Source organism: Martes martes, assembly GCF_963455335.1.
Source record: "Martes martes genome assembly, chromosome: 13".
In the NCBI taxonomy this organism is placed as follows: Eukaryota; Metazoa; Chordata; class Mammalia; order Carnivora; family Mustelidae; genus Martes; species Martes martes.
Genome location: NC_137901.1, coordinates 70,456,321 through 70,569,850, shown reverse-complemented (window position 1 = coordinate 70,569,850; position 113,530 = coordinate 70,456,321). Strand labels below are relative to the sequence as shown.

The window sequence follows — 113,530 nt, the reverse complement described above, 5'->3', positions numbered from 1 at the left end:
CCTTCAGGACAGATGCCTTAGGCTGCTCTCCCCTCACTTCTCCTGCCTGATACATTAAATATTTACTGAATAAGTGAAAAATATACACAAAAGTATTTTGTCAATTACAGTGCAGACTAAGAAGAAATATGGGAGGCTGTGAGGACGTACAATGAGTGGGGAAGAGGAAAAGGGAGATCATCCTATATACACTTGAGGGTCAGTAATGACTTCTATAAGGAAGTGAGGCTTGCACTGTGATTTTTTCCCCTCTGCTTTCTAAAGGAACATGTATTATATGTGTGATTTATTTAAAAAGGAAACTATATTCTCATGATAAATGGAAAGCCTGTCATAAACAGGCAGAACCATCGAAATTATGCTGTGGACACAACACTGCGGCCACTGCCTTGCAGCTAGGGCAGAAGGCTGTGAGCCTGAGGCCTTCTCTCTGTGTTACCAAAGAAGAGCACAAGGGGCACCTGGGTGCCTCAGTTGGTTAAGCGTCTGCCTTAGACTCAGGTCATGATCCCAGGATCCTGGGATGGTGCCCCCATCGGGCATCTTGCTCAGCAGAGAGCCTGCTTCTCCCTCTGCCTCTGCCTGCTGCTCCCCTGGCTTATGTGTGTGCTCTCTCTCTCTCTCTCTTTCTCTGTCAAATAAATAAAATCTTAAAAAAGAAAAAAATTAAAAAAACAAAGAAGAACTCGGACATAGCTGTGCCCAGTGGCTCTTTGGGCTTATCTAAAGCACCAAGAGGAAATAAACTCCCCCTTCTGGAAGCTGGTGTGATCAGAAGCGCCCCAGTCCCAGTCACTCAGGAAAAGCCCAGATGGGTAGATGGAGGTGAAACAAATGGGATGTCACTTGCGTCATGTGGTAGAACTTTTCCTTCCCTTAGGCTCTGAGTGTGGTAGACCTGGAGAGGCAGAAATGCCAGCCCCATCGGGCCTCCCAGGGGGCCTGACTTTGAACCTATGCTTGAAAGGATAAGTGGAGAGAGTTTGCCAGGAGAAGGGAGCAGGGCAAGGAGAAACTTGGGCAGAGAAAGCAATATGAGCATAGTATGTGAAAAGGGTGCCAGGCTGAAACAGGTTAGAAATGTTTAGCACAATCAAATATAATCAAAGGGTGGAGGTTATATGGAGCCAGCTTCTCACCGAGTACAAAGAATACCTCTCAAACGATGGAGGGGGCAGCCTTGGTAACCTGTGACTGAATTATGCCAACGGAGACTACAGAACAATACATTGGCCAAGCGGTAGAGGGCATTTGGTAATGAAACCATGGGAAGCCAGAACCAGTGGACAGGAAGGGGCTGGCCCTCGTGGTCTAGGGTGAGTCTTCACCAAATTACAGATGTTTCTGGCCACATCTGCTGGGGAGAAGGAAGGAGGGCTGACCTGTAGCCTCCTCACACTGGTCTGACATTTCCAAGAGGGTTTCCCATCTCCACCCACTTAAGTGGGGCAAGAAGATAACACTAGGTGGTTCCAGGAGCATCTCCCACCCCAGACCAGGAGAGATGGGAGATGGATCTTCTTCCCCACATCCTATGAACCACAGTGTGGGAGCTGACTGGAAGTACAGCTTCGAGACCCTAACCCCAACCCCAGCTAGGGTGACCAACTCATTCCAGTTTACCCTAGACTTTCCCAGTTTTTGCACTGGAAGACCTCCATTCAGGAAACCCCTCTATCCCAGGAAAACCAGGAGATTTGGTCATCCCAAATGTGGTCCTATCCCTTTCTTCATAACACATGCCCACGTCATCCCAGAATCTTTTCCTTGCTTAACTAACTCCATTTACCTTGCTTGAAGTAGTGGTGCACAGGGTCTCTCTTTGTGATATTCAGTGACATGCAGTGCTGATTAACTGAGCAGCTGATAGGAGTGGGCATTCTGACCCACAGACTGGGCATTCTGGGCAGCAAACCAGGTAGATGTTGGACAACAATTCTACAAATAAGGAATTAGACCATTTCTAATTACTGTGGAATAAATCACCCCAAAATCTAGCAGTTTGAAACAATAAACAATTATTATCACACATGGTTCCAAATGGGTCAGAAATAATTCAGGATTGAGTAGTTAGCTGGGCTGGTTGTTCTGGCTCAGCGTCTCCCACAAAGGTGCAATCAAGATGTCAGCTTGTTGGGGCACCTGGCTGGCTCAGCTGGAAGAGCATGGCCTCTTGGCCTTGGATTTGTGAGTTTGGGCCCCACATTGGGTATAGAGGTTATTTAAATAAATAAATAAACTAATATGTATTTTTTAAATATATATGTGCATCAGCTTGCACCGTGGTCATCTGAAGGCTTGACTGGGGCTATGGGATCTGCTTCCAAGTAGGCTGTTCACACACCTGGCAAGTGAGTGCTGGTTGTTGGCCATGGACTTCTCTAGACACTGCTTGAGTATCTTTACTACATAGCAGCGGGCTTCCCCTCAACCAAGTGGTCCAAGAGAGAGTTAAGTGGAACATTCAAGGACTCTTGTGACCTTGGAAATCACACTTTTCATTTCTGCCTGTCATATTGGTTACACATGTCAGCCCTGCTCAGTGTGGGAGGGGGTTTTACAAAGGTGTAAATATCAAGATTCGAGAGTCATGGGGGTGACCTGGGAGGATGGCTACTATGATTAGGTAGGCCCAACTTAATTATTGGGACTGGACCTAGCATTCCAAACCATCTCTGTGAGCAGGCCACCTCACTGTCATTGTCTTCTGTCCTAGGATCTCTCCCTCCTGTTCCTTTCTGAGCTCCCTTCTTGCCCACCACCGAGTCTGTGACATCTCTTTCTCCCAGACCTGTCCATCCCTCCCCTCTCTGCAGAGAGCTGACCCATCTCTTCTCCTCCCTCCTTTCCCAAAGCTGCCTCACAGAATCCACCTTCATAACTCATGGCCAAGGCCTGCTGCCCAATCTGTGAAATGAAATGAGAGGAGCAAGGGACAAAGACAAATGGGCAGAGGCGGGCGGAGAGGAACAGGCAGGTTCATAAGTGTAAAATATGAACAAACCTGCCATCATCTATTCTCTGGGACAAATACATCATCACCAAATGGGCTGCAGAAGAGCAAAGAGACAAATTACCCAGCTGTGGCAGTGTCACTTCTTCCTTATTGATGGGCTTCTTTGCTCAGGCCCAACTGCTCTCTGAGAACTGCATCCCCTAGCTCCTATGGGACCCCGAACTGGAAGGACAGGTATAAGAAAGCTTTTATGTTTCAGCGAGGGCACGAGCCACACTGCCAATTTCTAGCCATCATATGCAGATAGGAATTATGTGACCCTGACACAGTGCCACAAAAATGTTAACAAAATGCCACTCCATGTGTAAATTGGAAATCACACAAACGCCAGAAAAAGAAAACATTTTTACTCCTTAGGTATTGAACAACATCAAAGCCACCGGGGATAGAATGAATGAAAAACTGTTTATGGTGCTGCCACAAGGAAGCGCCACTTTAGCGGGGGCGGGGGTGGGGGGTGAAACAAATAACCGCCTTCTGCGCCATTATGGAGCAAATCACACTGCTGTTAACATGTCTTGGACTCTAGCAACTGTTTTTGTGCCCATTAAACTGTTATTTTGCCATAAACGCTCATTACAAACCACTTTATTTTCTTTTAAGATTTTTACTTATTCATTTGACGGAGAGAGACCCGGGGTCGGGAACACAAGCAGGGGTGTGGGAGAGGGAGAAGCAGGCTTCCCATTGATCAGGGAGCCCGTTGCTGGGCTCGATCCCAGGACCCTGAGATCATGACCTGAGCCAAAGGCAGACACTTCATGACTAAGCCACCCAGGCGCCCCTACAAACTACTTGAAAAAATTGTAACATCATCCAAGCATTTACAAAGTAGAGATACTAGTGCTGAAAAACACACCCAGATCAATACCTTTGGAGTAGACACTTGATATGTAAAAACACTACAAAAGAAGACTTAATCACCTCCTCCACAGGTGTTGCTGTTGATTCAGAAGAGTCCCCACCAGTAGAGAGAATGCTGCAAAGATACAAAGCAGCATCAAAAACAAATATTTAGTAAGACAGTCCTAGATTAATGAACTATAGGAGCACATTCCATCACCTACTTTACATTCATTCCCAGGGCGGGAAAACGGGTCTTGGAATACGAAGTTTTGAATCATGAGTTTACAGAAGGCATCCTTCCTGGAAAATGTGACTTTCCCGGATCTCCCGGTTATACTGGCCTAAATGCAGCTCCTTGGGCCTGTTCTTGGAAGGAGAGTCTTAAGGGTTGAATTGCGTCCTGTGAGATTTCTATAATCTCTATAAATATGTTTCATCTGTACCCTCAGTTCCTGGCACAAAGCTCCCTTGTTATTTCTTAAGTGATAAGAGTGCTACCAGCGCCTTTTGTTCAAATATTTGGTCTTTGACCCTGGTTCCTGACGCAGGGCTCTTAAATCCCTTGGAATTTTCTGGGTGATAGGAACATCTTTTGTTCTAATGAGGCAATGCCTTGTGGGATCCTGGATGGGAGTGGGTTGTCAGAAAGATGAAGCCATCATTAGAAACTTGAATCTTTGAGCCCCAGCCCCCTCCTTCCTGGAAGGGGAGAAGGGCTGGAGGTTGAGTTAATGACCAATCATGCCTACAAGATGAAACTGCCATAAAAATTCCAAAAGTAGGGGTTTAGGAGAGCCTCCAGGTTGGTGAACATATCCATATGTTTGGAAAGTGATATGTCCCCAACTCTGTGGAAACAGAAATTCTTGCTCCCTGGATCCTTCTTGACTTTGCCCTATATACTTCTTCATTTCACTGTTCATCTGTATCCTTTATTATATAAGAAAATAACCCAAGTATTCCCCTGAATTCTGCAAGCCATTCTAGCAAATTACCAAGTCCAAGGAGGAGGTCACAAGAACCCCAAATTGTAGCCAATAAGTTAGAAGTACAGATGACAACCAGGATTTAGGATTGGTGTCTGAAGGAGTAGTCGTCTCATGGGACTGTGTCCTTACCCTATAGGGTCTGCATTAACTCTAGTTAGTGTCAGAATTAAATTAATTGAATTGTGGGACATCCAGCTGGTGTCCCAAAGAATTGTCTGGTGTGGAAAAGCCCCAGATTTAGTGTCAGAAGCATAGGGAGAGTGACAGTAAAGGGCAAACATAAGAGTGTTTACCCATTCATGCCCCCTAAATAAGAGATATTGAAGTCCCACTCCCACGCCCTCAGAATATGACCTTATTTAGAAATAAGGTCTTTACAGAGGTAATCAGGTTAAAATGAGGTCTTTAGGGAGGGTCCTCATCCAACATGACCAGTGTCTACATGGAGAAGGGAGATCTGAACACGGGCCAGGCATCCACAGAGGAAAGATGATATGCAGACACAAGGAGAGGCCATGTACAGGCTGGAGGGATTCTGCCACCAGCCAGGAAACATCTGGGGACACCGGGAGCTGGAAGAGGCAAAGAACGAGCTTCCCCTCCAGGTTTCAGAGGGACCTTTGCCCTGCTGACTTCTGGATCTTGGACTTCTAGCCTCAAGAACTGTGAGATAATAATACATTTCTATTGTTCCAAGCTGCCTGGTTTGTGTTACTTTGTTATAGCAGCTCTGGGAAGCTAATACATACTGTTAGCTTGAGATTCAAAAGTATCTACCACAGGAAGGAACACAGAAACAGCATCAAATGCCAGTTAGGCAAGTTATAAATTTTAGGCCAGACAACAGCCATTTTTCAGTACCTGCTATAGACAAAGGGATGCTTGCTACCGGCAGTATGCTATCCTTGGAAGATCATGGGCCGGGAGCTAGAAACCTGGGTTTAGGATCCAGTCTTTCTGTTATGTTTGGCCAGCTTTGGGCTCTTCAGTTGTCTTAACTGTCTCATGGGCATAATAACCTATTTAACCATGAGAATTTAATGAGAATGCATGGGTACAGAGATGATCACTCAGTAAAAGTGCAATAAATGTGTGCTTTGAGGTTTTGCTACTTGCAACCCCATTTTCTATTCTCCCATTTTAAGTGATGGTAAAATGGAAGTCCAGAGATGATAAAACACCTTTGCAAGGTCACACAGCACTTTAGACCTAGAGGGCGCTCAATAATTATCAATTCTTATTTTTTTATTTTTATTTATTTATTTATTTATTTATTTGACACACAGAGAGAGAGATCACAGGTAGGTAGAGAAGCAGGCAGAGAGGGGGAAGCAGGCTCCCCACTGAGCAGAGAGCCTGATGCCAGCCTCCAACCCAGGACCCTGAGATCATGACCTGAACCGAAGGCAGAGGCCCAACCCACTGAGCCACCCAGGCACCCCTTATTATTATTTTTTTAAAGATTTTTGTTTATGTATTTGACAGACAGAGATCACAATTAGACAGAGAGACAGGCAGGGGTGGTGGGGGAAGCAGGCTCCCCGCTGAGCAGAGAGCCCGATGTGGGGCTTGATCCCCAGACCCTCAGATCAAGACCTGAGCCAAAGGCAGAGGTTTTAACCCACTGAGTCACTCAGGTGCCCATCAATTCTTATTTTTAAAGGAGCTCTTAAATACATCGTCTATTATTAATGCCCATTTTTACAGATGAGGTAACTGCAGCTCAGAGAAGCTACGCTGTCCAAGATCACAGAAAAGTAGAAATTCTGACTCAGATCTGCCTGCCTCTCTAACACTGCAAGGGACATCCCAGGAAAATCCAAAGATCTTCAATTCCGGGCCCAAAGGGAACAGGTTGAGTGCTAGTGATTTCCTAAGCTGTTCAGGTTCCTTTCCCTGCTGTTATTTCATATAGGATTGTTCCCTGCAGTCTGCCTGTCTTTAGGCTCAGTGCTTCAGGATGGCACCTTGGAACACTGGTTCCTGGCCATGGCCTCAGAAGTCTTAAGTCTCAGATCACCTGGCCGGGTGATTTTCATGAATCAAATCACCTCCCTGAGCCTCAGGCAGCAGATAGGCCAGAACCCGTTCATTTGTTCAGTTTCTTTCTTTGTATTTTATTTTATTATTTGTGAGAGAGCGTGCATGAGCAGGGAGAGGGTTAAAGGGGGAGGGAGAAGAGAGATACAGAATCTCAAATAGACTCCCCACTGAGCGAGGCTTGATCTCACTACCCTGAGATCATGACCTGAGCTGAAACGGAGAGTCAGATGTTTAACAAACTGAGCCACCCAGGCCCCCAGTTTGTTTGGATTTTGATTTCCACCCCACTCCAAAAAGAATGTGGTGCAGCTTACAAAAATATATCTGGAACATCAGTCCAACAATGAGAAAACTTAAGACAAACCTGACTTGAGAGACATTTGATAGATCCTTGCCCAATACTCTTTAAAAGGGTCAAGGTCATGAAAAACAAGGAAAGGCTGAGGAACTGTTCCAGGCTGCAGGAGTGTAAGAGAAATAACCAAATGTTACCTGGAATCCTGGCTAGGATCTTGGAACAGAAGAGGGCGTTAGTGGGAAAATGGTGAAACTAGAACATGGTCTGTAGTTAATAGTGGTACATCAGTGTTAATTTCTTGATTCTGATCATTGTACTATGATTAAGTAACATATTAACATTAGGGAAAGCTGAGTGAGGGATATGGAGAAACTATTATTTTTGCAAACTTTAAGTCTGATATTAGTTTTCAAAAGGTTAAGGGACATTTGGCTGGCTCAGTTGGTAGAGCGTGAGACTCTTGGTCTCGAGGTTGCAAGTTTGACACCCAGGTTGGCTGTAGAGGTAACTTAAAAATAAAACCTTGGGGGTGCCTGGGTGGCTCAGTCGTTAAGCATCTGCCTTAGGCTTGATAGGTCCATGATCAAAGGAGCAAGACATACAAAGCGAAGGTCAAGCAAAGCTTTATTTCGCGCCAAGCATCGAGAATCAAACCGACTGGTCGGGGCCGCCTCTTACAGAGAGGGCGACCACTCCCAGCTTCACAGACTAACTTTTATAGAGCAAAGGCCGTGTGGTTGAGCCTGACCACACACAGGTGGCCAATGAGATTGCAACACACAGAGAAAGCTGCACAGTCATGCTAGGTCACACACAGGTGGCCAACTGAATTACAATTCACCCCATAGTAGCTATTTGAACTAGCCTATCACCTTGGTCAGAATTGGTGCCCAAAAGGCGCCCAAAAGGGGGGGCCCATACTCCTTGGTAGCTAGGGAGACAGTATGCGCGCTCCACTGATTGGATGTCTCCACCTGGCCTGACCCACCCTTGTATTTGGGCTCTGTTACCTGGGACTGGTCGACCATATATTACTAGTTTCCTGGACTTGCCTTTAAGTAAGTCCCCTGGGCAGGCAGGGTCAGTTTAAGTTTTACTGCATAAACAACAAAATGGCTGTTCAACTGAGATGGAGCCACTCTGGCTAAATAGGCCCTTACAGGCTCAGGTCATGATCCCAGACTCCTGGAATCAAGCCCCTCATTGGGGGGGGGTCCCTGCTCAGCAGGAAGCCTCCATCTCCCTCTCTCACTACCCCTGCTTTGTGTTCCCTCTCTCACTGTATCTCTCTGTCAAATAAAAAAATAAATAAATAAGTAAATAAAATCTTAAAAAAATAAAATAAAATCTTTAACACAATTTTTTAGGGACTCCTGAGTGGCTCAGTTTGTTGGGCATCTCCCTTCAGCTTGGGTCGTGATCTTGCGGTCCTGGGATCAGGTCCCTTGTGGGGCTCCTTGCTCAGCGGGGAGTTTGCTTCTCTCTCTGCCTCTGACTGCTACTCCCCCTGCTTGTGTGTGCTCTTTCTCCAATAAGTAAATAAAATCGTTAAAAAATTTTTTAAAATAATACAAGCTAAAAAATAAGATATATGCTGGGGTGCATGGTTGTCTTGGTCGCTTGATTCTTGATCTCAGGGTTGTGAGTTTGAGCCCCATGTTAGGCATGAAACGTACTTTAAAAAGTTAGATATATGTAAACAAACAAACTTTGCTCATATATATTTATAAATTTTGTATAATACATTAATTATATATAATATATAAATATATAATATACAAAATACATAATATAATTTTATATAATATATATGTTAACTTAAGAAAAATAATCAAAATAATCAAAAAAAGCTTTAGTTAAGGGATCCATAACTGAGTAAAAATACAACAAATAGCACAACAAATAAACGGTGAGTGGGTGGGGAAAAAGTTACTGCAAAGTAAGGGATAAGGGCAGGAAAGCCACAGATAAGGTAAGGGCTGTACAATTGCCAAAGGCTGACTGCAAATTTGACTCTGAGCTTCCTAACGGCGAACTCCAAGAAGGAAACAGCATTGGTTACGTGATATACAACGTGTATAAGAGAGAAAAACTAAATTATATCCATACATAGGATCCTATGCAGCCCTTAGAAGACTTTATTATAGAATATTTAATGATATGGAAAATATTCACAACATATTGATGAGTAACAATTAGCAAATCACAAAACAATATGGACTATATGAAAGGTTAGCCAGGGGACGATGCAAGTTAGAATTTGTTTCTTTCTGCATCTGCTCCCTCTCAGCATCAGCCCAGGACCCTGTAGGGTATTGTGCCAACCACATACATATGGCTATGTTGAGATCTGGCTGTGTTTTATTATTTTTTTATTATTGGGTGGGGGGAGCAGAGGGAAAGGGAGAGAGAAAATATATTTTTAAAAAATTTTTTAAAAGATTTTATTTATTTATTTATTTATTTTTAAAATATTTTATTTATTTATTTGACAGACAGTTCACAAGTAGGCAGAGAAGCAGGCAGAGAGAGAGGAGGAAGCAGGCTCCCTGCCGAGCAGAGAGCCCGATGTGGGGCTCGATCCCAGGACCCTGGGACCATGACCTGAGCCAAAGGCAGAGGCGTTAACCCACTGAGCCACCCAGGCGTCCCAAGATTTTATTTATTTGACAGAGAGAGAGGGAGAGCGAGCACAAGCAGCGGGCATGGCAGGCAGAGGGAGAAGCAAACTCCCAGCTGAGCAGGGAGCCTGATGTGGAACTCAATTCCCCGGACCCTAGGGTCATGACCTGAGCCAAGGGCAGACACCTAACTGACTAAGCCACCCAGATGCCTAAAGCAGAGAGAGAATGGGGGTTTTTTATTTGTTTTTTTTTTAAAGATTTTATTTATTTATTTGACAGACAGAGACCACAAGTAGGCAGAGAGGCAGGTGGGAGGGGGAGGGCGGGGTTGGGGGGGGAGGCAGGCTCCCTGCTGAGCAGAGAGCCCCGTGTGGGGCTCGATCCCAGGACCCTCAGGACCTGAGCCGCAGGCAGAGGCTTTAACCCACTGAGCCACCCAGGCGCCCTGAGAGAATGTTTTTTAAAAGTATTTTATTTATTTATTTGACAGAGAGATCACAGGCAGGCAGAGAGGGAGGGGGTACGGCAGAGCAGGCTCCCTACTGAGCAGAGAGCCCCACACGGGCCTTGATCCCAGGACCCTGAGATCATGACCTGAGCCGAAGGCAGAGGCTTAACCCACTGAGCCACCCAGGTGCCCCCAGAGAATTTTAAGCAGGCTTCATGCCCAGTGTGGAGCTTGATCCAAGATCACAACCCTGAGATCAGGGCCCGAGCCAAAATCAAGAGTCAGGTGCTTGGGCACCTGGGTGGCTCAGTTGGTTAAGCGACTGCCTTCAGCTCAGGTCATGATCCCAGAGTCCTGGGATCGAGTCCCGCATGAGGCTCCCTGCTCCACGGGGAGTCTGCTTCTCCCTCTGACCTTCTCCCCTCTCATGTTCTCTCTCACTGTCTCTCTTTCAAATAAATAAAATAAAATCTTAAAAAAAAAAAAAAGAGTCAGGTGCTTAACCAACCAAGCCCCCAGGTGCCCTTGAAATTATTTTAATAAATTTACTGCAAACAAAATGAATGGGGGAAATTGTCCGATTTGTGCAGTACAAAGGAGCAACTATCATTCACATGTTAGTTTAGCCAAACAATTTGATGAGAGGGAGTTGGGGGGAAATTAGCCTTTAAAGGATTTAATGGTTTGTACCAGCACATTTTATATCATTAACTGTAACTTAAATCTGCTGGGTGTTGCTATGGGTTTCTGATCATTGAAAAGGCCTGTTGATCCCAGTTGTGGCCTTGGCTCTTGTTCTAGCTTCCTTGGTGGTGTTGCCATCAAGGAAACTGGGTAGAAGGACGCCTGGGCGGCTCAGTCATTAAGTGTCTGCCTTTGGCTCAGGTCCTGATCTGGGGTTCCTGGGATTGAGCCCCACATGGGGCTTCCTGCTCGGCAGGAAGCCTGCTTCTCCCTCTCCCACTCCTCCTGCTTGTGTTCCTCTCTCTGTGTCTCTCTCTGTCAAATAAATAAATAATCTTTAAAAAAAAAAAAAAAGGAAACTGGGTAGAGGACATGATGGGAGGGGTCTGATTACTTCAAAATAAAACATTTCATTAATTGTTTTTGTTTGTTTATTTCTCTCTGCTGGTGTCAATTTTCTACGGCTCTGTTTACAAATTGCCACACACTTAGTGGTAATTACATTCATTACCTGACGGTGATCATGGGTCTTGAATGCAGGCATGGCTTAGTATGATCTTCTGTGCAGGGTTTCACAAAGCTAAAATCAAACTCTCAGCCATTCCGAGGTTCTGTCCTGGAGCTCAGGATCCTCCTCCCTAGCTTACTCGGGAGTAAGCTCCTTGTGGCTGTGGGATTCAATTCCCTGTTTTCTTGCTAGCTGTCAGATCGGACAGTTGGCACTCTCTACTCCCAGAAGTCAACCAGAGTTCCTTGCTATGAGGCCCTATAAGCAGGGTCACAGCATAGATATTGTTTGCTTTCTTCCAGGTCAGGAGGACCTCATCTCTTGGACTTCCTTTTTTTTTTTTAAATTATTTATTTTTATTTATTTATTTTTTTATTTGACAGAGATCACAAGTAGGCAGAGAGGCAGGCAGAGAGAGAGGAGGAAGCAGGCTCCCTGCTGAGCAGAGAGCCCAATGCCGGGCTGGATCCCAGGATGCTGGGGTCATGACCTGAGCCGAAGGCAGAGGCTTTAACCCACTGAGCCACTCAGGCACCCCTCTTGGACTTCCTTTATCTTTGATCCCTAAATCTCCTTTTAAGAGTCCACCTGGAGGGGCGCCTGAGTGACTCAGTTGGTTAAGTGTCCGACTCTTGATTTCAGCTCAGGTCATGATCTCTGGGTCATGGAATCGAGCCCTGAGTCAAGCACTGCTTAGGGCTCTGTGCTCAGGGCACAGTCTGTTTGTACCTCTCCCTCTTCACCACCCACCGCCCCTGCCCCTGGCTCTGTTTTCTCTCTCTGGAATAAATAAATAAAATCTTAAAAAAAAAAAAAAAGAATTCACCTGATACTATATTGTACTATGTTATTGTACTATACTATATTGTAGCCCTGAAACTAATATAACGTTGTACTGATACTATATTTTAACTATATTGTACTATACTATAGTATACTATACTATACTATACTATATTGTAACCCTGATACTATATTGTAACCCCAAAACTAATATAACGTTGTATGCTAACTATACTGGAATTAAAAAACAACAAAGAGTTTACCTGATGAGTTTGGTATCCTCCTGGGATAATCTCCCTTTTGATAAACACAACTGATTAGGGCATTTTATCTGCAAAAATTCCCTTTGCTGTATAAAGCAACATAATCACAGGAATAATATCCCATCATATCTATTGGATCTTGCCCATGACCAATGGGGAGGATTGTGCAAGTCTGTAGATCAATGGGGGACATTTTGTTTTTTGCTTTTAAAAAAATTTTTAGGTTTTTTTTTTTAAGATTTTATTTATTTGAGTGAGAGAGATAGAGCACAAACAAGGGGAGGGTCAGAGGGAGAGGAAGAGGCAGAATGTCCACTAAGCAAGGAGTCTAGGCTCGATGGACCCCAGGATCCCAGGGTCATGACCTGAGCTGATGGCAGACGCTTAACCAACTGAACCATGCCAGGCGCCTCAGTGGGGAACATTTTAGAATTAAGCCTACCACACTGCTTATCTGCACTTTCTATTTCTTTTCTGTAACACATATGAATTACTTTTGAGATAAGGAAAACACCATGAATGTTACTAAAAAAATAGAAAACAAACCAGTCTTCCATGAGAAATATAAGTGCCGGAGTTTAAGAGTCATTTCTCTTGCGAGTCTTCCTAGAAAAAATGCCGTGTGTACCTCTGTCAGTTAAATCTCTACTGAAGACAGAGCTCCATGGGGCTGTTCCTCATAACACCTCATAACACCCTTAGTGTTATAAACACATGCCAAATTACAGTAAAAGTAATTCCAGAAACAACAAAGTCCAATTTTTGACAGACAGCTTATAATCTCGCATTCACATGCAGCATCTGGTAAGAGTTGATTCAATCTTGGTGATGAGCTGATTTACTCTGGGGCTTAAGATATGCTTTGGAGGAGTCTTTTCATGAACATTCTAAAGTTTTGTGCATATATATATAGTGTGTGTGTGTAGTACTTTGTGGAGAAAGTCCATTGGTTTTATCAGATTTTTCATAGAGTATTTTTGATTTAAAAAACAACAACAACAACACAAAAACAGTTAAAGAACCATTGCCCTGGGGGCACCTGGGTGGCATGGTCAGTTAAGCACCAACTCAGGTCGTGATAGTGTCCGGCTCTGCGCTGAGCACGGAGTCTGCTTGAGATTCTCTCTTCTTCTTCCTCTGCCACTTCCACTTGTGCTCTCTCTCTCTCTCAAATAAATAAATAAATCTTAGAAAAAAAAAGTAATTGCTCTAGAGAAGGATTTCTTTAGCTGGACCCTATTGATACTTTGGGTTGCCTAATTCTTTGTTGTGGGAGGTTGTCTTGTGCATTGTTCAATGTTTAAGAGTGTTCTCAGCCTTTACCATGGAGTGCAGGAACATCCCTATTTGTGACAATCAAAAAGAAAAAAAAAAACTTTTAGATGTGTCCAGATGTCTCCTGGAGAGAATGGACCTTACTTTGAGAGCCACTGATCTTCCGGAAGAATGGAGGAACTAAATGCAACTAGGGTGAAATCTAGATAAAAACTGTCCTGGAGGGGGGCCTGGGTGGCTCAGTGGGTTGAGCCTCTGCCTTCGGCTCAGGTCATAGTCTCAGGGTCCTGGGATCGAGCCCTACATCAGGCTCTCTGCTCAGCGGGGAGCCTGCTTCCCCCTCTCTCTCTGCCTGCCTCTCTGCCTACCTGTGATCTCTGTCTGTCAAATAAATAAATAAAATATTAAAAAAAAAAAACTGTCCTGGATGCAAATTGCATCTCTTCCCATTATGATCTTGGGTAAATTACCTTCTTTCAGTCTTAGTCAGTTTCATGTGTAAACTGAGGATACAGTACCTACCAAACAGGGTTTTGATAAAGTTCAAAAGAAATAAAGCATGCAAAGCCCTTTGCAGAGTACCTTATATGGTAGGCACTTAAGATACTGTAGCTATCAATTCTGTTTCCATAGGTGAGACCATTAAGTATTTCCTCAAGTCCTTTATTTCTTCATTCAACAGGTATTTACTAACTGGGGTCTGTGTGTCCAGATCTTTCTTTCTTTCTTTTTTTTTTTTTTGAGATCCTGGGATCTGGCTCCATGCTCGGCAGGAGGCCTGCTTCTCTGTCTCCCATTCCCCTACTTGTGTTCTGTCTCTCGATGTGTCTCTCTCTGTCAAATAAATAAAATCTCAAAAAAAAATTAAAAAAAAATTTTTTTAAGTACACTCTACCTCCCAATGTGGGGTTCAAACGCACTACCCCACGATCAAGAGTTACATGCTTGGGGGGCACCTGAGTGGCTCAGTCATTAAGCATCTGCCTTTAAAGATTTTATTTATTTTATTTGACAGAGGGAGAGAGATCACAAGTAGGCAGAGAAGCAGGCAGAGAGAAGGGGGAAGCAGGCTCCCTGCTGAGCAGAGAGCCCGATGCGGGGCTCGATCCCAGGACTCTGAGATCATGACCTGAGCCGAAGGCAGAGGCTTAACCCACTGAGCCACCCAGGCGCCCCAAGCATCTGCCTTTAGCTTAGGTCATGATCCCAGGGTCCTGGGATCAAACACCGCATCAGGCTCTCTGTTTGGCGGGAAACCTGCTTCTCCCTCTCCCACTCCCCCTGCTTGTGTTCCTCTCTTGCTTCTCTCTTTGTCAAATAAATAAATAAAATCTTAAAAAAAAAAAAGTTACATGCTCAGGGCACCTGGGTGGCTCAGTTGGTTAAGCATCTGCCTTCAGCTCAGGGTATCAGGCTCCCTGCTCAGTGGGGAAGTCTGCTTCTCCCTTTGTCCCTTACCTCACTTGTGTTCTCTCTCTTTCAAATAAGTAAAGTCTTTAAAAAAAAAAAAAAGAGTTGCATGGTCTACTGACTGAGCCAGTCAGGGTCCCCCAGATCTTTCTTAATAAGCTCTGCTTGAATTATTCCTTCTCAAGCCCTTATCTGGTAGGTATTATCATTTGTGTTTATTTTCTGTGAATGGCCCTTTTAATGCTAGCATAATATTCCATTACATCTATTTTTATTTCTCATCCTGGCCTCCCTTCTGAGATCCAGACCCATGTATCTACCTGGGGGTTTCCCCAAGAATGTTTAAATTTGGCATGTTTGGCCAATAGGCCAGTGCCTAGCACCTAGTAAGCCTTCCATAAAAGGAGCTACTACTGGCCATCAATGTCATTTTTACCCCTGCCGTCTGATCTACATCCTCTTTCTACTCCTCAGTAGGGTCCCAGAATCACTTATTTTTTGTCAGCAGTCCTGGCCCTGGGTTAAAGCCCTGAGTTATTGACCATGTGTGAGGGAGCCCTTAGGAGAATCCACCCCCATTCTCCCACCTATGGGGAAGAACTGAAGCAATTAAAAGGAAGACACTCTCGCTTCAAGTCCACACTACCCTGAACAATCATTTTGGTGGGGAGAATTTGCTAGCAGTGGACAGGATATAAAGTTCCCCCACAGCAGCTTTGCTGGGTGGGCCAGCAAACGCTGGTGATTCATGGCACCAAAGGGGCCTGTAGAGATGTAGATTTATGCTATAGTATGGTTACAGCAACGGTGTCTGCTGCGTGCTCCAGAATGGTAGTTCATGGCTTGGGGGGCTACGACAGGGAGCAACTGGGCATCCACACTTAGGGAAGCAGGGCAGTGAAATGGTAACACTGGGGCACCTGGGTGGCTCAGTGGGCTAAATCCTCTGCCTTTGGCTCAGGTCATGATCCCAGGGTTCTGGGATCGAGCCCCGCTTTGGGCTCTCTGCTCTGTGGGAGCCTGCTTCCTCCTCTCTCTCAGCCTGCCTCTTTGCCTACTTGTGATCTCTGTCAAATGAATAAATAAAATCTTTTAAAAAAGAAAGAAATGGTAATGCCAGCAAGCTCTGGGTGGGATAAATCTGGGTTTTCATTCCCATCTTTGCTTCTCATTATCTAAATAGTTAGCATGTGGCTCTGTCCTGCTGAGCTTCTCACTTTTCCCAACTGTACTGAGGTGATGCTAATGATAGTTAACATTTAAGGACTGCTTATTCTTCAGTCAAACCAGAGGAAATTGTCTCTACTCAACCATTAAGAGTTATTTAAATGTAGGATTTTTTTTTTAAATACAGAAAACTATATATTCCCCACCTCACAACACACCCATTTTAACTTGGTGACACTTAAAAAATAAAGAAAACACATATATGGTTTGAAAATGGAAGTCAGAGTACAAAACGAGAAAAGCTTTCATTTTTCGACCAATTTACACCTACAAAAAAGGGCAATTTCATGGGTTTCAATTTAGTATGTGCCAGCCACCGTTCTAAAGCTTTATATGTTTCAACTACCTTAAATTCCTCAACAACCCCACGAGGTAGGTACAATTATTATCCTCCCTTGGTAATAATACAATTTCTCCCAAAGACAAGCAAGAGGATCTGGGAGAGAGCATAGGCAACCTAAGCAGCCTCCACGTGATTTAAAAGTTTGAGAAACACAGAGGTCAGTATATGCAATTAAGTGCCAAGGAGGATTATCCGCCGGGTGTCCGAAACACAACCTGCTGGGGCGCCACACTCGGCAGGTATTTGGTCTGACGGGCAGTCCCTCACTGACCCACACGCAACTGGGGACCAGCCGCTACGTGGTTCCCTGGAGAAGGCGCGCCGAGTTCCGATGTCTCAACCAATCTTGCTAGAGTAGGCGTACTCCCTGCGAACAAAAGCGTTCAGAGTGACTGCCCCTATGACCACTCAACGCCGAGCCCAGGCCCGCGCCTCCAATCACAGCGGAACTTCCAATTGGTGAGGCCTTTCTGAAGTGGGGCGGACGGGAGAGAAAAGTCCCGCCTCCCTAGGTGTTCTCAGCCAACTGGACAGTCCGGGCGGCAGCCGCCGTGTTCGGTTGCGCTGTGTGCAATGATCTGGGGCCTGAGGGCGGGGCGGGGAGCAGGCTGGGGTCTGTGGGGAGGGGACGCTTCCTGCGGGCGCGCGGAGCGGAGACGGTGACAGCCACGCGCGCACGTGCGCGCCTGGCCGCAGCGCGGCCCCGAGACCTCCACCGGCCGCTGAGAGGCGCGCGGGGGCTGGGCTGCCGTCTAGGGACCCCGTCCCGGGGCGTCCCCAGCGTCCCGGGCCCGAGTCCCTGAGCGCCGGGCCGAGCCCACCCCGTCGGTCCTGGCTCGTGTTTCGTCCCCGTGGCCGTAAGGGCCCGCCCCCCAACTCCCCTTTTACGCTCCCGGGGCAGGGTCCTCACGGCCCATGCTGGCCGCTGGGGGCCCGTGCCGACCAGACAGCTCCCAGGCCGGCCAGTTGGCTACCATGGTGGCCCTGAGGCCTGTGCGTCTTCTCCAGGGGGGCTAACAGGTCCAGAGCGCAGGCCTCGGGGCTCGAGGGTCCCGGGTCTGAGCCCCGGGCCATGGCCGGGGCCATCGCCTCCCGTATGAGCTTCAGCTCGCTCAAGAGGAAGCAGCCCAAGACGTTCACCGTGCGGATCGTCACCATGGACGCCGAGATGGAGTTCAATTGCGAGGTAACCGGCTGGCAGCCCCGACGGGGTTGCGGCAAGGGGGAGGCTGGCGGAATCCGGCGGAATCCCCGCTCGCCGGGCCCTGTCGTGGGTCGGGCACCAACTGGGGCGCTCCTGCCGCGGTGACAGTCAAGGTGGAACCTTGAGGGATTCAGCTTATATCGTCTCTGAGCATAGACAGAGGTGACCAGAACCGGAAGGAGCCATCTAGGCCCAAATCCTAACGTTAAAGATAATTGCTGCTCATTTTTCATAGGACTTTTGGGTTTGGAAGCACTTCCTGAAGGTTTTCATTCATTGTTGCTGCAAGAGGCTGGAAGCATCCGTGGTGGCGAATTCTGGTTTTCAGTGTCAGGCTTAAGTTCCAGCTCTGTGGGCTTTTTATTTATTTATTTATTTAACTTCATTAGATATTATTATGTGCCCCAGGCATTAAAAGTTGTATGTTGTATATTGGAAAGTCTGTACTTCTTTCCCTTTTCCAAAAGTTTTAAAGGAAACAGTTGATGACTAATACTTTTGATGCAGTTTACATCATGATGATAACAGTTACTATTTGTTGAATATATTCTAAGTGTCAGATGCTCCTACATTTAATTCTCACAACTACCCGATGAGGTTGGTACCCCAAACCATATATCATCTAGAATGTGGCAAAGTGGGATTTTAAGTCAAGCTTTTAGCCAAGAGTACTGTCTCTCAAGTAATTTAAGTACTTGCTAGTTCAAAGTGTGGTCTGTGAAGCAGCAGCATTGATAGTAGTGACCTAAGTCAGGGATTGACAAAAACTTTTTCTGTAAAGGGCCATGGGATGCTTTCAGCTTTGCAGGCCATGGGATCTCTGTTACAACCACTTAGCTCTTCAGCTCAGCTATTATAGCACAAAAACAGCTTAGGATTCATTTCCAGCATGACGGTGTGAGGGGTGTCATTGACCTTGCTCGTCTGTAAGACTGGTGAAAATTACTTAAAAATACTCAACAATTTAAACCATCTGAAATGGCCCCAAGGGCAAATATTCATCAAATGAATAAACATCTATTCAAGAAAATCCTAAAATTTGCTAAGAAAGGCGAGAGTCCATAGTATTTGAACCAAGGCTGCTACCTCTGCCCACTTCCAACTCAGCAAGGTGGAGATTCCATTCCAGACTGCTGCAGTCCAGAACACAGGGCTCCCTCTTCCCCTAGTTCCCTGTCAGACCACTTTCTTCCCAGAAGGAGCAGTACTTCAGTGTTTCTTACCTGCTCAAGCCTACTTGTTGCTGAGACAGTCCCAGGTGTATGTAGTTGAAATATGAGTCTTCCTTCGTCTATCCAGCTCCTACTCACAGAATGGGAGCTGTGCCTTGAGCATGGCACATGACTACTGGGGCTCCCCAGTTGCTCTCATCCCAGACCCAGCTTGCATAATGGTGGTTCCATGCCAGAGGAGGCAAACTGAGAAAATCTCAGGCTGTTGTGTGCCATCCCACCCCTTCCATCAAGGACTCAGAGATTTTACCTAGAGGGAGAAGAAGGCTTTAAAACCTGTGGCTCCTGCTTTCTTCCCAAAGACAGTTACTTAATTTGCAACAAAATGTGGAGAAGTTTATGCCTAAGGGAACTCTTAAAAACTGGAGGATTTGGGGGGCACCTGGGTGGCTCAGTTGTTAAGTGTCTGTGTTAAGTGTCTGCCTTCAGCTCTGGTCATGATCCCAGGTCCTGGGATTGAGCTCTACATCTGGCTCTCCACTGGGCGGGAAGCCGCCTTCTCCGTCTCCCACTCCCCTACTTGAGTTCCCTCTCTCACTGTCTCTCTCTCTCTGTCAAATAAATTAAATCTTAAAAACAACAAAAACAAAAACAAAAAAACTGGATGATTTGGTGAAGGGGAGTTGGGAGGAGATTATGGATTTAATGAAGATACAGCCTAGACTGTAGACCCACTACTTTGCAGGAGAGAGTCAAAGATTAAGATGGGGGGTGGGCGCCTGGGTGGCTCAGTGGGTTGAGCCTCTGCCTTCGGCTCAGGTCATGATCTCAGGGTTCTGGGATCGAGCCCCACATCGGGCTCTCTGCTCGGCAGGGAGCCTGCTTCCCTTCCTCTCTCTCTCTGCCTGCCTCTCTGCCTACTTGTGATCTCTGTCAAATGGATAAAATCTTAAAAAAAAAAAAAAAAGATTAAGATGGGGTGGGGGAGATCCCTCATGGGATTGAATAAACTGTTCCCTCAAAAGAGTCACCTTTGATTGGATTATTTTGTAGACCAAGTTATGCCCCAGGGTCTGGTTGAAAATAATGGAACAGTAAGACACGATTAAAGGAGTTTTAACAGCTAGATGTGATCATGGGCAGAGAAGGTGCACTGCTGAAACCACTGTCACTCCAGGATGACTGTAGCCATAAACAAATTTGTGTGTCTTTGGGGAACAACAACATCATAGGCCTTAACACTGTGTGAATGAAATAGATTTCACTAAAACATTCCAGCCCATCACTAAATAAGCAAAGAACGATAAAAAGTCCTGAGGCTAGGGAGAACCAGTCCAGTATCTATATTATTTAGATGATATATTACTTAAAATGTCCCGTTTCCTGCAAAAAAATTGTGAGACATGCAAAAAAGTAGGGAAATATGACCCAGACGATGCAAACAGACTAGCAGTAGAAATTGCCATGAGAGCGACCAGATGTCAGATTTAGCAGAAAAGATTTCAAATAACCATTACAAATACATTCTCAGAACTAAAGGAAAGCATGATTAAAGAAGGAAGGTATGACATTTTCACATCAAGTAGAGAAGATCAAGTAAAGAGATAGGAATTACAGAAAAGAACCAAATGAAAACTCTGGAGTTGTAAAGCACCATAACTGAAGTTAAAAACTCATTAGAGGGGCTCAGAGTAGATTCAAACAGGCAGATGAAAGAATTAGCCTGCTTGAAGATAGAATGATAGAAATGATGCAAGCTGAAAAATAGAAAGAAAGAACAATGAAGAAAAATGTACAGAGCCTCGGAAAAATGTGGGAAATCATTAAGTGCACATATGTATGGGAATACCAGGAAAGAAGAGAGAAAAAATATTTTATTTTTTTTTAAAGATTTTATTTATTTATTTGACAGACAGAGATCACAGGTAGGCAGAGAGGCAGGCAGAGAGAGAGGAGGAAACAGGCTCCCCGCAGAGCAGAGAGCCTGATGTGGGACTCGATCCCAGGACCTTGGGATCATGACCTGAGCCGAAGGCAGAGGCTTTAACCCACTGAGCCACCCAGGCGCCCCGAAAAAATATTTTAAAAAACAGTAGCTGACACTCTCTGAATTTGTTGATAAACAATAGTGTAGACATTCAGGAAGCTCAGTAGACTCCAAGGAGGATAAACACAAAGGGATCCACAAATAGAAAAAGGGAAAATGCGGAAAGTCAAAGACAAGGAGAAAATCTTGAAAGCAACAAGAGAAAAAGGACTTATAACGTACAAGGAAACCCCAGTAAGATTAACAGCTGTCTTCTCTGCAGAAACTGTGGAGGCCAGAGGCTATGGGATAACATATTCAAAGGGCTCAAAGAAAAAACTTGTCAACTGAGAATCCTATAATATTTCAAAATGGCTATTTCAAATATGAAGGTGAAATAAAGACTTTCCCAGGTAAATGCAAATTGTAGATGTTGTTCAAAGACCTGCTTTACAAGAAATACTAAAGGAAGTTCTTCAGGCTGAAAGCAAGTGGCCTCAGACAGTAATCAAATCTACATGGAAAAAAAAAAAAGAACACTGGGAAAAGTAATTATATAATGACAAAGACAGTAGAAATTAATATTTTTCTCTTCTTTTAGTTGATTTGAAGAGCAATTGTATAAAATAACGTATATAATGTACTGTTGGGCCTATAACATACAAATGTAATATATGTGTAGTGTACTTTCCAATAACAGCACAAAGGAGGTGGATGGAAGCAAAGCTGTAATGGGCTAAGGAAATGACCACAGATGGTAAAGTAATAACAACAATGTATTGTTGGGTTTGTAATTTTAATATATATATATGTATACACATGTATATATTCAATTCAATATATATGTTCCTATATATATATATAATTTTAATATACAAATATAAATGGTCTACAAAAAAGGTGGAAAGTGAAAGGATATATAGGTATATATAGATATAGGATCGCTATATATAGATATATAGGGTGTATATATCGCTGGAATTAAGCTAGTATAAATCTCAAGCTGATTCTGATAAGATTATCTGGTAAACCCTGGAGCAACCATTAAAAAAATTCCCCCAAAACACTTAAAAACTATGATGAAGAAATCACTAAATAAATGTAAATGCTCCATTAGAAAATATTCACCTAATGTAAAAACAAGTAGTAAAGGAGGAATGGAGAAACAAAAACGTGAAACACATAGAAAACAAAAGTAAAATGACAACTGTACCCCAAATAATTAGATAACTTAAATGAGATGGACAAATTCCTGGAAAGACACCAACTACCAAAATTTACTCAAGAAGAAACAGACAATCTGAACAGACCTATAGCCAGTGAAGAGATTAAATTGGTAGTAACAATACCCACAAAGAAATGTCCAGACTGTATGCACTAAAGGCCCAAATGGCTTTATTACTGAATTCTACCAAACATTTCAAGAACAATTAATACCAGTTCTTCACATGCTCTTTCAAAAGAACAGGAGAGCAGGGACTACTTCCCAACTCATTTTATGAGGCTGGCATTACCCTGATACCAAAACCCAACAAAGCAATCGCAAGGAAACTAGAGACTAAGATCTCTTATGAATACGGAAGCAAAACGGGGTGCCTGACTGTCTCAGTAGGTCATGTGACTCTTGATCTTGGAGTTGTGAGTTCCAGCCCCATGTTGGGTGTAGATTACTTAAAATATGGAAGCAAAAATTCTTATTTTTAAAAATTTTATTTATTTTATAGAGAGCGAGAGAGAAAGAGCATGAGCTGGGTGGTGGTGGGAGGGCATAGGGAGAAGCAGACTCCCTGCTGAGCAGGAAGCCCCAACAGGACCACAGGACTCAATCCCAGGACCCCGGGATCTCTACCTGAGCTGAAGGCAGATGCTTAACCAACTGAGCCACCCAGGTACTCCTGGAAGCAAAAATTCTTTTTTTTTAAAGATTTTACTTATTTGTTTAACAGACAGAGATCACAAGTAGGCAGAGAGGCAGGCAGAGAGAGAGAGGGGGAAGCAGGCTCCCCACCGAGCAGAGAGCCCAACTCGGGGCTCGATCCCAGGACCCTGGGATCATGACCTGAGTCGAAGGCAGAGGCTTTAACTGAGCCATCCAGGCGCCCCTGGAAGCAAAAATTCTTAACAAAAATATTAGCAAACTGAATCCACCATATATCTATCTATATCTATCTATCTATCTATATGATATACATATATACGCACACACATATGTATATATCATATATGTATATCATATATCATAACCAAGTGAGATTTATTCCAGGAATTCAAGGTTGGTTTAATATCTGAAAATCAATTAACATAATACATCATATCAATAGAATTTTAAAAAATCACATGATCATTTCCATACATGCCAAACAAGCACTTGACAAAATCCAGCAGCATTTCATGAAAAAAAAAAAAACACTGAACAAAATAGGAATAGAAGGGGGCTTCCTCAACCTGATAAAGAGTATCTGTGAAGAACCCACAGCTAACTATCATACTTATTAGTGAGATCAGGAATAGGAATAAAACAAGGATATCTTGCCACTTTTTTTTTTTTTTTAAGATTTTATTTATTTGAGAGAGCATAAAATGAGCAAGGGGAAAGACAGAGGGAGAGGGAGAAGCAGACTCCCTGCTGAGCAGGTGTCCTGCTGTGGGACTTGATTCCAGGACCCTGAGATCATGACCTAAGCTGAAGGCAGACGCTTAGCCATCTGAGCCACCCAGGTGCCCCTATCTTGCCACTTTTTTTTTTTTTTTTTAAGATTTATTTATTTGACAGAGAGATAGAGGACACAAGTAGGCAGAGTGGCAGGCAGAGGGAGAGGGAGAAGCAGGCTCTCCACTGAGCAGGGAGCCCTATGCGGGCTCCATCTGAGGACCGGGGATCATGATCTGAGCCAAAGGCAGCCACTTAACTGACTGAGCCACCCAGGTGCCCCTATCTTGCCACTTCTGTTCAACAGTGTGCTAGAGGTTCTAGCCAGGACACTTAAGTAAGAAAATGAAATAAAAGACATTCATATTGGAAAGGAAGAAAATAAAAATATATTCAGAGATCACATGATCACGTATATAGACTCTAAGAAATTATCTATAGGGATTTTCCTATAAAACTATTTGAACTAATAAATGAGTTAAGCAAGGTGGCGGGATACAAGAGCAATACACGAAAATCGCTTGTAATTCTATATGCTTGCAATGAACAATATGAAAATGAAAATTCTATTTACAATAGTATCAAAAAGTATAAAACACTTAGGCACAAATTTAACCAATGAAGTGTAAAACTTATACTCTGAAAATTATTAAAACATTGTTGGTAGAAATTAAAGGACCTAAAGAAATGGAAAGGTATCCCTTGTTCATAGATCATAAGATTTAACATTGTTAAGGGGGCAGTATTCCCCTAACTGATCTACTCATTCAGCATAATCCCTATCAGAATCCCAGTTTATTTCTTTGTAGAAATTGAAAATCTGATTTTAAAATTTATATGGAATTGCAAGGGATCTAGAATAGCTAAAACAATCTTGTAAAAGAAGAGGAAAGTAGGAAGACTCATACTTCCTTATTTCAAAACTTACTACAACCATTGTCAAGACAGTATAGTACTGGCATATAGATCAATGGAATAGAACTGAGAGTCCAGAAATAGATCCATTTATCTACGGTTAACTGATTTTTGACAAGGGTGCCAAGGCCGTTCAATGGAGGAATGAATAGACTTACCAACAGTGCTGAGACAACTGGTGAGCCACATGCAAAACAATGAAGTTGAGGGGCGCCTGGGTGGCTCAGTGGGTTAAAGCCTCTGCCTTCGGCTCAGGTCATGATCCCAGGGTCCTGGGATCGAGCCCCGCATCGGGCTCTCTGCTGAGCAGGGAGCCTGCTTCCTCCTCTCTCTCTGCCTGCCTCTCTGATTACTTGTGATCTTTGTCAAATAAATAAATAAAATCTTTAAAAACAACAACAACAACAACAACAAAAACCCAATGAAGTTGAACCCTTATTTCATACCACGTACAAAATTTAAAATGCATCAAAGATGTAAATATAAGAACTAAAACTATAACACCGTTAAAACAGGGATAAATCTTCATGACTTTGGATTTGGCATAGGATTCTTAGATATAACAAAAGCATGAGTAACAAAAAAAAAGTAGTAGACTTGACTTCATTAAGATTAAAAACTTTTATGCTTTGAAGGATGCCATCAAGAACTGAAAAGAAATATTAGGAAATCATGTATCTCATGAGGGTCTTCTATCTAAAATATATGAAGGACTGGGGTGCCTGGCTTGCTCAGTGGGTTAAAGCCTCTGCCTTCGGCTCAGGTCATGATCTCAGGGTCCTAGGATCGAGCCCCGAATTGGGCTCTCTGCTCAGCGGGGAGCCTGTTTCCTCGTCTCTCTGCCTGCCTGTCTGCCTACTTGTGGTCTCTATCTCTGTCAAATAAATAAATAAAATCTTAAAAAAAAAACCAATAAAATATATGAAGGACTCTTATTGCTCAGTAACAAGAAGGCAAATAACTCAATTAGAAAGTGGGCAAAGAGGGGTGCCTGACTGGCTTTTCAGTAGAACATGACTCTTGATATCAGGGTTGTGAGTTCAAGCCCCATGGTGGGCATAGAGTTTACTTTAAAAAAATGGGCAAAGAATCTGAATAGACATTTCTTTGAGGAAGATCCACAAATGGCCAATAAGCTCATGAAAAATGCTCAACATCGTTAGTCTTCAGAGAAATGAAAATAAAAAACACCACGAGATACCACTTTACCACAATAAGAGCCAACTACTAGGATGATTAGAATCAAAAAGTCATATAATAATAAATGTTGGTGAGAATATGAGGAAATTGGAACGCTTATACACTGCTGATGGGAATGTAGAATAGTGCAGCCACTTTGAGAAACAGTCTGGCTATTCCCTCAAACAGTTAAATATAGAGTTATCATCTGACCCAGCAATTCTACTACTAGGTATCTACTCAAGAGAAATTCATGTTTATCTAGAGAAACTTGTACACAGGTATCTATAGCAACATTATTTATAAGAGCCAAAAGGTAGAAACAACCCAAATGTCCATCAGCTGATGAAAGGGTAAACAAAAGGTGGTATATCAGTACAATGGAGTATTATTTGGCACTAAGAAGGAATGAAATAATAAATACATGCTACAAATGGATAAACCTTGAAAACATTATTGCTGAGTGGAAGCAGCAGTCACAAAAGTGCGCCTGCTATTTCATTCATCAGCAAGTCTGGAGTGGGGATATGTAAGGAAATGGAAAGTAGATTTGTGGTTGCTTAGAGCTGGGAAAAGGGTACAGGGATACAGGAGTGATAGCCAGGGGATGCAAGGTTTCTTTGTGGAGTGATGAATATATTCCAAAATTGACAGGGGTGATGGTTGTTCATTTTTTAAAATTTTTTTTAAATGTGTGTGTGTATACACACACACACACACACACACACACACACACACACACTTTTTTTTTTTCAAGATTTTATCTATTTGACAGACAGAGATCACAAGTAGGCAGAGAGGCAGAGAGAGAAAGGGGGAAGCAGGCTCCCCGCTGAGCAGAGAGCCCGATGTGGGGCTGGATCCCAGGACCCGGGATCATGACCTGAGCCGAAGGCAGAGGCTTTAACCCACTGAGCCACCCAGGCACCCCAGATTGTGCATTTTTTAAAAAAGGTTATTTATGAGAGAGAGAGAGCAGAGTGAGTGAGAACATGAGTGGGGGAGAGGGAGAAGCAGATTCCCTACTGAGCAGGGAGCCCAATGTGGGGCTTGATTCTAGAACCCTGGGATCATGACCTGAGCTGAAGGCTGCCACCCAACTGACTGAGCCACTCAGGTTCCCTGAACTGTGCACTTTAAATAGGTGAATTTTTAAGGTACATGAGTGATATCTCAGGCTGTGTTAAGGAAGATGTGGCCTTTGACAAAATGGGAACAAAAGACATGACTTTGTTCCAGTAAAACTATTTGTGAACACTGAAATTTGAATTTCATATAATTTTCACAAGTGATGAAATGTTGTTTCAGAATTTACATTTAAGGGGCCACCTGGATGGCTCCGTCATTAAGTGTCTGCCTTTGGCTCAGGTCATGATCCTGGGGTCCTGGGATTGAGCCCCGCATCGGCTCCCTGCTCGGCGGAGAGCCTGCTTCTCCCTCTCCCTCTGCCTCTCCCCCTGCTTTTGCTCTCTCTCTCTCTCTCAAATAAAGAAATAAAATCTTAAAAATAAATAAATAAATAAGTAAATTTCACATTTAAAGATGGAAAAATTACTCTCAGCTCTCAGATGGTACAATAATAGATGGCAAATTAGGTTTGTGTTGTGGGCCATAGTTTGCTGATCCCTGATCTAATGTATGTATGTATGTATGTATGTAATCTCTATACCCAGTGTGGGACTTGAACTCACAACCTTGAGATCAAGAGTCACATGCCTTACCAACTGAGCCAGCCAGGTGCCCCCCCCCCCCCCCGATCTAAGTTTCTGTTTGGCAAATGTTGTGAGAGATTATGAGAGACTGACCGGTAGGGAATGGGATTTTGTATGAGAATTCTTCAGCCACAATTCTACCATGAAAATCTCTTCTTTTTTCTTTAAACAGACCCCAGACCCAAAGAGAATGTACAATCTTACCAGCTATTGCAGGGCTTCTCAACCTTGACACTATTGACATTTCGGCTGAATAATTCTTTGTCAGGGTGGCAGCTGTCCTGTGCCCTGTAGGATGTTTAGAAGCCCCGCTAGATGCCAGTAGCACCTCCCCACCCTCCCAGTTGAGACAACCAAAAATGTCTTTAGATGTCATCAAGTGTCCCTGGGGCGGGGGAGTACCCTTCCTTCTTCCCCTCTCCCTGCCACCGTGTTGAGAACCACTAATCTATAGAAGAAGGTGAGAGTGGTGATATTCAGAGAGGCAGAATGGTATAGCTTAGAGTCTGTCAAACTTAAATGTGCCAGTAAATGACCTGGGATCTTGATGAAATGAGAATTCTGACTCTTGTACTTCTATAGTAGGACTGAGAATTCTGCATTTCTAACACATTCTCAAATGATGCCAGGGCTGCTGATTCAGGGACCACCCTTTGAGTAGCAAAGCATTAGTGGAAAGTGTATAGGCTTTGACGTAAAATAGGCCTGGGCTTGAATTCCAGCTAACCTACTTCTGGCTTGGATAAGATACCTAAGCTCTTTGGACCTCAGTTTCCACGTCAGTAAAATGGAACTAGTAATACTGACCTTGCCAAGTTTTGTTTTATTTATTTATTTGGCCTTGCAAGGTTTTATAAAAAGGATTCATGGAATAGATAGTGCCAGGCAGAAGGTAAGAACTAGAAGGGACTATAGTTGGCTTAAAGTAGGAGGCAGCTCAGGTCACCGTGGTTACTGCCCTGTTGTGATTTGTCAAGCCGTTGCATTTCATTGACTTTTCAGTGTAAATACCTGTTTGTAAATGAGTATGTTCAAATATTCTGTTAAAAAAGTAACAGTAGGGACACCTGGATGGCTCAGTGGGTTAGGCCTCTGCCTTCGGCTAGGGTCATGATCTCAGGGTCTTGGGGTGGAGACCCGCATTGGCTCTCTGCTCAGCGGGGAGCCTGCTTCCCCTCTCTCTCTCTGCCTGTCTCTCTGCCTACTTGTGATCTCTCTCTCTCTCTCTCTCTCTCTGTCAAATAAATAAAATCTAAAAAAAAAAAAGTAACAGTAATTTGATTTATGAGGATAGACCTCTGAGAAACTATCAGTCTTTCTCTCTTGCTATTTTTATGTTGTACATTAACTGAGGAAGAAAGTACTAATGCAAGGAGATGACAGATGCATTTTGAGAAAAAAAAAAGAGGAGAGATGGTATTTGATGAATTCTTGACTCTTTTGAGGTCAAGGGTAGGTGGTGGTCTAAGGACTCAATTTCAGAACCAGTGGTAGTTAACATATGAATCATGTTACCTTATGCTAATAAGTTCAGACTTTTTTGCTGCAGAGATAGGGAATAAATCTCTTTCTTGCACTACTTGCTGCATTGCACAGTTGGCTTGTTGTTTCAGAGGATTTTTCCACTTGAGAGATTTGATATTTGTCATTTTGAGAAAGTGGGTGCTGAACGTAATTTGCCAGGAGGCTAAACGGTTATGTTATTTCTTATCTAGGCTGGAATTTTACTCTAATAATTCAATCTATCAGTAAGAAGAGCCAAATATGAAAAATCTCTCCAAATTGAGTTGTGAGAGATTCTAATACCATCTTATATTGGAAACAAAGCCTCCTTTTTCTGTTGGTTGACATCCCGAATGTTTTCACATACCCAAGTGGGAATATGACTGGATTAAACACCAGCATTACAGATCATTCCAACATACAAATGGACAAAAAGTAGAAACCTTTGAAAGGGGAAAACAGAAAGAACCACCCTGGTATTTTCAGTAAGATGTTACAACCCAGACACTTGAAGATTTAGGCAAATGCTTCCCTTCTAGGTTGCAGACTTTTGGAGGGCAGTGGTGGTCATTTCATTGCTAGTTGTATATAGTAATGGGACTCTATATGAGGGCACTGAGAAACCTTCTTTCTTATTTAGGAAGAAAGATTGTTTCTGCCTTATTTCTGTGTTCTCCCATGGGTTTTTGCATGCCCACAGATGTCCTGGGTCTGCAGATAGGGGATGTGGGCAGTCAGGTGAATGCTGGATGTAGTTGTGCAGGTGAAGATAGAAGGAAGCCGGACATACACTGGCTGGTGCTGCCATCTGCTGGCCCCCATGTCTGCTCTTTTGTAGGAGGAAGGGCTAGGGAGTAACAGTTACTGTGTGCCAGGCCCCATGCTAAATGCTTTAAATGTACTATCTCATTTGATACAACAGAGACTCGTTCACTTATTCACTCAACAGATATTTACTGAGTACCCGTGTGGACATAGAAGTGGTCAAGACCTACTTAGGATGGAGGTCTTGTCATTGGCTTCATTTTCAGAGTGGGAATTGGAGACTCCAGCAGGGTATATAGCCTGCTTAAAGTCCCCACAGAGCCACTGTCTATTCTGAAAAAGAAAGAAGAGGACAGGGACTGTTAGCGGGAGAATCTCACTAATGACCAGTGCTTATTTGAACCTCACAACGAAGTCTTCAAGTCAGTTAGAGGTCTTTTTTTTTTTTTTTTTAGGTTTTTATTTATTTATTTGACAGAGAAAGACACAGCGAGAGAGGGAACAAAGCAGGGGGAGTGGGAGAGGGAGTAGCACGCTCTCCACTGAGCAGGGAGCCCGATGCGGGGCTTGATCCCAGGACCCTGGGATCATGACCTGAGCCGAAGGCAGATGCTTAACGACTGAGCTACCCAGGCGCCCCAGTTGGAGAGGTCTTAGATCAAGTTCCAGTTTACTTGTTTGGACTCTGAAGCAGCACAGCCTAGAGGTTATGAGCATCTCGGGAGAGCTTGGTCTCAGGAGTCTGATCCTTGGCTCTGCCCTAACCAGCTCAATGACCTTAGACAGGTTCCTTAATCCTCTTCAGATGCCTGTTTCCTCATCTGTAGAATGGGGAGCATAATAATTCTTCCTGCAAGGGATTGTTACAGGGATTAAAACTGAGTCGTTGGTAAAGTACTTAGACTTTCTAACTCAACCATTTGCCTATGGCATTATTTTATTTTTTTGCATTTGCCATAAGATACCATTTCAAAACATTTTGTGAACTTGCCAGTGGGCTTAAATTTTGGCCGGTGGATGATGTGACTGACGACCTCTGTTGCATTGCCTCAGTGTCTGGTTTTCCTTTGAATCAAATGGACACTTTCCATAAGTGAATTCTTTTCACTTGCCATGATCCTGTTTGTAATTCCTTGCCTTTGGCTTAAAATTCCTTGCCTTTGACCTTCTTTTGTAACAGTTCAGTATTTTCTGGTCGCATATTTAATAAGCTTTGTGGTCCAAATATTCTTTCCTATATTCAGCCTGATATTCTCTTAAATTTGGTGTGTGCACATAAATAGCAATTGGTTAACCTCTCTATTCTGAGACCTTTCCATGTGCTTTGAAAAGTTAGTTATTTAACTTTGAAATCCACCTCCTTCTCCTCCACCCCCTGCTTCAGTTCAGGTTTGGAATAGCCAGTATTTAAGGCATTCAAGCACACAGAAAGATATTTAAGAGGGAAGGTCCCAGATTTCCATGGTGTTCATGGTGATTTAAAGTGGTCTCCATGCAGAATGACTTGAAATGTTTGGGGGTGGGGATGGGAAGAGTTTGGAAACAAGGAGCCCAATTAGAAAACAAACACTCTGGGCCAGGTGTCATGGCAAAACCTGAACTAGCTGGGGCCTGGGACAAAACTGGACTGAATCCAAAGGCCTGGGCACTAGAAGGATGAGGCCAGGGATCAGGGCCTTCTGTGACAAAGAATGAGTAGGGGAACTCTAGGCCCCAGATTCAGGAGGTACCAAGGCCTAGAGCTGGTCCTCAGGCCGCAAGGCCAGCCAAACAGGAGGCAATTTTTCAGTCAAGCCTAGCCAGCATAGTGCTTAGGAGGTCAGCGCACTTCCTGTATCTGGTCTGGGTGTGTAGTCAGGGTGTTACTTGTATAAACCCACTGAGAGCCCTGAACTGGTATTTGAACAACCCCTAGCTTCTAGGCAGAGCACGTCTGTGTGATCTTGGCCATGTCTCTTCTTTCCCCCAACTCTAGGCCTCAGTTCCTAGTCTGAAAAATGAGAGGAAAGAACTTGATTTCCAAAGGCCCTCTGATTTAGCATCCTATTTTAGGTGATCTGGGCGGAAGAAGCTCATTGCACAACTCCCCCTTTCATATTTCCTTCTTAGTAGGAAACCATCTCAGGATTTGAGCATGTAGGTGTGAGAAAAATCTGCTGGAGGACAGGAAGGATATTGCTTAGGGAACAAGAGCTGGCATCCCAATAGAAGGGGTAAGTTGGTTTGAGTTTAAGTCCTACCACTGCCACCTGCTGTCTGAATGATCTTGGACTTCTCTAAGCCTCAGTTGCCACATCTATAAAATGAGAAAAATACCATTTTTCATGTAGAATTGTTTAATGTGTGAATGAATGAGGTGGACCTTTATGGGCACTTATCTAGGAAGCTCTTGGTAAATACTAGCTTCTCATGTTATAATGAAATGGGAGTGTGGGAGTAAAGCGGAAGGGTCTCATGTTAGAAGGCACTCTGAATTTTCTCCTTTATTTTTTATTTTTACTATTATTATTAAAGATTTTATTTATTAATTTGACAGAGAGAGATCACAAGTAGGCAGAGCAGCAGGCAGGGGGAGGGGCGGGAGGCTGGCTCCCCGCTGAGCAGAGAGCCCTCCATCCCAGGACCCCAAGACCATACCCGAGCTGAAGGCAGAGGCCTAACCCACTGAGCCACCCAGGCGCCCCTAAATTTTCTCCTTTAATCATCTCCTTCATTTTCTTTGAATCTTTTTCAGATTATCCATGCCTTTGCAATTGTAGACTGTTAGACTCTATAATTATGAGCTGTATATGACACCATATTTCTGTTTAAGGATTTATTTGTAATTGATCTCTGTCTAGCTTGATGTCCACTGTGATAGCAGGATTCTCTTCTGCCATTTTTATTCCCTATTCTTTTGTCCCCAGTGTGTCAATTTTCCCTTTTTTTGTTTCTAATGACTTCTCCAGTTATTCTGCTAGTTTTGCATTCTTGTCCAAGAACATTTTTGGTGCTTGTTTATTTTTAATTTTAGAAGTTAAAGGCATTTGAGGTCTTAAAAACCCAGAATTGAGTTTTCTCAGAGCTGCTAATCTTTTTAGCCAGCTGGTGATGAGGCTTCTCTGGTTTGTTACAGGATGATGTGTTCCATCCTCCTGTCTATGCTTTGTCTAATTTAGATTCTAAATCCACATGTTTTAGTACATTTTTAGCACGTAAAAATTTATTACCAAACTAGTGCTGACCTCAAGGGGAAAAAATCTTGAATCAAATCTTCAGTCACTAGTGCGGAGACTGAAGGTGTTAGAAATCAGTCCAGCCGCCACTAGGTGGGGTCAGAACACATCATTTCTAAAGTCACTGGGTCCTTTTCCTCTTCTAGCCCTCTCTGCCGTCTGACTTTTTCCTTCTTTGCCAAATTTGGACTGAGCGTTGGAAATTTCCAAAAGTTCTCTGTTAGTGAGTTACGTTACTTACAGTTTCCCCATCCACCTTGCCATTTTAATCTCCTAGTTGTAGTTGTTTTGATAATTTGACTTTCAGGTAAAACTTAAAACCAAAGCCCAGAGTCATTATTATAAACTTATCTGAACTGATCTGAAGTTTTAAATTCAGCAACAGTGTCTTTATCTAGTGTATTGATTGGAGATTGACTGGAGATTAAAACAGAGTCTCATAGGGGCGCCTGAGTGGCTCAGTCTAAGTGTCTGCCTTTGGCTCAGGCCATGATCCCCAGAGTCCTGGACTTTGAGTCATGATTTTGAGTCCCAGAGTCATGATCCCAGAGTCCTGGGATCAAGTCCCACATCGGGCTTCCTGCTCAGCGGAGAGCCTGCTTCTCCCTCTCCCACTCCTCCTGTTTGTGTTTCCTCTCTTTCTATGTCTCTCTCTGTCAAATAAATAAGAGTCTTTAAAAAAAAAAAAAAGGTCTCATAAATGTATTAAAGAAATCTACAACCCACAGTAGTTCTCATCCATTTGCAGACATGTTTACTAGCCCTGTGCACTCATACCTAATCCTTCCAGCGTTGTTACACCAGTGTCATCATGCCGATGACTATGAAACGGAATTAAAAGGTCAAGCTAGAAGCAGACCCTGAATGTTTAAAATTTCTTTCCAGGGGCGCCTGGGTGGCTCAATGGGTTAAAGTCTCTGCCTTTGGCTCAGGTTGTAATCCTGGGGTCCTGGGATCAGCCCCTCATTGGGCTCTCTGCTCAGGGGGGAGCCTGCTCCCCCCACCCCCTCTCTTCCTGCCTCTCTGTGTACTTGTGATCTCTGTCTGTCAAATAAATAAAATCTTTAAAAAAAAATTTCTTTCCAGACTAGAGCTGGGGTTCTTCATGAGCCGGTTTGGATGAATGGATTAATGCTCTAGCTCTGTTTTGGTGGGAAGTTTTTTGAAAGAATGTTCTTTTAAATACAGACTGTAATTTTTGTGATGTCCAGGGCAGGAGGAGTTAATCAACTGGTTGATACTTTGTCATGGGTTTTATTTCGGTCTGTTGGTTTTACCTATTTAGACATTTAAAATTTAGCTCTGTCTACCTGCACTGAATTTACGATTGTTTCCTATTTGTAGCTCTCTGCGGAATTATTCTCAGTATTTCAACATTTGTGATTGTTGATATTTGCTGAACCTCAGCAGGGTGCTAGGTGCTAAAAACGGTTATTTTTCAGCAGCATTACAATGACCACTTTTGTTACATTAGAGAGTTTATACTTAATATAGTCAGCTCTTGATTATTATGAGTAAGGAACACAGCAGCAATAGTAGGACCTTAGTAAGGAAAAAGCACGTAGAAAGCACACATAAATTAAGTGTCAAGTGTCATTTACATGCCTGAAATGATTTTAAGATACAGAATGGAATGTTACAGAATTAAAAGAAAATTATTGGAGGGCCTGGGTGGCTTGGCCGGTTAAGCATCCTCTCCTGGGACCCAGCCCCACATTGAGGGCTCCCTGCTCAGCAGGGAGTCTGTTTCTCCCTCCCCACTGCCCTTCCCCCTGCTTATGCTTTCTCACTTGCTCTCTCTCAAATAAACGAAGAAAATCCTTAAAAAAAAAAAAAAGAAAGAAAATTATTACAGCAGTGGACAAAGTGCTACATGGTTTATACAAAACCATCTCAAGCTCATAGACTCAGAGGGTGTTAATCCTCCAAGACCACTTGATGACTGTGGAAGCTGAGACCCGGAGAGGTTAAGTGACTTTCCCAACACAGCAGGTTTGGGGGTTTTGTAGCTATTTGACAAGGCTATGATTGCTCTCATGTTGTGAGCTAAATTCCAAAGATAGAGATTGTCTCCTTGGCTTTTGGGGGACTGTATTGCTTTTATAACATTATAACTATATTGTTTCTTTTCACTCTGTCATCTGTCAGCTGACTTTGAATCTTTTTTCATAGCATCATAGAATTGGGGCCTTGCATGGGGCATAAGAGATTGACAGAAGAAGAAACCGAAGCCCGGTGGAGTTGCGTGGCTCCCTCAGGATTATATATGGGCTTGTGTGTGTGGTAGAGGGAAGGAGTTTAGGATCCAGATCCATTCTCTAGGTTCACTGCTGCTCCCATAACCTCTCTCCACTGTGGCAGGAAACATGCCAGAAGCTACAAAAATAAGGACTTCTTTTTTCCCCTAGAAAACTATCATTCATTTGGTTTTGAAAGACTGAGGGTTTAAAACCTCCATTTTGTGGCTTCCCAAGGGTCTGTATCTTGTTTCTTACTCGTTTCTTTGGTCCTGTGGAAATTTTTCTTGGTTGGTTCTCTGCGATTTGGATTTCCTTGCCAAGGAATTTTTAGAGAGAAGAAATGAGTGTGTGTCACTAAAGGGGGGAAAATACATACCTTAAGGCCCAATTCTGCAATTTGAATTTTAATGCGGAGTGTCATAAATTCTTGCTTCTTCATTGCAATCATGACTTAGAAGACTGTTCTACTCAGAAACTCATCTGGTCATCATCATCATCATCACCGTCAACATCATCAGGCAACCAGAAGCATGCACAGGGTGGCCACAGGTTATGCCGCACCTGCTTGGGTTCTGGGAGACCTAAAGTGTGTGTGTCTGTGTGATGTGTGCATAGTAATCCTTGCCTTCAAGGAGTTTGTGACCTGCAAGACTGAAGGAAAGACAGGAATCTTGGGGAAAGACAAACACCTCCTTTTCCTGTGTATGTAAAGTACATACTGACTCTCTTACCTGGAGTTGGATGGGGGAGGGGACAGTGGTGAGGTGAGGGATGGACTTTAGAAGGATCTGGTTCTGGATAAATGGAAGCACGTAGGTTTGCTGACTGGGGAGGGCACAGGCTGGGTTTTAACAAGCAGGGTAATTGGTTGCAGGGAGGAAGTAATTGGTGGAGGGCCTTGAAACCATTAATTTAAATGGATTTGGCAAACAACAGATGATTTAAGGACTGGGAGAGGAAATTTACTGGCTGCGGTTGATTAAGGCAGAAACTGACAGGCAAGAGATTGGAGGTGGGGTTTTTTGCAAAGAGAAGGTTTTTGCTCGGATTTAGATGAGGGATATAGGGGTTGTGATTGATAGAGCAGAGAAATTAGTCTCTTTTTTGGAGGATCCCCTTTTCCCTTGTGTTGGGAAATAATGGCTGATTAGGCTTGGGGTATCCTTTACTTGTGACAGGACATGACTCGATAGTTTTGCAGTTTCGGCTCATGAAACACAAGAACCCGCTTCTGTAGTGTGGTGATACCACACCCTGAACTGGGTCCTGTCGGTTTTACCCCTGCATTACTATACTTTTTTATCCTCATTGATTAACCAGAATAGATGTTAATGGAACTCATCATTCACTTACTGCACAGCAGAATCCTTTTTGTAACTTTTTCCATTGTGTTTATCTTGTAAATAGAAGTATTTGGTATCAAGTTTTTTTTTTTCCCCCAAAATGGTTAAATAAAAGTTGTATTTAGGTTTACATCTTAAGTTTTCTAGACTTTTATAAACTGGTTCTTGTAGGCCAGTCATGACTGTAGAAGTCGGTCAGGGATAAATATTGAGAGGGGAAATCACAGTCAGCCTTGGTTTTCTGTTTCTGACAGTGGTAGACACGTGGCACATATCCTGAGCACAGAGAGACACAGTTCCTTCATTGCTCTATATGTAAGGGGGCCAGCCTCTTGACAGTTTCTATGGCAAATGCTAGGGCAGCTTGTGAGCTAAACCCTAAGAAGTAAATGCTGGGTTTGTCTGGTCTGTTCTCTTTCATCTTTTGTGGAGTAGATAGCTAATCGAATAGCATTCTTTGTGTGGCCCAATAATGTAGTCCCCCAGACCTCTATGAAATGGAGTGTTGTTTCTCTGTAGCTTTTCCCAGATCTGAGTCTTCTCTGTAAAGTCGAAGTTTCTCTGTGGCCTAATTCTCGGGCATTTCACATATGGCGGCCAAATTCGATTCTCTTTCTTCAAGAAAGTTGTCGTTTAATCGTGTTGTTCAGCTATGGCCTTTTCCCACCAAAGACTGGCTGGTTTCCTGTTGACCCTCCCCTGGTTCTATCAGTAAGAAGGAGAGGGATTCAATTGTTGATGGCTGCACGGCCCAGAGAAAGGAGTGGGAGAATGCAGTGTGAAGGCTTGAAAGAAAGAAATTTTAGGGCTGTGTGTCTAAACCTGGCCAACTGTAAGACAGCCGTTGTGGTTGTTATTCATAACGTTTCCTGGGGTAATAGACCCCAGTCAACACTGTAGTTTATTGGTGCCAGTTGCTTCCTACAACAGAAAAGCGCTCTGTTCCTGCTGCGGAGGGTGAGTGCTTAGTGCTATTTACTTAAAACATTCTAGGTTGATAAATTATAAGCACTTCACTTTGGGTAAAGCTCATAAATCCAGCCCCTACGAAAAATAACAAGCTGACAGCACTTAGTCCTGTTTATAAAGTTCATACGCATCTATCTCTGATACAGGCACAAGTATATATCTATGAAATAGCACTGCAGCCTGTTAAAGTAATGGGAGAGCAGAGGCACAAAGCGAGAAGCCTTGTACTTCCAGGCTCACTACCATCAGCTCCCTCCCGCTTGAAGGGCACCTTGAGGACGAGGTCTGCGGAGCAGGAGCTGACACACTGTGGAGTCCAGATTTGCGCTCCTCCCTGCTCTTCTCCCTGCAGATCGCCTTTCTCAGTTCTGCCGTCTCTCTTTTTCTGTCCGCAAAATGATCACTGGCCTGTGAGCGTCCCTGCTCTTCAGGAGGCTGAGAGGGGAGCAGTGTTGGTGTGCGTGGAGCAGTTCAAACACTCTGGCCAGGTGGAGATGTGCGCCTCAGTGAACACTTCAGCAGACCCAGGAGCTGTTCCGTTTTTGGCAGTCTGTCCGGGAAAAATGACAAACCCTAACAAAAAGACCTTTAAGTAGTGTTAAGTGCAAAGCCCGAAAGGCTTATGGGCTAATAGGTTATCAGGAAAGGAAATATTTTAGTAACAAAATAAACATGAGCCTCATCCTCCTGGCCGTGGCTCCTTAGAGACCTGGCAGGTATTGTTACGGGACGCATAGCCGTTTAGAACCAGGGACCAAGCAGCGTAGTTCGCTGTCAACTTGTGGAGTCCGAAGCGTCACATGCATCGGGCAGAAGCGTCTTCAGTACCGCATTGAACATTCAGTACTGCAGATAGCGTAATTAGGCTGCTCGTCAGCTACCAGAAAAGTGCAAAGAACATTCCTTCACTTTGCAACAGCTTGGACCTGAGTGGCAGACATGCTGTTCCCTCCGGCTGGCATGACTTCCCTTTCTTTAGCCCCTTCACCAGGGTACCAGCTACTGCCTGGCTCCCCAGACCCAGCTCAGAAAATGTCCCCTCCGTGAAGCCCCTGACCCTGGTCCCCAGGCTTGAGCTGTGTTCCCACAGCACCCTGTTCTGTTAGCATTTCCCGGGTGCATTTTCGTTATTCATTTACCTACCTGTCTTCCCTGTCAGACGTGAATGGGGACAGCATCTTGTCCTGAACTCATCATTTATCTCTTGTGCCGAGCACAATGACTAGGACGTAGTGGGTGCTCAATAAATGTTTGTCAGATGAGTGATAGCATGGGTAGCTTGATGAGAATTGATGGTGCCCTTTCTGATCTGTCATCCATCATCCCTGGAGTGAAACAGGACCGGGAGGCTTTACATGGCACCACTTGAGAATGTAAGGAGAGGAGGAGGGCTTAGAATGAATAATAACCAGCCTTTATTGAGTATTTGCCATGGGCTGGGCACTATATTTACTAAAGTATTTAGGCTTTTAAAATATATTAATGCATTTAATCCTTAGATCAATCTGCTAAGACAGGGTCTGTTTATCAGCCCCGTTGCGAAGCACAAGGAAATTCAATAACTTGCCCAAGGTCACACAGTGACAGCGCTGAGATTCATACTGATGTTAGGTAACTATCGCCTGTCTTTGCCTCTTAGACCAGCTCCTGGAAAGAATTAAAGCCTAGTGGACAGAGACAGCCATCTTAGTAATGATTTCACTTCTCTCCCGTGTATCTAGAATATCTAGATATGGTTATATTCCATCCTTTGGAGGAAAAAAAAAGGAGAAAACAGTCACCTGAATAACTTTTTGGTGAGTAACCACTTTCTGTGGTTAAAACGAGAGGTAGAGTTTGTTGACAAAGAATTGGTTTTAGGTGGTACTTTTGGTCTTTTTAGAAGTACAGCAGTGTTCTCCAGTCAAACTGAACTATAAATGCTTTCATTTCCTACAAGGACCATCTAAGCTGTTTCTTTTTTTTTTTAAAGATCTTATTTATTTATTTATTTGACAGAGAGATCACCGGTAGGCAGAGAGGCAGGCAGAGAGAGGGAGGGAAGCAGGCTCCCCGCTGAGCAAAGAGCCCGATGTGGGTCTTGATCCCAGGACCCTGAGATCATGACCTGAGCCGAAGGCAGAGGCTTAACCCACTGAGCCACCCAGACGCCCCCCCCACTTTTTTTTTTTTAAGTTCATTTAGGTGATCTGTACACCCAATGTGGGGCTTGAACTCACGACCCTGAGATTAAGAGTCACATGCTCCACTGACTGAGCCAGCCAGGTGCCCCCATCTGAGCTTTTTGCCTCTAGACTTTTGCATATGCTATTCCCCATGCCTGGAACACACTACCCGGCTCACTCCTTCCCCAAGCCCAGTGTTCACCTGACACTTCTCTCCTACTGTGATAGTTGATTTAGATACCATTTCCCACCCCTCCAGGATAGAGGGTTCTTTCTCAGGGGTCCCTACACCCTCTGAGGGTCCCTGTGTGGCACTCACAACTGGAATTGATTATTGTGTGTAGGGTGAGGGAGGTGATTATCTATTCCTGATTGACTCATGCCCTAGTCCTATTCTGTAAGAGCGGAGACTGTCTTCTTTCTCTATCTCCTGTACCTTGGGTGGTGCTTAGATACAATCTGTGTTCACCAAGTATTTCTTGAAGGATTTTTAAAAAATCCTTTTTTAAAAAAAGGATTTTATTTATTTGACAGAGAGAGAAAGAGCAGAAGCAGGGGGAAGAGCAGAGGGAGAGGGAGGCTTCCCACTGAGCAGGGAGCCCATTGTGGGGCTTGATCCCAGGACCCCGGGATCATGACCTGAGCCAAAGGTGATGCTTTACCTACTGAGCCACTCAGGTGCCCCAGATTATTATTATTATTATTATTATTTTAAAGATTTAGTTTATTTATTTGACACACAGAGAAAGAGAGATCACAAGTAGGCAGAGCAGCAGGCAGAGAGAGAAGGGGAAGCAGGCTCCCTGCTGAGCAGAGAGCCTGACGTGGGGCTCAATCCCAGGACCCCGAGATCATGACCTGAGCCGAAGGCAGAGGCTTAACCCACTGAGCTACCCAGGCGCCCCCCCAGATTATTTTTTTGAGAGAGGGTGAGAGCGTGTGTGAGCTGGGAGGGAGGGGAACCGGGGAGGGGCAAAGGGAGAGGGAGAGAGAGAATCCTCAGCAGGTTCATGCCCAACGTGGAGCCCAATGTGGAGCCCAATGTGGGGCTCAGTCTCATGACCCTGGGATCAAGACCTGAGCCGAAATCAAGAGTTGGACACCTAACCAATTAAGTCACCCAGGTATCCCTTATGGGGGCTAATTTTTGCTTTAAGTTTTTGAGCCTTGGGTTTTTGAATTAGACAAGTCTTCTGTTGGATGGTCATTGTTTGCTGTGTCTTGTGTGTACAAAGTCAGCTGGGTGCTGTGGGCAACAGAGGATGACCGATGTCACTCTTGCTCTGAGGCGCCTACAATCTTGGGAGACATTCAGATCATGTTACAGCATCAGCACAGTGCAGGGGGTTGCTGATAAAACTGTAAAGACAGGCACGGTCACACTCTGGTGAGTCAGCTGGCACCAGAGAAGCCCATTCACAACCTAGGACCTCCCTTCACAGAGTGTCATGGGAACCACCTAGAGCAACTGTGACCAGTGGTTCTTGTTTGTGAAGAAGGAGAAGCCCAAATTAGGAGGACTAAGCAAGCCTCATACACAGGGGAAGGGCATGTTGAAAAGTAGAACCTCATGTAGGCACACAACATGTTGGAGGTTAGATTTAACCCAAAAGAAAAACTTCGTAATTACTTAATGATAGAGCATCTTCTTTTATAAATAGAGCTAATAAGAGTTACAATCAAATATATTTAGCACGTTGCTACCTGGTTTCCTCCAGCACTTTAACTTATCCTGTCTAACACTTGGTTGCTCATCTATTCCCCCTGAAACGTGCTGTTCCTCCTATTTGCCATCTCTCATGCTCAAGCCAGAAATGCAGGTGTCACTCGTCATTCTTGCTCCCTCAGTCCCCACCGGCACTCAGGAGTCAGCTCTGCGAAGTCAGCTCTGCGACTCCCTCCTTTCCAGTGCTCAGTCTGTCTTCCCTCTCTCCCACTTCCTTCATCCAGGCAGACTTGGCCTCTTGTTTTTTCTTTTCTTGATTCTAGGCTCCTTTCCTCCAACCCGTTCTCTGCCTTGCTGATGGAAGCACATTCCAGAATGCTGATGTGATCCCATCACCCCTCTTCCCAAGAGTCTTCAAGGACTCCATGGTGAGCCACCTGGCCCCACATGGAACTGAATTCCCACCACACCCCATCTTGAGTTCAGGCTGTCTGTCTCAGCTCTACCAGATGACTTGAATTTCACTGTACATATCATGATTTTCTTTTTTAGAGTTCTTTCTTTCCCTCCTTCATCTAGCTCTCACTTGTTCTCTAACGCCTTTTCTTACTTAGGTCCTTCCTTGTGTCTCCTACAGGGACCATGAGTCCACCATTTTGCATTCTCTGTGTCTGGCATTGCTGGGCACAGAGGGCGGGCTCTGTGGTGCATATTGAAAGAGTAAGAGCAGAACTTTTAATTCATATTGAGCTGTAAAGAAGCAGTATCTGGCTCTTTCAAGAATGGGTTTGGTTTCAGGGCAGGAGAAGAGTTTACGACATGAGTTTCTTACTGGAAAAGGTGGTTGGGGAGTGCTGGTGGAGAGCCCTCAGAGCAGGCAGAGAGGCCACTGAGGAACTAAGGGGTTGCCCACCTTAGATCACCAGGGAGAAGACCAGTGTCTGACTCAGAAAGCTGCCAAAGAATCTGTGACTCAGTTTCCTTATTTATAATTAAAGGGAAGGGTCTAACAGTAGGTAATTACTCTGGCTCACATCTGACTCTGGCATTCTGTGATCCTTAGAGTCAAAGTTACGAATCTAAATAGGGCATCCTGAATTGGTGGGAGAATTCCCCCCACCTCCTCACAATTGGAAGCTTCTTGAGAACAAAGACATTGTCTATTTGCATTTGGCAGGGATTGTTTTGCATTTTAAAAACAAAGAAGTAGAAAGGAATACAGGAAAACTGCATTCATATGATACTATGCTTGAGAATTTAAACTCCCCCAAAGTCAAGAAGTTCACTCACTCATCCTCTTCGCAGCCTTGGTTGAGATGCACTGCTCGTCCTGCTTGCGGACGGCCCCACCGTGGCCGAGCTTGGGCCCCGCAGTGGCTGTGAGTTATGGCAGCCTGGGAATCGATGCCATGAGCTTCCTGGCCCTTGGGTGTTCAACTTCTCCAAGTTAATGTCTGTTCTTTAGTGTTACATTATCTTGTAGAAAGGTAGTCATTTATAATTTATGTACTATGTACTGGCTTAAAATAGAGACAAGAGGATAATCAGCATCCCGAAGCTTCTAGTTTTCCAAAGTAACATTTCTTCAGTGAAGTCTGCCTGTAGGAATTAAAACCTGCCGTGAATTAAAAAACCCTTTGTGCTGTTATCAGACTGGAGAAGTGGGTGTGCCGACATTTAGTCAGCCTTGCAGGAGATCATCTTTTTTTTTTTTTTTTTTACATAGAACTTGTCATTTTATTTTATTCTACTCAAAATCATTTCTAAAGACCTCAACCTTTGTAGTGTTCCAGGGGCCTCACTGAAGTCACGGAGAGCTGATGGGGCGGAGCTGGAAGGGCAGACAGGAGAAATGGCCCCAGTGAAGGACAAAAGCCAATTCATATCTCAGCCACTTGTCTGCTGCGGTTTTGGTGCCCTTCCATCTAGCTTGCTACTTTGCTCTTTGTAAACACAGAGAAGGGATGGGCTTTCCTGTTGAGTACCTCATAGAGAACGCACTGTTCATTCATATATATTAAAAATAGAAGGCTTACATGAAAAATCCTCTGTACAATCTGGTTTTAGCAAAAGCCAATCAGGTATCAGAGGTCCCACTTACTTATTCCTTTTGCTTTTATAACCTGTCTCTAACCCCTAGATTTTCTTCCAGTCCTTTTCATTATGCATCTTCCGTGTGCCAGGACATTGGGAGATTTCTAATGAGGGCAGAAGGACAGACGCTTCTGCACCCGAGTGGTCTTGCCCTTCCGGTGTCTGGCGACTTTGCATTTGAATCCCCAAATTATTCTTACTGTGACCTCCATCTCTGGGATGTGTCTCATGTGCTCACAGCTGCACCCGGTGTATATCTGAATGTCCACCAGATGGAGGGGGCGGGAATGGAGCTGGGGGCCCAGGGGCGAGCCTGGGGCTAGTGTGGGAACATCCTGCGTGATTGAACTTGGAAACCACAAGGTGGCAACATTTACCAAGACGGCTGGGCGTTTTCCTCTCTTACTAAGATGTTGAACTTGCTTTTCCATTTTCTCAGCTTGCAGCTGAGAAAAGGGTTTAGCAGCCTTGCTTTAGGTCCTTTTGAAAGTGAAGCTGTAGGGTAAGCTTGCTGCAGTATATTGGTGTCTGTTCATCCCCCGAGTTTAAATACCAAGAGTCTGTGTGACTGTGGCTGAGTCCCCTCTCCTTTAGCCTCAGTTCTGCATTGGGTTAGGAGAGACCTGTGGTCTGGCTGACTGGTCGGTAATGGTTCTTTTTGTGCATGATTTAGGACTTCAGTTACCATTTCCTCTCCTCTGTTGCTTTTTTAAAAAAACTTGCAGGAAGTCTAGTCTTTAAAACAAAACAAAAAACCTGGTAGCTTTTTATCAAAGGACAGTGTCATGATTTTAAAAGGAAAAAAAAAATCAACGACAGAGTCTCAAAGAAATTAATGTCCTAGAAGCTAGCCATCTCCCTGGGTTAACTCAAGAGGCTGGACTCTCCTAAATGAAGGTGCTTATTTACCAGCTTTCCTAAATTAGCAGCTTTGGGGATATTAAGATCTATAAGGAACTGTCCAAGGGAGGTATTGTGTATGCTTTGCAGTGATTAAGCCATTAAGCTCTAATTGGTATTTTCCCCACTCATGGTTTGTGTAGGAAGCTTTAAAATTATTGAGGGATTCTGCTGTGCTCATCTTAGTGTCATCCCCATGTTTTGGAACCTGAGAGCAGGGAGCGCAGAGAAAAAAGGTTTTTGCTCAAGTGGATTATGACTTTTGCTCACAACACCCTCCCTTTTGGTCTGTTACATTCCAGATGAAGTGGAAAGGGAAGGACCTCTTCGACTTGGTATGCCGGACCCTGGGGCTTCGGGAAACTTGGTTTTTTGGACTGCAGTACACGATCAAGGACACCGTGGCCTGGCTCAAAATGGACAAGAAGGTTGGGCTGGAACTTGATGAGACCAGTGAGGCTGGTGTGTGCTCTGGTTTTTCCCTGAGCATGTGCCTAGCTTCTTTGCTCATCATGGGGCACTAGGGACACCCAGTAGAGAAGGGGGCAAGTCCTGAAGTAAGTCGTGTAGAAAACAGGTCCCCGAGACGCCACAGACTTTTTGCTCCTCACACACTCTCGTAGGCCCGCAGAACCAACCAGGAGGAAACTGTTGCCCTCCCTGGCTTCTTTACTCATCATCACTAAAGCTTCTGGCTTTATGCTATTCAATTTATTGAACCACTAGTCAGGCTTTATAAATAAAAATTACTATGATATTATCCTGTGTTTTTTTTTTTAATAGTTTATATCTTTGAAAGGTTTGCTTGGGACTCATGTTCTTTAGGGAATGTTTTTAAGTCTTTTTGAGAAACACTGTGGCCCAACTCAATTTAGTCATTCACATGATCTAAGAAATAGAGAGTGCCCTGGTTCCTGTGGTGAAGAAAGAATATCCATTTTTTCTTTATGATTCTCTGGGGCTTCTAAGGCTTAAAAGACAAGTTGGAGCTCCCGGCAGTTCTAATGGGGCTTAGAAAGGGATATTGCCTGGGAATAGGGAATTGTTGCTGTCTGTGTGGATTCACATGTGCACACGGAGGCACACTTACCTACTTACCTGCCTACCTAACCGGGAAGATATTTGGGAATGGGGCCATTTGTTTTTGTTAGTAGCCACTAAAAGACCCCTCTCAAAGTAAGTCAGTGTCTAATCCTTACCCCAGATGGTACCATCTGCAATTGATTTTTATCATCCACTGCATGGCATGATAGACAATGAATACCTCCTGTTTTGTTTTTTTTTTTTTTACAAGTTTGACTCTAAGCTCAAATGTTCAAATTGTGTTTTCATATGTACATAGTTATCTGAATCTTCATGTTGGAATCTCCGCTGGTTATAAATTTCATATGGTAATTCCCAACGATCATGAACATCAGAGTGCCACCATGTGCCAATGTCAGTGAGCGTGTCCTAGATCTGGTTTATTGTGGGTCTCTTGGACATTGTCCCCTGGAATTTGGGTAGGGGCGTGAAGAACTACCTACCTAAGACAGCAGAATTTTCTGTATGTTTTTGTGATTCTTTTACAAAGTAAATTTTAAATCATACCTGAGTGTTGGCCAAATGGATATTAGATTGGGGGCATCAGGAGCCGTGGAACCTTGCTGCTCAAAGGAAATAAATTATGACACATGTTAATGGAGCCTTGTAGCCTGTCACATGGCATGTTTATGTCCTGAAATGAAATTCATTCTGGAGAGCAGATGGTTCAGACTTTTCAGTGGGTGGATGAAATTGTTGGAAGATTAAAGGCAGCATGGTTTACTGACTGTGCTCAAGTATTTCGTAGGGCATCTCTAGAGGTTCCTTGAAGCAAAGGGTTGCCACCACGGACACATTTCTCTTTTGTTGCTCACTTAATGTTTAGGGGATTTCACAAAGATAAGGTCCATCATCTCTAAGCTCCCTCCTAATATGGACCTAAACATTGGGGGTTGACAGCAAGAAAAAAGAATAAAGGAAGATTCCATGAGTTTAGAAAATTAAAAAAACCTTCAGCCTACTGTAAAGGATAGTGCCCAAGACCTTTGAGCTAAAAATTTCTAGTTTTTAACTATCTCTGTGGCCTTGAGAACATCTGTGCCTTAATAATCTTAGTTCCACTCACCCCTTGGGGATATTGATTAATTTGGTTCAGAAACGCCATGGGAGGTGAACATTCCCGCTTGTTATAGATGGCTTTGTGAACGGTTCAGACCATAAGATCATAACCTTTGGGAAATGTGATGAATTTAGAGAGGGAAAAATATTTATATGCTCCCTGCAAAAGGCTCTTTGGTGGTGGCAGGGGAGGAACAGGTGCCAACATAGCTTGTTCTTCCTTCGCTCTGTAACCGCGCAGGTACTGGATCATGATGTTTCAAAGGAAGAGCCGGTCACTTTTCACTTCCTGGCCAAATTTTATCCTGAGAATGCAGAGGAGGAGCTGGTTCAGGAGATCACGCAGCATCTCTTCTTCTTGCAGGTACACAAGTGCATGCTAGCCCTGCTCATTCTGTGAGAACTCCTCCAGGCCTGGTCGCCAGGGCAGCCTGGATGGCCCCCTCAGAGTTGACCACACTTTGCAGTGTGAAGATGTTCTGCCTCTGGGAAGTCAGTCCTTTTGGTTCCATAGTGAGGGGGAAGAGTCTTCAGGCTAGAGCTAAGCTGAAATGATGTGGATGGGTGTCAGAGGAGATGGCAAAACTGTGGTGATGTACAAAGGAGTACCTGACCGGAAGCCTCTTTGAGGATGGATCCTCTTTTCTTGTCACTGAGTGGAAAGTACCTAGGAGTGACAAAGGAAGTCCAAAGAGAGGGTCTTAGAAAGAGTAGTTCTTCCGAAAGTTTGAAATCTGTTGTCATTGAGACAGGACTTCACAATGCCAGTAAGTTGGAGTTTAACTCCATGTGGCTAATCCCACACATGGTGGAACTTCAAACACTGTGCTTCATGCTGCCCGTTGTCTATAAATGTCTTATTCATCTCCTGCTCCTTCATTAGAGTGTAAGCCCCTTACAGGCAAGGCTCACCGAGTGCCCGGTGGGCATTCCAGAAGTAACCACTCAACTGAATTGAAGAAAGGCGGAGCTCTGTAATTGTGGGTTCAAAGACCGCTAGTTGGCCGTTGGGGGCACAGTGAGTGGGGGTTAGTGGGAGGATGAAAACCCTGTCAGTTTTGCTGGTGTTCTTACTACTTGATCAGAGCGCTGCCCCAGTTTCATGGGTAGTTGTAGTGATTGACGCAGGAGTTGCCTGTGTGCCCAAAGGTGCCTGCTGTCAGTAACAGAGAAGACTGCCCGGGGCGTTAGTTACGTGACTTCCCAAAGTGGATGTATGTGTGTTGTCACAGAGTCCTCGTATAATTAGTTTGAGCCTCGGATTGTTACGTCCATAAATATTAAGTTAAAGGTAGTAAAACCCCCAAATAATTTATTTTGCAAAAAAAAGCACAAGTACATATATATTTACACATACACACATATATGCATACATCCCTGTCCCTGACATTTTCCTTCAAAGGGATACCCTTGCAGTTTTTCTGTAGTGTGGATTTTTTTTCCCCCTTTGAAAAGAAACCAAGGGGTTAGAAAGTTGCACTGCTTTGACTAAAACCACATAATGATCTCCTAGGCCCCAGAACGCGCTAGCGTTACAGAGATGGTTTTCTTATTAGTGCTTCCTTAGAAGCAGTGCCCATCCCGCATGTGACTTTGGCTTAATTTTCCCTCATACTGAAAAACTGGAGTGTTTTCATGGCTGAGCAAGGCAAAATTTACTACTCTTAGGAATCTGGTGACTGTTGACATCTGTGACAAGGAAGTTGGCTTTCCTGTTGTGTTTATTTCACTGTGCCCCCACTTGGTGAGGCTCTCATTGCCTCCGTGTCTGGAACATCACACACTGCCCCATTCTAAGAAGTTAAATGCAATGAGATATGTTAATTCGACATTGTAGCTTAAGAATTATATTTCCTGGACCTCACATGTACTTAAAAGTTTAATCAATCAAACTTTATTGCTTCCTTTTTCCTTAGAGCAGGCATTTTGAATGCGATAGACTTTTCCCCCCCTGCAGTCATAACTCAGTGGCCTTGCTGACTTTTCTCTTATGTTAAGACTTTAAAGTAGACTCCATTTCCTCCAGTGCTGTGTGCGCTCAGCAGGGGCCGAGGCCACAATCACCACCAGACCTGCTCCTCACACTTCCCAAATTCACAGCTCCCCTCTGTCATAGTCCAGAGATCAGTCTCTGTTGTAACCACGAAAAGTGTTTTTCCTCTTCAGCATTTGATCAGGAACAGAAGAGATAAGGGTTTTTCTTATGCGTAGTCATCTTACCAATAACTTCTCAGTCCCTGAACTCCCAACCTGTCTGCAGCAATAAAAAAAATTGTACCCTTTGTCAGAAAATCATTAACAGGCTGGGTTGGCAGCCCTCGTTAGAACACCCTGCAGCCATCTGCCGTGACCAGCATGCACAGCTCACTTCCGCACACACAGTGTCATGTCTCCCTTGTTGCCCCTTTTAGGTAAAGAAGCAGATTTTAGATGAAAAGATCTACTGCCCTCCCGAGGCTTCTGTGCTCCTGGCTTCTTACGCCGTCCAGGCCAAGGTAGGCTCGAAGAAGGCAAGTGCCTCCCTCCTTGGCATTAATGTGTGTCACGGGAATCACTGCCGTCTTTTGTTTCTTTGGGTTTTCTAGGCTTCAGAGAAACTTTCGCCAGGAGGGAGAGGTTTGGGACTTGGGGGTTGGGGGAAACCATTATCCCTGTCCTAGATTCTGTGTAATCTTGTGAGAATTCTGGGGAGTTGTCTGTCCGTGTAATCTCATTATGCACATGTGGTTAATTACAGTCACAGGACTTTTTATTAACCAGGGAAAATGAACTTATGGTCTCCAGTTCCGGGCCCCACTATAGCCTTTAGGTCAGAAAGGCCCTGAACTCATCTTTCGAGGACCAGCCACCCTGTATTCAGGAACCACACTAATGCCTAGAGAATGCCCTCCTTTATCGGTCCCTGACGGGTACGCTTGCTTGGCTGGGTATGGCAGGCCCCTCGATGCCCTGAGCCCAGTGGAGCTGCCGGGGTGTCATTCACAGAGAAGAAGTCACCACGGATTGGGAGTTGTGGTGAAGGATCACACCGCTCTTGTGTTTTATCCTCTCTGTTTTCATAAGACCAACTCCAAAAAGAATAAATAAATAAAGTAAATAAAAAATAAAGTTAAAAAAAAAAAAGACCAACTACAGGGTCAGTCAGGGGTGCTTCACGTCCCTCAGGTACCCCTTGTATTTGGTTCTGTTGCTTCCTGCCTTCCACGGCAGCATAAGGAAAGGTCCCCAGAATTGGGGCACTTTCATTACTTTTGTGATTTTACATAATCTTTTCCACTTTTATTTTCCTTTTTTGTTAGAGGTGTCCACACAGCCATTTCCCTGTGGCGTTATAAAAATTAGTAAGACACTCTTAACTTCTTAGCCCACTTTTTTAGGGTAGCTTAATAAAATTTCAGATCAAAGCCAGGAAATGACTGGCCTGTCATTTGGGGGGAAAAAAAAGAGTCTGTTCATGCTGGTTAGACTAACAGAAGCTCCAGAATCAATTCAATGATTTGATGACTCGTCTAATATTTGCTGAGTATTCATCAGGCCTGAGGAGGGATTGTTGACTCTGTCACAGATACAGACACAAAAGCGAGTATCTGCTCTTAGCAATTTGTCCAAGGTCATTTGGACAATCTTGGGTAAAGCTAAGGGCAGAATTCATGGCTTTGGGATTGTGTTTTGTGCCTCCCCTATTCTGCTGCCCAGAAAAATGAGTAATTGAAAAAATAGAAAATGGGCCTTGATTCAACTAAAACATATGCTTCCTTTTATGCTTTGATTAAGAATATTAATAACAGGAAAAATGTGTCCTTTCAATCAGTATTGCCCTGACAGTGATGAAGCAGTCATTGTCACTCTCATCAAATCCGAGCACTTCCTGGCCCAGAACCGAGTTCCTTTTTAGCACGCTTTCTCCCCAGCTGAGAGGAGACCCAAACTCTCAAGGACATTACCTCTCTTTGAAGGGCTTCAGCCTCAAAGGCTACATTTCCTTTGCATGGATTTTGGGCCACAAATTCAAAGGCCACCTGTGGAAAAAAATAACTTTTCAGGGAACCAGCAGATGTTTGCTTAAACAGATTTCACTGTAGGAAAGCCCTACTAATTTGGATCCTACTAATTTAGAGATGAAAGTGATTCACAGACAGCATATGTGGTTCATATGGAGGAGGATGTTCTAACTGTTTTTTCCGGTGTAAATTTTCAGGATCTTACAAATAAAGGTAATCTATGGCTTCAAGTCTGCAAAAGATTATTATAGCTTGCTTCCGGTTTCTAGGACTGTTGGTTAATATTACAAAGGTGCCTCTGATTACAGTATTAATATGATCTAATGCACCTGTAATGTTTTACAGTTTTACAGAGTGTTACACATGAATATTTCGTGCAGTACTCAGCGTAGTCTTTTCCATGAGCTGCAGCTTGAGACTATTATGCCCGTTTTGCAGATGAGGAATTGAAGGCTCAGAAAGGATTAGTAAGTTGTCTAATGTCGTAATACTTTATGTTAATTCCTTTTTAATGGAATTTATAGCCCACTTCTTGATGGACAGGATTTGAAGCAGAATGGAATGTGAGAGTGGAGCCAGGATGAGAACCCTAACATCCGGGTTGCCTAACTCAGCACTCGGCTCTTGCCTCCCTGTGTAGCGTGTGAGGGAGGTCTCTGGGGAGCACGCACTGCCTTGTACCAAATTCCAGATTCATTTATAGGGTCGCATAAGTCCAAACTTCTCAGCAAACCATACTGGTTTCCTTCCATCATATTCAGTTTGTTTTCTTCCACAACCTTTCTGAAACAGAAAGGAACTTTAGAAGTGTGTTTGCGGAAAGGGAATCGGGCTCATTAACACATGGAATGTAATTATGCACAAATGTATTCATTACAGTATTTCAGCTGTTCGAATGATATAGACACAGCTAATTCCAAAGCATAAAGAAACAATTACCCTCAAGTATAAATACAAATATTAATCACATGGTTCAGTTAACAAGAACCGTATTTCTTGGTTAGAGTTTGAGTTATGTTTGAATGTTTGAATCAAAAGTCTGAGCTGGGTTTTGTTGTTTTTTTTTGGTTTTGTTTTTGGGGGGGGGGTTGGGGTCCAGTCACATGACACAGCAAACCATCTTGCAATGTTTTAAGCCACCTGTTGGATTTTGGTGTTTGAAATGTTTTCTTATTAAAAATGACTTTGGGAGAGAGTTCTATGTAGCGCTGGCCTATAGACTCCTAGGGGTCAGAGAGAGAAATGAATGGTGGGAGAAGAGGCTTAGTGTTTCTTGGTACTTTTTGATGCCAGTTAGGGACAGAGTGCCAAAAGGCAATTAAGAAGTTGGGTATAGGGACGCCTGGGTGGCTCAGTTGGTTAAGCGGCTGCCTTCGGCTTGGGTCATGATCCCGGGGTCCTGGGATCGAGTCCCACATCGGGCTCCTTGCTTGGTGGGGAGCCTGCTTCTCTCTCCCTTTGCCTGCTTGTGCCCTCTCTCTGTCTCTGTCAAATAAATAAAAAGGAAAAAAAAAAAAAAAAAGAAGTTGGGTATAGGGGCACCTGCGGGACTCAGTGGGTTAAGCCTCTGCCTTTGGCTCAGGTCATCGTCTCAGGGACCTGGGATCAAGCCCCACAACAGGCTGTCTGCTCAGCAGGGAGCCTGCTTCCCCCTCTCTCTCTACCTGCCTCTCTGCCTACTTGTGATCTCTGTCTGCCAAATAAATAAATAAAATCTTAAAAAAAAAAAAAAAGTTGGGTGTATGTAAAGTATAGGTGAAGAGTGGCAAGAGTTGAGGCTGGACAGGTCTATAAGGGGCCAGATCATAAAGTCTTATGATCAGGTCTTAACTTGATCATGTGGGTGGTGCAGAGCCAGTGAAGGGTTCATATTTTGGACAGACCCTTTGGTGGCTCTGTGAAGGGCAGATTGGAGTGAGGCAGGTTTGGAAGCAGGGAGACCTGTTAGAAGGCTATATGGTGGTCATGGTGAGAGGTTCTGGGGTCACACCTCAGGCATTGTTCAGTTGGATGGGAGGAGAGCAACTTGAAAATATCCAGGACGTAAAAATTGAATATAAATGGCGCTGTACTTTGCATATCCCTCCCCCCTTTTTTGGCTTATGCATTTAGACATTGATATTTTTTCCCCACTCAATATTGATTTTGAGATATATTATGTTGTATGTGTAGATGTACATTGATCTTAATTGTTATGTGGTGGACATTGATGAGTAAACCTAATTTACTGATCCAACCCCCTCTATAAGGAAGAGGTTGGTTTAGTTCCTCCTTTTTCCTCCTATCATAAACAGTACTTTACTGAAAATCTTTTTATATGAGTCCTTGTGTACATGTGCAAAAGCTTTCTCCACTTAAGGTTGATTTCTACTAGCAGAATTGTGGCTATATCCCTGAATATAAAGAACTCTTGAGTATATGAGAAAAAGACAGCAAAAAAAGTGGGTACAAAGGGCATGCATAACAGGTACATTATAGAAGAGAACATGAGAATGGTCAGTAAATACAAAAAGATGTTCAATCTCACTGGTACTCAAGAAAAAGAAAAATTAAAAGCAACACTAACACACCATCTCAAACCCATAAGGTTGACAAGGATTTGTAAATAGGAGAGCAGCATTTGAATTCATGTGCTGGTGGAAAAGGACTATGAACTGGCATGACCTCTGTAGAGCGATGAATGCAGTAAGAACCCATCAGAAGAGGGGATACCCCATCTCCGAGTCCCTGAAATCCCACTTCTAGCTCTGGTTCTAGTTCCTCTGGCTACTCTAGAGGAACTCCCATACAGCTGTCATTTTTACTGAAAACTATCAAAAGAGATCATCCCACTTCATTTTTAAACTACCAAACAGTATTTCCTGAAAAGGAGGGACTAGATTATTTAAATGTCTCTTTATTGGTAGATATGTAGGTTTGTTTTTCTTCCTATTATTTAAATGAATGCAGCGTACATCTTTGCATATGCCTCTTTGGGCACATATGAACAGTCTTTCTCTAGGATGAATACCAAGAAATGGCATAACTGGGCCGAAGGATAAGAACCTTTAAAATTGAAGTAATGCCAAATGAAAGAAGCCAGACACAAAAGGCTGCCTATTGTGTGATTCCACTTCTATAAAATGTCCAGAATAGGCAAATCCATAGAGACAGAAAGTAGATTTACTGGTTGCTAGGGGCTGGAAGGAGGAGGAAATCAGGACTTAACTGCTAATGGGTATGGGATTTCTTTTTGGGGTGATAGAAATATTCTGTAATTAGAGTGGTGATGGTTGTACAACATTTTGAATATCCTAAAACCCACTGAATTGTTTGCTTAAAATGGTGAATTTTGTGTATTTATCAGAATAAAAAATATTAAATATGTATGGCCAAATAGTCCTTGGAAAGTTTTGTCCTAATTTAACCTTTAACAAAAGCATGTGAGAATACCTGTTTTTCTACATCCTCATTAACAGTGGATACTATCAGTCTTTCAAAATTTTTGCTAATCTGACAGAAAAAGAGGTTTTTTTTTTAAGTATTTATTTCCCGATAACCGTGTGGGCTGAGAATCTTTTCACAGATTTCCTGGTGATTGTATTTCTTTCCTCTGTGCATCAAGTGTTTACAGCTTGCCCATTTTTATACTGTATTGTTTATCTTTTTCTAATTGATTTATAGGAGTGCCATATAGTATGGGTGTTAACCTTTTTGTCTTTTCTTACACGTATCAGACTTGTCAATATTTTTGTGTTTTGAGTGATTTTAGAATGGTTTCACCAGCCGTTGTTATACACATGCCCTGTATTTTGTTCTGGTATTTTTATGGATTTTCATTTATAGGTTTGGACCTTTAATCCACCTGGAATTTAGTAGACTGGTGCGTGGGTAGGAATCTAACTATTTACTCTGTGTATGTATTGATCAAATCTTAAAAGATTTGTGAAATCCTGTTCAGAGCATTAGGTCTGGTTTTCCATGTATTTGGCAGAGGATAGTATTTCATAACCAGGAAGAGCCTCTGTTTAATCTAAGAATTGACTTCAAGAGTCCTTTAAATGGTGAACTCCCTTCTTGAATTTAAATTCAGTTGGTTTATATCAGGGGTGGATCCAGGTTTTGTGGGGCCTGACATTGATATAACTTAGGGGTCTTCTTTTCAATGCAAGAATACCAAATTGTGAATATAAAATTAGGGTCAAGCCCACACAGGTACAGAGACCTCAAACCCAAACTTCATTAGTTTCAAAGTAAATTCACTCCTGGTTATGGAGTGCCTGGGTGGCACAGTCGTGTCTGCCTTCCACTCAGGTCATGATCCCAGGGTTCTGGGATCGACCCCCCGCGTAGGGCTCCCTGCTCAGCAGGGAGTCTGCTTCTCCCTCTCCCACTCCTCCGCTTGTGTTCCCTCTCTTACTGTGTCTCTCTCTGTCAAATAAATAAATAAAATATTTTAAGAAATAAAAATAAATAAAAAATAAATAAATTCACTCCTGGTTATGTTATCAGAATGTATCTGTACAGCGAGGATGAGGAACAGCCATCTCTGTCTATGGAGTGGTATGACTTTCTTTTATGTTAACCAACTGCCACCACTTAAGGATTTTCTCCTTCTTTTGTTTTTTAAAGAGACATTTGAGAGCAGACACAAGCATCAAGGTGGCTTTAAAGTTTTAAGTGGAGTTAGTCCAGTGGCGGAAGTTCTTTAAGCAGGGTCTTTGCTGCCTCCGCATTGCTCAGATGTGCAACATTTGATCACTGAAGTAGCTGGGAGCTCAGTATGATAATGTGGGTCGTTAATCTTGTAAGCCTTCAAAACCTGAATTTACAACTTTAACTTTGCATATCTGCTTGCTTCTGCATTTGGAGTTTGGTCAGCACCATTAAGAGGTTTGCAAATGCGACTAACAAGGGCTTGCGTTAGCATCCTACCCCTTCAGAAATCAGAGAGGCAAACAGTGACCAATGTCATAAATAATGCAGAGGGTAACGCTAGTACATTTACATGAGCCAGGCAGTATGGAAAATCCTTCTCCAGATCATCTTCATCCTCATCACCCTCTTACGAGGCAGCCACGCTTATGACCCTGGCTTTCCAGATGAAAAAGCTGAAGTTGAGAGAGAGAAATCCTTACTCAAGGCCTCAGAGGGATACCAGAGCAGCTCCCCATTCAACATCTGCTAAGACTGACACTCTTATGTGACGGATGAGGTAACAGACTCAGAGGTCATACAATCTGAGTTTTTGTCTTTTGATATCAGGTTGTATTGAGTGTTGTGTGTCAAGCATATTTTCACAATTTTAATCTAATAGTACGGTATTATTTCATTTAATCCCCCAAAGTCCTATAAGACAAATACTGTTATTATCCCCCATTTAACAGATGAGAAAACTGAGACACAAAAATTTCCAAGGTCCCAGCTGATAAGTGGAAAAGCTGGGACTGAACCTTTCGCAGCCTGCTTCCAGAGTCAGGCTCCTACCTGTGTCCTGCAGCTCTGTCCCGAGAGAGTGCCCTTAAAACTCCATCTAGTTACTTAACTCATCACATCCCTCAGGCCTTTGGGAGATCAAGAGAGGCCAGGTTCCTTCAGGTTTTTTTAAATGACGTGCCTAGACAGGGATACAGATACTGTGACATCTTTCAAATATCTAAGTTTGGTAAATTAATTGGTTTAACACAAAAAATGCGGTACAGTTCTGCTATTTGAAAGATGATGATGAGATTCTTTTTTTTTTTTTTTAAGATTTTTATTTATTTATTTGACAGACAGAGATCACAAGTAGTCAGAGAGGCAGGCAGAGAGAGAGGAGGAAGCAGGCTCCCTGCCCAGCAGAAAGCCCGATGTGGGACTCAATCCCAGGACCCTGGGATCATGACCTGAGCCGAAGGCAGAGGCTTAACCCACTGAGCCACCCAGGTGCCCCCCACCCCCAGATTCTTAAAAAACATTAAATTCACAGTGCTTTTTTAGCAGGGTGGTATGGGAATGAGGCACAGTTTAAAGTTGCTGATAAACATTGTTCTATCCCAAGAGATAAGCTTTGATTTTACATTTATATGTTTATAATTTCTTCTAAAAAATGGTTTTATTTTGGGGGGTGCCTGGGAAGCTAAGTCGGTTAAGTGTATGACTCTTCATTTTGGCTCCGGTCGTGGTCTCAGGGTTGTGAGACTGAGCCCCGTGTTGGACTCAGTGCTGGGTATGAAGTCTGCCTAAGATTCCCTGCTCCCCCCCTCCTCACTGCAAGCTCATGCACACTCACTCTCTCTGAAAAAAAAGAGAGAGCTAAAGATGCCTTCGTTTTTTATTATTTCCCGGTCAGACTTAAGTTTTCCCGGAAAGAGAGGAATATTTTTTCTTAAATCAGAAAGCGAATTTCCAAGTTATTATCCCTAAATGGTGGGTACCTTCAAATACAGGGCCCATTTCTGGCCCCAGTAGTAACTTGCTCTGTAGCTTTGGGAAAATCGGTTAACCTTTGACTCGTTTCTTTGTCTTTGCAATGGGAATGACGACGTTGGCATCAGATTTCTCCAAAGCACTTTTCAGAGCCTGTATGAAAGGTATTAAAACTATTGCCTGCGTTATTACCAACTCCCAACCTAGCAATTGGCTCCAATTACCAGCCACTTAGAAGGATTTGTAGGTAAGACTCTTATCACACATTGCTAATTACAACTTTCACAGTTGTGTTTTGTTATTTCCTTTCAAAAGCTAATCTTTTGGCAGTGACTGCTTTCTTCGTGGGTTAGAAAACAGCTACATTTCCATACAAATGTCACATAAACATATCACCCATCCATCCCTCACGGGATTATGCAACTCTGTTCATAGATATAATCAGCTTTGTATTTTCATTCAAGGATAACAAACTAGCAAGGTTGAAATCTTGATTTGTCATCGGAACTGAATTGGAACGGAATTGCTCCCCAAGCCGGGAGGGGATAAGACATAGTCAAGCTCTTTTCAGAAATGGCAGTTGTCTCTAGAATCTCAATCGCTTGCCCTCCCTTTCTTCTCCTTCCAGTACGGTGACTACGACCCCTCTGTTCACAAGCGTGGATTTTTGGCCCAAGAGGAATTGCTTCCAAAAAGGGTAAGAAATCAGTCCCCTGTTTGGGAAGACACAGCAGAGATGTGGTCTATGAAAAAGCTAACTGAGGGACTTGAAGGAATTTTGGAAGTACATGGCGAAATCATTTAAATAAATATTTTGTAATCAGTCTTGAGTAAAAAATGTAGAGTCTCTGTTCAGAATATTAAAAAGCAAAGGTTCATGGAGTCCTTTTGCAGTTGCCAGAGCTAGCAGGGCCTTGAATGTGATTCCCGGGGAAGAGTGCAGCAGCTTGCCTTCCGCCCAGAGAGCTGAGCTGTTTGCAGAGGGGCAGGGGGGATATTGCAGTTTTTAATCCTTGGTGCTGTTCATCTTGTTCATTAGCCACCGAAGCAGGCCTTCCCTCCCTTTGACTCCTCCCGATTTTATAGCCCCACTCATCTGTCTTGTGTAGTGAAGCCCTGCTTCTCACCTTTCCCTGACTTTCCCTGGTCCTTTGATGGCTTTCCTGCGGGAGGAGGCAGCAGCACACTCCACTTGGCTGAGCTCCTCCCTCTGGGACATGCAGCCCGGGAAAGAGGGGCCTCAGCTGGGTGAGGGGTGCACCTAGGCCCGAGGAAGGGTGCACCCTACTAAGTTGTGACTCAAATTGAATGGTGCTTGTTTACATGCCCACCCCTGCAATGTGACTGGCTCTTCCTGTATGTGGATTTGTAATAAATAGCTTTGCTGTTCTGTAAAAATGATGCATAATTATAAAAATGGCAAACAATACCCAAACTTTTTTGTGTGTGGGTTTTTTATTTTGCTCTATTTTTTGGTAGGTAATAAATCTGTATCAAATGACTCCAGAAATGTGGGAGGAGAGAATTACAGCCTGGTACGCAGAGCACCGAGGACGAGCCAGGTGAGGCTGCTTCATTATTGGTTTACAGTTCCATATGGGCTTTTTTTTTTCTCCAAAGAACTACAAAATTAGGACATGCTTGTTGAACAAAAGGCAGTACCCGAGGTAGTTAGAGGAAAAAGGGAGAGCTGGGAGTAACTGGCCTTCAGTTTTGTGTGTGTCCTTCCTCTAGCGCATATGGTATAAGATAGGCAGGAGCACAGCCTGTCCAGATGTACAGCCCCACTGCTTCCACTGGTGACTCAGTTTCATGTTAAGAATTAGAGTGTATGGATATCCCATAGCTTTTGTGTCTATTCCTCTACTGATGACATTTGCAGTAGCTATAGATTTTTGCTTCCTGCAGTATACAATCTAATATTGTTATGTAATTAGATGAGTAGTTCTGAGGATACATTCTTTACAAGACTTGCTGAGTCAAAGGATGTAAACATTTTGTGTTGACAGGTACCACTAAATCGCCCTTGGTAAAGGTCGTACCTATCTACCTGCCTACCAGCAGTGTATGTGCGTGTCTTCCCCCGCCCCCCCGTTTCTCTTCCCAACATTCATTTTTATCAATCTAATTTTTGTAATCTAAAAGATGAGATAATATATCTTAAGTATTTGTTAGCATTTCCCTGATCACTGTAGGAATTGATCATCTTTTTATTAGCCTTTAAAATACTTTCCTCTTCTTCAAATCAACTTCCTAGTATGTATAGGGAAAAGTGGACGATACATAAACATACCACTCAGTGAATTATCACGAAGTGAAAACACTGTGTAACACCAGGTGACAAGATAGCATGTGACAGCCCCCCCCCCCAGCCATAACTCCACATCCTTCCTCCCCAAAGCTAACCACTCTTCTGATCCCTAACTCCACAGAGTAGTGGTACCTGTTTTAAGCTTTACGTGAATGCAGGGGGACAGCCTCTATTTTTTGTGTCTCACTTCTTTTACTCATCATATTGTGAGATTTGGTTTTGTAGTATGTAACAGCAGTGAAATGTTCATTTTCATTGCTGTGCAGAACTCCACTATATTAAAGCATAAATTGTCCACTCCACTATTGATGGACCTTGAGGGTGTTGGGCTGTCTCTTGGTTTTTGCTATTATAAATAGCAGCAAACAGTTTTTCAGAGTAATCGTACCAATTTACATCAGCAGTGTGTGTGATTTCTAGTTGCTCCACATGGCTTGCCAACACTGTGTGTTCTCTCAGGTTGAATTTTTAAAAATTCATTTGAGAGCATTTTGAGACTGGAGAGAGGGAAGAGGCAAGGTCATTGGGAGATCCAGTTAAAATATTTCAATAGTGTATCTATTTGGGAGTTTTCTGCAAGTCATTGCTGCTTTAAGAGCTTACTTTAAATTTGACTCATAGCTTACAAGTAGGTGACATGGCTTGAGTTTTACAACCCAGATAGCTTTTGGCCTGACCTTTGACAACACCCAAAGAAATGAAATCAGGAAGGTAGCTCTCAGGTAGCCTGCAGAGAGAATTGTTTCAATACCGGAACCTAGGTGAAGAAAGTTCACGATCAGATAAAGCAACAACTTAAATCACATCTGCATATACAAATCCATTCGAGGGGAGAACATAACACCACTGTGCTTTTCTTGAATTCTTGAGCCAGGTGTCATTATTTACCAAGGGCAAAGCATGAAATTGAAGCCAAGAGACGCTGTAATGAATCTGTTCTCTGGCTTTTATGGGGATGGGAAATTCCGCTTGACCTCGGTGTATTTCATAGACTCAGGGCTCGGAAGAGCCGTGTTGGTGTCTGCTCTGGCTGGCGTGTTCTGGCGTGCAGGTTGGCGTGCACCCGCCCTCTGTTTTCTCACTTAGCTCTGGTGACACTGTCTTTCGTTCTTCTCGCAGGGATGAAGCTGAAATGGAATATTTGAAGATAGCTCAGGACCTGGAGATGTACGGTGTGAACTACTTTGCAATCCGGGTGTGTTGAAGCCCCTTGGAGTTCTCTGTGTAGAAACAGAGACTGAATCAGAGGCAGACAGCTAAAGTGGGTTATTTCCTTATTCCAGAGTGACACTCTTTAATGGTTCAGTGGAGGACAAGAGAAGAGGAAGGGGAGAGGGTCTTACAGCCTCATTTTCTATTTTTGGACTTCAATTAGATCCTTGGTAATTAAGTGTCGGTTGAGCCCCCAGAGGGACTTGGGCCTGGTCCGGTGCTCAGCAGAAACCTGTTTGAATGCTCTGAGTGTAATGTTTGATTATTTCTGGCTCTGTGAGATCTGACCCACAGGGAGTACCTGTAAATACTTTCTTCCTCTAGGGCACAAGGAGAGTAAAGCTGCTTTTATAGATTACTGATTTGTTTGAGTGGGACTCTCCTTCTCACTAGCAGGCTAATTGGTTTTCTATTCTGACCAGTAATAGTCCCACTGTCCTCTGGGAACCCATTGCTTCTGTACCAGAGGCTTCAGTTTTCAGTTCTGGCTGGGTGGGCCTCTTCAGCGTCTTTCTCCCGAGGTTCTGCTGCTAGATGCAGGACTTAAAAGCTCCCTCTAAAGGAATTCAGGCCATTGGCTCAGCCATTCGTTTGCTGGTTCCAGACTGCAGATAAGTAGATGTTGAACAATCGCCCACAGTGGCTGGCGTGCTTCCCTGCCCCTCCTTCCTTCCTTCCTTCCTTTTTTCCTTCTTTTTTTTTTAGGGTGGGGAGGTGGGTGGGAGAGGGAGAGAGAATCTTTTTTTTTTTTTAAAGATTTTATTTATTTATTTGACAGACAGAGATCACAAGTAGGCAGAGAGAGGAAGGGGAACAGGCTCCCCACTTAGCAGAGAGCCCGATGTGGGGCTCGATCCCAGGACCCTGAGATCATGACCTGAGCCGAAGAAAGAGGCCTTAACCCACTGAGCCACCCAGGCGCCCTGGGGAGAGAGAATCTTAAGGAAACTCCATGACCAATGCAGAGACATGGGGCGGAGGTTGGGGTGGGTTCGGGTAGGGTGGTGGTCTTTGATCTCAGGGCCCAGAGATCATGACCTGAGCCAAAATCAGAAGTCAGATGCTTAACCAGCTGAGCCACCCAGGTGCCCCTGTGGTCCACCTTTCTCACCATAGTTATGATTTGGTTTCCTTTTTTGGGTTGCAAAAATTTTGTATGAGGGGCACCTGGGTGGCAAAGTGGGTTAAGCATCTGCCTTCAGCTTAAGTAATGATCCCAGGGTCCTGGGATTGAGCCCTCTATTGGGCTTCCTGCTCAGTCGGGAACCTGCTTCTCCCTCTGCCTGCTGCTCTCTCTGCTTGTGCTCTCTCTGTCAAATAAATAAATAAAATCTTTAAAAAAATTTTTGTATGAAATTTGAGTAAATTGTAATACATTTTAAATAATAGCTTTCTACCTGATTTGTTTTCTTTTCTTTCTTTTTTTTTTTTTTAAGATTTATTTACTTATTTGACAGACAGGAATCACAAGTATGCAGAGAGGCAGGCAGAGAGAGAGGAGGAAGCAGGCTCCCTGTGGAGCAGAAAGCCCCATGTGGGGCTTGATCCCAGGACCCCGGGATCATGACCTGAGCCGAAGGCAGAGGCTTTAACCGACTGAGCCACCCAGGCGCCCCTGATTTGTTTTCTAAATACAGACTTTTTTTTTTTTTTAATTTTTATTTATTTATTTGACAGGCAGATCACAAGTAGGCAGAGAGGCAGGCAGAGAGAGAGGGAGGAAGCAGGCTCCTGGGGCTCGATCCCAGGACGCTGGGATCATGACCTGAGCCAAAGGCAGCGGCTTTAACCCACTGAGCCACCCAGGTGCCCCATAAATACAGACTTTTTTTTAAACGGATTAGTTTGTATAAAATTACACTGGCAAGTTTTGTTATTTCACATAGTAAACAAGTGCCTAAAAGATTTTCGCTAATAATGCAAAAGGTTATTTTCTTAAGTTTTACTAATTTCTATTTGCTAATTATCTGGTTTGTTTAAGGGCAGGCTAGTTTAACATATTTCTGTGGTTTGGGCAACATAATTCCTCTTGGCCCATATGTCCACCATCTAGATTTTAGAAAAGTAGTGTTTTACAGCCCTTAAAAAACAGTGTATTAGGAAATATTTCTACAGCAGTCAGACTAAAATACACAATTGTGTGTGTGTTTTATGTTACACAGTAGACACAACCGATAGATATTTTAGTATCTTTTGTGTTCGAGTTTCTGTGATTTCACATCAACTAAGGAACTTAAGTACTTAAAACAATTGAAGAGTCCGCTTGAGCCTTGCCTCTCTCTGTTTATTCTGTAGAAGTGTCAGGGGTCATGATAGGAATCAAAGGGTAGAACCCTTTTTTTTTTTTTAATAATTTGAACCAGGCACAAACGTAATGAAATATCTCCTTTTCCAAAATGTACTGTAGCACTTGAAAGTACAAAGCCTCACTTATGCAAATGCAGTACTTTTAAGAGCTTTGCAGATACTTTTAAGAGCTTTGCAGACTAAGAGGAATCTCTTTTAGGGTTTGGTAATAGTGCCTGACTTGAGGAGTGTTAGAAGGACTAAAAGATATATCGGAGCACTCACTTGTCCACCTGACCCCTGCTCTTCGATTGGTCCTTCTCATCACAGTCTGAGCACCTTCTTGGTTTGCAGACCTGTTTTGCTGTCCTTGAAACTGGTTCGATGTCCTAGTTGTCAGCAACGGGTCAGGCGCTTTAGGTTCTTGTGCAGGGAGCTTCCTTCCACCACCACATAAGGGACACACTATACAGCATAGGTGACTGGGCCTCCAGCCTGAGGACGTGGCCTCCAGCCTGAGGACGTAGCCTCCAGGCCCATAGCTGGGTCAGTGACCTGAGGGTGAAGGGCACTTGTCCTCTGTCTACTTTGACTGCCAACCAATGTATATGCCAGCAGTTAAATTTTCATAGAGCTTTATTGAGGTATAATTTATTTTTTAAAGATTTATTTATTTATTAGGGAAAGAGCATGGTGGGAGGAGCAGAGGGAGAGGGAGAGAATCTCAAGCAGACTCCCCACTGAGCACAGAGCCCTACCTGTGGCTTGATCCCAGGACCCTGAGATCATGAGCTGAGCCAAAACCAAGGGTCGGGTGCTTAACAGACTGAGCCACCCAGATACCCCAAGGTATCATTTATATACAATTCATTTTGGTACATTTTTTCCAACATCCTATGATAAATAATTTCAAACATATAAGAAAGTTGAATTTTACAGTGGATACCCATATATACCCATTCTAAGTTCTTTAATTAACATTTTACTGTATTTGCTTTATCACACTGAGAATACGTTTTAACATAAAACCATTTGATCCCAGCATTTTGATCCCAATTTTCTTTCTGGTGGGGCACCTGGGTGGCTCAGTTGGTTAGACATCCAATTCTTGATCTCAGCTCAGGTCTTGATCTCAGGGTCATGAGTTCAAGCCCCATGTAGTGCTCCACTTTGGGCATAGAGCCTACTTAAAAAAAAAAAAAAAGAATTTTCTTTCTGGTGGTACAACTACATTTTCTTTTAATGTAAGAGAGATTCAATTCTACAGGTCTTTATTCTACATCTATGATAACCTAGTTATAATAGTCTCCCCCGCAGATGCCTGAAACCATGAATAGTACCAAACCCTATGTATACTGTGGTTTTTTTCCTTATATATGTATACCTGTAATAAGTTTAATTTATAAATTAGGCACAGTGTAAGAAATTAACAATAACAATAAAAAACGGTTATAACAGTGTACTCTAATAAAAGTTATGTGAACATGTTCTCTCTCTCTTAAAACATCTTACTCTACTACTCACCCTTCTTATGATGATGTGAGATGATAAAGTGTCTACATGATGAGATGAAGTGAGGTGACTCATTTAGGTGTTACAGTGTAGCATTAAGCTACTACCGACCTGACAGTAACTCAGAAGAATCATCTGCCTCCAGACCTTGTAACCGAAACTGTAGAAAGCCAAACCACAGATAAGGGGGCGGGGGACGACCGTTGTGTTTAACTGGAGGTAATAGTGCTTAGGTTGCTGCAACTAAAGCCATGGAGCCAGTAACAGAAGCCCCCCGTGATCCCTCTCCGGGACACGAGTCATGAGAATGGTATTTTGTCTCTGCCTGTCCCAGTTCAGGAAGCTGGAGGCCCCCTGGGTTACACAGCAGCTGTGACTTCTGTTGGGACCTGTTGGAACTTGTCACATATAATAGTGTGTGCCAGGTTCTTTGGGAAGTTGAATAAAATCTCAGACTTCTGCTGGAGCTGACGGTGGCTGCTCTTGATTGAATCTACAGAATAAAAAGGGCACTGAGTTGCTGCTTGGAGTGGATGCTCTGGGGCTTCACATCTATGACCCTGAGAACAGGCTGACCCCCAAGATCTCCTTCCCGTGGAATGAAATCCGAAACATCTCGTACAGCGACAAGGAGGTAGGACGTGCTTCGCATGCAGACCCGCCAGCAATGCCGCTCGCGGGCTTTCCCCGTCTCTCCTCCTCGCTGTAGCGGTCCCCAGCCAGACTGCTCCTTGTTACCAGTAAAATCCTTTAATCCCCAGGCTTTGGGTTTGGGGTTGTTGTTTTCTGTTTAGAGAACAGTATCAGCATCCTTTATGCAGATGGCATCGCTAAACCCCTCCTGCTGACTAACAAGAGGCTGGGGAGCTCAGCTTGTCCAGAAGAACCTCCAAAGAATAGTGAACAAACCAGAAAGTAATCTTTTCTTGTTACCTGCCTTGCTATGTCTAGTGAAAAATTCTCTGTCTATATTTAAGTGTGAGGGACATTAAGTCCTCTCTCAGTGTCCAGTGCTTGATACATGTGGTGGGGATGTCTACCTACCTATCTATCTTATCTATCCATCTATCCACCTGTCTATCTCTGTGTGTCACAGCAATCATACAAATAAGGCTATCAGAACTACTTGTGAAAATCTGAGAATAATTCAGCTCAAATAACTTGGCTGAACATGCTAAGTTAGAAGTCAGATATTTCAATGCAGAATGGTGACCTTTCCCAGACACTGTAATCTTACGTTCATTTCTTCACTCATTTGTTCTTTGTTAATTTTCAAGGAATTGTCAAGCATCTGCTTTGTGTTAGGTTTTTTAACAAAGATGTAGGAAATCCAGTCTCAGCCCTCAGGAACGTTAGAGCCAAGCAAGGCCCTGACTGATGGTGCAGGTGATGGTGACCCAGTGTGTTTCTGTTTTACCACTCATGGGTGCTCTCACCCCGACTCTGATTCCTTCTCCCAAAAACATGCAGCAAGATTAGGGGCTGGGTTTGGGGTGTCTGTGCTGTATCAGGGAGCAGAGCTGTGGAGGAATCAGGCAAGCTGTGATCCGTGAGGGGACTAGCAGGGGCTGAGCTCCATGTTCCCTGAAGTCCTGGCCCCGGGGTGGGGTGGGGGGCTTTGGTGGTGGGGGGTGCAGAGCATGAGTCCTGAGAACACAGGGAACTGGGCAGAAGGCAGCAGGCCCGGATGGTGCTCAGTGACGAATTGGCACCCGCAGAGCTGGGAAGCCAAGTGTGGAGTGAGGAACGGTGACGGCTTGTGTGGAGCCCCCACCGGAACAGATTTCCTGTTTTCCCTTCCCTAATAGCAACTCGAGAAAGGGAACCCCAGGCTCCTGGTTTCCAGTAATGTGGTTGAGATCTCCTCGGCCATGCTTGATGAGACAGATTGAGCTGCTTAATTCAAAACATGCTGGCTCTCGAATTTTCTTTAAGTAGCCCAGAAGAGCAGCACTTAGGTGTTTCTTTTTTAAAGTACTTCAGTTGAACGATCCCCGTGACTTAAAGCAGTAGGTATGCTATGGCATGGTAGTTTTTCATCTCTAATTTCATAAAGTCTGTTTACTGCATATCCACGCATTTGTGTGCTAAAGGCTCCCAAGACACTCGTTTTTCACAGAATCCAAGGCTTAAAGTCTCCCCTAGTACGGCCTGACACAATAAACCCTAATATACCCTCTCCAGGGGCAGGGCGCCATCATGTTCCATCACGTCAATAACTCAGGCAGTAAGAGGACCTCAAGCTGACTTGACATAATAGGAAGTAGTCTTAGTAGTTATGTATGACAGCTGTGCTGTCAAAACAGAAATGTTGGTTTATTTTAAGTGATCCATGGTTTATTTTAAGTGATCCATTGATTCTTTGTGCGCGTCCCGACCCAGCACAGAGCCTGTGGTTTCCCCACTACTTGTGGTTTCCCACTGACAGCTCCGGGTTTGACTTCAAAGCCAAAAATAAGCTCACAAAATTCACAAATAACCTACACGAAAGAAAGCAATAGTGCTTCCAAGTTGGCTTGACCAAAAGCTAACCGAAGGATCATTTTCCTCGGTGTGCTAACTCCTTCTCGGACAAAATAACATGCGAAAGACATACCCAAGAATTTATCTTCGCAGACGTATTTATCTGCGTAACACATCTTTCTCGGGAATAGGTACTCATTTTTTTTTCTTTTCTTCTTAAAAATTTATTTATTTGACAGAGATCACAAGTAAGGAGAGAGGCAGGCAGAGAGAGAGGAAGGGAAGTAGGATCCCTGCTGAGCAGAGAGCCCCATGTGGGGCTCGATCCCAGGACCCTGAGATCATGACCTGAGCCGAAGGCAGAGGCTTTAACCCACTGAGCCACCCCGGCGCCCCTAGGTACTCATTTTTTTCAGTGTGTCTTTGCAATCGAGGATCCGACTGGTCTGATCAGGAATGGTTGAGAACAGCGGTTGCCATTTGTTCTTCATATGCTTCCGTGCCTAGCGGTCTGGTCCTGGGATCTCCCACTTCGCTACCATTCTGTCCTTACTCAGCTTTCTCTCCCCTTTGATTTCAGGACCAGTTTCCCTCTTCTACCACAGTCTGTTCTTCTTTACACTTTATTCCTTTTATTAATAGCTTTCAGGTGAGAATCCCCATGTTCAGAACCCGGAGTGATGACCTGTGTGCTGCCCCATCAAACCCCAGCCTAACCCTGCCTTCCTCCCAGTCTGAGCCCATGACAGCATAATCATCAGAGAGCTAATAACTTGTGTGTGTCTCTCTCTCACACTCACACACACACACACACACACAGAGCTCATTTCCTTATCTCCCCCTCATTTCTGTTGCTTGCCCTGTCCCGAATGGCCCTCCGTCCGACCTTTTAACTTCCCTCTCATACTCTTTGTGTCTGACCAGCTGAAGTTCCCCTCCTACTTATGGTAGGTTGACGCTGAACCCCCATGACATTTGTGATTTGTGCTTCCCAATGAGGCACTAATAGATGATGTAATTTCTCGAGTAACTGACCGTCATTAGTCTGGTTCCAGCTAGGTGGTGAGCTTCCTGAAGGCAGAACTGGGCCTGTGGCTCTGCAATAGCCTTCCCATTGTTGGCCTCACAGTGGGGCCCACTGAAGGCCGGTGTTTCAGGTTCCTAAGTCTAAGATGGTGCTGACAGCACACCTTCCAGAATCCTGGACTTCCACAGCCCCAGACTTGGCGCCCTCAGCCACTTATAATTTACCATGGTTTAGTGCCCGGGCACCAGGAAGCCAGGACAAGGCACAACAGCCTCGTGCTGGATCTTTGCCAGCTTGGTTGCTGCTTTTGTGGAATTTCCCAGTTGGTGCTCACACTCTAGGCTGTGAGACTGAAACTGTTTTCTGCTTCCTTCTTTCAGTTTACTATTAAGCCATTGGATAAGAAAATCGATGTCTTCAAATTTAACTCCTCAAAGCTTCGTGTTAATAAGCTGGTAAGTTGAGATCCCGGTTTTTATTACTGATAACTGCAGTTTTTCTGAGATACCTTTTTCTGAGTGCCTTTTTTTTTTTTTAAAGATTTTTTATTTATTTGTTTGACAGAGAGAGACACAGTGCAGGGGGAGTGGGAGAGTGAGAAGCAGGCTTCCAGCCAAGCAGAGAGCCCAATGTGGGGCTTGATCCCAGGACCCTGGGATCATGACCTGAGCCAAAGGTGGACGCTTAACGACTGAGCCACACAGGAGCCCCCTGAACACCTTTTTTGAGAGAGTATCAGAGTAACCTTGCGTGAAGTGTAGAAGGATACCTCACCTGCTACACGCTTTTCCAGTAGACCTTGAAAGACTTTTCCCTTTAGCTTAAACTAACAAGTCAAACCTGGATTTTATGATGTGGAATTTTTTTTTTTTAAGATTTTATTCATTTATTTGACAGAGACAGTGAGAGAGGGAATACAAGCAGGGGGAGTGGGAGAAGGAGAAGCAGGCTTCCTGCTGAGCAGGGAGCCTGATGCAGGCCTCGATCCCAGGGCTCTGGGATCATGACCTGAGCCAAAGGCAGACACTTAACAACTGAGCCACTCAGGTGCCTATGATGTGAAATTTTTAAAAATTATTTTTATGGAGGTACTTTATACATATAAAAGGATAAGTGTGTGTATTAGGTGTAAAAAGGGGCAAAAATGAACATCTACATACCCACTACCCAGCTTTAAGAAACAACACACTTCCAGTACTGTTAGAACCCCTCATGTTAGCATCCTGCTGGCTTCCCCCACCCACCTCCCCAAGGGTGATCACCATTCTAAGCTGTGTGCCTGTTATTCCCTTGCTTTTCCTCGGAACTTGACTTCATATATAGCAAAATGAATATACTGTTAAGTTTTGTGAACTTTTGAAATATACCAAGTGCTGTCAACTGTCTGTGTTCTTCTGTCACCTTTTTTCATACATTATTATTTTCTGAGGTGTATCTCTGTTGATGCTTCAAGATGCAATCCCTTTATTTTCATTGCTATATAGGATTCCTTTTATAGATATATATGTGTGTGTGTGTGTGTGTATGTATATGTATTTGTCATTCTTCTATTAATAAATAGTTGCTTTTTACTTCTCTGCCATTTTAACCAGGCTGTTGTGAACATTCTTGTACCTGCCTCCCGCAATAGTTTCTCTAGAGAGTATCTGCTTAGGAGTACAGATGCCAGGCTGTAGTGTATGTCCAAATTCAAGATGACACCATGTTGTTTTCCAAAGAAGGTGAATTAATTGGCAGATCCCATGCAGTGGGTGCAACTTCCTTTTTTGAATCTTCCATGCTTATATTATCAGCCTTTAAAATTTTTTGTCACTCTTGTGCGTATGAAATAGTATCTCAGTACCAAGTTAATGTGCATCTATCTATTTACTAATGAAGTTGAACATCTTTTTGTGTATTTTTTGGTCAGGCTTATTGTCTTTTTTAAATTTAAATTTAATTAATTAACATAATTTGTTTGTAATAATTAACATGTATTTGTTTCAGGGGTACAGGTCTGTGATTCATCAGTCTTGTATATAATACCCAGTGCTCATTACAACACATGCCCTCCCCGAGCTCATTGTCTCTTTTGTCAAGCACTTGTTTCATGCCCTTCGGTCATCATTTTCTGGGATGTTTGTACTCTTTATTGGTTGTATCTTCTCCCAGCCTGTGGCTTATTTTCCCTCCTTTTTTAATGTCTTAACAAAGAATGTTTGATTTTAATATAGACAAATATATACATCTTTTCCTTAATCCTTTGTACTGTTTGTGTCTTGTTTGACATCTTTTTTTATCCTATGATCATAAAGGTATTCTTCTACATTCTCTCTCTCTCTCTCTTTTTTTTAAAAAGATTTTATTTATTTATTTGACAGACAGAGATCACAAATAGGCAGAGAGGCAGGCAGAGAGAGAGAGAGGGAAGCCAGGCTCTCCGCTAAGCAGAGAGCCTGATGCGGGGTTTCGATCCCAGGACCCCGGGATCATGACCTGAGCCGAAGGCAGAGGCTTTAACCCACTGAGCCACCCAGGCGCCCCTCTTCTACATTCTCTTAAAAAATTTCAAGGGTTTAGGGGCGCCTGGGTGGCTCAGTGGGTTAAAGCCTCTGCCTTTGGCTCAGGTCATGATCCCAGGGTCCTGGGATCGAGCCCCGTATCGGGCTCTCTGCTCAGCAGGGAGCCTGCTTCCTCCTCTCTCCCTCTCTCTGCCTGCCTCTCTGACTACTTGTGATCTCGGTCTGTCAAATAGATGAATAAAAATCTTTAAAAAAAAAAAAATTTCAAGGGTTTAGTCTTCACATTTAAATCTTTAATCCGGGGCACCTGGGTGGTTCAGTGGGTTAAGCCTCTGCCTTCAGCTCAGGTCATGATCCCAGGGTCCTGGGATTGAGCCTGCATCAGGCTCTCTGCTCAGCAGGGAGCCTGCTTCCCCCTCTCTCTCTGCGAGCCTCTCTGCCTACCTGTGATCTCTGTCAAATAAATAAATAAAATCTTAATAAATAAGTAAATAAATCTTTAATCTGGGGCGCCTGGATGGCTCAGTCATTAAGCGTCTGCCTTCGGCTCAGGTCATGATCCCGGGGTCCTGGGATTGAACCCTGCATCAGGCTCCCTGCTTGGAAGGAAGCCTGCTTCTCCCTCTCCCATTCCTTCTGCTTGTGTTCCCTCTCTCGCTGTGTCTCTCTCTGTCAAATAAATAAATAAAATCTTTTAAAAAAATAAAAATAAATAAATGTTTAATCCTTCTGATTTTTGTGTACGGTGTAAGGGAGGGGTCCAGCTCCTTTTTCTCCACGTGAATCACCTGTTGTCCCAGCCCGATCTATTGAATGAACTTTCCTACCCTCCCTCCTCTGCAGAGCCACATCTTAGGAGAATGAGATGCAGCCAGAAGTGTCATCTGTTCCTCTCCTCACTTGTGATTTTTGCCCCCCTGGCATCCTTAAGGCACCTCCGTTTTGCCTGTCTCCGGAGCAGAGAGCCCTGGAGGCTCTTAGTAGGGAGGGCCTCAGTGTTTCACTCCGTGCTTTATTTCTCAGGTTTCCTGCTGACCCCAAGAGCCCTGAAACCAAGACGCCATAGGGCTAGTGAGCTGATAGGCAGTGAAGTAAACTTCTGGCTTTAACATTGCCACTGCTTCCAACCACAGATTCTCCAGCTCTGTATTGGGAACCATGACCTTTTTATGAGGAGAAGGAAGGCCGATTCTTTGGAAGTTCAGCAGATGAAAGCCCAGGCCAGGGAGGAAAAAGCTAGAAAGCAGGTGAGCAAGACCGTGTCTGAACCACCGTTGTCGCTGCTTTGTGGTCTTGGCCTGGGAGGTGAGCAGTGGTCATGGGCTGACAGATGTCGTTCAGCCATAGGTACACCTTCTCTCATTTTATCTCTGTTGGATCTTCACTGGCTGATGCCCAGCTGATGGGGTGTCTACTCTGAAATGAGGAATAAACTCTGACAGCATATGTAAAAGAAACATCTCTAATTATTTCCCCACTTAAGTAAGTGAACTGTGATTAATGCAGGCTTGGGAAGGGATAGGCAAGCCTGTGTCCATCCATCCGTCCATCCATTTATCCGTCCGTCCATCCATCCACCCATAGTCTGTCCACCTAGCTAGCGTGCTTTCTTTCTGCCTGCCTGTCTCCTTTGCCCAGCCTTGTCCTTTTCTAATTAGATGGTGATAGAATGCACCGCAGCGTCTCGTGCTTGCTGAGGGAATGCTAATTAGACTCCGGCCCCACTTCCCTGCCACAGGTCAGCCCAGGCGGCATGTTGCCCATGGTGGGAGGTACTGGGAGTGCTTATCAGCAGACTGGACAGTCCGCATCGTTGTTTTCTACTCACAAATCATGTCAACTCACCGAAATCCACACAACTAATCTGAGCCTCACTGCCGAGAATATCCACTGTGGTTTTGGACCAACTCCTAGACAGAGTAGCAGCAGCTGCAGTCAGCTGCCCTCAGGACTTGCAGGCTCAGAGGTGTACTCATTAGTCTGTGTGCAGCTCTCTGATGTGGGGATTCCGGTGAGGCTGGCTCCCTGCCCTGAGATTTGGAAAGAAATGCCCAGTTTGAGCCAGCATGCCTTCAGCGTTCCATCCCTTTGCTCTCTGAGACGACAGACTGTTTGGGCTTCTTTGGGGGCCACGGTGGTGGAGTGGGTTTTCTTGGACAAAGAAATACTCCTGAGCCAGCACGGGTCTAAGTGGCAACTTCAAGAGGAGCCTTCTTTGACCTCTTTTCAGACGAGCAAAGCTTAGAAGTGAGAGATCTGAAAACGGCAATGAGTGCGAGAGCCTCGGAGCTGTTGGAAGAGAATAGAATGCACACGGCCCTGGCCTGCACTGCTTGTAGAACACCAGAGACATGTCCCTGGCATCTGGCAGCCACAGGCCGAGGGCTTCATGACCCAGTGGAATAGACACAGACTTTGGAGCCAGATGGGAAACTTAGTATGTGACATTAGTAAATGACTTACCTCCCAGACCTCAGTTTTCCCATCTGTCCAGTGGAGCTAATGGTACGTCTTCTCTGTCTCAGATTAGAGGACCATTGCCCCTGAAAGACTTTGCGGACTGAAACGACCTTGTAGGCAGGAGGCCCCTTATTAGTGGGTGGCGGTCTCAGGGAAAGTGCAGTGCTAGGAACAGAAGGTGGTTTCCTGGGATTTTTTTCAGGTGGAGAATAATGGAGGTGCAGTAATCTACCTAATGGAAATTATAATGCAGTGGAAATTAGGAAAAAAAAATTGGCCAAGCTTTTTCACTGATCTGCAAGTGGAAAATTGGAGAAGAATTTACAGTATTTTATTGCTGTCTTTGCATTATTCCTTCGAGGCCCAATGCTCTTTTTTTGGCTCAGTGTTTAGAAAAGGCAGCAGTCTTAAAAATCTTGGGTTTGGGAGAAGATTGACGCAAGAAGTAATTAAATGTGCTCTATTTAAGGAAGAAAATAGTGCTGTGGTCACTTCTGGCTTCTGCTTTCTGAACTCAGTTAATACCCTACGATCACAGAGAATAGCACTTGTCCTGTGCTTGTTCCCCTTATTAAGCTCTGCATGTGGCCCAATTAATACAGTGATCCAGAAGGCATGGGAGGCGGCAGTGGCTTTGTACTGGTGCCTTAAGGACGGGGTTGGGGGAGGTTGCTGCATTCCCTGCTCGGCTCCCTCCTGTCGCAGCCCTGGCCAGGAGCTGCCTCTGCGTGAGGCTGGGCCCCTGTATGGTGGCATTGCAGCTTCCCCACCGTGACACACAGTGTGTGAACTCCCGATGTGTCCCGTAGAACCATTCCATCTTCTCCGTGGGTCAGCGGCAGGAGCGATTGGGGAAGAAATTAGAGATGTGGGAGGGGTCCGTGTGGAAGAGAAATGGCAAAGTGGCTCTTCCAGCCAGAAGTGAGCGGTGTGTTTCTGGGGCTCCGTCTCAGGAACCTGCATTGTGTCCTGTCAGCCGCAGAGCAGAGCCACGTGAGGTCTCCCAACAAAAAGGGATATTGGCAGGGTGGCCATTTCAGCACATAGTGCGGAAGAATGGCGCCTTCAATCCCGGTACACTTGGCAGGCAGGGCTCGCCTTTTTATTGTTGTTTGTTCTCTCACCTCTAGATGTTTTTTCAAGGGACACAGCCTTCGATCCTGCAGCTGGTTTCGAAGGACAAAGGGTGGCGGGTGACAAGAATGACACTGGCAACCTAAAGTAAAGGGGAGAAAAGAGGGTCTCCTTGGGGGACTCTGGACACTGGGCATTCTCGGGCCCCGGTGGCACTGCAGGCCATGGGCTCCGTGACTCAGTGGCCACTGTCATTGGCCCTCAGATGGAGCGGCAGCGACTTGCTCGAGAGAAGCAGATGAGGGAGGAGGCAGAGCGCACGAGGGACGAGCTGGAGAGGAGGCTGCTGCAGATGAAAGAAGAGGCGACAATGGCCAACGAAGCTCTGGTGATTGCTTTGGGGGTCTGGGCTCCTGGAGGCTACATGGGGACTCGAGTGGGTTTAGGAAATTAAGCCTCCCAACGACCACAGATTAGTAACATATGCTTTGACATTTCAGCTAAAAAAAAAAAAAAAAATCAGTGTCTTTCTTTCCACCTGTGTCGGCGGAGGCGGACTGGTGAAGTTCATGTGCGGCCGAGCCCCACTTTGACTGGGGCTCGCCTTTAAAGCAGGGCTTCTCAGGGAGCCTGGGTGGCTCAGTGGGTTAAAGCCTCTGCCTTCGGCTCTGCTCTGGTCATGATCACGATCCTGGGATCAAGCCCCACATTGGGCTCTCTGCTCAGCAGGGAGCCTGCTTCCCCCGCCCCTGCCCCACTACCTGCCTCTCTGCCTACTTGTGATCTCTGTCTGTCAAATAAATAAAATCTTTTTTTTTTAAAGATTTTATTTATTTATTTGACAGACAGAAATCACAAGTAGGCAGAGAGGCATGCACAGAGAGAGGGGGAGGCAGGCTCCCCACCGAGCAGAGAGCCCAATGCGGGGCTCGATCCCAGGACCCTGGGATCATGACCTGAGCCAAAGGCAGAGGCTTTAACCCACTGAGCCACCCAGGCGCCCCTAAATAAAATCTTTTTAAAAAAATAAAAATAGGGGTGCCTGGGAGGCTCAGTGGGTTAAAGCCTCTGCCTTCAACTCGGGTCGTGATCCCAGGGTCCTGGGATCGAGCCCCATGTCTGGCTCTCTGCTCAGCGAGGAGCCTGCTTCCCTTCCTCTCTCTCTGCCTGCCTCTCTGCCTACTTGTGGTCTCTGTCTGTCAAATAAAAAAATAAAATCTTTAAAAAAAAATAAATAAAAATAAAGCGGGGTTTCTCAGATGGTACTGAGGGCAGATCACCCTTTATGGTGGGTGACTCAGAGGATGTTTAGCAGTGTCCCTGACCCTTACCCACTAGATGCCAGTAGCACGCCCCCCTCCACCACCACTTGTGACAATCAAAAATGCCTCCAGACATTGTTACCTGTCTCCCAGGGGAGCAGTCTCCGCTGGTTTGAACCACTGATTTAAAAGGAAAAAACAAGGTAAAGTTGGTTTTCTTCCTCATACAGCATATGCCTCAGCTCAAGTGGACACTCAGAAAGTCGCTTTCTTCTTGCTCCCCATGGGCAGAACCTGAAAAACCTTTCCAAACAGTTGAGGGTGTGGCTTGTCATCCCGTTTCCAAGTGTCCTCTGATGGGACATTCAGTGGCAGGGCTCCAGAGGCCCTGGTTCTCGCTGACCTGAATGTCTGAGGCCACATCTGGGGGGGGATGATGGGTACGTGGTCCCCATCTCAGCTGACAGTGCTCTTCTCCAGATGCGGTCTGAGGAGACGGCTGACCTGTTGGCAGAAAAGGCCCAAATCACAGAGGAGGAGGCCAAACTCCTGGCACAGAAGGCTGCAGAGGCTGAACAGGAAATGCAGCGCATCAAGGCCACAGCCATTCGGACAGAGGAGGAGAAGCGCCTGATGGAGCAGAAGGTGCTGGAGGCCGAGGTACTGGCGCTGAAGATGGCCGAGGAGTCAGAGAGGAGGTGAGAGGTCGGGAGTCCTGGGCCCCTGGGCTCAGGCGAAGGCCCATCCAGTCATGCAGAGCTTGACTGCACTTGTCCATAAGCCGCTTCTCCATCTTCTGGGGCAGGGGGGAGGCTCCTCCCTTGACAGGTTGGTGAGAACTGGTACTTAAGCCGGTGTAGGGTTTGGGGGCTGGAATTAGTAAAAAGGCTCAGGAACACAGTTCTCTTGTTGAGTGAACTTCTGGTCGTGCTTGGGCCTATGATAAACCGCTGTCCCTCTGATAGCCGTGTTGGCAGGAAAGCCATCAAGCACGGCCACCAGCTGCTTTCAGCTGAGGAGCTGTAAGGAGGCTCTTCTTACGTTTAAAAAATGTGGTTCTTTTACCTTTTCATTTAGGGGACATGTGGGGAGACAGCAGCTATTTACCTGTAACGAAGTAAGGAGGAACCCCCTTCCCTGCAGCCCTTCTTGCTGCTAAGTCTCCTGAGGCAGATAGGAGGGGAGGGCCAGGATCCTCTTTGTGGCCAGCTCACGACCAGGTTGAAGGATGGAATTGTAGTCTCTACTTCCCAAAGACTATTCTAGGCTCGGGATTGTTCTGGCCCTGCCATCTTCAGATAAACACTGGCACATTCCCCACAGCGTTTGGCTCTGTTGATTCAGAACGCTTGAATTTGGCTTTTTGCTACCAAGGTGCATTCACTACAGTTTCCTCTCCACTTTTTGCATGTCGTTCTGGGAATATGGTTCTTGGTTTCCTGCCCTGTCTCGGGCCCCTTTCTTTCTGTGTGTGGGTCACTTCCCCTGCTGATTGATGCATGTTGGGCCGGGCCCCCTGTGTCCTGTGTCTTGCAGGGTGAGGTGTGACGCCCTCAGCGTTGGTGCTTGTCGTCTTGCCTGAGGTTGGCCCCAGGCCTGCAGGTGTTTTACTTCGGGGCTGTGAAGAATCAGTTCTCTCCCATCCTGCCCTTCAGAATCCAATATAAGATCTCCGATCCACTGTACTTTTGCCCAGCCCACTCTCACCCAGAAGTGAAGCAGAGGAAGCTACTAGCTCCTCCCCCACTCTCCTCCCCCTCCATCTACTGCAAAGATTTGAACTTGACTCCTGCCCACTGGCTTTCCTGCTCTTCTGGTTTAGATTTACTGTTGCAATGAACAGAACTCAGGAATGTTGTCCTTGCTTTGGAAGTTCTGATTTTCACCTAAATGCCCCCACAGCCACTGGCCTTGTTTGCTTGATCTGGTGCCATCCTCAGGATTAACCCATGACCTTCATTTCCAGGGGAATAGTGGGGCAGAGGGCTCACTTTCTGCCACCTGTCGCCTTCGTGGAGCTGACTGGCGCCTCCTTTCCTTGCAGGGCTAAGGAGGCTGATCAGCTGAAGCAGGACCTACAGGAAGCCCGCGAGGCAGAGCGAAGAGCCAAGCAGAAGCTCCTGGAAATCACCACCAAGCCCACATACCCGGTGAGCCTGGCTGGGGGCTGCTGGCCTGGAGCTGCTGCAGACCTCACAGCTTTCCCTTCCCTCCCAGCCCTTCTGCTCCCCTGCTTCCCCTGGTTCCCCGGGTGGGGCCATGGCAGAGTGAGTGCTGCTGTGGGCCTGAAGCGGGGGACTGGAGAGGATGCCTGGTCTGCCGTCTGGCCTTGGACAAGTCACCTGTCCAGTTACCTAGATAACAGGCAGCAGGGCCTTTCCCAGCTCTGAAATGTTTTTCTTTAAAGATTTTATTTATTCATTTGATAGACAGAGATCACAAGTATACAGAGAGGCAGGCAGAGAGAGAAGGGGAGGCAGGCTCCCTGCTGAGCAGAGAGCCCGATGCGGGGCTCGATCCCAGGATCCTGGGATCATGACCCAGGCGAAAGGCAGAGGCTTTAACCCACTGAGCCACCCAGGCGCCCCTGAAATGTTTTTCTTATTCTAAGTAGTATAGTCCCAGGTTATCCTCAGAAGAGGATAGGCTCTGGATGCCACGCTGAATGTAACCTTCAGCTACCTGTACATACTATATATTGTCATTGTAGTTCTGGGCAGGGGTACCCTGTGTACCTCAAAATGAACAATTGCCACGTAAAAACAAGCTTCCAGACTCAATTTTGGGACGGGGAGGCAGACTTCAATTAAACAGGGCCACAGAGTGAATAGAGAAGTCTCTTCCCTGCCCTTCCTCTGTACATTGTTCAGTAGACTGTTCTGTTCCATGTAATACCAGGCAGATGCTCAGTCTGTACCCAGACAGGGTGCACAGGGGCCTGGAGGAGAATGTAGCCCAGCCTGCAGGGGCAGGAGAGGCATAGGGTGGCACCTGGGCGGGCTCTTAGAGGGGAAGTCAGAACGAGCTAAGTGTACAAGAGACTGGGGGGTGTTTTCAGCCTCCACACTGGTGTGCGCGTGTAACCCACAGGCACAAACACACGCACTGCCCTCTCATACAGCATAGGCAGTGAAGAGGTGCACAGCGACTGAAGTAGCCCAGGGTTTGAGGTGGAGGGAAATGAGTGTGCTCTTATCATCTGTTCTGGTTCTCTAGGCCACCCCAAGCCAGCCATTCCTTATTGTCTCTCACGGCCCGGTGGGTTGAGTGGGCCAATGGTCCTGCCGCAGGTTCTCTGCCACTGTCTGGGCTGGACACCTGAGATGTGGGGGGTTCCTGGCTGGCTCAGTCGGTAGAGCATGCGACTCTTGATCTCGCCATGGAGGGTTCGAGTCACACGTTGGGTGTAGAGATCACTCAAAAATAAAATCTTTAAAAATATAGAAATAAATAACACACACTGGAGCAAACTTTATACACTCTACACACAGTAAATAAATAAGTTGTGGAGGAGTTCATATCAGTCTTTTTTTTTTTTTTTAAAAGATTTTACTTACTCATTTGTCAGAGAGAGTGAGCACAGGCAGACAGAGGCAGGCAGAGGCAGAGGGAGAAGCAGGCTCCCCGCTGAGCAAGGAGCCCGATGTGGGACTCGATTCCAAGACCCTGAGATCATGACCTGAGCCGAAGGCAGCCGCTTAACCAACTGAGCCACCCAGGCGTCCCTCATATCAGTCTTTTAATCATATTTCACAGTACGGATGGATTGTAATTCATTTAAGTGGTTCTCTATGGATGAGTATTTAGTCTGTTTTCTTCCGCAGTTGTGAACAAAACTGCAGAAAATACCCCTGAGCACAAATCTTCGCACATACGGTGAATATACTGGTAGAATAACTTCTCATAAATAGAGCCGTGGGGTTAGGTTTTCCATCGAGATGCTCTCCACAGAGGTCGTACCAGTGTCTGTTCTCACCCACAGTGCAGCACTCAGCGCCCATCTTTCCGGAAATTTCGATGAGCTATAGCGTATGTACAGAGAAGTGCCCAGATTATAAGTGTACAGCTTGATGAATTCTCACAAACTCAACACACCCATGCACCCAGCACCCAAATCAGACAACAGAACGTTCTAGTACCCCAGAAGCCCCCTCTCAGCACCACCTTCAACACCCACGCAGACAGTCTGCCTCAGGCCTTGTCATCATCTCAGATGAGTGCTTGGGGCCTCTCCCCTTTCCCACATGCCATCCCAGACTCAGCCAAGGATCCAAGGGTGAAGAGAGAGGCAGATCCTTCCTGCCCTTAGGAAACTTGCCAACGGGGAAGAAGAAGACACAGCCAAAAGGGATTTTTTTTTACAGGGCAGAGTTACGGAAGTGCCCTAACAGAACCAGAAACACAATGTTAACGCATAGCAGAGAGTTGCCATCTGGCCAAGAGGGATCTAGAAAGGCTTTGGTGAGAAATCCTAGTATTTGAGAAGGGCCTTGAAAGAGAGATTGTGTATAGGGAGAGCAGTGGTTTAAGCAAAGGAAGAGAAATGGTACTGTTCACTTTTTGTTAGGGCAAGCAGTTCCTAGGAAAAGCTAGACTAGATTGGGGCCATATTTGAGATGACCCTTTGTTTTGGGATGAGAAAGTCCTCACATCTAATCCCTTCATCCTCTGCTTCAAGCCCTCCTCTGTCTCCATCTGAACCCAAGCCCCTTAGCATGCAGGGTAGCTCCTTAGGCTCTGGTTCTGTCTCCCACCCGCCTCCGTCAGCATTCTCACTGAGCCTTCTCTGCGCTGCCCAGTTCCATGCCTCTTGTCAGTTAAGCCTTTTCCTTTGGCACATCATCTGGTGCCAGCAGAAGCAGCATCTCTTCTAACAAGCCTTCTCCAGCTCCCTTGGCCACTGTTTACTCTCTGGCTACAGCATCTCTCTTACCTAACCATGACGGTCTATGAGCACCTCTGTTTACTGGATAATACTTTCAGCTGTTCCAAGCTAGGGACTCTGTCTTGTTCTCTGCATCTCCAGCTCCTAGCCCAGGGCCCGGGGTCTTCCTCAATGAAGAAGTGAGTAGGAGTTTGTTTTTCAATTTGGCTGAGCACAAAGAGCTGTTAAAGGTTTGAGGGGAGAGGAATGGAATGATTTACCTGGATCTGAGATCTTTGGGGTCTGTCATCTGGCAGCAGCCAACATGGGTAGATTGGAGGAGGAGAAATGAGTGACAGTGGTGACATGAGGCCATGGTGGTGCTGGGTGGGAGGCAGGGCCCGAGCTGTGCCCATTGCCTCTGTGGCTGCTGGAGGGGGATGGTTAACACAGCAGTGGCTCAGTTCTCGTAGAACCTGGCCCTCCTAACTGGAGATTTCTCATTCATAGCCCATGAACCCAATTCCAGCACCACTGCCTCCTGATATACCAAGCTTCAACCTCATTGGTGACAGCCTGTCTTTCGACTTCAAGGATACTGACATGAAGCGGCTTTCCATGGAGATAGAGAAAGAAAAGTACGTAGTCCCCCCTAACCTTGTACCCTCCCCAGCTAGAGTGGGGCCATCTGGACCTGGAGAATGTGGAGGGTCACCGTAGGAGCCTGTCACTAGCCCTGCAGGGGTTGCTCTGTTCCCACCCTCTGAAGGAAGAATTTCCTCATCAGAAGTGAAGGGCATCATGCCAGCATTCAGTCTTACAGGCTAACAATGATCCTTGATTGGTGACCTGGAGTTTATGGCGGCTTGAAACCTCATCTACAGTCTAGGACTGCTTGTCAGGGCTCTCCGAGTCAGTCAGACTGCTGTTCGCAGGGAGGTAGAGCCTGTGATAATGTCCGAACACGGGAACAGAACAGGTTTCCTGGTTGTCTTCTCTGGTGCTTGAAACAGGCGCGGGCGGCACTTCCCAGGTCTAGAATGAGGGTCAGGGAAGAGACTCGGGTTCAAGGCCGGAGGAAAACAAACATCTGGGTCAGGCTAGCCCTGCTGCTTGGGGCAGCCCCGAGCTGAGCCCTGCCTGCCCTGTTCGTAGCGGCTTCTGCTGTGCGCTCCTCCTTCCTTTCCCGGTTGGTGAAACTGAGGCAAGCAAGGAGTCTCGCTGCAGAAGAAATCCGGCTGCAGTTCCCCCAGTTCCTAGCCGTAGGTAAATTGGCCGCTTGTGCAGACAAATGCTCTACCACTGAGCTATACCCCAAATTGGCCACTTGTGCCACGGCTTGCTGGAGAACCATGTACAGAGTGCCTGGGTGGTGGGGCTTTCTAGCATTGTCTCATTTCATTCCTGCTAACGAACATCAAGCTGACATCAGAGGTAGGTTTTAGTGTGACATTTATAAATGAGATCTACAGCGTTTAATGAGCTCATCCAGCATCACAGGGCTGGTGAGGGGCAGAATGTGTATTCAGCTCCAAGCCCATGTGAGTCTCTGTGTGAGGCCTGTGTGAGGCTCTCACCTTGTCCAGTATCGTTAGGCTTGCTCTCTCGGGACAGTGTCTCCTTGGAGCCCAGGCTGAGCAGCCACAGCCTCTTTATCTGTGGTATCTGCTGTCCGAGTTGCCCTTCCAGCCTTTCTCCATTGACCAGGCACAGTGAGCATTTCGTGGTTGTGACCAGGGTAAGGCTACTTTCTGTTCTGAGTCCTGTTTTTTTATACTTTGTGTTTTCTTATTACCCGTGCACATGACAGACTCCACATACCAGCCATGGGCATCGCTACAGAAAGTTCCTGTGTTTTTGTTGCGTGGTTCGCCTGATGCCCTTGAAGGCAGACACTTTGAGGATGATTTTCAGATTTTCACTGTCACAGATACAGAGTATCTACTTGCACGCAATGGCAGGGATCTTTTTCGTCCTGGGGTTGCACCCTCTTTAGGAGATGACATCGCAAAACAAGGAGGGATGTGGCCAGGGCCTATTGGAAGAGGTCACTTGAACAGAATCACTTATCAGAGCAGGACTGAGACAAGGAAATTGTCTTGGTTGCCGGGAGTGTTGATTCATGTGTTGTTGCCTGTGCAGCACTCAAAGCTCTCTGCAGTCATGGGTATTTGTAGAGACTACTTTATGAGAGTTTACCAGGGGCCTTTCCTGCACTTGCTTTTACTTAATTCTGACCATAGCTAATTGAGCATTACCCCGAGGAAACAGATTCAGACCTGTTAGGTGACGGGCCCAGGCTCCCTCAGCCTGGGAGTGGCTGGGCAGAGACGCGGACCCTGGGCTGCATGGGACCTTGGATCCCATGTCTCAAGGCCACCAAAAGCTGTGACACACACTGTCCTCTTGCTGACAGAGTGGAGTACATGGAGAAGAGCAAGCATTTGCAGGAGCAGCTCAATGAACTCAAGACTGAGATCGAGGCCCTGAAACTCAAAGAGAGGGAGACAGCCTTGGATATTCTGCACAACGAGAACTCTGACCGGGGTGGCACCAGCAGCAAGCACAATACCATCAAAAAGGTATTGAGTCTCCAGTCCTTCTCCAATCAGGATGGTTGTTAATGAAATATGAGGTTGGCATCTGGTTTCCTGAGCAGCCGAGTCATTAGACTGTTATCATTTTTTATATGTACTTGAGGAAATTTTTTAACTCATGCCAGAAAGGGAATTTAATCCACCAATGACTGTGAACCCATTGGCTTGATGGAAGGGGATCCTGTGTTAAAAGCTCAGATGAAATGAATCACTGTTACGAGATGGGTTTTGATCCATCATTTAGCAATAAAGCGATTCTGTCTTTTAAGCCAAGGGGAGTTCTGCCCAGGGAGCTGCCTTACTTCTTGAGAAAGCAAAACGAAACAGAGGCTGTTGAGAATGGTCTTTTTGGGGTTTTAAATGCAAGGACTATAAAAAAAATTCTGTTCTTGTTTTAAAGAAACCAAATCCTGAATTTTTTTTTAAGATTTTATTTATTTATTTGACAGACAGAGATCACAAGTAGGCAGAGAGGCAGGCAGATAGAGAGGGGGAAGCAGGCTCCCCGCTGAGCAGAGAGCCCGATGCGGGGCTCGATCCCAGGACCCTGGGATCATGACTTGAGCCGAAGGCAGAGGCTGTAACCCACTGAATCACCCAGGCGCCCCCCAAATCCTGAATTTTTAACATTTTTTCATACTTGACACGGAACTGTCTAGAGGAACCTTAATGTTTTAAAAGGTGAGACTTCATTTATGTTGCTAGCAGTTTCAGATCATTCTCTACTGATACTTTGAGCTTTCAACATTTTAGAGAAGGTTACATCCCATATACATGTCAGCCCAAGAGTGTGTTTCTCTCACATTGGGCAAAGCAGAAATGGCCTATCCTACTAGTCACCCGCTTCTGACTGATAGCCCAGGGTCAGGCACATGCCTGTAAAAGAGGTGTCATTAAGATTAGACTGTTCATTCAGTTTCGATCATGATGGTTTAGATAGGTTTTTTATTCTTTACCTTAGTCTTTAAAGTGGTGTCCCAGGTTAAGGAGTATCTGTTGTTGTTGTTTAGATTTTATTTAAAAAAAAAACAAAACATTTTATTTATTTACTAGAAAGAGATAGCGAGAGAAAGCATGAGTAAGGGCTGGAAAGAGGTAGAAGCAGGCTTCCCACTGAGCCGGGAGCCTGCTGTGGGGCTTGATCCCAGGATTCCGGTATCAAGACCTGAGCCAAAGGCGGATGCTTAACCGACTGAGCCACCCAGGCGCCCCAGGAGTATCTGTTTTCAATAGTTGAGCTGTATCTGAAAACTCCCAAGGGCTCCTTACCTCCTTGCCATTGTTGATGGGTACAGTCAGGAGCCCGGAATTCTCTCTCCGAACTCCAGTTTAGTATTGGTACCTGGTAGAGAATTCCTTTTACTAGCATAACCGAAAAGGAAAGACTTTACCCCAGTGCACATTCTGCTTTCCTCTGCTCCCGTCATTTACTGGGTTTCCCTTCCGAAATGAAATTATTAAACAGTTAGCAGAAGGAGAGGTCAAGTGAGGCCTCACCCAGGGAGCCTAGAGGTAAAATGACCCCTGGGCCAGTGAGCCTGTCCACCCTTGAAGGAGCTACCCCAGCATCATCCCCTCCCCAGCCCCCGGTTCCCCCATCTGGGCACCCGAAGCAGTCTCATCTTTGCAGCTGCTGCGGTGAGCTGGGCCCTCAGCCACGGGAACCTGGAGTGCTGAAAGCCGGAGAGACCTGTTTCCCAGCCATAAACACAAACAAATGAAGTCACTTGTCACAATTTCAGGCCTGTCTGAGCATTTTGCAAATGGCACATGTGGCATTGTTGATATCACAGGGTATGTTTTTGTTTTTCTTCATTTTATTTTGCTGGTTTAGCCTCAAGCCCAAGGCAGAAGACCTATCTGCATTTGAGCCCTCAAAGTAGGTTATTCCCAGGTACTCTGTATGTGGTGATGGTACTACCCTCTGTGATACTAACCCATGCATGAGCTTGCCTGTCTCTGTCCCTGGGCCATGCCGAGCCCTCCCGAGGGCAGGTGGTACCTGGGTACTGGCCGCAGCATGCTTTGAGTCTGAGAGCAGGCGTCCACCCTGTGGGGCCAGACCAGCCTCCAGGGGGCCAGAAGGCTGCCTTGTTCTGAAGAGCATGTCATGGGGCTGTAGGACCGGCTGTCCTTCACATCTCGTGTTATTGTTGGGCTGGGGATGGTCATGGCTTCTTGTCCAGTGAGGTCTGTCTAAAAGTCCTTTGTCTCAGTGGTGTAGTCCTTAGACAAATAGCCCGAGCATGGAAACGGGATAAATTGGGGCATCTTTAACTCCAGATCAAGACTTTCATGTGGTGACAGTTTCTGAAGACCCATGGTCATAGCAGGCCATTTCTGGTGGTGGAATGAAGGGGCTGCCCGCACTCCATCGTTTTCCGTTAGAGCCTCCCCTTTCTGTACACATCTTCTCTCTTTCCAAGTCAAGCAAACCACCAGCACAGCAGTCTGATCTGTAGTCCGTCTAAGTGGACTGTCTGTCCGTCGGCACCGTAAAGGCCATCTCCGCTTCAGCTCCGCCGTAGCCTGGGGTAGAGCTGTGGCCAGCACGAACTCACATTGGGACAGCCACTGGCACCCAGCACATGAGCAGAGTCAGTGGTTGTTGAGTGAATTAGTGGAATGATTGCTGCTTTCCTTCTGCAGTGCTTCGTCATCTCCCAACATGCCTCGGCAGTGCAGAGCATTTTAGTGCCCAGAATAACATAACACCCTACCTGTGCTCCTGATCCCCAGTGGTATGAAAGCCAGTGAGCCCACTGACACCCGATGGTCATGTAGGACATGTCCTTTGGTGTCCTCAGCACAGTTTCTGCTATTAGAATAAAATAAGCTCATTAGAAGCTTTCTACCAAAAAGTGAGATGTGGCGTAAGATAGATCTTATTTGCGGTTATTATCCAAGCAAGAGGGGTTCGCTATTAAAGTCCCAGATGGATCGCATTACAAGATGGATTCTATCTGTCAATGGCTCCAAGATCCCATAGCATGAACCCTGATTTGTGTGTGATGCTTTGAGTTAGCAGGCTCCTATTTCTTCGGCTTTCATACCACACGTTGGCATCAAACGCCCCAGCACCAAGCCGTGCATGTTCTGAGCAGGGCGGTATGACTGCAACCCAGAATTAGGTAGGCCAGGGGGATCATCTGTTCTCATGACCCCGTGGTGCCCAGAAGACCATGGGGTGGATCCACTGTGGTTTCCTGGACTTTGTGGCTGGCACCCGGCCCAGCAGAAAGTCCCTTTCTGTCTCAGCCCGTGCTGTCAGCTATGCCTGCCTTGCACCCTACCATTCCACCTTGAGACGATTTCATCTTTCTTCTTTCTGTAGTGATTCAGAACGATTAGAGTCTTCAGGGGCCTGATTTTGACCGTCAGTTCTCACTGAGCTCTTATTATAGACAAATGAGGTTTGATTTGTAGTCAAATTTGTACTGCTCCTAGGACATTCACAGAAGCCTTTTTTTTTAAAAACATCTCGATGTGAACTTGTTTTCAAAGCAGGCTGCCATGTTCCAGTTAATCAAGGATTCTGATTACTCGAGGGTTAATAAAAGCATGGACTTGGCTTTTAATACAACTGGACTTATCTCAGGATCACTAGATGAAATAATGGAGTTTTTGCTACACCTGTTCCATTGCCTGGACTTCAGTAGTCCCTGGGGCCAGTGACCACACTTGCCGAGCAGCCACCTGCCTATTCAGGGGTAGCTCTGGGGTCGTGCCTGCTCCCGTCTGGGCCAAAGTGAGCCTAACTGAAGAGAAAACACCACGGTGGGCTTTGGAAGTGAGACCACCGAGAACGTAAAGGGCAAAGCTCCATCTGCAAAGTCCGGGTTATGGAAGGCTGGTGGTGAACTAGAGAGTTTCACTCCTGAGTCTTGGTTCAAAGCAGCCTGCCCTGCTTTTTGTTTTGTTTTTAATGTTTTCTGATCATTGATTTCTTTAAGAAAAGAATGGGTCTGCCTACCTACCATGATCCGGGCACATTCCTCCTCCTTCTCGCCTTCAGTGCTCTTCTGCCTGATTGTGAGGCTTCCGTGTCCGACACTGTCTGCGCAGTACCCTCGGGGGCGCTAATTTCCAGGGGTTTACCCTTTGGTTCAGGGGTTACCATGTTCCCTTAGAAATGTTAAGAGGCTGTGTGGTCTGGTTAACTGAGCTTACCACTGCTTTCCCACTTACTTTCTCCATAATTCTTACTTTCTCTTAAAGCCCAGTGTCCTCACGTACTATAAAAAGTGAATGAAACAGTCCTTAACCCCCAGGATTGTTTTGAGCAGTAAATGAGGTAATACACAGGAAATAGCTCTCCATAAGACTTCAGTAATTAATTTCCGTGTGTTTGGAGGTTAAAAACTTAGAAAAAGCCAGAATTAACTTCCCTGGTTCTTTTACTATCTGATTTGAGTTTGCAAGGGTGTATTTTGCCCCACCTGCTGATCTTAACTCCCCACATTTTCCCCCTCAACTGACAATCAGTGCAGTTGGTTTGGCATTTGCGCCTGACCCAGAGTGGCACGTAGTGATCAAAAGCCGTCTCCCCCACCCCCGAACCGAGATTCATTTCATTCTCAGGGAGAACGACAGTGACACATACTCCTGGCCTCTGAGTCTTGCGAGTGAGGGAGCGAGGTCTAGCAGTGAGACTGGGGTGAGGGGGACACAGGTGTCATGGGCTTCAGAGCCACAGTTGTAATGAGGTGAGCAGTGGCCAGCTGTGCTACACACTTGGGAGGCGAAAATGCAGTCCGGGAGCTTGCACACTTCAGGGTCTTGCTTTCATCTCCTCTCAAGGGACAGGTTTCACTCCCCTGATCCCAAGCCGATCTGAGTGCCTGCAGACTTGTCATCAGTTTTGTGCCCCCGATCTCCAAGGAAGCACGGGATTTCAAAGGAAATCGACAGATGAGAATCATGGGGGTCATGGAGCTTAGAACGCTTGTTTTATTAGGAAATGGTTTGAGCCTTCAAGGTCCAGCTGTGGTTTGCGCTGGTGGAGGAGCAGGAATGAGGACCCCTGACAGTACTCTGAAGCCGTAGCTGCCTCTTGAATCAGGAAGACATAAAAGTCCAATGTCATCTTCAATTTGCGCGGACTCCCCTTGGAGATGCAGGGCTGGCGAAGTGAAGTACAACACTTAAAACACCCGGGGAAGTGATAAATCACAGGGCAAGACTGCGTATGCGTGAAAGGCATCTCCCACAATTAAAACAAACAGCCAGAGCCTCCCTGGTGACCTCTGGTCAGCCGCCTCTGAACAGTTTCTGTTGCTGGTGTGTGGTTCATGCGTTCAGCCCTTCCATGACCGCGGTCGCTCAAGCCAAGTGGCTCCGCCTGCTTTGCAAACTGGGCCCTGACCACTGCAGCATCCTCTGCCCTGACATAAGAGGCAGCACCCTGGCTCCCCAGCTCCAGAATCTTCTATTGTTGCTGTTGTTGAAGGGTGGCAGAGGCTGGAGCGGGGCAGGAGAAGAAAGGGGGGTGGGTGCAGGGTCGAAGCAAGGATTAGCAAGGCGCAGCAGCACGCAGGTGCGGATAGAAAACACATGGAAGAGAGGGCAGTGGCGAACTCCTCCCCACTCTGGGGGAAGCCCAGGGAAGGCACTGGGAAGCATGGCTTGGTTTCAGGGAATGTGGTCTCCCTGGATGTGGCGCCAGGGCTCACCCCCCGAGGGCCACTCCTACCTCATACATGCACCAGCTAGATGTCCACGGGCCTCTCCACTGGGGTGGGCTTACTGTTCTCTTGCTTGTTTCTGGTAGCTCTCTAGGTAGAAGGTTCTGTCAGCCTCTCTTCCAAAAGACCATGACCTAGTTCCTCTTTTTGGTGGGGAGACTTTACCCCATCAAGCAGTTGCCCTTTGGGGAGGCGTTGAGGAGCCTACAAAACCTGCTTTGCCCTCCTAGGATATTTTAAAACCGTTTGGAAGCGCCTGAGGACATTATTGGACCTTATTTGATGCAGTAAAACATCCCATTTGGTCCCTCAGCACTGGAAATGTGTTTCAGTGCAGCTCTCCTCCCGCACCTGATTTGTTACTGCAACAGTGGGAGGGAAGAGACGGGATGCAAACTCATTCTGCAGGCTGGAGGTTCTGTTCTTACGATCCTTGCCGTGATTTCCCTTCCGATAGTGGCGATTTGAAAACGACACCAGGATATCTGCACCTTCTTGTAGAGGTACTCGGCGCTCAGAGTACGCCTTAGCTGTGAGTTAGCCTCTACCTGCCCAGTGAGGTTAATCAGGCTGATTAGTCCATTTTCCAGGCAGAGGAACAGGGTAGCAAAGGGCCCTGCCAGCATCACACGGGCAGCTCAAGACACAGGCACGCATCAGTTTCCAGGCATCTTCCTGCTTTAGGTCCCTAAAGGATTAGTGTACGAAAGAGGCCCTCAGGGTTTTCCCTGGTGCCGATTTCTCTCCAGAGCAGATGAAGAAGCTAATAGCAAGTTGAATGAATGTGTTAATTGGGATGGACTTGGCCTTTCATCCCATCCCTGCTTAGGGGTAAGTGTGCACACAGCTCTCTCCCCGTGCACATCGCCAGATGGCATCTGGGTGCAAGCCGTCACTAGCAAGATGGCAGAAATGCTCAATCTGGCCACCTTACAGCAACTGTCCCCTTTCACTGGCCCTGCCCCTCGGCTCTGATTTGGAAGGGGGAATGTTGATTACACCCGAAACCAAAGATTATGTTGGAATTTGCCGCTGCTGGATTTGGCTGTCACCTTTCTGCTCCAGAGTTGGCTCTCTCCTGGAGGATCCCAGCGCCAGAGAATCTGCATGTCCTTTTGAATCTGTGCCCTCCCCCGCTCCTTCATTCTTAATATGTAGTGGCGGAGAGGAAGTATAACATGATTTTAGGGCTTGCATTTCAATTCCACTGCATTTTTATGGGACAAGCAGAGTCTCCGAGCCTAGAGTTATTAGGTTAGTATCTAAAATGGGTTCAGCATTGTGGGTCTTATTGTTGAAAATGAATTAGACGGTCCCCCTCCCACCTTCCTTTCTCCTCCCTGGGGATGAGTGGATTGAGGCAAGGCCTCCAGAGACGAGTTGGATGAATCCTGGCGCTCTGATTAGTTTTGTTCTCCCAGCTTAATTGTAGCACTTCCTTTCTCTCGTCACTGATAGCCGAAGTGGCTCTGTGTCCTGCCCACCCCCACGCCACCCCTTTTTGCTTTAGGAACAAGATTATCACAATGCAGGCTTGTGAATCAATTTTCCCTATGTGCTGATGAAAGTATAATTCATTCTTAATCAAGCAGCCTTGCTGCTGCAGGCTCCGTGCCGGAATACATTTCGTTACCCTCCCATCACTTTGGGAAATGATTCCCCCAAAAGGACTTTTAGAGGAGAGCTGGAAGGAGAGTTGGCAGACCGCCTCCTGTTGTGTTTTTCCAGCAGGGGGCACTCTTGGGAATGATGCTGGAGGGTCCTTTGTTGCTGGGTGCCTTCCCCTGGGAGGGGGGGAAGGGAAGGGGTTGGTGAGCCTGGGCTTGTCACAGGTGCCTTCCAGGCTTGGTGTCCCCAGACCCTGGAGCCATTTCTCAGGAGCAGGCAAGTGCCAGATCATTGTATCCCAAGGGGCTGCCTGAAATGCTGACCTGCTGACCTGCTGAGCAGGAACCGGTTGAGTCTGCATCTGGCCTGCATGCCCAGGTTAGGGAGCGCCTGCTGGGCACCCAGTCCTGCCGAGGCTTGAGAGCAGCCAGCCTCCTCTGTCTCTTTAAGGAGGCATATATGTCTGCCAAATCTGAACTTGCTGGGAGTATGGATGTGTCCACGTGGTAACACCACACACGCTTGTGATTGCTTGAAGAGGTGTAGCTCTCCGGGTGGCTCCCTCTCCCACCCTTTCCCAGCCTGGTGGCTGCCATAGACAACTGGCAGTTTGAGGGACGAATGGGCAGGAAGCTGTTGATGCTGGGCAGGAAGAAGGGTCCAGGCCCAACAGGTGGATCAGAGCCACTGTAAGATAAAAACCAAGCTGTATAGATCTGTGGCAGGGAAAGCAGAGGAAGTTTGTCTCCTCAGAGTGGAATTGGATTAGTGACAGACTTGAACAGCCGGTTCGGTCGAGAGAGAACTTAATTCCTCCTGTATTATTCACACGGCTGATTTTAATCAGATGTGAAGAGACAGCTGGAAGAGAGAAGCGGGTCAGCCCAGTGCCTGGTGAGGAAACTTCATGTTCTCTTAGTCATCTTCAGAGAACTGGCAAGAGCACTGCGGGCTGGGGGCTTTGTGCAGGGCCTGTGTGGTTTACCGCTTCCCCTAGGCGCTGGGCATGACCTCCAAGAGCCCCGTGGCTGGCCCTTGTCTGGAGTCAGTGTGACTTTTGAACGGTGCCTGGCAGACACGGTCACTAGTTGTATTCAGACAGAGCTCTTGCCGCCTGTCCTCGGGAGGAATCCGAAAAGGCGGACCAGATTCCACAGGTTCCAGAATGATGCAGCCATTATCTTCGAGGCATCCTGAGGCTTTTCTGCTTCAACACCTACTGAAGCTCGGAGGAGACCTCTTCCTGGTCAGACGTGGAGATAAGCCGTGGCAGTGTGGTCACAGAGCCCACGCCCCGAGTACTTGGGGAATTCGCCTTGCTCCTAGAGGCAGTGCTCCCGCCTCCCACAGCAGGTCAGGCTGGAGGGTGAGAAGGGATAGCACTGGGCCGCTAAAGAGAGTGCAGGGTGGTGGTGGGGGTGCTGAGAAACTGGCTTTAGTTCTCACGGTGTGATCCATGGGAGCTGACCCACGGTGAGGGCATTCCTCAGGCCAGCTCTGTGGCGCTGTGAGGAGAGAGCCGGGCCTGTCGCTGAGTGACAAGGCAGAACAAACGCTGACATGGGCTCGTACACCTTAGGGCATGAGCGGGTGGCAGGGAAACCAGGACGCTTGTTAGCCAATTCTCATGAGCACACAAAGACACACAGAGGCCGTTTGTTTTCTGAAGGGCTCACTTTGTGCTGTGATCCTCTGAACCCTCCCCTTCTCTCTTATGAATACCTCCTGCCTATAGCTGTACAGTAAACGTGACAGTCAGTGAGGTTTCTAGAAACAGCAGGTGGTGACAGATCCCACAGGTGAGAGGAACCAGGCCGGAGCACAGCTGGCAGCTGCTGTTGGCAGTGTCCAGGAGGCCCTCCTGACCTCTGCCCCAGGGCTTCTGAGTTGCCGCCTAGAGGAAGGAACCCCAGGGCTTCTCCTTGCAGACCCTTCTCATACTGGCTGCCTCCCCCACCTGCTTTCCTGCACGAGCACAGGGAGAGCTGGCTGGCTGACTCAGGAGGAGGACATTTTGATGTCTAAGAGAAAGAATGCTGCTAAAGGGGGAGTAGGCAGAGGCCAGGGTGGTGACTGGACGGGTTCCAGCAGCAGATAAGTGGGCTCATGGAGGTAATTTCCTCAGACAGCAGGGTCCCTAATGGAATTAGGACCACCAGGAGCCACACAACAGTCAGGTCTGCCTGTGGCCTGATGCGGGAGGCTCCCAGCAACTTCAGTGGCAGCGGTCCTGTCAGCCACCTCCGTCTGGTGGGTCTGCCTGTCGCTGTAGCAGCCTAGTGCCTTATGGAAGACCATGGTACTCTCTCCTCTTGCTGAGGGCACGGGTCTACGGTGCTTTCCTACTTCTGTGTGGCCAGAGTATTTGACTTCACTCCAAACCTTTCCTCGGGCTGGGGTGCCACTTCTGCTCTCACAAGATAAGAGGTCAGGCCGAGCCCCTGGCCTGCAGTGTCGGGTGGGGATCTAGGGAAGCCTCTGGCCCACCGGAACAGGGTTTTGCATCCCAACAAACACATGCTTGAGTAACTGGAATGTGGCGCCGCCGGAGCTGCCAAAACCTTCCCCTGGCACCTCAAGGGGACAGCCAGCACGCAACTTGGGTAGAGGATCCAGGAATTCTTGGAGCCAACATCGTATAAACGAGCGGAAGGCTCTCGGAGGCCCCCGCAGCCTGGGCTTCCTGCCTGGGGAAGTGGCCAGGTCTCTCGGGGGCAGCCTCGTGCCTGGTCTCGGAGGCCATGAAGGCCGGCACAGAGCTTGAGCCTGTCCTCTCCTGCACTGTCTCCAGCCTGCACTCTGCCCTGCTCCCCGTGGAAGGAGAGGAACCAGAGCTGGGGGAAAGCGGGGTGCCGTGATGAGTAACAATAGCTGTTGAGTTCTCAGCGCACCTCACGCATGCTGCTGAGTGCCTCACGGTGCTTCCCAGTAACTGCATCTCCCCCTGTGAGGAAGGGGTGCCACCACCCCCGCTTCACAGCGGGCTGCTGAGAGCACAGCGAGTGAATGACCCACCCAGGGCCACCCAGCTGGTCAGTGGCTTTGGATCAGGCAGCCTGGCTGTGCCTGTGTGTGACTCAGTGTGGGGAAGGGCTATGGGTGTCTCCCTGTCCCCCTGAGGAGCCCACCTGAGGTCTAAGAAACCTCAGTGGAGACATTGGATTTTCACACCTTTTTTTTTAAAAAAAAAAAAAAAAAAGTTTATTTATTTATTTGAGAGAGCAAGAGAGAACATGCATGTGAGCATGAGTGGAGGCAGGGGGCAGCGGGAGAGGGAGAGACAATCTCAAGCAGACTCCATCCTGACTGCAGAGTCTGACACGGGGCTCAATCCCAGGACCCTGAGATCAGGACAAAAGTAGAAACTACATTGGACTCTTCATGAGTGCACCGTCCAGGCGCCCCTGGTTTCACACCTTTTGATTTAAATTCTCCCCCAAGAGGATTTTGTTCCAGTGAGTCTCGGGTTCTCGTTCTTTCCTGGTTACCAGTGTGAGTCCCATTATCACAGAGCACATAACTCCTGGCCGTTCTCCTCTGACTGCGTTTAGGGAGAAACCCATCCAAACTTGGCTCCCTTCTAGAGGGAGTTCCATTTAAGCAAAGAAATGAAAGCTCTCTCCAGTCTTATTAGAGCTGGCTCTTCCAGAGGGCTTCTGAAATTGGTTCCACCGAAGAAGACAGCTCAGACGCCTCCCTACACTCAGCTTGTTAGTCAGGAACTTCAAGGCCACGAGATTTGGCAGAGTTTAAAGAGCCGGCTCTCAAGCTGTCTCATCTGAGCACACTGACGCTGCCTGTGTTTGATGGCGAAGCGATGGGTTTCGAGCCTCCCTCCCCCACCTTTAGGGAGCAGAGATAGTACCAAGGACTTTTCAGATTTAGAGACTTCCAGAGCTCGAGGGAATGGCCAGACCATCCAGCTGGCTTCCGTGGTTTAACTCCAGCGGGAAGAGGCTCAGAGAGGTCCACTGAGGCCACACAGCAAGCTGGTGGCAGAGGAGAATTAGTGCCCAGGTCTTCCCAGCCCCATGTGGAGCTCTTGCCTTTCCTGTGCATCCCACCCTTTCTAGCCTGCGTCTGATTCACTCAGCAAGCATTGGAGCTGCTACTAGGTAGGAAACAGTAAGCTAACTGGGTTTAGGGGATATGAAGGTGATCAGTGTCCCCCTTCCCTAAAGACCCCCTTTGCCAAGTCCAGGAGCTGGATGTAGAGCACAATCTCACCCAGGTGGGTGATGTCAGGAGTCGGATGCTTCTGTTGGGGGAGATCCTGGGAGGTGGCCTCCTGAGTCCGGGGATTGGGGTTCAGCAGTCCAGGGGGTCACAAACTCTAGTGCCTTTGCCACCACGGCAACCCCTGATCAACCCCTGAGCTCCACCCCTGATCCTCCCCTTCCCTTCTGCTGCTTCCCCACCCTGAGCTCAGGGCAGCAGCCTTCCTAGGACGGACTTGTAGTTTCCAGACAGAGCACTGCCCCTTGGACACCGTCCTCCTTGCCCAAACCAGCCTCAACTAGAAAGCTCATTGCCTCCCAGGCTGTAGATGGAAACCCACTCTGAGCTGCCAGGTCACGGGCAAGTCTGCTTTGGGGCCACCAGGGGAACCAGTAGTGGAAGGGACACACTCCTCCTTGTCTGACACAGGCCTGCCTTGCCTGAGGCTTGTGCTGCTGAACTGGTCCTCTGAGCCCTGGAGACGATGAGCATCCCAGGCTGACACGATCACAGGCAGGGCCCCAGAGACACACATTAGAGACTCTTGTAGATGGGCACATGAGACGTGAGACTCTCTTACAGTGTCCAGGGATCTCCTGCCCTCTGTTAAAAGATGACATTGATGACATTTTCCTGCTGACATGCTTCTGTCCACCAGCCATCCCTCCTGGCATGTCCTCATTTGTCACTTCCTCATTTGAGTTCCTGGGCAAATCTGGAAACTTACTTGGGACTGGCTGCCAGCTTCTTCAGCGTCTCTCTGAGCAGTCTTCCCTTTCACTCCAAATCAGCCCTGAGGTCGGACCCCTTAGTGCCCAAGGCAGGACGGCACCTGTCTCGAAAGCAGGCACCCAGCTGCCCTTCAGCTTCTTCTCTGCTTCCTTGCAGCTCACCCTGCAGAGCGCCAAGTCCCGAGTGGCCTTCTTTGAAGAGCTCTAGCAGGTGCCCAGCCACCCCAGGATCTGTCACGTCTGCTGCTCCCGGCGCCAGAGGGATGGGTCAGACACCGTGGGAGTCCTCGTAGGTGGGCTGGCTTGGAGCTTCTGTGGGAGCTCTGGAACTTTCCCCGGCTGAGTGGAGAGCCCAACCCCCTTCATGTGCAATTGCCTTGAACTGTGACCTGCAGAGAGCTCTCTCGTGGGGTTCTAGTTCTTTTTAAAATTTTTAAAGAAGTATTTGTCTTTCCTCATCTGATGTGGGGTTCCATACTTACTTTGTCAAAGGCACCCTGGGGCATGTGGGTCCTTGTCCAGCACTGACCTCCCCAGCCCAGGGAAGTAGCTGTAGGGAGTGCAGCGCACGGGAGCCCCAGAGACAGGGAGGCTGGTGCCCCTGCCCCCACCCCACCCTGGGTTCCAGAACATTCATCTCCACTGGTGAGGAACTGGCATGGAAAGAAGTGTGGCTTGCCTAGGCCCAGGCCCGGAGCGGCCTGCCTGCCAGCTGCATGTCACCGGTGAGCTGGCGTGTGGCTCGTGACAGGCCACGCAATGGGTCTTCAGCCCAGGCACCCCTGAGGCTGCGTTCTGGCTGCCAGCTGGTGGGCAATGGGGAAGACAGCTGTGACCGGGGGAAGACTTCAGGCTGAGGCTGTGATGACGGGCTGGCTGCCAGCAGAGGGGCAGGGAGGCCAGCAGAGCTGTGTGGGAATCTGCTCCACAGAACATGTGCTCACACCTCAGACCAGGGAGGCAGGCAGGAGCTGTGTGTCTTCCTCACCCCCCTTCAGCCTTAGTTTTTCCTGTCTGTGGTGGGCTGGGGAGCTCCCTGGTCACTGGTAGTTAGCTTCTGGTAGCCCGGCCAGGCTCCATTAGGGCTTCGAGTCCCTTCAGGTACTTCTTGCTGAGCCCCCCCGCCGTCTGTGCGGCTGACCCAGATCACCTGTCCTGGCTGCGTGCCGGCAAGCCCTTCCTAAGCCTTGACTGTACTGCGCCTCCTTTTGGTGTTGCCCTTGCAGCCCAGGCAGCCCTTTATCTTATATTCCCCCTTGGGCCGTGCAGGGTCCCAGCACAAGCCAAGTACACAAGCCAGGTGTCCCCTCGCTGTTGGTGCTCTGCACCAGCTGTGCACGGCTCCCTGCTGCTCGGGCAGCAGCGGGTCCCAGAGCCACCCCAGGTACCGCGCTGGGTGCTCGGGGCCACTTTCTCTTCTCTGGTTTGGTGGTGCTGCTGTGACCCACGGGCCATTCGGATCCCTCCAGTGGGGTATTACACAGAGTAGGAGATAAGTCAGAACCAGCAAGAAGAGGCTTATTAAGTGTAGACATGTGAGTGAGGGTCTGGAGATTTCCTGGGAGAGGGGGGTGTCTGTGGTTGTCCTGTGCGGTTTCGAGAAACTCACAAAGATCCTGCCTTCTTTACAGTCAGGCTGACCTGACGGTGTCCGCTGTTGGCCACCCCCCCACACACACCTGGGGCCCCCTTGCCCTGAGGAAGGCAACCGTGTGTGTACTCAAGCTTGGGGCATGCAGGGTGGAACTCCACCTCCAGTGCTAAGTGTGGATGGCTGTGGCTGACAGGGTTTCCTTGTCCCTCAAAACCCTCTTCCCCCTAGATGTGGTCCCAGTAAAGCGAGTCCTGAGGCGTTTGTAATGTAGGGCCTGGCTCTCGTGTTGAGGCTTTGTCTCCCTGGCCTCACCACCCACCCCTGAATTTTCATGACGAGTTCCTTTCTTCCCGACCTGCAAATTGAATCTGTAACAGTGGCTGTGGGCACAGGAGCATGGTAGTCGTTTATATAAATGTTGTCGGGCTTTGTTTTTTTTTTATTATTTAACTGCTGTGTGTGTGTTCCAAGTCCGGGAAATGCCGAGCCATGTGGCCACAAGGGAGCCAGCTGGCATCTGAGCTGTGGCAGGAGCACCCTCGGGCCCAAGAGCAGACTCGGGGAGGGCGGGCAGCAGAGCCTCGTTCATCCAGGAACACTTCAGCTCTTGTTGGAGGCGGGAGCTGGCATGTACCTCCCAGAGACGGATGGGCGGAGAGGGTGATGGCCCTCCGAAAGGCCCTGAGCCACAGCAGAAGGAAAAGGAATGAAAGAGGAGTGTGGTTTTCAGGGACTCGCGCCTGTGGCTCAGGTGACTGTGTTCTTTTCAAGTGAACATTTTGGGGGCATGGGAGCTTATCAGGTAGAGGCCTCTGAGCCTCCCCTGAGAGCGGGGCCCTAGCCGCAGCGATTTCATTCGGCTGCTGCTGACAGTCCTTGCCCCACTGGTGACACTCCATGTGGCTGCGCCATTGGCCCTTTGCTGCTGCGCACAAACCACCTCGTCTGTCCTGACCGGGGCCCTGCGTCAGCCCCAGCAGCGCTCTGACCTGTGGCGTCCACTCAGTTATTCATGTACCTGCCAGGCCCCGCTAGACAACACCCCGTGCCATTATGTAACACTTCTCAAGTGATGGTGTTTTGTAATCTTGGGGATAGGCTTCTCTCTCCCTCTCTTCTCTCTGACAAATCAGAACAGCAAATCCAGAGGCTAACAGGACGGGGACAGAGTGCTGCTCACCACACACAGCCCCTCCCAGCTGCCCTGGGGCCAGGCAGGGCCCCTGTGGGCTTCCAGGGAAGCTCCATCCCTTTTCAAAGATGTCAGGCCACACTTGTTCCAGTGGGGTCTGAGTCTCGTTTCCTGTCAGGGCCGGACCACGGAAGGCTATTTTCTATTCCGGGGGATTGTTGTAATTTAAATGATTGTTTTAATAAAAATTCTAAGCTGTCAAAAGTGTCTTGGGCTTCTTTGGTTTGCTTGCTGCCCCAGCCTGGGTGGCAGGGCTCGCTCTTGTGGGCACTGAGGAAACCTGGCCTCCACCCTCCCTGCCTGCCCCAGGGACCTCAACTCCGGCCCCGTGTCACCTGTAACAGAAGGATCACCTTTTCCAGGTCGACGAGAGCACCCCTTACTGTACTTTCACCTGGGAATGCCCTTCCTTCCCTACCACGCCCCATGGGGCACTCAGTGTCTCGGAGAGGGCCCTGGACAGGGTCCCGTTGTGTTTCCTTTCCTCCCTGCCTGTCCTCAGTGCCAGACCTGACAACTAGGGTGCTGGACTCAGCAACCCCTTCAGGTGCTTCCGCTTCCAGGTGTCCCCATTCTGGGTGCTAGAGGAGGGGGTGGGAGGTGGGGGCTTGCAGGGCCCTGGGCATGGTCCACTGGACAGATGAGGTGTGCTGTTGTTACAGGCCGCATGGCATTCACACTTCAAGTCAGGAAGCATTGCTGTAGAGCTTGTAATTTTCTGTCCTGTTCCTGTGGGTTTTGTCTTTTTTTATCAGTAAAAATCCTTGAAGACCGCAACTACCATGGGACAGCTCTATCTCAAATCATGCAGCCTAAAATGTAGGATTCAATGGCGGCATGATGCGTTATCAGGCCTTTTTGGGGGCCTGCCACACGTCAGAATACATTTCAGGTCGCTGTTGTACAGGCCAATCCCGAAAATAACCTATCACAGTTCACAAAAATTTCAGGAGTTGGAGATAAGTATAGTTTTTAAAATCTATTTTGGAAAGATATGTTTGAAGGCATAGAATTAGAAAATGGCCAAAATGGAGACAATATTTATTTTGTTTTAAATTTATAAAATTGGTAGCTAATTAGACTTAAATAATATGAAGGTGCTTCACTTCTTAAAAAATGTAGATTGTTATTTTCAGTGATTGGAAATAGTTTGATTGCCCCTTATAGTGTGAGCCAGAGAAAGTACTTCGTAAATACTGGTCATTTGAAGCTGCCCAGACAATATTTTTACCTGACCTTTTAAAGCCAACCCCCCAAAGATAGTAATATTCCCATACAGATCCTGAAAGCTCCATTAAATGGGGTGAGAGCAATAATATTATCTGGTATTTTGGTACTGGGGACACCAGTTGAGTTCTACTCTGCTTTTTTTTTTTAAGTTTGTCTTGACCGTGCTGTAAACCCAAGCCGCTGGCCGGACCTCAGGGCTCAGTGGTAGTATTTGCAGCAGGGTCCTGTGGGGTCCCCAAGTGGCCCCTTCTGACCTCCCTGCCAGCACTTGGTCTGCCTTTGGTCATCGCCTGAGAGCCAAGTGCCTGGTGGCTGCTCCCAGAGCTGCCCACCCCAGAAGCCTTCGCTTTGGAGGAATGGATAGCGAGCCACCCACATACAACGGTGAATCCTGGCAGCAGGACGCTGGGTGGAAAGGTATTGGTGCAACCGCATCAAATCCAATTTCTTGCACATCCGGGAAAGGGAGAGTTGAGCCGTCCGCATATCTTCTGTCTCCCTCTCCTCTCCCTACTTGGCCGGCCAGCCTGCAGCGAAGGGGCTCCCTGGCAGCCTGTCATGACTGCATTATGGCAGGTGGCTGCGGCCGCAGTCCCGGCTCGCTTGCAGGGAGCCGGCTCGGTGGATCATCAGCGCCACCAGCCCCTGAGCTGACTCAGAACGGAACCCTCGCCGCGTCCTCTCCCGGTGCCCAGTTGATGCCTGTCTCACTGGGGCGGCAGCCCCAGAATAACACCTGGCATCTTGCCTCCGAGCTGAAGAAATCCAGACCTGTGAGGAGTGCCGCAGTCCGAGCGGGGAGAGGCTCCCCCGTCCCTGTCATCCCTGCCGTCCCTGCCGTCCCTGCCGGGCCAGGGGCTCTGCTTCTCCAAACCCGCTTCTCCCTCTGAAAAGAGAGTTGACAGTGACCTCTCTGGGTACCTCTGGAATGTTGTCTGAATAACGTGAAGAGCAGATTCTGAGCAGTACTCAGATTTCTAAGAAAAAGGGGGAGGATGTGGGGCAGTGTCACCATTATCTACAAGTAATAGAAGTGGCACTCGTGAAGCGGCACATTTTTTTTTTCTTGACACCCAGCGGGGGAGAGGGCTAAGGAAACCATAGAGCTGAAGGGCTCAGCCCTTCCTGACTTGGAATTCAGACCTTGGTCCCCATCCCTTCTCAGCGACTTGCCAGCCGTGTGACCCTAGGCAAGTTACAGGGTTTTTGTGGGGATTAATAAGAGAGCTCCTAGCACGGTGCCACTTGGTTGAGGGTGGCTCTTGGGGGGGGGCGGGGGGAGTTGGGGTGGGCATTGCAAGGAGGAAGCAGAGAAAAGAGCAGTGGTGACCAGAGGAAGCTGTGGCTCCGAGGGGTCAAGCCCACCAGCTGCCCCCAGTCGGGGGTGGGGGGAGCCGTCCCTCCACCTGTGCTGGGAGCTTTAATGAACCTGCATCTGGCTTGTTTGTCCTCACTGTGTTTGCCCAGTGCCAGCTGCAAAGCCCCGGAGATGATAGATAACCCAGGCTGGGGCTGCATGGAAAGGATGTTCTAGTGTTGTCACATTAATGCCCGCTGCTCTGGTCAATAATTTACCGGAGGCTCAGAGCAAGAGAGGGGTTGGGTGGGCCGCACCGGCTCCGCACCTGGCGCTCTTCCCCAGCCTGTGGGTGCCCGAGCTGTCAGAACCCAACCACAGACACCAGGGAGGCATGGCAGTGACCTGATTTTCTCTTATCAGGCATAAGGAAGAAGTCCCCACGGAGTCTTGCCCATTTCCAATATAAATAATGTAATTCCCCCGCCTGCCTGCGAGGGGAGGAAGGGGCACTCTTTGATCTGAGGGAATTAAGTCCGTAAACAAAAGGGAAAAGGCTGCGGAGGTGTCTCCTTTCGGGAACCTGCTGTGCCATTTGCCCCGAGAGAGAGGAGTTAAATGCAGATGAGTGAAGAGGATTGGTTGGGGGCAGCCTCGCTCCCCCACCCACATCTCCCTGAAGTTGCCCTTTGTCCCCAGCTGAGCCAGGAGACACTCTCCCCGGGTCCCAGCCTTAGACCAGCCTCTGTGTGGTGTCCCTGTTCCCCTCCCTGGACTGGCCCAGCTGGGACCGCGGGCAGTTTTCAATGGAGGATGATTCTGGGGAAAATATGTGTGCCAAATCTGCTTGGTCTGGGATAGACAGCTTAGCCCAGGGACACCGGGGTGGGAGAAGGGTGTCCCCACTCTCCCCTCCTCCGTCATGGGATGAAGGGGCCTGTGGCTGGTGGAGTCCCCCAAACTGTGTGCCACAGAGGGCCACTCAGGTTTCCAGGAGAGTAGAGCCTGGAGTATGGTCCTTGAGAGGCTCTCTGCTTGCAGCTGTGTGGCCTTGAGTAAGTCCCTCTACTCTCTGGGCTTCCAAGTCCTTGGCTATAAAAGGTCAGGTTTGGGCCAGAGGAACTCTGAAGCCCTTTCTTGTTCCAATAGTCTTCGAACTGCATGTTTCTGAAGGAATTCCTCAGGCTGGTCTCCCCAGGCCCTGTCAAACCAGTTTCACCACCCAGGGAGCCTGATGGGAAGTGAGGGACCCTCTCTCCCACAGGGGCAGTCACGGCCAGCTGAGAGCTGGACTGGACCCTGGAACCGGGTGCCCTGCACAGCCGGCCAGGCTCGCCCCAGTCGGTCCCTTCTCCAAGCTCCACGCTCCTCTGGCACAAATGAAGGACTGACGATTGTGGCGTTAGCCCCCAGGTTAATATGAAGGGCAGCGGGCACAGGGCAGGGGGCTGGCATGGCCCCCCTGGGCTTTCCCAGGGCCTCCTCCTGAGCCAGGGGTCTTGTCCGCTTCAGGGAGAGAGGATGAGGCGGCAGGAGCCGGACCGCTGCACTATGGCCGTCGAGGTGCCCTGAATCCCGTGGGGACCTCCCTTCCTCGCCCATGCCTCCATCCCTCCCCCAGCCTCCTGCTCCCAGCCTGAAGTTCCCAAGCTGAATCTATTAAGTCCTTCATATTAGCCAGCAAAGGGGGAAACAACCCTCTTTCATCTTAACTGGAGTGAATTTGCATTAACACCTGGGGAGTTCTGTTTGCCTTGAGAAAGCACATTGCTATTCTGAGCGGCACACGCTGCGGAGTTAGTCGCAGTATCCTATTCTTTTATTAATACGGCTTTTCTCTCCTCCCTCCTCTTTCCCACGGAAGAGAGAGAGCGGCTGGGGATGCCAGGGCTCCCCGCCCCACGTAGGAGTGTACAGGGAACCGCTGGAAGGGGGAGCCGGGACCAGCTGCAAGGTGGAGTGGGCATCGCTTGCCCACAAAGCAGGCCTGTGAGCTGCCCCCTAACCCCCCCATCTGAGAGGCCACCCCGTGCCAGGGACAGTCCCCTCCCTGGGCCAAAGCCAGGACCCCCATCCGCCACTCTCTGCTGGGGCCAGCCAGTGCTGGGTATAGGGTGGAGAGGCCTGGGAAGGCAATTGGTGTCCACAGAGGAGGAGCTCCCTGGGCAGGGAAGGGGGCCAGGAAATACAGATAACTCGGGGGTGGCTCCCACAGGGCTGAAGGGCCCCAGCAGTCACGATGTGGAAGTCACAGCATTACAGGCAGGCCTGACTCAGGGGCTGCTGCGTGTCTGCCCCAGGCACACTGGTCCCAGACCCTCCAGCAGCAGGCCTGGCGTCAGACACCCCCATGTCCTGTCAGCCAGGAACCCATCCGTGCAACTTAGGGTGGGTGCACCCAGGAAAGTTGAGTCTAGGTTGGGTGGGGGGTTGGACAGATTGTGTCTTTTCAAAGGAGGTTCTAGGAGAGAAAGGGGACACGGGACGGGGCAGAGAACAGTAAGTGGTGACACATCAGCCCTTCTTGCTTTCTAGTCCTTCAGGAGGCCCAGCTCCTCCTTGGGTTCAGACCTGGAAGGGACTTGTGCCCCGTCTCCCTCCCCACAGCACTCACTAGCCCGGAGGATTCGAAGCTGAGAGCTGCTCAGAGTCCAAGATGAGCGGTGGAACAGCCGCACTGGCAGATTACCTCTCATCCCACCTCCTGCTTCCTGGCAACCCCAGGAGACAGGGGAAGATGAAGACAGTGCAGGGCAGACAGCCCCATCTCCTCTGGGGTGGGGAGCTGAGCAGAGGGAGGGTGCCTTGAGGACTCCAGGTAGCACAGCAGAGCTGGAGCGGGTGGGATCCTGCTTCCTCTGGCACGTTCCTTAGCTCTCTCACATTTTTTCCTGCACAGTGGAATCAGTTCCCACTGACCACAGGGTCATCGTGGGGGACGAACAGGGTCACGGACACCGGGTTCTGAGCAAGTGCCTGCTGCAGCGAGAGTTTATTAAACAAGACCGGTCACCCTGTGGTTTATAGCTCTTTACCATTAGCTTGTTCTAGACTCAGTGATCAGAGGAGACAGCTCAGGGCAGCAGGGGCTGTCATGGGCCGGGAGAGGCTCTCCCAGAGTTCCACCTCCCGCTCAGGCGTCCTGGGCAGCTGTGCCTCTCTCCAAACCTCCCTGAGCTTACCCCAAAGAAGTGTGGGGTGGGGAAGGGAGGGAGCCAATGGCAGGGGGGGCGGGGGGGACCCCTCCCAGCACTGGAGCTCAGGCCATTTGTAGATTGACTCTGGAGAGGCGCTGGTGGTGGCAAAGGTCCCTGAGTGGGTGACAGCTGCAGCTGGTTGGCACAGCCCCTTGGGACCTGGAGGGGTGTCTGGAGGGTCTGGGAACCCCGAGCTAGCATCAGCATTCCACGGGCATCCCCTGCCCCTCTGGCAGCCTGTCCACCCCCACCCCCGACTGGTCCCGTGCCAGGTGCCACGGCTGCTCTCTCCAGTGACATTTACCGGCTGGGAAGTGGCCACCGAGACGTGAAATCAGTGCCAGCCTGGGGCTAGCCCACTTCATTACAGCCAGCTCTGCTCCGCTGGGTAGGTCAGCACAGGCCAAGCACGGCACCCTCCCAGAGCCCCCCACCTCCTTCGGGCCGGTCCAGCACCAGGCCTGGTTCAGGAGAGCAAACTCTAAAACCCCACTCCAGCAGTGACCGACCCTGTCTGCCTGGGGTCATGGCCACAGAATCCCCTGAGCCCCTGCTCTGGCCAGACACCAAGGAGTGTGAAAAGAATAGCACTGATCTGTGTTTGGCTTGGCGTTCTGGGTCTCTCTCTTTAATCCTCAGTGGCCCCCAGGAGGGCCACGTTCACCACTTTGCATACCAGGTGGCACCATGAGGCCCCAAGAGAGCCCTTTGCACTGACCCCATGAGAGATGGGAGGAGCCTGAGCTTGGGGTGCCCACATGCCCCTCTCCCCTCCCCCAGCCAGGGATCCGGATCTTTCTGCTTCTCAGTTTCAGAGGAGAGTTCCTCCCCCTGGCCCAGCTCAGAGTGGATGGAACAGAGCCCCCACCCCACCTTACATTACCTCAAGGTGGCCATGTGCTATCTGAAGGGGCCCAGCAGTGGGGCCAAGCCCAGGACAGGACAGATGTGGGAGGGGCTGTCTGGGGGTGGGATCACATTCTGGAAGCCCCCCAAGGCACAGGAGGAATTGAGGATTCCGGGCTGGGCTTAGCTCTGCTGGGATGCCTGGGCTAGTTCATTCCTGAGTCTCCCACTTGGCAGCTCCTTATTGAGCCAGGCCTGGCCCAGATATGTGGGCCCAGGGGGAGGGTGGAAATAACCCAAGTTCTGGATGCACTGGTGGGCTCGGCCTTGTCCCAGCTGGGGGGTTCCAAGTCAGTCACATCAGTGCTTGGAGCTCCAGTTCTTGAGGCTGAAAAACAGGGTCGCCAGTGCCTGCCTTGGATGAGGAAATGAGACAATGCACCTTAAGGGGTCAGCACAACGCTGGGCACCGAGTGCACCCCGTGACTGCCGGGGGGAGTATCTGCTACCCGAAGGGCTGCTTGCCGCCACATCCTCATTGAGGCCAAACTCAGTCTCGATCCACCTGTAACTTCCAGAACACCCGGCTGCAAGCAGGTGGCCAAAACCTTCTCGTCCGACTTCCCCGTGCCCAGCACAGTGCCTGGCTCTGAGTAGGCAGGAGCTCAGTCCATATTTGCTGAGTGAGGGAAAGGGTCTCAGTTTCCCTGTCTGTGCAATGAGGCTCTTAAGGCCCAAGATCTTACCCTACTCCCTAGGCTGCTGTGCAATTCTGATGAAAGGCTAGCTCAGAAAGTGTTTGCTTTTATCATTAAAATGCTGAGGAGGAGGGAGGCTGTGACTTCCCAGCAAACCAGCTGGGGGGGCTGGGAGAGAGTCTGGGGCGTGATGTCCCCTAGCCAGCTGGTCCCATCAGCTGAGCTGTAATCACCAGGGACCTGGTCCTCACTCAGTGCCCCCCTTCCCTCTCCCCAGCCCCTCTGGCTGGGGAGGGACATCCATCAATGTCTCCTTCTCCCTGATGCCCAGACAATGAGCGGGTCCCGCCTGAATCTGGTGGGCCAGTTACTGCCTACACCCTCTGCCATCAGCCAGAAGAGTGGGGCCAGCTGGGTAAGAGACAGCCCGGGGGCCTCATCTCCAGGAATCCTCTCCTCTTCTGGGTGAGGGGACACTACTGTGTCCCCATTTTACGGATGAAGACATTGGCTCTGAGAGGCCAGAGAACTTACCCAGGGTCACAGAAGTGGGTCCCAGGGCTGTCACTCAAACACTAGTCAGTCTGGCCCCAGGTTCCCCACTTTTAATTTCGGCCACCCTCTTCCAGACCTCAATTTCCCCTGTGCCCCGGGAGAGCTCTGATGATGTCCTGAAGGTTCGGGTCCCCACAGAGCCCGCCAGAGGTGCGTGCCACCTGCTCATCCTGTCCCAGTATCCCAGGGACAGCATGATGAATGGGGATCTCATGGGGGGCAGGTGCGACACACCCACACACCCACAGACCAGCCGGTTGGGTGATGGATCTTTTCTTCCTCTCCCTCCCCAGGGGCTCTGTGCCATCTGGTCAGGCACAGAGCCAAGCCGATGGATAGGCCACCCACCGGGCCACACTGGCTGTGGCCACCACCCTCAACCTCCCATTGCACACCAGGGGCAGGAGGGCAGCTGCGTGGCCCCTCCAGTCGTTCCACAAACACACACTTATCGAGAGCCTACTATGTGCCGGAACATGGGGCAGGCGAGACTGAATGGGAAACCAGCTGTCACTCTCCCATGTGACAAATAGAGGTGGCTGTGAGAGATGCCAGGGAGGGGAGGCAGAGGCGTGGACTTGGGATGGGGGCAGGGGGCCAGGGAGGCAGGGGGAGCGGGAGCCAGGTCAGCACTTCCAAAAGACCCTGTTGTCTTGGGGGAGGGGACCTACTGAGGCTCTACAGAAATATAAGAGCAGCAGAGGGGTTCTGGGTGGTGAGACCAGAAGAGACAGCAAAGGGGAGGATGTGAAAGCCTCTGGAGTCAACGGTGGTCAGTGCTGGGAGCCAGGGGTGACAGTACTGGCCCCACTTCATCGATGAGGAAACTGAGCCTCGGACATGGGGAAGGGCTCGTCCAGGTTCCCCAGGAAGGGAGAAGCAGAGCTGGACTGGAGATGGGGTCGTGTGATGGTCAATGGTCCCCAAACCCCCGGTATCCGGGTCTTGCCCCCAGACCCTGGCTGGGGTAAGCGCAGAAGCCTGAGGACGGCCCCCACCACAGGCGCCTCCTCATTCAAGGAGGCAGCTGTCCCCTCCGTGCTGCCACGGCCCAGAGCCAGGCAAGAAATATCACATCATTAAAATGACAAATCCCTTCACTAACTGAACTGGAAGGCCTGCCTCCCCGCCTCAGAACCCTTCAGTCTCCTTCTTCCTGCCCCCCCCCCACCAGCTCATCTCCCCTCCCAGACCGGCAGGAGAGCAGGCTAGGACCACCCACTTGTCCCTGAGCTGACCTCGGGTCTCAGCCCTCCAGCAGGGCACCCCCTCCCAAAGGAGTAGAGGGGGAGCTCCTTTCTACAGGTGAGGAAGCAGCCTCCAAGGAGTAGGGGGAGTGAGGCCCTCCAACTGGGGCTCCCTCCTCTGCAAGGGTCCTGGCCATCAGCCCCCATGTTAGCAGCAGAGGGCTGCTCCGAGTGACCCCAAAGGCCCATCCAACCCTTGGATTCCATGGCCCCCCGCCCTGTCCCTACACAGAAGAACAAGTCCAAAGCAAGCCTCACATTCCAGAATAGGGCCTGTGATCTGGGCAGAGCCTTTCTTCGGGGCCAAACCCGTTTCCCACTTGGGTGGGACATTTTCCTGTCTGAGCCCCACCCGGTAAGGAGGATTTATAGGCAGGAACCCCAGTGGCCTTAGACAGGCCGCTGTCCTTGGTTTCCTCACCGACAATGGGGGACTGACACCGCTCCTTCTGCCTGAAGCTGAGGCTGAGCTTGTACAGGACCTGGCGGGTGTCAACTGAGCACACGTCTTGCCTCATACCTACTGATACATGTCATCCTCTCATCCACGCCGGAGTGTGTGGAGAGGCCTGGGCGTGCAAAGTGCAATGCTCCTGCAGGTGGGTGCAGTGCCCCAGGTTTTTGGGGCTGGGACATTAAGACCCCTGCACGTGTATATCAAGCCCCACACATGCACACAAACCCGGCCCCAGATGCACACGTCTGTGCCGACATGCCCACGCGCACCCATGCACGCCCACACCCCCTCACATGTCCACCGGACCTGGCCATGTACACCTGGGTCACATGGCCACAACTGTCAGGAGACCCACGTGAGGTCCAGGCTGCTCTGGGGAGCAGGGCAGGTGAACAGATGCCGGGAGATGCTGCCTGGCCCTGCAGGCGGCCCGGGTTCCCAGAATGACCCCCCCCCATCCCTCCTCCAGGACCAGCCAGCAAGGACATGCCGTCCGCCCGCCCAATGTCCTGGTCTCCTTGGACGCAGACAGAGCCCATGGCAGCGTCTGGCGCCTCCGGACTTGGCCGAAGCAACGGCGCTGCACCCCCGCCCCCCCCCAGCCCCCTTCCCTGTGCCCAGCCCTGTCCTGCCTGCCATTTCTCACCCGCTGGCAGCTGCATGAGCTTCCCCCCCTGCCCACCGCCAACTCACCACCTTCCTGGGTCCATGGTGAAGAAAGTATTTCTTTCAGGAATCACCGCAAGGGGTGGTGAGCCTTACCGGCCCTCCTAACCAACCCTGAGCAGGTTCTTCTTCTCTCAAGACCTCCGTCTTCCCCTCTGGAAAATGGGAGGGAAGTCGAACTAGAAATTTGCCAAGATCCTGTACATTTCTGGCTGTGCGAGTCTCCTGAAGGCCAGGAGACAGAAGATGGGGGAAGGGGTCAGGTCGGAAGATACTGGGAGAAGGAAGAAGAATTTTAGGGACCAAGCCTAGCAAGGTGGGTGGGTGGTGACTAGAGCACCCCGAGTCTGGGGACTGCGTTTGGTGTGCCTTCTCTTAGTGCGCCTGCCACCTCCCAGGGGTGCTTCGTTGCCATTTTACAGATGAGGAAACTGAGGCCTGGGGAGAGACGCCCTGAAACCCCCAGAGCCCCCAGCTTCCGGTACTTCCTCACAAGAAGGGCTCCTGTGTGGGAGCCATGCCTGAGAGGACTCCAGTACTCCCAGTCCCGCCCTCAGTCAGGGAGGGTGGCATTCCGGGAATGGCTTTCTCTGGAGCCAGGCACCTCCCCCTCCCTCCTCCCTGCTCCTGGCTCTGAGCCCACCCTTCTGCACTGCCCATCCATCTGCTGTCACTTCCTGGCAGGGCCAGTGGGCCGTACATCACCTGACGCCTGAGGAAGCCGGGCAGGGTGGGTGGGTGGGGCACTGCTGAGAGCTCAGACCCCCGTGCTTTGCCCGAGTGGGAGCCACCCAGGGCTGGGGTGGCACTTCAGGCACAGGGAGCTAGGGCCAGCAGAAGAGGGTCTCCTGGGAGTCTCCAAGCCCCCTCCCCCAGAGGTAGTCACTTCTTGTGGGGAGAGGATGATTGAGGCAGTCAGAGATCATGGGATGACCTGGCGAGAGGGGAGGGGAGGCTGGGCTGTCGGCCATCAGGTGGAGGACACTGAGGCAGAGCATTTTGTCTCCTCCACACTCACCTGCCTCATTTGCTGATGTGGGTCACAGGGGCGCCATCTCCTAACTGAGCTACTGCACAGGGTTGGGGGCTGCGTCAGCCAGAGGGAAGGGCTCACAGCTAGGGGTACCTTGGCCATTATCTCCGCCTGGCATCAGCTTCCTGCCCCCTCAGCCAGCACACTTTCCACAACCTGGGCCGAGTCTGGAGGGAGTCTCTCCTTCATTCATTCATTCATTCATTCATCCAACAACTATGTATGAGCACCTCCTGTATGTCACAACACTAGGGATGCAGCAGTGAGCAGAATCCAGGATCAGGCAAGAAAGAAGAGTCCACAGTATGTTACACTGTGGTACGTGCAAGCCTGGACAAGCAAGGCTGTGGAGGATAGGCGCCATTTGTCTTTCTGTGTGTGTGTGTTTTTAAGTGTTTTAAGCTAGGGTGATCAGGGAAGGCCCATTGGGAAGGTGATTTTTGAGTAAAGAGTTTAAGGCACGAGCAATGAAGATGTCTAGGGGGAGTGCATTCCTGGCAAACAACACGGCCAGTGCAAAGGCTCTGGGGTAGGCGTGGGCCTGGCACTCTGCCGGGAGCACCTGGGTAAGGCAGTTGGAGCCAGGGAGCAGGTGGGGGCCAGGAGGTGAGGAGCGAGGCATTTTGGGCCCCTTGTGACTTTGACTCTCTCTTGGAATAAGGCGGATGCCATGGCGGGGTTTTAAGGGGACCACCCCAGAGTTTAGAAGGGCAAACAGTGGCAGGTTAGGGACCAAGGAGAGGGACCATGTGATGAGGGCCTTGGCCCATGATCTCCCTGTCCTCCCTCCATCCCTTCCTCTCTTTTCTATCTTTCTTTTCTTTATTAATTAATACAGCAAATATTTGTGGAGCGCCAGGCGCAGTTCTAACCTTTTGTGAATTCAATCCAAACGATGTTCCACTCTGCCTCCCCTGCACACTTCACCACGTCTGCCCCAGGTGCCTGGGGTGGGGGCTGGGCCCCATGTCAGCCCACGTGTCCCTCACCCAGGTGCAGAATGACAGCGGCATGTGTGCAGAAAACGTACCAAACACTGGTGTTCAAGGTGGGGAAGCCTCACACGCACGGATGAGACCAGCACGGAACACAGGCAGAATGTCCTCTCCCTCCCCGGGCCTCAGTTTCCCCATATGAGAAATGAGCAGGGTCAGAGGACCTAAGACCCTTCCCTATTTTAAATGAGGACACTTTGTGGCTACCTAGAGTCCTGGGGGCCAGACCGCAAGGACACAAGGCCGCGGCTCTACCTGCGTGGACAGGGACTTCAGTGCATGCAATAAACACACGGGTAAGGCTGCACAGAACCACGTGAGCCCACATGAGCTCAGGGAACACACATACGAGGATACAGGGAAGGACTGGGCTTGTGGGAACCCCTCCAGCCTGTTCTATGAGGAGCTGGGGTGTGAGCTCTGGGGTCTTTCTGTGGAGTGGTCTCCAAGGCCTCCTCTTCCTAACATGATGGGGCATGGAAGGGGCACAAGTCCCCCACACTGGGACCTCACCCAGTTACCCCAGGGGCCCTGCTGGGAAGGAGCAGTCAACGAGCAGGAGGTCCCAGTGGTGATGCAGCCCCAGCCTGGGAAATGGTCCTGCCTGCTGCTCCCTGCCCCTGGCCCCGCATGGCTCCCCACTTCACCCTGGCCCCCAACAGCTCCTCTAATTACACAGCCATAAAGCACAAATCTCTAACGATCCAATTAGTAACGCCATTACTGCTCTGTCCAGGATTAAAATTACCAATTAAACTGCTGTCGATTTTATCATCACTTAGGCTCAACAGGACCAGGGTACTGTGGGCCACAGAGACCCATTAGTAGGCCTTTGGGTGGGGGTGCTGGCTGGGGCCTGGGTATGAGGCTTAGTTCAGCCTTGGAGGACAGAGAACCAGAAGGAAGTCTTCCATCCACCGCCCCTGGCATCCTGGGACCCTGCCCCAGCCCTGTCTCTCTCAATATCAGAGAGGATCACAGCCTGGTTCTTTATAGAACTCATGGTGGCCAGGGCAGGAGGGGCTCAGAAAGTCTGGCCCCCACTCCCCTTGCCCCCTCACTGCCACCGTAGAGCCCTCTCCTTGGCCCACAGGCTTGAGGTGCCGTTCTTACTCCATGTCCCCACTGTAGGGGCAGGGGTGCCATTCTGATGAGCTGCTCAGAGGTCAGTACTGTCTCCAGATGACAGTTCTGGGGCCCCTCTCCCTCAGAACAGGGGAGATCTTGGAGGACAAAGAGCGCAGGGAATAGGCAAGTGTTGGCTCTGCCTCAGAGGGGAGGTGAGCTTCCTGTCCCTGGAAGTGTGCAAACACCAGCTACCACTTGGCATGTGGCAGCAGGGGGAGACAGCAGCTCACACATGGGGAAGGCTAAGCCTGGGGCTCAATCGCTGCAACCAGGTAAAAGACTTGGTCCTCCTGAGAAAGAACTGGAGAGATCAGGGTCTGAGAATCTCCAGAGGGTTCAGTCCTCTGCTCTCCACATCTTGCCCTAGAGCTGCTTCCCCAGAAAAAGAAAGCCAGGGGCTAGGGAGGGGGCAGTGGGAGGGGTCCAGGCAACCAGAGAGAGAGAGAGGGGGGGGTAGGAAGGAACCTAAAAACTCAGCCCCAGGGGGGTATGCTAAAGGCTGCCGGTCTGCAGCATCTCAAGGACCCCTGATGGAACAGTGATGCTGAGCCCTGGGCCCTGGGCTCAGTGCCTTCCGTGCCTTTCTCTGGCCATGCTTACCCTCACAGACAAATGCACCAAGACCAAGACCAAGACTCCAACTCCCAATGACTTGCCTGAGATCACACAGTTGTTCTCTTGTGTCTGACCGCAGAGGACATTCTCCAGCCCCCTTGGAAGGGACGGGGTATGCCAAGTGAGGCCGCAGAGCTCACCCACAGGCCCTGTGTAGCTGATGTTCAAAGGGAAGTTTACATCCAGCTCTTCATGTCACACAGAGAGAGGCAGAGAGGAGGGGGCAGGCCCGTGGGGAATTGCAGGGTTCCGACCTCACCCGACTCCAGAGGTAGCAAGACCTTGCAAGGAGAGGCAACTTCCGCTACCCACCCGCACGATGCCAGGGCCAGCCAGAGACAGGGCCTCTTCTGGGCGAAGCAGCCGCCCTGGGCAGGTCAGTCGAGTGTCTCATCAGAGGCAACAGACTGAGGCAGGGATCTGGGAGCCCAGAGCAATTAGGAGCTGGCTCTTGCCTTGTCTCCTGCCAGCTGCCACAGCTGTCACTCAGGAAGTAGGGCTGGAGCAGGGTATGGACCAGAGGTACCCATGTCCCACTCCCAGCCAGCAGACTGACCATACCCTAGGCATAGGCTCCCACTTCCCAAAAAGGGAGCCAAAGGCCCAAAGGGGATGAGGGACACGGATCTCTGTCATTTCCTGGGTGGGACATCCCCAAGTTCTTCTTACCCCTGCTTAGACTGTTTCCCCTCCAGGCCTTCATCCTCTGGAGCAGTGGTTCTAACCCTGGTTATACCTTAGAAGAAGCTCCCAGGGAGCATTTTAAAAATAGCTTTGCCCAGGCCCATGCCCAGCCCAGTGGAAGCTGACTTTGGGGTAGGGGAGCCTGTGTGAGCGCCTGTGCCCATCTCTCCTGGGCCAAGGTTTTGCACATATTGACAGCAAACCCTGCCCTGAGGACTAGAAGCTTGTCTACTTCTGTGGCCAAGCCTCTCTCTGCCTTCTAGACTGCTCCTGGGCTCAGGAGAGTCTGGGGCCAGAGAAAGAGGTTCTAAAAGGTCCAGCCTTTCAGCAACAGGTCTCAGCACTGTGTGCCAGGGACAGGGGCACCAGGTACTGCCACCTTCTTCACTTCATCAGATCTCAGCAACCCTAATTGTGTGGTGGCTGCGTCAACCCCATTTCACAGCAGAGAAAACTGAGGCAGAAACTGGCATACTCAGGACACAGAACTGGTAACAGCAGTCAGCATTCATCCCAGCCACATTGGACTGTGAGTCCAGTGCTCTTTTTCCAACACCAAGTTTCTTCTCAAGGAGTAATAAATTCAAGGACCTGTCCCCTTTGCTTTGTGTCCCTCTGATGGGCTCTGTCTCATGCTCTGTCCTGTCTACCCCTGTCACCTATAGGAGCTGGAAATCTGAAGGCTTAGACTGGGTGCCCATGGCAGGGTGGGATCAGAGCAGACAGGGGCCTCTAGATTCCGGCCCACACACCCTCCCAGCTGGGTCGGCCTCTGCAAGTCTATAAATTCCATTATTCATCAAGTGACTGTGTGAGTTTGCCTAGACGATGAATATTTTATTCACCTCCAGACACTGTCCCCAGAGGCTTCTTGGAACAATACTGCTCCCTAGCCAAGGGGCAAAGGCCAGAGCCTCTGCCCTCCCTGGATACCCCCTTCCCTCAGCGGCTCCCCCCGCAGGCCCTACAGTTTGGACAGCACTGTGGTTAGCAGTCCCGGATTGACCTTGAGCTTGGCACTTGCCCTCCCTCCACTTTGATATCCTCTTCTGGACAGTGGGCTCCTTTGCTGCCGTGTCAGGCTCTCCATGCCTCCACAACTGCACCCTACGTGGCTGGGCCCAGGGCTTTGCCAGGAGCTCTCCCTGGTGCTGAACGTGGGTGGCAAGAGAATGTTGGCCTCGGAGGAGTTGCTTCCAGCCAGCGAGGGTGCCAAGCCTGCTAGTTTTGAGAGGAGAGGGCTCCAGTCTTTGGAAGGGAGGCACCTAGCCTCTGGACAGG

At 47.7% G+C, this 113,530-nt stretch overlaps 1 protein-coding gene across 3 annotated transcripts; it reads left to right on the top strand.

Moving 5' to 3' along the window:
• Positions 1 to 17,337: 17,337 nt before the first annotated feature.
• NF2 (NF2, moesin-ezrin-radixin like (MERLIN) tumor suppressor) lies at positions 17,338 to 95,278 on the top strand (the record flags this gene model as incomplete). Of its 3 annotated transcripts, XM_080822076.1 has the most annotated exons (17): positions 17,338 to 17,943; positions 44,778 to 44,903; positions 46,859 to 46,981; positions 49,029 to 49,112; positions 57,634 to 57,702; positions 58,485 to 58,567; positions 60,436 to 60,511; positions 64,826 to 64,960; positions 68,197 to 68,271; positions 71,451 to 71,564; positions 74,117 to 74,239; positions 75,594 to 75,811; positions 77,158 to 77,263; positions 80,488 to 80,615; positions 82,394 to 82,559; positions 84,409 to 84,453; positions 94,973 to 95,278. In XM_080822076.1, exons 1-16 carry the CDS (start codon positions 17,830 to 17,832, stop codon positions 84,442 to 84,444), a joined length of 1,776 nt encoding a protein of 591 aa, XP_080678202.1. In that variant the 5' UTR covers positions 17,338 to 17,829. The 3 variants fall into 3 exon arrangements, with proteins under 3 accessions (XP_080678202.1, XP_080678201.1, XP_080678203.1); XM_080822075.1 differs by lacking the exon at positions 84,409 to 84,453; XM_080822077.1 differs by lacking the exon at positions 94,973 to 95,278 and having other exon boundaries at positions 84,411 to 84,521.
• Between the last annotated feature and the right edge of the window lie 18,252 nt (positions 95,279 to 113,530).